General features: G+C 35.3%; 12 protein-coding genes and 4 pseudogenes across 25 annotated transcripts; 10 read left to right on the top strand and 6 right to left on the bottom strand.

Annotated features, from left to right (window-relative positions):
• Positions 1-7894: 7894 nt before the first annotated feature.
• On the bottom strand, positions 7895-18762 carry LOC132174777 (Translation initiation factor 2, small GTP-binding protein). The gene is made up of 8 exons (XM_059586453.2): positions 18527-18762; positions 17666-17718; positions 16105-16234; positions 12212-12281; positions 11117-11459; positions 9801-10838; positions 8812-8961; positions 7895-8677 (listed from the first exon to the last, which is right to left on the bottom strand). The coding sequence occupies exons 2-8, from the start codon at positions 17690-17692 to the stop codon at positions 8243-8245; spliced, it is 2193 nt and encodes a 730-aa protein (XP_059442436.2). The 5' UTR covers positions 17693-17718; positions 18527-18762; the 3' UTR covers positions 7895-8242.
• Positions 12293-14532, top strand: LOC148586820 (uncharacterized). The gene has a single exon (XM_088514707.1). The coding sequence runs from the start codon at positions 13360-13362 to the stop codon at positions 14221-14223; it is 864 nt and encodes a 287-aa protein (XP_088370833.1). The 5' UTR covers positions 12293-13359; the 3' UTR covers positions 14224-14532.
• A 1696-nt stretch (positions 18763-20458) lies between the features above and the next one.
• Positions 20459-24144, bottom strand: LOC132175799 (zinc finger BED domain-containing protein RICESLEEPER 2). Of its 4 annotated transcripts, none has more exons than XM_059587856.2 (5): positions 23716-24144; positions 23150-23183; positions 21266-22983; positions 21103-21184; positions 20459-20793 (listed from the first exon to the last, which is right to left on the bottom strand). In XM_059587856.2, exons 2-4 carry the CDS (start codon positions 23178-23180, stop codon positions 21122-21124), a joined length of 1812 nt encoding a protein of 603 aa, XP_059443839.2. In that variant the 5' UTR covers positions 23181-23183; positions 23716-24144; the 3' UTR covers positions 20459-20793; positions 21103-21121. The 4 variants fall into 4 exon arrangements, with proteins under 4 accessions (XP_059443839.2, XP_059443837.2, XP_059443835.2 ...); XM_059587854.2 differs by having other exon boundaries at positions 20459-20782; positions 21103-21187; XM_059587852.2 differs by having other exon boundaries at positions 21103-21187.
• A 3336-nt stretch (positions 24145-27480) lies between these two features.
• Positions 27481-30739, bottom strand: TUF (vacuolar ATP synthase subunit E1). Its single transcript, XM_059586550.2, has 6 exons — positions 30468-30739; positions 30287-30387; positions 29452-29608; positions 28677-28873; positions 28240-28339; positions 27481-27745 (listed from the first exon to the last, which is right to left on the bottom strand). Exons 1-6 carry the CDS (start codon positions 30567-30569, stop codon positions 27710-27712), a joined length of 693 nt encoding a protein of 230 aa, XP_059442533.1. The 5' UTR covers positions 30570-30739; the 3' UTR covers positions 27481-27709.
• Positions 30740-32295: 1556 nt separating this feature from the next.
• Positions 32296-35744, bottom strand: LOC148586821 (zinc finger BED domain-containing protein RICESLEEPER 2-like; annotated as a pseudogene).
• A 2986-nt stretch (positions 35745-38730) lies between these two features.
• On the bottom strand, positions 38731-39534 carry LOC148586822 (uncharacterized). The gene has a single exon (XM_088514354.1). The coding sequence runs from the start codon at positions 39532-39534 to the stop codon at positions 38731-38733; it is 804 nt and encodes a 267-aa protein (XP_088370480.1).
• A 1097-nt stretch (positions 39535-40631) lies between these two features.
• Positions 40632-46663, top strand: LOC132175443 (hydroxyproline O-galactosyltransferase HPGT1). 2 transcript variants are annotated; one of them, XR_009439427.2, is made up of 13 exons: positions 40632-40943; positions 41045-41108; positions 41658-41707; positions 41786-41979; positions 42795-42858; positions 42938-43010; positions 43418-43541; positions 43823-43910; positions 44006-44056; positions 44647-44718; positions 45104-45213; positions 46113-46217; positions 46301-46663. XR_009439427.2 is itself a non-coding variant. In XM_059587394.2 (12 exons), exons 1-12 carry the CDS (start codon positions 40831-40833, stop codon positions 46133-46135), a joined length of 1026 nt encoding a protein of 341 aa, XP_059443377.2. In that variant the 5' UTR covers positions 40632-40830; the 3' UTR covers positions 46136-46663. The 2 variants fall into 2 exon arrangements, 1 of the variants encoding a protein (XP_059443377.2); XM_059587394.2 differs by having other exon boundaries at positions 46113-46663.
• Positions 46664-49054: 2391 nt separating this feature from the next.
• On the top strand, positions 49055-52482 carry LOC132175830 (G-box-binding factor 3). Its single transcript, XM_059587892.2, has 5 exons — positions 49055-49236; positions 50231-50333; positions 50637-50842; positions 51176-51379; positions 52002-52482. The coding sequence occupies exons 2-5, from the start codon at positions 50285-50287 to the stop codon at positions 52221-52223; spliced, it is 681 nt and encodes a 226-aa protein (XP_059443875.1). The 5' UTR covers positions 49055-49236; positions 50231-50284; the 3' UTR covers positions 52224-52482.
• Positions 52483-53130: 648 nt separating this feature from the next.
• On the bottom strand, positions 53131-53901 carry LOC132174307 (G2/mitotic-specific cyclin-1-like). Its single transcript, XM_059585983.2, has one exon. The coding sequence runs from the start codon at positions 53899-53901 to the stop codon at positions 53131-53133; it is 771 nt and encodes a 256-aa protein (XP_059441966.2).
• A 5273-nt stretch (positions 53902-59174) lies between these two features.
• LOC132174691 (putative glucose-6-phosphate 1-epimerase) lies at positions 59175-62961 on the top strand. Its single transcript, XM_059586333.2, has 8 exons — positions 59175-59975; positions 60176-60250; positions 60587-60643; positions 60725-60888; positions 61295-61429; positions 61843-61945; positions 62155-62254; positions 62493-62961. The coding sequence occupies exons 1-8, from the start codon at positions 59865-59867 to the stop codon at positions 62660-62662; spliced, it is 915 nt and encodes a 304-aa protein (XP_059442316.1). The 5' UTR covers positions 59175-59864; the 3' UTR covers positions 62663-62961.
• Positions 62962-68017: 5056 nt separating this feature from the next.
• Positions 68018-73539, top strand: LOC132174907 (Leucine-rich repeat protein kinase family protein). Of its 3 annotated transcripts, none has more exons than XM_059586655.2 (4): positions 68018-68155; positions 68452-68522; positions 69004-70297; positions 72665-73539. In XM_059586655.2, exons 3-4 carry the CDS (start codon positions 69058-69060, stop codon positions 73324-73326), a joined length of 1902 nt encoding a protein of 633 aa, XP_059442638.2. In that variant the 5' UTR covers positions 68018-68155; positions 68452-68522; positions 69004-69057; the 3' UTR covers positions 73327-73539. The 3 variants fall into 3 exon arrangements, with proteins under 3 accessions (XP_059442638.2, XP_059442636.2, XP_059442639.2); XM_059586653.2 differs by having other exon boundaries at positions 68456-68522; XM_059586656.2 differs by having other exon boundaries at positions 68155-68244; positions 68456-68522.
• Positions 73540-75820: 2281 nt separating this feature from the next.
• LOC132173650 (disease resistance protein RPV1) lies at positions 75821-83223 on the top strand. 2 transcript variants are annotated; one of them, XR_009439332.2, is made up of 7 exons: positions 75821-76128; positions 76420-76927; positions 78580-79678; positions 80088-80363; positions 80886-81794; positions 81896-82488; positions 82871-83223. XR_009439332.2 is itself a non-coding variant. In XM_059585207.2 (6 exons), exons 1-6 carry the CDS (start codon positions 76005-76007, stop codon positions 82421-82423), a joined length of 3444 nt encoding a protein of 1147 aa, XP_059441190.2. In that variant the 5' UTR covers positions 75821-76004; the 3' UTR covers positions 82424-83223. The 2 variants fall into 2 exon arrangements, 1 of the variants encoding a protein (XP_059441190.2); XM_059585207.2 differs by having other exon boundaries at positions 81896-83223.
• An 11907-nt stretch (positions 83224-95130) lies between these two features.
• On the top strand, positions 95131-100767 carry LOC132173652 (putative disease resistance RPP13-like protein 1 pseudogene; annotated as a pseudogene). Of its 3 annotated transcripts, none has more exons than XR_015911625.1 (6): positions 95131-99005; positions 99173-99247; positions 99392-99456; positions 99975-100240; positions 100326-100571; positions 100685-100767. The product of XR_015911625.1 is annotated as a putative disease resistance RPP13-like protein 1 pseudogene, transcript variant X2 (transcript). The 3 variants fall into 3 exon arrangements; XR_015911624.1 differs by having other exon boundaries at positions 100326-100471; XR_015911626.1 differs by lacking the exons at positions 99392-99456; positions 99975-100240; positions 100326-100571; positions 100685-100767 and having other exon boundaries at positions 99170-99219.
• A 7237-nt stretch (positions 100768-108004) lies between these two features.
• LOC148586823 (putative disease resistance RPP13-like protein 1 pseudogene) lies at positions 108005-113695 on the top strand (annotated as a pseudogene).
• Positions 113696-120892: 7197 nt separating this feature from the next.
• LOC132173649 (putative disease resistance RPP13-like protein 1) lies at positions 120893-126554 on the top strand. 2 transcript variants are annotated; one of them, XM_088514043.1, is made up of 6 exons: positions 120893-124779; positions 124943-125020; positions 125165-125229; positions 125762-126027; positions 126113-126258; positions 126472-126554. In XM_088514043.1, the coding sequence occupies exon 1, from the start codon at positions 121013-121015 to the stop codon at positions 124718-124720; it is 3708 nt and encodes a 1235-aa protein (XP_088370169.1). In that variant the 5' UTR covers positions 120893-121012; the 3' UTR covers positions 124721-124779; positions 124943-125020; positions 125165-125229; positions 125762-126027; positions 126113-126258; positions 126472-126554. The 2 variants fall into 2 exon arrangements, with proteins under 2 accessions (XP_088370169.1, XP_088370168.1); XM_088514042.1 differs by having other exon boundaries at positions 124946-125020.
• An 8132-nt stretch (positions 126555-134686) lies between these two features.
• Positions 134687-140333, top strand: LOC132173648 (putative disease resistance RPP13-like protein 1 pseudogene; annotated as a pseudogene). 2 transcript variants are annotated; one of them, XR_015911628.1, is made up of 6 exons: positions 134687-138570; positions 138734-138811; positions 138956-139020; positions 139539-139803; positions 139889-140033; positions 140246-140333. The product of XR_015911628.1 is annotated as a putative disease resistance RPP13-like protein 1 pseudogene, transcript variant X2 (transcript). The 2 variants fall into 2 exon arrangements; XR_009439331.2 differs by having other exon boundaries at positions 138737-138811.
• The last annotated feature ends 1517 nt before the right edge of the window (positions 140334-141850 follow it).

Below are 141850 nucleotides of genomic sequence, written 5' to 3' on the forward strand. Positions count from 1 at the left end.
GCTTGATGCTTGTTTTGTGTTATCTTTCTCGTATCACGAGCTTTCATTCCACACGCTAACGCAGTTGATTGCACAACCCACAAGATTTGACTTCTCTTGAATATTCTTTTCCAAAACATCATCTCTTGGAGCTTCTTGTGAGAAGGCCCTCTTTTGTTGTTACTCGTGACGTATTATTATGTGATCATTGGACTAAAATCCCTTCTGAAATTGTATTAGAAATAGAAGAGTTGTCAATTTTTAAGCTTTTGGACTTTTTAGAGTAAAAAAACGTCAAAGAAATACTTTTTTAATTTTTTATCAAACGGACCAACCTTTTGTTAGGCACAACTTTTTTATGTACTAAATATACTTTTGGGGAAACTTCACAATGAACTCATGAATTACCACACGTTTTAATAAGACCACCCAAATTTTAAAAACTCTCAATTTCACTAAATAAACTTTCAATTTGATGCAATATACCCCCTCTTTTCAGCGTTACACTTTAACGAAAACAAACAAAAATGCCAAAATACCTTTGATTTTCTTTTTAAAAGACAAACAATTTGGCTCACAGGGGTAAATTTGGTTATAAAAAAATCAGAGTTATAAAGGTCATTTAATCATGTTTTACGACCGTTTAATGGTGAAACTTGATGGAATGGCGTACATTAAATCAAATTAAAAGTTCAGGTGGGTGAAATTGAGATTCTTTGAAATTTATAAGTTTTTCTCAAATCGCATGGTAGTTCAGAATCTTAAGTGAAGTTTTCCTATACTTTTAGGGAAAAATATAAAAAAGCCCTCCAAACTAACAGTCGTTTTTGAAAGAGTCTTATGATATTCAAAATGTGCTAAAGTATAGCCTATCAAACTACCAAAGTGTATCAAACTACCAAAGTGTGTCAAAAAGGCCACATATTTTTTATATTTCAATAATACCCTTATTCTTTTAAAAACTAAAATAAAAAAACTAAAAATTATTTAAAAAAAAAAAAAAAAAAAAAAAGGAAAGGGGCAACTTTCCTTTATATATATAAAATTGGTTTTTTTTTCTATTAAAAAATTATTTGGTTTTTTATAATTATTTTTTATTTAAAAGAACATGAGTATTATAGGAATATAAAAAAATAAGTGACATTTTTATACATTTTGATTGTTTGATGGACTACTTTAGTATGTTTTGAACATTGTGAGGCTCTATCGTAAACGGTGGTTAATTTGAGAGGTTTTTTTTATATTTTTTTTCTATTTTTTAAGCTCTTTTAACACAACTCCAAAAAAGCTCTAAGTAATTAAGCTAGAGAATTCATGAAGAACTAAAGAGAGGTGTCATTATCAGCACTCGTGATTTTTGTCTTCTATGGGGGAAAATGCTGTTGACATAACTAATCGAAAACGAGGTTTAGCATTAACTGATGATCACTGCAATGCAGGAAAAGGAATAGTGAAAGAAAGAATAAAATAACACAAGAAGATAACTTATTTTAGTTTTCTACGCAACCATACAAGTGGCTATCTGACAGTCCCGGACACTCATGCATACAATTATGTTAGATGGAAAGATCTAATGATGACATTTTTTTTTTCTTCTGAGCAAAAGGATGGGAAGGGACGATCAGTATAGTTTCTTTTTTTGGGCGTGACCATCGGAGTTCTCATCCGCTGTGGAATGTCCAGTTTGAGCCATAGCTACTGCTTGGGAAGGCGAGCCCGTCACCACAACCCAACCAAAGTGTGAGCCGATAGAGCCCCTTCATAGTAGCATCTGGTTCACGCATCTATTACCGCAAGCGGATTCGAACACGCGACTACTAAGATGAAAGAAGTTTTTCTACCAACTCAATGACCACCTTGGTGGTAATGATGACATTGGATCAAGATAAAGAAGACAGAATTTATTACTAGTAATTCAATTTAATAGATTATAATGCGACTATTATTTCATCCAAAAATTAATTTTTGAATCAACAAGTGCTTGTAAAAAAAAATTGAGAGGTTATTTTCACTACCACGTCATCTCATTAGTGGCGGATCTAGGAAGTCAGTTTGGTGAATTTATATGTTGCTTCTCAAATCTCTTTCTTTGATTTATATATTTATTTTCTGGGCCTTGTCAAACTATGCCGACAAATTGAAATTTTGTTACAAACAAACCTTGTTATGAACAAACATATAACAAAACATCGAGAGATAAAGCTGAAAATATCACCATCAGTGACAAAACAGAAGAACGACAGATAGATTCATCAAACAGCCAAGAACACAAAACCTCAGAGATAATTTCAAGGAAAATCTATACTTAGACTGAGGGATGAAGCAGCATGAAAATAAGTTAGAAGTATAACTAACTATTCAAAAAGGATCCCTGTATGCTCACCTAGCCTTTCCTTAATCCAAGAAAACTAGAATCTTGCTCTGCCTTTAGCTAATCAACCTGGATGGAGAAGGAGGAAACTCTTGAATTGCATAGCATTGCTAGACAATTCATTTTGTTCAAGGTTGGGAATGGCGAGAACATCAATCTTTGACTTTACTTTTGACACCCGGCTGAGATTCTTCATGAAGTTTATGGTGATAGAGTCATATATGATGCAGGCAGTCAACTAGATGCCAAGTTATCAAGTGTTCTTTTGGATAAGAATTGGAATTGGCAGCCAGCTCGTTCCGAAGATCTTGTTAAGATTCAAAGTAAGTTGCCAATGGTGAATATTGGTGACTTTGATCGATCAGCCTACTTGGAGTGTTTCTAAACTATTAAAATATAAATTAAATGATTAAATTTATCACTTCCTATTAGTTTAAACTTTTAGAATAAGCGATGATTTAACACGGTATTATAACAGAGATCTTGAGTTTAAACTTTATCTCCATCATTCACCTTCTATTTCAATTAAATATTTCTCATGTTGGGTCTCACCTATTAAGATGAAATTTTTTCATCACTTTCTATTAGGTTAAACTTCTAAAAAAAGTAGTAATTTAACAGGGAAATCATCATGCAGAAACAGCAGCAAGTCAAGTGATGGAGAATAATTTGGTTTTCATTGGCAATTCTTAGACAAGCATTCATCTTGTGGTTGGCAGCTCGGAGGGGACAGATTGCTCAGTTGGGGATTTGGAGGTAATGTACTTTGTGTATTTTGCAGAAGATGCATTGAAGACAGAAATCAATTTTGTTTTTAGTGTAGTTTCTGTAAAAGATTGTGGTTGGAAACTGTCAAAGTGTTTGATAAAAGATCCTCCAAATGAATGGGAAGATATTATAGATAGAGGAGTCCTGTTTAGATTGTGTTTGAGTGCCTCTGTTTAAAATTTATCGAAGGAGAGAAATAACATTCGACTTGGGAATCATTTACAAACCCAAGAGAAACTAATTCAGAATGTTAAAATAACTAGAAAATATATGTATGAACTGAATAATGTATTTCTGTGTGTTTAAAACTGTATACAATAGGACATTTATAGTTGATTAATAAGGCCAGATAAACTAAGAAATATAATCAAAGAGTTAATCGACAATATTATAAAATCAAATTAATATATATACATGGAAATATAAATCAATCCGCAAATACGGTGAATTTCAGAATATGTTGGGATGCAGATGAAAACTGCTGTTTTTGAGTGATTTGCTGCAGATGCAGAGTCTGTAATGAGGTGCTGCCAATTTACTTGTGCAGAGATATGGATAATAGTGGAGTGAAGAATGCAGATTTATGAAGTGCAGCCAGTTTGCTTGCAGATGTTCTGATAGGAGTCTTAGTGTAGATAGTTTTACTGTTTTGTTGTATTTTAGAATTCAACAGCTACTGACATTTTGGTTGTTGTAATTATGTTTGGTTTGGTGTAATTAAGTGTCCGTCATCATCTCTTCCTATCAGATCATGGCATAAACCGGTGATTTAACACATGTACCAGCTAAGGCCCTTGTTTTTTCCTTGCTGTATAGCTTATTCTTCAGGAGGCTTTCTACTTCCTGGAGTTCTTGCTGAACTGCTATTCTTTGTTGGTTAATGAAATACTCATTTCATCCAAAAAAAAAAAAACAAACGAGGAAAAGGGAAAAAACCAACCTGCTTGACTGGCTTGCTGTTGGACTAGCATTCCTTGCTTTTTCATGCAAAAAAATCTCTTCTTCTTCTCCTTAATATATTATGAAGGCTTGCAAATTAAGCGGTCTGACTACCTCCTGCATGCCAAGGTATATATATATAATCAGTGATAGTCAGAGGATGAGCCGAATATTATTTCGGTTGAGGTGCAACAATATTGCTCTGCTCAAGTGTCTTACAAAGTGCGATTTTGAATGCCATAAAAGGCTTTGACTTCTCTCACTTCACATAAATTAGTTTTAAGATGAAATTATCAAAGGCTTCATCCAATAAATTGTATCAAAACCAGGGTTACACGTTCGAGTCGAGCGTCACGTTGAAGGAGGGATTGTTGAAGTACAAGAGTGCTGCTCTACTCATATTGATGGCTTTTAAAACATGTCTTACGAGATGCAATTTCAAATGCCATAAAAGACTTTAGTTTTCCTCATTGAACACCAATTAATTTTCAAATGAGATGGTAAAATGTTCAATCCAACAATTTTATCAAACAATTTATAGAATTTGAACGTATGATGAGCTGGTGAGTCCTGGTGGACCTGCTCAGTGCAACTGCATGCCTTGTCAATTGACAATCCATGTGACATGTCACATGCGTTGCTTCTTTAGGACATTTTTCTTTGTTTTTCCAAGGATCATGCATAAATAGTCCACGTGACCAATATGTTTTTTTTTTTTTTTTCAATGTTATAATGGTAGTTAGTAATTACCTCACCTTCTTCACAATGATTGTTACTTACTTTTTTGATGGAGGATTTCTTTTTCTTTTTCTTTTTTTTGTCATTTTCATACAAGCTTTAGGACTTTTAGTGACAAAAGTTACGAGAAAAGTAGAATATATCCTTTCTTGGGAGCCTCCCCTGTCGCTTCCTTTATACTGCGCGCTATGCTGTGTTTGGTAAAAAAGCCAAATGCAATCTCAAAAAAATTGTAAAACCCAATTGCAAGCTTAAAATTTCCAAAGAAGAATTTGTTTTTCACTAAAAATGGAGCACTTTAGTGATTAAATTAACTAAAATAGTGCAAAGACAAAATTAATGGGAAAAGCGTTAGGGGCCATAAGGATCCTCCTAGTATTCTATTACGTATTCATGAGACATCTTTAACTCAACTAGATAAAACAGTTAAGTAATAATTAAAAATAAAATAGATTAAGCATAGTTCTGATTAAAAATTTGACTTCAATGACATGTCAAGAGAGATTAAGCACAAAATAGAAATATTAAACTTCACCCATAAAAGCCATATTTAAAAAGATTAGCCACTCGTAATCATGGAAATAAATTCCATGATCAAAGTGCTAAACATCAAGTACAAAATATATATTGCTACTAGCCGAAATGGGTGAGGCCCCAACACTGGGATTCAGCTCTCAAAAGATAAATTTTCCAAAATCTTCATTGCGCTCTCCTAATTTTGCTGGAGAAGAATAATATTTGGTAGATTCTCGACTGTCATACAGTTATGATGATATGGTAGTGAATATTAGTCATTGATTTTTATTTTTACAAGCTCTAGTTGGTTCAAATGTTACAATTTTACTGTCACATCATCATTGTTGTATAATAGTCGTATAAGAAAAAAAAAAAAAAAGTTGTTAGTGCAAACAAGTTATGAAACCGCTTACTTTAATAGAATAAATTATGCACATTTAAGCTATAATCATCAAACACGTTACTAAAAAACTGTTTTTACTTTTCTCTCGCTTACAAATAATTTAAAACTTCTTTCACCTTTATATCACATTAATCAATTCTTATTACATAAATTAATTGATCCCTTATTCCATTATATATATATATATATATATATATATATATATATATGTGTGTAAAAAGCGTATACTATTAAAAAGAAGCAAATGTCATTTTTAGATATTGGGTTTAAAGAAAATTCGTTCAATCCAATTTGTACGAAAATTCTGTCCAATCCAAACATCTCTTGGATCTTACCATGAGAATGCCTTCTTTTGCTATTACTCATGAGGTCTTACTTAGGGACAGATTTTTTCAACGATTTTTGTTTTACTCAAGCACAAATTTTCTTTTTAGAGCAACTACTAACCTACTTTATAGGATTTTTTTTTTTTTTTTTTTTTTTTTCATTACATAAGAGGCAGTTTTCACATGACAGAAGCCAGCCATGCACAGCTATTCTTCTTAATTATTATATGCCCCACTAGTGGACCTAAAGTAGCAGTGTAAAGCCAGAGAATGCATGAATGATTTTTTGTCTTCTATGGGGTGGAAAATGCTGATGAAAGAAGTAATCAAAAACAAGTTTCAGCTTGTTTTAAACTTTTAGTGGCTTCAATGCAGGAAAACGTGGCTACCTGAAAATGAATGACACTTCATGCATATCAATTATCAACCTTGCTTGAACTTTGAAGGAAAGATCAAATATCTATGATCCAACCCAATTGGTTTTGAGCCGCCAACAACTGGTAGTTAAGAAGAAGAAATTTGATCAAGACAAAGAAAGGCAGAATTTATTAAAAATACCATAACTAATTGAAGAGGCTCAAAAGATAGAATGTGTCCATGAGGAATAAAGAAGCCAATTTATGTCTGTATGTTAAGTTTGGGTCTGTCAAAGTATAAATGTAAGATTCTATAGATAACCCTAGTTGTCCAACCCATTTGATTAAACATGTCAAAATGATGCAACCCTAACTCGCTAATTTAGTGTCAAGTTCGCATAAGGTTTGTAGATCATGTTAAAAATTGCCAACCTTAAATATCATGTGTCGAGTTCAATTCGTGTCAAAATAAGAATATAAAATTATATAAATCAATCATAACCTGACCAATTTAACTAAATGAGTCAAACAAACCTTTCAATCGTAATCCGCTAATTTCGTGTTGAATTCTTGTCAAGTTTGTGGGTTAAGTCAAATTGTTAGACCTAATAAACAGTAATTATTTAGGGAAAAGTCAACATATCTCCTTCAAACTACTACCTAATTGAGAATGTCCACTTATAAAATTTATATAAAAAAAAAAAAAAACAAAACAAAACAAAACACAAAATGTAAAAATAAAAAGGGGTAACTTCACTAAAGACCCATGACCTTCCACCAGATTTGACAAACATTCTCAAACTTTAAAATCTCTCAATTTGGACTTCTAAACTTTCAATTGCTCTCAATTTGGACCCATCCGTCAGATTTAAAACGTTAAAAGTGAAACAATGACGTTTATACCCCTGACTTAAAAAAAAAAAAAAAATCTGGCCGTGTCCCAGTCTAGGTCTCGGCCAGCAAACCCACCGTGGGTCTGGCCTGACCCGCATGGTCTTTTTACTTTTTTCTATTTTGGTTTTTGCTTTTTAAAAAAAAAAAAAAAAAAAAAAAAAAACAAGGAATATTCTAGTCTTTTTAAGGATTTTTAACAGCTAAATCTAACGGAATAATCTAAATTGAGAGCAATTAAAAGTTTGAGGGTCTAAATTGAGAAATTTTAAAGATTGGGGAGTTTGTCAAATCAGGTGAAAGTTTAAGGATCTTTAGTGAAGTTATCCTAAATAAAAAAATTAAAATTAAAAATAAAACAAAACGAAAAAAACCAGACCACCCCTTGACCAAATGAAGTAAAATCAAGTCAAAACTGAAGTAAAATCAAAAACTATCAATGAAGTAAAAAAGCATGAACATCATTCTTGCTCCACTTTGAGACGGCAAGTGCGACACGTATTATGGACCCCCAACCAGGGAAGAATACAAGATTGGTGATAAAGATGGGAGCAATCCATCCAGAGATTGGTGATAAAGAAAACTCTTTCAAACATATACTGTTTGATCTATAGAATGGTAGAACCTTCTCATAGGCAATCAAAATTGTAAAGTATCAATAAATAAATTCCTCTACTCTTCATGTTACGATCCAATAATCACAAATTTCATTATTGTACAACAAAATTTATATCAACTCCCAAACAATTTACTATGACCTTCCAAAATTGTCCTACGCATAATCTGTAGCCACTCAGAAGTATTTGAGTAATTGGGCAGGACCAACAGCTGCAAAATTGCTGAAAGTCCACGCGTTGACGACCCGACGTTACACGAATTTGCTTGTCCTTGATCAAATCAAAAAGGAGAATCTAAATCATATGTCAATGAACATGTTATTAGCAAAAGAGATATATCAGCACTCGATTCGAACAGCACCACTCTCTGAGGAAATGAACTTTGGCTTCCTTACAACTTGCTGCAAGCACTGGATGACATCTCCAATCCGCAGATCATCCCAATCACTAATCACCACTCCACACTCGCTTCCTTTTTTCACGCTCTCCACATCCTGCTTCTCCCGCTTGAGAGAGGAGCAGGATCCTTCAAACACAATTTCCCCACTCCTCAACAGCCTAAAAGTTGATGATTTAGAGACACAGCCGTCAATGACCCGGCAGCCCGCAATTTTCACATCATCTCCCTTCGACTTGCTCCTTCCTTTGAGCTCAAATATGTTCAGCACCTCGGCCTCCCCGGAAACCTGTGTCTCATAACTCCCAGGGGCCTTGTCTACTATCAAACTGCCCATTTCTTCCAAAAGGTGATAGATCACACGGTGCAACACTATCTACAGCCAACAAGAGAAACAACAACAATAATAAGGATAGTATTTTTAGATTAAAGCATAATCTTAAACTTGACGGATTAAAACGAATTTAACATTCTCATCAGAGGATTGAGATTGAGAGAACAGGTCAGTACCTTTGTACTGGCTTGAGTCGCCGCCAGACTCAGAGAATTAGGTGGACTTTTTACGTTGAACCCAACTATACAAGCACCACAGGCTTTCGCTAGTTCCACATCAGATTGAGAAATGGGCCCAACACCAACATGGACGACATTCACAAAAACCTGACAAATAAATTGAAGAATGCATGAATTACAATAAGTGGCAAGTTCAGGAAGCAGTGAAATACCAGACAATACTTTCAGGTAACAACCCCAATGTTTTACTAAAAGCAGCACCTGCCCCTTGGCCTAGACTCAGTGAACAGGGTGGCCGATTGAGTAGATTATAGGTTCAAATCATATGTAGTAAAAGAGAAACAACAATATAATAGCAGTAGGAAGAAAAAACTTATAAGCTGAACTCTTTGTTCTGGTGTACTTGGCCCAAAGAGCATTTCAAACTTGAGTATATTTTTGAAAGGACCGCATTTAACATATGATAAAACAGAGATCGATCACTGGTTATCATACAGTGAGGAAGACCAAACAACCATCACCACTTAGTTTGAATGGCAAAATCATGTTTGCTGCAACAGTCTATGCCATATGGAAAGAATGAAATCCTTGGATCCACAACAACCGCGCTATGCATGTTAGTAATGTAGTTCAGGATTTTTGTTTAGTGAAAGAACTAAAAGCAACGACCTCCATGACTCAAACCCATCTCAGGAAAATAGATGCTTCAATGTTCATGGGGTATCTCGGAGATGATCTTTCTGTATTTTGATTAGTCTAGTTTTTAAACTTGGTGGGAGCCTCCTCTTCGCCCAACCTAATTATGTTTTTGCCTTTTTTCTGGGGTATGCTCTGTGCCTTCGTACAGTTTCTTTTGGATATAATATTCACCTTATCAAAAAAAAAAAAAAAAAGGGCTAAAGCAAAAAGTAATTATTTGAACATTCTTGACAACTATAAAGAGATCACAAAATTCAGGATACAAGGCAGTACTGATCTTGCCATACCTGAGGGCTATTTAGAGTCTTCAATGCATCGGTGACAGCTTGGACAGTGCCCTGAACATCTGCTTTTACTATTATTGGCATTTCAACCCTCTTAAACACCTCATCTGATGATTCCAGAGTTTCTGTTGCCCCCTCACTGATCTTTCTAAGCCTATCCTTATCAAATCTCCTTTTCCTCCCCTCACTAAGCATTCTAGCACGCTCCTCAGAGTCCACAACAACAATATCATCACCAGCCATTGGGAGCCCCTTCAGCCCTTCAATTTCGACTGGCATTGCAGGTGTTGCCTTCTCTGTCAACTTCCCCACTGTATCCCTAATACCCCTTATTCTGCCCCACTGTGAGCCCACAACCACATGCTGACCACAAACCAAAGTCCCTGCCTTCACTATTGCAGTAGCCAATGGACCCCGTCCTCTGTCAAGTCTAGCCTCCACCACATAAGCTTGAGCAGGCCCATCAATACGTGCTTTCAGATCCATCATTTCAGCCTGGAGAAGCAAAGCCTCCTCCAAGCTATCCAATCCAGTCTTCTTTATCGCTGAAACTTGAACCACCTGAACATCCCCACCCATCTCTTCCAGTAGCAAGCCCTCTGAAGCAAGCTGAAGTTTTACCCTTTCTGGTTCAGCAGCTGGTTTATCACATTTATTAATTGCAACAACAATTGGCACGTTAGCTGCTTTTGCATGAGACATGGCTTCAAGTGTTTGAGGCATCACTCCATCATCAGCAGCTACAACTAGCACTACTATATCTGTGACTGCTGCCCCTCTTGCTCGCATTGCACTGAATGCAGCATGACCAGGGGTGTCTAGAAATGTGATTGCTGCTCCTGACGACATACTTACAACAAAAGCACCAAGATGCTGTGTTATCCCTCCAGCTTCCTTTGCTGCCACTGAGGTTTGACGTAAAGCATCCAGAAGAGAAGTTTTACCATGATCAACATGACCCATAACTGTTACAACCGCAGGCCTGGGTAAAATTTCCACACCTTCATTGGAGTGTAGCCTCCTAACATTGATTCCAACTTCCTGAGAAAGTAATAACATAACAATTAAGTCCAAAAGTGTCCAAAGCAACTAAAATTCATTTGATACTGAGTGATAATATAGATGAAAAAAGAAATGGCTAAGGAGAGATGAGAACTAAATATCTTTCAGTCGGTACAGGAAATTTATTCCTAGTATTCTCTATATGGTGCTATAGGTTGTTACATGAGAGATCATTTGTGTTTTCTTTTTTTTATAAGTAATCGAGACGTTACTTGAGGGATCATTATGTAATATATATGACTAAGAAGGGGAAATACCATTGCTACCAGCTCCGCAATATCGACACTGAGGGGGTCAAACTCAGATTCAACTTTTTCCCCAACGTTTACAAGAATATCCTGCACGGTGGATATAGACTCACCGGTACGCTTGGCAAGCTCAACAATTGTCATGCCTTCAAATATGTCAATTGTTTTATCTGGAAAGGATTTATTGGTTCTTTTTAGTTTAGGAGGCACATAAGGAGCTTCAACAGGTGGCTCAGTCCTGGCTCTTTTCACAAACTTCCCTCTCTTGGAAGTCTTGTTCTTGGAATTGTTGTCATGAACTAGATCATTATTTGTTCTTCTAGCCCATAGCTCTGGAGTGGCATGAAAACACCTATGCATAATGTATGAACAAAAATTAGAATCTTTAGGAATCCAGGAGAAACTAAATTAGACAGAAATTTCTTCATTCCAGACATGTTCTTCTGGAGATAGATATCATAATATTGGACAGCAGTTTATCATTTGTCATATGTAGCCACCCTTATGCTTCACTTTTTGGAAGCCCACCATCATCCTTTCAATTTCAGTCGTGCATGTATGTAATGGGACCCTATTTTAGAATATACTTACCAAAATTTTCTCACAAACCACACCCGTCCCCCAAACTCCCCAACATAGTTTTAGCATCGCACCCAACAATGGCCCATAAAAGAATAGCAAGATAAAAGAAATAATAATAATAATCAAAATGATGATGATGATAATGATAGTAAAATTGATAGCGATATCGATAATGGTAATCATTACAATAATAATGATGATGAAAATGAGAATGATCATCACTATTACGCTGATGGTGATAATGATGATGAGAATGAGAATGATAGTGATGATGACAATGATAATGATAATGATAAAGATAATGATGGTGATAGTGATAATGATAATGATGCTGATAGTGATAATGATGATGAAAATGACAATAACAATGATAATGATAATGATGATGATGATGATGAACTACTTCTATCTCTTACCTTGGAAAACTAGTAAAGAGCAACACAAAGGTAGTAGCCAAAAGTTTCCATTGCACCAGATAAACAATTAAAAGGTCCAAAAAGAAAAGAAAATAAACTTCATTACCTTGTACAGGACAATACTGCTGGAATTTCAGGAGGAGCCAATCGCCATAATACAAAGCTGGAAGAGAACTCTGTGGCTGAAATTTTGGGCAACACTTTATAACAAAACACCATTAACCTTGAAATTTTCTCAACATAATAAATTCAAAGTATACATGTGCAAATAAATGCTCCACATTATGTAGGAAAAATACAATCATGGAAATTTCATGTCTAAGAAGGGCTTTTGCTTGAAATGGTATTAGCCCACTGATAAATAGAGGAATAGTCCAACCCCCGTCTCTTTTTCCTTTTTACTTCTACTTCTTTTTTTTTTTTCTTTTTTTGGTGCTAATTGGATAGAAAAATTGCAGAGGGATTTCTTGTGGGGTGGCTTAGATAAAGAGTCTTAAGTTCCATTTTGTTAATTGGGAGAAGGTTTGGGAATTAGGAGTTTGCTTACATTCAATTAGGCTCTACTGGGAGAGTGGTTATGGAGGTATGTTGTTGATGTAGGACGATATTTACCTTTATTTTCGGTAAAAACGAAAATAAAGAAAATATCAAAAATAATATTGGAACAGCGCTACTTGATCAGAATTTTATCCGTTCTCAAACAATGGAAGTACAAAAGGAAAGATTGCCACGATTCCCGCTGATTGTCAATTTTATATTAGGATTTTATTTTATTTTATTATGACTTTATTTACTTTCCTTACAGGGTTAGATTTACTATTGTTACTATGATTATGTTTACTTTCCTACTAGGATTAGATTTACTTTTTCTACTAGGATTAGATTTACTTTCTCTACTAGAAGTAGGTTTACTTTCTCTATAAGTATTTCTCTTCTATAAATAGGCTTGCTTATTTTGTAAAACAAAAAACTCATTGAATTATTATCAAATCAGAGAATTCTCTCTCAAATACCCTGCGGAATTTTATCTTTCTTTTAGCCTGCGGGCTTGTTTTTATCTTTTTGGGTAGAAGACGAAGACGCTTCTCCTTGCAGAATAAAAGACGCTGCTCTTTGATTAGTTACCTTAGTCTTCCACTACGTCAGTTTGTATCAGAGCAAGCTTTATCCTGATCATGACCAATTAGCGCAACGGTGACAAACTTCTCCAACAACGTAGCTTGTAGGGGAGGGACTCTTTCGAGAGCCAAATTCATGGGGTATCCGAGCCGGCATTATTCGGATTCGATGGCCAACTTATACTACAACAACTTCTATAACGACGACGTTCATGAAAGAGATGTTGTTTCAAGAGTCGAATTTCCGGAGTTTCAACAAACAGTGCAACAGGAGATGCGTCAGTTGTGGGAGATATTTGAACGCATGCAAATGCGTGCCCTTTGGAAGCACAGGGATACCCAGGATGACTATGGGATCCGAAGGAAACCCGTTCAGTATCCTTATGTTGACAAATTCCTTGATGATGATGTAAGCCACATTCGACATGTCCGTAACCATATTCATAAATCTCCAAATAGGCGCTCCGTCTATGAAGAGAATATTAATTATGGTGAAAAGGATGTTGATGCAGTTAATTTGGAGTTGCCGTTAGAGAAACAATTTGTGGAGCAACAAATATTTGTTCCAACAACTACACCAGTGGAAGAACAACCACCACATCCTTCGTCACAGGCACAACTCATCACGATAACCACGAAAATTGATGATTCATTTGAAGAAAACTGTAAAGTTGAAGATGACATCAAAGAAGAAATCGTTGGAGAAATTTTTGTGGAAGAAGACGAAAAGAAAAGATCGTGTCTTGATGTTATCTATGTAGATTTCTCCAAGTACCTTTCTTCAGAGGAGCCATTCATGCTATGTCCCGAAGAAAACTCGAGGACGAGTTTTTTTCAAGTGAGGGTGTCTAATGTAGGACGATATTTACCTTTATTTTCGGTAAAAATGAAAATAAAGAAAATATCAAAAATAATATTGGAGCAGCGCCGCTTGATCAAAATTTTATCTGTTCTCAAACAATGGAAGTACAAAAGAAAAGATTGCCACGATTCCCGCTGATTGTCAATTTTATATTATGATTTTATTTTATTTTATTTTATTAGGACTTTATTTCCTTTCCTTATAGGATTAGATTTACTATTGTTACTATGATTATGTTTACTTTCCTACTAGGATTAGATTTACTTTCTCTACTAAGATTAGATTTACTTTCTCTAGAATCTCTACTAGAAGTAGGTTTACTTTCTCTACAAGTATTCTTCTTCTATAAATAGGCTTGCTTATTTTGTAAAACAAAAAACTCATTGAATTATTATCAAATCAGAGAATTCTCTTTCAAATACTCTGCGGAATTTTATCTTTCTTTTAGCCTGCGGGCTTGTTTTTATCTTTTTGGGTAGAAGACGAAGACGCGTCTCCTTGCAGAATCAAAGACGCTACTCTTTGATTAGTTACCTTAGTCTTCCGCTACGTCAGTTGTGGAAAGAGATGCCTTTTGGCAACAGGTTGTGGATAAAAAAATACAGTACTTTGGCAAACAGTAGGTGCGTTGAAGTTGTTGTCGGGCCTTATGAAGCGAGTATGTGGAAACATATTAGGAGAAGTTGGGATGCCTTCTCTAGTTTTGTTACTATCAAGATGGGTAATGGCTCTCGGGTCAAGTTTTAGCATGAAGTTTGGTGTGGGAATTGTCCATTGAAGGAATCCTTTCTGAAGTTATTTTTCATTGCACGAGTCTCTAGTGGCTGAACGAGGCACACATACACCCTAGTACATGTTCCTTGTCGTTGAGGGCATTCTCCATGGGCAAGGGATTTTGTGACATTTCTGATTGGTTGTCTTGTCTTTCTAATAAGTTGTTTAATAGTTAGCACTAACCATATATGTTTGCTCACAACGACAAGGTGCACTGGGACATGAATTTTATCATATTAGTGCATGATTGGGAGGTAGATACTATAACTTTTTTTTTCAATGCTCTAATCTGTTAGGAGGATTCGGGGAGATGAAGATAAATGTTGTTGGGTTCCTTCAAAGAGAAGATATTTTGAGGTCAAAATATTTTACAAAGTTCTCCTTCCCAATGTCAACCACTCTAGCCCTTGGAAGAGCATTTAGAGGCCTAAGGCTCCTTTGAGGATAGTTTTCTTCACGTGGACAGCATCTTTAGGAAAAATTCTCACTATAGGTAATCTCTACAAGCGTCACATTATAGTGATAGATTGGTGTTGTACATGCAAAAAGAGCGAGGAAACCCCCAATCACCTCCTTCATGGTGATATTGCAAGAGACTTGTGAAATTTAGTTTTTAGAATGTTGGAAGTAGAGTGTGTTATGCCTAGACGGATGTGGAGCTTCTGGCATGTTGGAAAAGAAGGTTTAGACGAAATGATTTTAATGTTGTTTGGAATGTAATCCCTTCTTATTTAACGTGATGTATTTTGAGAGAAATGAATGCTTGAAGTTTCGATGACTGTGAGAAGACGAGCTCGGATCTATAGCTTTGTTTTCTTAAATCCCTCTTTGAGTGGATCTTTGCTAACACCCTTCTAGATGTCTCTAACTTCGTAGATTCTTGAGCTCTTTTCCCTTGTTTTTGACCTTACTGGGTATTCTCTTCTTGTATATTTCCTGTGTACTTGGTTTGCATTCCTTGTCTTTTAATAAATTTGCTTTACTTATCAAACAAAAGAATTAACAAAGGTATGTCCAGGGATGGGAGACGAGGTGTATCCAAGTAGGTCAAGTCCCATATTATAATGTCAATATCTGGAAGTTGCTAGTTAAATCAAACGAATGGCTCATCAACCATAACATGTGGTACTAACAAAAAGTAATTACCATAACTAAACCACAAAAGCAACCCAAGAAGTTGTCAAGTTGGATTGAACAACGATAGCAACACAAGCTAGGAAAAAATGTTAAAAAAAATAAGAGTACCGTATATGCATCTCAATGGAGCAGGGACTGATGTTTTTACTGCATCCTCAAGGGAAGCTGAAAATTTTGACCAAACTGCAGGCCTTGGTGGTACAGAATTCAAAGCTCTTGCAAAACTGGTGTGTATAACCTGCATAGAAACAAGTTATAATGGTGAAACTAAAGAGGAAACTGCCCGAAAAACCTAAGGGTTCCTCCACAAGGTTCGTCCATGGAGGGTGAGTCAATACCTAAGATCCCAAAAGGAAAAGTCAAAGTATATAGGAATTAATTGTCAACAAAAAAGATTGAAAAATAGAATCATCTGAATTGATACGCGGGGAAAAACTGGAATGTGCAAATGGACCATAATGGGTCACAACAAGCCAACCACTTGGAAATGGGACCCTCTCATTAAGCAAATAAAGCAGGAAAAAAAATAATGGGCCGGAACAAGTGGAAAACAGGTCACTATAATATATACAGACACACACTAAATAAGTAGAGTGGATAAACGTTAATGGGCTAGAACACAATGAAAAATTGGTCACTGTGAATTCAGAAGGCTTCGTTAGTCCATTCATAGATCCATCTATCTATATATATAGCACTAGTATCAGATGAAAAATAGGACACTCAATCATTTAACCATTATTCTAACACTCCTTTCACTAGCGAGTCCAAACACCCCTCGCATGAGCGGAGCCTAATATATAGAATTTTCAACTCTAATTGGGAGGCATAAACTAGAGACAGTTCAAACTCAGACCACTGATTATGATCATGAAAAACTGCCAAATGCCTTAAAAGCTTAAAGTGATAGGAAATTATGAATTAAACTATTTAATCATTTTCTAACAATACAAATCAAGCAAAACATGAAGAACATAACGGGACAATAAAGACTATTGATCCTAATCTCAACTAGCTTTTTTTTTTTTTTTATGTCGGGGAACCTCTACAAGGCAGGGCCCTTAGGACCCACCCCTACAAAGTAAACCTCGGTCCCGTGGACAGCACCCTCGGAAGTTTCCATACACTGAACTGGTTAAATCGCTGGCTTTTCACCAGGGGGTGTGGCCCCAATGAATTGTTTGCACCCATGAGGTGTTGAACCTTGGACCTTAAAGCAAACCCCAAAACCAAGGCCTCTAGCACATAGGCCAATCCCTTGGGGTTAACCTCAACTAGCTTTAACATAAGCAAATGTCAAATCTATCATCATTTCAACAGCCAAATGCACTACCATCGACTGAATCAAATTTAAGCAACCAGGCCACACACATCTTTTACAAAGTTAACACAATATATTTCTCTACTAGTGATCAGAAAAAGAGCATGATACTCCAGAGATTATGCACTCAATATTGTGTTTTACCATTAGAAAAAAAAAATACATTTCCATGTTTTCATTTTCTTTTTTTTTCTTTAAATATCAAAGTGAAATCAATCTAAGGTTGTAAGTTGTTAAGAGGGTGCAGTGCAATCACCAAGGCATGTTTGAATTGGTGGTATAACTTAAGATAACTCTAAGAAAACATGCTTGTGAAAAAAAAAAAGATTCAGATACATAAGTACTAACCTTTTTGGTAAGCCCTCTCCAAGCCATTCATAAGCATGTTAAACTCTGCACAGCTGTAGAACAAAAGAAACACAAAAAATAATCATCTGCGTAGAGGTATAGCCAAATAAGCACTTCTAATGAACCATAACCACAAATATAATGTACCAACAAATTGAGATGGAAAGCAACCCATTTTATTTCATTCCATATAGGTGTGTGAGTGCATTCATGTATGCGCGTATAGACCCGTCTGTTCACATCCGTGTCAAAATATCACAGCTCAATGTTTAATCAGACATTCCAAGGTCAAGTAGTTAAAAATCATATCCACAGTCAATATATTGTTCACAAGAATCACAACCAACCACCTTTTTCAGAGAAATTAAACAAAATAAAAAACTACAAGATCCAAGATTTCCCTCCAATCATTTTACCATGATTCAGAATCTCACAGGAAATTTTAAAATATATGTATAGCGGAAATAAATCAAACAAAGTGAACTGAAACATTTTTTCCAAAAGCCAAATTGAACACAGGAAAGAACATGAAGTAAAGAGGAGAAGAAGAAAAATACGAGTATAGACGACAAACATAGAAGCAAATCAAATTTCACTTTGAGGATTTAGAGTGTGTGCGTGATTCAGCCTTCATGGCCACCATACCGCCAAGAGTTGAGCACACAAGTTCCCAACAATCACACCTAAAGAACTCAAACCCCAGAATCCAAAATTCTATCAGCCTAGACCTCCCCCCCAAAAGTCCAGCCCTTCCACCCCCTTCAAATGTGCATTACCATCTTCCATTCCATTAGATTATTCATTACCAATTATCTACAAACACGAACCAAAGCATTTAGATTGAGAAAGTTAAGAAAGTACCTTCATTTTTATTTGGGTGCTTTTAGCCTAGAAGGGGTAGCTCCTAGCTCCGAAGAGCTCTCCGAATTTCTCCGCCGGAGAGGGGTAGTTAGGGTGGCCGGCGGTGACGGATTCTGGTGGTATTGGGTGACCCCAGGCCTGTGTGTGTGTCTGAGTGTGAAGGCGTCGAGCAGAGAGAGGGACGAAGAAAGAGAGTTGTGAAGAGAGGATGACGAACTGTGGGATTGCGGCTCAAACCATTAATTTTTCTTAGACCTTGCGGTAAAACGGTGACGTTTGAGACTTATTGAAGGTTAGGTTCACATGATTATTTTTCGAGTAATGCTGCTCTTCTTATATTTAGCCTCCTCCTTATTATTTTTCGAGTAATCTAGAGCTAGCTAAAAAAAAAAACTTTTATTTACACTGTTCATCAACGTTTGAATCAGCCCTTATCTTAAAAAAAAAAAAAGTGATGAATACTATGACATCAAGCTAGTAAAATGTGAGCGTACATAGCATATAGAATTACTCATTTTAAAGTAAACAAGTTAAGAATCAAAGCCTCTACTTGTTAATGTGTTTTGAACGATATTTTTTGTTTTTAGATTGAAAAAGTATTTTAATGTGATACAAAGGTTTTTCTTTTTTTGTGATAAAAAGGTTTAAATTGTTCTTATTTATTAAGGAGCTTGTGTTTGTTTTGTTTGTTAATGTTTGTTCTGTTTTGAGAAGAGAAAACAATGGACAAAACAAAAATTTTAACTCAGAGCCAGAGCCAAATCATTTTGCAGTTTGAGCATTTTGATAGGCTATTTAAAAAATAAAAATAAAAAAATAAAAAATGAAACAGAGTTCATAAAGATAGCTGCTAAAATTGTGCAATGAAATTAGAAACAGGGTAAAAATGGCTGATTAAAGCCTACTTTAGCAGCTACTAAGCCATTATTTCTTAAGAGTTGCAAATACAAGAAATAATTGGCCACATCACTGTAAAATGTGAAGCATGCTTATGCACAAGTATATCTTGGAAAGTCATTCTCCTGCTGCAAATCCAGATCACACATCAAATAGGCATAATTTTCCTGGATTTTAAAAGGAAAGAAAGGAGCACACCTCATGCCATATTTGCAGAGAAGGGTATGCTGATCAGTTCTATGAATATAGGCTTTGGCTTAGGTTTTGTCAGAAAATGACGGCATATATACTGTAGTTTTTTCAACGGTTTAGCCAAATCATATGATATAAACCATTAAGCTCAAATTGTGATTGAGAAGATTGCGAGAGAATAACAGAAACACTCAAGCTAAGAATAAGTACTTTTTCATGCCCCAATCCATATGAGCACCAAACAGAAGAACATCTACACTATATAAAGTTATCCAGCAAACAGGAAAATGAACATACAAACAAAGCAAATGGACAACAAATCTTATCATCAAAGACCAATCTCAGGTCTCAAATAATTTAAGGGCAATAAAACAATATAATCCAACCCATCATGCAGCAACCTGACCACATAGCAACTTGCAGATCACAGAAACTTGGTTCAAATGTGATCTCAGTGCATATGACTATTATTCTAACTCCATATGATAACAAGCACCAAAGAATTTCTCGCATGAGATATCTTCCAATTTAATGACGTCATATCTAATAAGTTTGATCACAAAAACCATATCTAATAACTTGGGACACTGAAACCTCAAAGAAAAGCTCAATTTGCTAAGGACTAGGCTTTATAAAGCAAAAATTATTAGTTCAAATCTTCCCTTGGGCCCAATTACTTAAAAAAAAAAAAAAAACCATGGTCACTGAAGAAAATAATCAACATTGGTAAATGATGCAGTGTCAGGGGAGCACGAATAATTGATACTTCTAATATGATACTTCTAATATAATAATTACCAAGCAGAATAACTAGAAATATATCCCAATCCATGAGGAAAGTGACTACTAATCTCAGGTCTCAAAATATAATAAATAAAGGCAGTTTATATATGCTGTCTCTACATACTTATGTAACACAAAGTGAAGATAAACATTCTTGTCGACTACTAATCTCAGGTCTCAGAATATAAATAAAGGCAGTTTATATATGCTGTCTTTATATACTTATGCAATACAAAGTGAAGATTAACATTCTTGTCGACTATGATCTCAGGTGAATGAACATTTGTTTTCTCAGAATACTGCTACATTGCTGAATCCAGTACAGACTGCACCAAATGAAGATCATCTTCCCGACAACGTAATAAGACAGCAGGCTCTTTCAGTCTAGGCAAACTCTACAATCAAATGGGCATATCATGTAAACAGCAACTTCAAAGGCCTTTATAATCAACAACTTCAAATTCTGAAATTGAACAGGTATATACACTAAAAATATTAACTTAGTTTTTACTTTCTTGCATTATTTACTCAAGTTTTCTTTACTTGGTAAAGATGTCAAGGGAGGTTTAATAATAACACAAAAATTATTTTGCCTTAATCATTAAATATAAATCATACAATATCTCAGATCCTCAACAAGATTATATTGTTTAACAAAATCCCCCAAACAAAATATGCAGTTATATTACAACACTTTTACTTACTTAATATAAAGGTAAACTGCTACGGTATGACAATCTGAAACTCAGTTGGGTCTTCCTCAGTTGGGTCCTCCTCAGTTGGGTCCTCCTAAGGTTAAATAAATAAAAAGTACTTTTTAAATGCGATGGAAAATAACAATTACCACAAGACAAAAGTAACACTTACAATAGACTTGTTTTCAAGCTCATATAATGCTCTAACCCAATCAGCCCCACATATTAACATCTGCACTGTTTCTGCTGATAACGAAGCTCGATACGGATCAAGAACCTTTCCACCAGCACTGAATGTGGACTCTGAACTCACAGTGGTAATTGGTATTGACAATATATCTCGGGCCAATTTAGACAAGATGCGAAACTTAGAGGTATTCGCTTTCCACCAATCCAACGCGTTAAATTTCTCATATGAACCCCTATCACATATATATAGACCCTCCTCCAAATATAGTTGCAACTCTGATTTAATCGGTTGCACTGTTCTAAGGAATGACCGAAACCTTGCCTTACCACTCTGGGCATTCCCCCCAACCATACTAATAGAATTACTATTTGAAGAGCTTTCGCATGCATTGCCTTGCACATTTTGTTCCATAACACTTGAATTATGTTCCTTAACATACTCATTATATAACTCGTGCAAAACTGTAAGGACAAATTCAATATTTGTAGTAGCTTCCGGCTCTTGATAGATCAAAGGGAAACAAAAACGTATTATCCTCATCTTACCACTTGGGTCCAACACTGCTGCAATTGCCATCAACAAGCTACACTCTCCCCAATATTTCTCAAACTTAGCATTCATTTTTTGTGCCAAGGATTTGATATTCTCATTCTGATCCCTACACTTCTCAGCCAAGACCTGTTTCATTCTCCACACTTCAAAAAGGAATAAATTGGCAGTTGGATAGTCACTCCTTAATATGATGTTCGTTACATTGTTGAAGACCTGTAAGAGTTGACACACATTTTCCACTTTAACCCAATCATCAACCCTCAGCGCCCAATGAAAACTCGTATCCATGTCTTTATACATCGAAAAGACCTCTTTAAACTCAAGTGCAGCTACTAACATCAAATAGGTGCTATTCCATCGGGTGGGTACGTCCAAAACCAATTTCTTTGAAGTCAATTGCAATTGTTTTGCAATATCAATAAATTGCTTCAACCTCCCCTCTGATGCCACCAAATATTGAATACCCTCCCTAATACAATCAATAATATCACCAATCTCACCAAGGCTATCTTGAACCAACAAATTAGTTATGTGCGCACAACAGCGCACGTGAAACAGATTTCCCCCAATAGACAAAGACTTTTTCAGATTAAAATCATTTTTCAAGATCCTCATGGCAACGTCATTCTCTCTTGCATTGTCTACCGTGATCGAATAAATTTTATTCTCAATCTCCCAATCTTGAAAACACTTCTGAAGTGCATCAGCAATAAGAACCCCGGTATGTGGAGGCGACACATTACAAAGGTTCAATACACGCCGATGTAAATGCCAATCAGAATCTATGAAATGACATGTCACAACCATATACGAAACTTCTTCACCCGAAGTCCACATGTCAGTTGTGATGTTAACTTTGAGAACCCCTCTCAACAAAGTTTTTAACTTCTTCTTCTCTAATTCATAAGTGGCAAAGCAATCACTCTTTGCAGTAACCCAAGAAATTGTTTCCCAGTGCGGTGTGATGGCACTTATAAGCTTGTTAAATAACACATCCTCCACAAACGTAAAGGGATACTCATGATAAAGGATCATATGAGAACAAAGTTCTCTTGCATTCATTGGATCATAAGTAAAATTCGAGATGGTGCTCACACCATTGGACTCCTTAACATCAACCGCCAAAACCTTCCGCTTCTTCTTAGAGTCTGTATACGTCAAACAGGATAACAATCTAAGGTTGTAAGATATTAAGACTCTTAATTTAAGAGGGTGCAGTGCAATCACTAAGGCATGTTCAAATTGGTGTTATAACTTAAGATAACTCTAAGAAGATATGAACGAAAAGATACATATTGATACAAAAGAGCTAACCTTTTTGGTAATACCTTTCCAAGGTATTCATCAGCTGTAGAACAAAAGAAACACAACTTAATCATCAGCCTAGAGGTATAGCCAAATAAGCACTTCTAATAAACCATAACCACAAATATAATGTACCAACAAATTGAGATGGAACCTTCTTCAGAGAAATTAAACAAAATATATAAATATATAAATATAAATAAAATAAAAGTAAAAATAAAAAAACCTACAAGATCCAAGATTTCCCTCCAATCATTTTACCATGATTGACAATCACACAGGATTTTTTTTTTAAAAAAAAAAAAAAAAATTATATCGGAAATAAATCAAACCAAATGAACTGAAACATATTTTCCAAAAGCCAAATTCAACACAGAAAAGAACATGAAGTAAAGAGGACGTGAAAAAAAATTACGAGTAGAGTAATACCAGATGCACCAGTATCTCACCACATTGCCAATCTACCATTGAATTTTTCTTTTCTTTAAACACTGGCGGATCTAAAGGTAGATTGGCAATGTCATTATCTACAAACACGAACCAAAGCGTTTAGATTGAGAAAGTTAAGAAAGTACCTTAATTTTTATCTGGGTGCTTATCCTAAATGGGGTAGCTCCTAGCTCCGAAGTGCTCTCCGAATTCCGCCGGTGGCCGGCGGTGGTTTTGAGTGACGCGTCGAGTAGAGGAGTAAATGAACACTCTTCTGGGTTACCTTGAAAATCACCAATAATGTAGAAAGGAGAGTGGAAATGTGGGCTCGAAGTATATTGGGCCGGTGGAAGCGTGTATGGGGAGAAGTGAGGGCACAAGAATCAAAACTTCACAGCAGTGACGAGATGTCATGGAAGAAGAAGAAGAAGGAGGCGATGAATTTGTAAAAGCAAGCAGACATGCATTAATGGTGTTCAGAGAGTTGTGAGTTTCCCAACGTGTGAAATAGCGTGGGAGGGAAGGAGAGAAGTTCTCTGAACGGTGATCGGACGTGAAGGTTCCTCTCAGTCACGTCAGAACTTTTTAAATATTTTAATTCTACTTTAACTAAATATTCTAATTTATTGATAAAACTGATTTTTATACTTTTCTTTACATAAATAATCAACTTTAATTCAGAGAAAATAAATAAATAATTAATGTGATATAAAATAAATATAATATTTGAATTTTTTTGTTAAAAAGAGGTGAAAAACGTTTTGTTTTATAATTTGTTTTTTTTTTAATTAGTAATTAAAATTTATTGATATAATATAAAAAATAAAGCTAATATATTGTAAAATAATACACTCATCCATCTTATGATTCTTATTCACATTTTACTGAGTTGATGTGATAATGCTCATCAATTCTTGTTTTAAAAAAAAAAGAAATTGAAAGCCTAATAAAGCCGGTCATATCTAAACCTGTACAACAGTTATAGTTAGTGACTTTAACCGCTATTTGCTTAATTTTTTTTTTGTTGTTTTCCTACACAAGTTTCACAAGGCACTTCGGAAAAAAAAATAAAAAATCTTTTCTCCTACTTATGCAAGTTACCACGACGCCCTCAAAAAATTTTAAACGGCACCACCAATATGAATTGTCTGATTTCGCAACTACTCCACTTAAGCAGCTAGTAGTTATTTTTATAATAGATAGTTAGCGGTTATTAAAATCTATAGCGGGTGATTGATAACCGTTTTTTATAGGGAAAAATCCACATAACCCCCTCAAACTATCACTCAATTGACAATGTTCCCCCCAAACTTTCAATTGTGACAATGTCCCCCCAAACTACCAAAAATTGTCAATGTTCCCCCTAATGACGAAATTACCCTTAGTAAAATTAAAAACAAAAAAAAAAAAAAAAAAAAACTTCTAGAAAAACCCTAAAACTAACAAAAAAAAAAAATCCAAACATTGGCCATTTTTTTAAAAAAAAAATCAATTTTATAAGAAAAAAATTTTAAAAACTTCGATTTTTTTTTTATATATATATATAAATTGAAAATTTTCGTTTTTGTTTAATTTTTTTATAATTTTATTTAAATAAAAATTTACGTTTAAAAAAATAAAATTTTCGTTTAATGAAATGAAATTTTTTGTTTTTTAAAACTAAATAAAAAAATAGTTTTTTTTAAAATAAAAATTTCCATTTTAAAAAAAAAATAAAAATTTTTGTTTAAAAAAATTGTTTTTTAAAAAAATATTATTTTTAAATTAAAATTTTTCGCTTTTTAATTTATTTATTTTTTTGAATTTATAGGAGTATTTTTGTCTTATTGAGAAATCTATAAGGGCATTTTTGTCTTATTGCTAATCTTGGGGGAACATTGACAATATTGTGATAGTTTGGAGATGACATTATCACAATTGAAAGTTTGGGAGGAACATTGTCAATTAGATGGTAGTTTAAGGGGGGTACGTGGACTTTACCTTTTTTTATATATATGAAGTTTTGGTCCAATTGATGGTATTTTGGGCTATATATTATATTCCCCGTAAAAGGATCTCATTTTCCAACCAATTTCTATTTTAGTTGCATCAACCACAAAATTCATTTTTGTTTGTAAAATGGAAATAATTCACCTGTATATGTCCTAGTAGAGTGCTTAAATAGAGAAAAAAAAAATATATATATATATAAGCCGGAATCTTACAAAATTTATAACTACGATTTTGATCATAAAAAAACTTTCAATATATAGCACAAATTAGAAGTAAATGTTTTTCCTTTTCTTCGCACGTGACATAGTTTCAGAAACAAGAAAATCCGCAGATTTATAAGAGCATCATCACGTGTGGGGGATTAATATCTTTTGCAGACATGGTTCGATATTTTGCATTTATCTTCAAAACTACGGTTTTAAACCTCAATCTATGCCAGCATAAATAATTAAATATTACAAAGACTTAATTGGCCTCTCACGTCTCAACCTATTAAGGATGTGTTTGGCATTACGATTTCATAAATAAAAAATACAATTTTAAACATAATTAGAGAAAATAGATTGTTTCAGATTATATTTTAAAAAAATTGTGATTTGAAAACGCAGAAAATTTGTGTTTTCAAATCGTAGGTAATGAGGTGTTTTTTGGCAAAGATTTTGCCAAATGCTTAATTATGTTTTTTAAAATCACATTTTCAAATCGATATTTTTAAATTGCACTTTTTATGATCGCAAACTCAAACAGACCATAAATAGCTTATCCTTAGACCAAAGACCCCTGTTTGTATTTGTACCACTTCAGTGTCAATTTTAATATCATTTGATAGGGAGATTAGTCCCTTAGAGTCTTTCGGTTAATATAATTATTGCTTGAAAACATATTTTAACCGCCTATCCCTATGCCTAAATATATTTATTATATATAAAGATAGGCGGTTAACAGGTATTAACCACCTACACCTACCCCTACCCCTAAAATAGCTAATCGTCCTGCTCTAGTTAGTTAGCACTTTTTTATAACCATCTACAAAAACAGTTATGCAATTAACAATTATTGGACAGTTATAACCGAACCATTTGTACATGCTTACGCACGTCAATCCAGTAGGAGGAGAGTATAGCATGTAATACTACTCATTTTAAAGTAAACAATTGTTAATGTATTTTTGAATGCTATTTTTTATTTTTAGTTTGAAAAAATATTTTAACATGATATAAAGGTTTTTTTTTTTTTTTGTGTGTGTGTGTGATATAAATGTAAAAACTGTTTTTGTGTTTTTAAGAGTGTTTAATGTTTGAGTTTGTTAATGTTTTTGTTTTGAGAAAAGAAAACTAATGACAAAAAAAACAAAGTTTCTAACATAGCCAAATCATTTTGCAGTTCGAGCATTTTTTCTTCCCTTTTTTTTTTAGTCAGAGTGGGAGGTAGAGCAAAAACAGAGTTCATAAAGATAGCTGCTAAAATTGTGCAATGAAGTTAGAAACAGGGTAAAAAGGGCCAATTAAATCCTACTTCAACATCACTGTAAAATATGTGAAGCATGGTTATGCACACTATCTTGGAAAGTCATTCTCCAGCTAAAAATCCAGTTCACACATCTAATAGGCATAATTGTCCTAAATTTTAGAAGGAAAGAAAGCAGTGAGGGCATTAGACAACTCAGATTCATACGAACACACCTCATGCCATATAAGGACCATGCCAAATTTGCAAAGAAGGGTCTGTTGAACGGTTCTATGATGTGCTGTAGTTTTTTCAATGGTCCAAATTTAATTTTAAGTTTTTATGAGAGAGTGAAATAAATCTAGACCATTAAAAAAACTACAGCGTATGTTGTAGTTTCTTACAACACCTAAGCCAAATCCTATGATATAAACCATTCAGCTCAAACTCTGCTTGAGAAGATAGCGAACAAATAACAGAAACACTCGAGCTGAAAACATTTATTATAACTAAGAATAAGTACTTTTTCATGCCCCAATCCATAAGAGAACCAAACTGAAGAACATCTACACTATATAAAGTTATCCAGCAAACAAGAAAATGATCATACAAACAAAGCAATTGGACAACAAATCTTATCATCAAAGACTGATCTCGGGTCTCAAATAATTTAGGGGCAATTAAACAATATTATCCAACCCATCATGCAGCAATCTGACCACATAGCAACTTGCGGATCTGCAATAAGAAAAACATAAACTTGGTTCAAATGACGGTCTCAGTCCATATGACTATTATTCTAACTCCATAAAATAACAAGTACTACAGAATTTCTCACATGAGATATCTTCCACTTTAATGACATCATATCTAATAACTTGGTCACTAAAAAGCTCTAAGGATTAACTCAATTGGTTGGAGAACATGCCTCATAAAGCAGAAAAGTCACTAGTTTGAATCTCATCTTCCTTTTTCACATGGGGCCAATCACTTATTGAAAAAAAAAAAAAAAAAAAAAAAACCTAGGTCATTGAAGAAAATAATCAACATTGGCAAATGATAGTGTATAGGGGAGCACCAATAATTGATACTTTTTTTCTAATATAATGATTACCTAAGCAGAATGACTAGAAATAATATCCCAATCCATGAGGCAAGTGACTACTAATGAAACAACTAAGGCAGTTTATGTATGCTGTCTCTATAAACTTATGTAATACAAGGTGAAGTACCTCTGGAAGTTTTTTACGGAACACGACATCCAACCGTGCATCAAGTGTGTTCTCACAAACAATCTTTCCATCTCGAGAAGCCAACACTACACCTCCAGAGCTGAACAACAATAAAGATTATCAGAAAGCTTTTCCATCAATATATTTTCAATAACAAAGGGCAGTTAAGAACATAAGATGTTAGCAAGCCAATTTCAATCTTCCCTAACTAGCTGGCTGCTACACAATTAACAATGGAAAAGGGAGGATGATTCTGAAATTTCAGAAAGATCTGTCTAAAAACCTGCTTTTGCAGCCTGATAACTAGTTCAGCAATAACTTGATACAACTCAGCCAAACCACTTCGCGAAGCCCCAAACAGCACATATGATGGGCAATTTGCAAAGTAAATGGAATCTGGCAGTATCTTAGTGTATCAATTTAAACAAAAAACTTACCAGAAAGGACCATGGGCATTATGATGGGTAGAAGCAGGTGGAAGATAGACTTTCTGGTCGACTATGATCTCAGGTGAATGAACATTTGCTTTCTCAGAATATTCCTGTGCTGCTGAATCCAGCACAGACTGCACCAACTTTAGATCATCTTCCCGACAACGTAATAAGACAGCAGGCTCTTTCAGTCTGAGCAAACTCTGCAACACAGATTGTAATCTTAGTACTATCAGAAAGCCAAGCTACTGATATTTACTAACTTTTTCCCATACATTGTGCTCAAACTCGAAGTAATTAAAAATCTTTTGGCATCCGTTAAAGATCACATGGATCCATTTCTCTTATATCATTTAACAGCAACAATCTATCTGACAATGGATTGATTAAGAAATACAAAACCATCACCAAAAATGACTCTGAAAACTCAAGTGACCATCACAGATGATGGCAAGGTCGGTTTACACTTTCAACTGCAGTTAGAGCTTATAAGGGAAGTATTTATTGTACTACCTCAGAACTCAGTGTCTTATTCTTCAAATATAATTATATGTGTATACTAAACATGCTTGCTTATACTCTAATAAACTATTTCTCTACTTTGAAAGTGATCTGAATTAAACTACCAAAGAACATAAACAAGACTACAAGATCTATACATGTAAACAATTCCATCACCTCCTTAAAAGCCGAAGCAAGTTAGTCACAGGTATCAAAATATGATTTCAGATTGATCAATACAAGTGTTAAACTACGGAACAGGAAGTCGGGTTTTGCTGACCTGAACAATCAGATCTTTTAGAAGCCTTTTGTACACATGGTGATCGCGGCTCACATTCAAAAGCTCCTTCAATGCCGCCTCTTTCATGGAATTAACCACATCATCTTGTGCTTGAAGAACTTTTATCCGAGAAGCATTAAGCTGCATCGAGTACTCACTGCAACACACAATTACAACAATCCATTATATGTCCATATTATTCCAATTCCAAAGAAACATTTCAGCCAAACTAATTGAATTCCTATATTTATTAGGACATTTAGCTCCATTCAATCTCACTGATATTCTAACATCTAATTAACATCTACAATACCCTGCTAAACGATTTGTATCATTCATCACACAGCCAAACAGAACCATAATAATATGAACCAAATCCAAGTTCTTGTGAAGTTGAAATTCAACTTTTAACCTATCCTAGCAACAAAACCGGATGAAATTAACCAAATCCAAGCTCCTGGAAGTTCAAACTCAACTTCTAACCTATCCTAACAACAAAAAGTGAGGAAATTATCAGCCGCACGAATTGAAACGGGAAATCGAATTCAAACTCCAGGAAAACAATTTACATCTTCCGAACTTCGACTTGCCCCATTCAATCTCACCGATATTCAAAAATCTAAGTGACGTTGTTAACAACCTACAAAAATATTCGTTTCATTCAGCACACGCAGCCAAACATAACCACAATAATATCACTAATCGAACGAAATCCAAGCTCTTGTGAACTTGAAATTCAACTTCTAACCTATCCAAACAACAAAAGGCGAGGAAATCAAGCAACCGCGCGAACTAAAACGAGAAATCGAATTGAAATTCCAGGAAAATAACTTACATCTTCTTTCGAACTTCAACTTGCTTCTGTTTTCGCTCATACTCTTGCCTGATCTTCTTCTTCTCAGCCTCGACCAGTTGCAACTTCTCTATATTGAATTCCTGCAAAGAGAAAGAAACAAGATCACGTAGAAGCATAAACATACGGTTCATATACGTAGGCGATGAGGAATTGGGCGTACTTCTTCAGCGGAGACAGAGATCTCGTTGGCCTTCTCTTCGGCTTCCTGGCGGATGAACCTGACCATCTGCTGGATCTGCTTGGAGACATCGGCGTCGTTCATTTTCGCTTCGATTCGGATCCGAGAGTGTTCCGAGCAGCGGTTTTCTGGGGAGCTTCCTTGATCTTGATTTAAGGACTAGACGACGAGAGAGCAAAGGCTTATATGGGTTCGTCGACAGTTTGTCTGGCGTAAAACATTCACATCTCGAAGATTTTTCCTTTTTTGAAATAACAAAATTTCTCTTCGTCAGTTAATATGATATGATGTAATTAATATCATAGGAAAAATGCTAGATATTTTTGGGTGTTCTCGTCTCAAAAAGATATTATTTTCTATAAAAAAAAAATTGACTCCACATGTCCCTTATTTCTCTCACCCCATTTTTTAAAAAATAATATTTACTTAAAATCATAAGAACATCAGAAAAGAACATTAAAAAAACACCTAACATTCCCTATAATAATATCAGTATAGCGTTATTGCCATAGGCATCTCAAAAATCAATCTAAAAATATTTTTTAATAAACATATTCACAAGTCAAAAAAAAATATGGAAAATGCATTTGGCCCCATGAATTGACAGCACATTTGCATATAATCCTTCAAACTCCCATCTATGACTTTTAACTCCTTAAATTACAATTTTTTTTTGAAGGTGAAATACTCGTTGTTCGTGTAGTTTAATGACTTTATTTTTACCCACCTCAATTTCAATTCGTACAGTAGATACTCTTGCTAAATCACCCAAGTGAAGATTTTGTTTTATGAATTAATTGTTAAAAGACTTTATTGAACTTTTATCTAAAATAGAGGTTCCTCTATATTATCTTTGAGGTTTGAAGAGTTGAAGAGAAGAAGAATATGGCAGGAGGCTATTTTAACACCACCATGAGCGGCTAAATTTGTAATAGGTGTTAATGTAGCCATTTTCAAGTAACAATGGTTTAATTGTATTTTAATTTTGGATTTTCTATATGCATGATGGTTGTATAACTGTGAGAATTGATCTTTAATGTTTATATTCAATCATTATGAAAATTTTCTCTTGTCTCAGAAAGTCTTTTATATTGACTGAACTAAATTTTTCATATTTTTCTGTGATTATGTGAATGATTATTATACAATGGTTTTAACTGACATATGATCAAGATAGTTAGATAGGCCATGCCTAAATAAGACAAATTGTACTACACCTAGAGGTGTAAACGAGCCAAGCTTGAGCGAGTTTGGGCTGCTCGAGCTCAGCTTGTTTATTTCGGACTCAGGCTCAAGCCTGGAAGTGTTGTTGGAGCTCGGCTTGATAGGGGTGTAACCCTGTTCGAGCTCGTCAATTTTTTTCGAGCCCTCAAGCTCGAGCTCAAGCTTGACTTTTTTTTTCCTAACTAATCACTATTCATACCAATAGTACAAATTAGAGAGATTTTCTAACTAATATTAATCTCTTTTTCTCATTTCTCTCACATTATGTTCAGTTACACATGCAAAGATCTTGGACCAAAATTTTGATCCCCCAAATATTACAATTGTGGGTTTTTCTTCTTTCACAGCATACGTAATCAACTGACAGAAGTATAGAATCAACTAAAATGCTAAAGAACATTTAACAAACATAATTATGGTCACTCTAGGCCTTTTGCAGATTAATCTCCACCTTACAATCATCCATATATAATCAACTAAAATGATAAAGAACATTGAACAAACATAACAGATTAATCCCAACCTCACTATTCCATAGAGAATCAACTAACATAATCAACTAAAATGCAACATTGAACAATAACAATTATTTTCCCTCTAGCAGATTAATCTCCACATCACAATCCTCTGTATCCTCCACCTAACACAACAAATGCAAAGTAATTAGTTCAAGTACAAGATATTAAGAAACTTAAAATAATAAAAATAATTTAGGAAAAATTGAAACTCACCGCACCACCCATTTTTAGCCCATACATTGATTTCACCCAATCAGCCTCCACATAATAACTTTTCCACTGTCTCAGTTGATAGTAAAGCTTTATGGGAATCAATAACCCTTCCCCCAGCACTAAAAATAGACTCTGAAGTCACAGTAGAAGGGATTGACAGCAGAGAACGCCGTTGGAGGGGGAGAACCCTTATTCTCCCCCTCCCCCCTCCTCCCCTCATCCTCTTCTCCCCCCACCCTAGAGCTAGCCTATTTACTTGATGTCCCTTGCTCTTTTGACATTTTCTTCCTCTCCCTCCCTCTCCGCCCCTTTTCTGATTTTAAGGTTTTTTAGAGGCCAATCTTCCGCCCTTCTCCATCTGTTGCGCCTGTTGCTGGGTCGGGTTTGGCTTCGGTTCGTGTCTTACCAGATTGACTGCCTGTCGCCTGGTCCACCTTGACGTGTGCTCCACCACCTTGCTACCCGGATCAGCCAGTGCCCATCACACCTTTTGCACCGGATCCGTCTCTTCGGGAGTGGTTTGATTTCGGTTCTCTCTGGTTGTTTTGTTGATTCCGTTTTTGGTTGTTTTATTTCCTTTCCTTTATGTTTGTCTTTTGCCGTGTATTTTGGTATGTTGTTTTTGTTGCCTTGCCTATTTGTCACACTTTGTGGGTGATGCTCTTGGGGGATTCACTCAAACTCCCCCACAGTTTGTTTTGTGTTCAACGCCGATCTCCTCTGCACCCACTCTGCTGCCCATCGTCTGCTGTCGGCTCTTTCTTCGTGTCCCCCCGTGATGAGCTCCAACACCATCTTCCGCGTCGGTTTTCGGCCAGCACGCAATCGGCTTCCTTCCGGTTGCTGTTTCCCACTTAGTGTGATTTTTCTGTTTTTTCCCTATTCTGTTGGTTTCCATTGTTGTTTGTCCAATTTTTTCTATTCTATTTGTATTCCTGTTTTAGTCCCTTTATTTCCCTGTACGCATCTATTTCCTGTTTTTTGCTCATAATAAGGCTCTATCCCCTCTCGACTTGCATGCGTGATGCCCTCTGGATTATTTGCTATGGTCTAGACCTTTGGGTTATGGATGTGAACGTTATCTTGACTTTCAGATCGAGGAGGAAGAGTTTCGGTTAGGGGTTTGTCTACCCTTAGTTCCGAGGAATAAGCACTACCTATGTATTAGTTTGAGTCTGTTTGGCATAGATCTGTTTTTTAATATGTAAATTAGTCATGAGTTAGTGGATTGGTTTTGAGTCTAAAATGTAATACCTCATTTGTGACACTTGTAACCTCGTAACTTTGGCTATGGTTGCTTGTAAGAGTTTTATGCTCATGATTTCTATGAATGAGACTGATATGGATTCCCTTTCAAAAAAAAGAAATAGGGATTGACAAGATATCTTCTCCACTTTAGACAAATACAATACTTCAAGGTATTGGCTTTCCACAATTCCAATGCATTAAATACAAAACCCTTCTTAGGTATGAATACACTCTCTTCTAAGTATATGTCCAAGTCTAATTTAATAGGTTGTTGCACCGAATTAGTAGTTCTAAGGAATGACTCAAGCAAATCCCTACCACCTTCACCCTTTTCACAAATTACAGCACAGCCAGCACTACTTGAAGCACCATGTGAAGAGCAAGAGTTTTTTTTGAAGAATTTGTTCCAGAAGGTTTGAATTGTACTCATTGGCATATACTTTATAAATTTCTTTCATACTTTTTTCAACAAGCTCAATATTTGCATTAGCTTCACTCTCTTTGTAGATTTTTGGAAAACAAAATCTGATCAACATCATCTTACACCTTGAATCCAAAAATGCAACAATTGACATCAACAAATTGCACTCACCCCAATATTTATCAAACTTATCTTTCATTCTTTGTGCCATGGATCTAATGTATTCATTCTCATCATCAGATTTCTTGGTTAAGACTTCCTTCATCTGCCAAACTTCAGGAAGGAATAAGTTAAATGTCAGATAGTTACTCCCAGATACAATCTTGGTTACCCGGTTGAATACGTCCAAGAGTTCAAACACATATTCAACTTTAACCCAATCCTCATATGAGAGCACCCAAGTAAATGTAATATCATTATAACTATACATAGGGAAAACCTCCCTAAACTCAAGTGCAGTTGCTAACATCATATAGGTAGTATTCCAATGGGTAGGCACATCCAAGAACAATTTTTTCTTAGACAATTGCAAATTCTTTGCATGCTCAGCAAATTTCAGTAACCTCGATTCGGATGCAACTAGGTATTTAATACCATCCTTAACACAATCAATAATTTCCTTAATTTCAGCCAGCCCATATTGAACCATCAAATTAGTTATATGTTCACAACATCTAACATGAAACAACTTCCCTCCAACAACCAACAATTTCCTTTTGTTAAAAAAATCTTGTAATTGCTTCATTGCTAAATCATTAGCCTTTGCATTGTCTACAGTGATTGAACAAATTTTGTTTTCAATACCCCAATTTCTAAAACATTTAATTAGTGTCTCAGCAATCGTATCTCCGGTGTGTGGAGGGGGAAGATTACAAAAGTTCAACACACGCCTATTTAAACACCATGTTGCATCTATAAAATGACATGTTACAACCATGTAAGAGGCCTTTTGGCATGCAGTCCACATGTCAGTTGTGATGTTGACTTTGTTAACCTTACTCAAAAAAGACTTCAATTTTTTTTTTCTCCTTTTCATAAGTGGCAAAACACAAAGCCTTAGCAATAATCCGAAAGATTTTTCTCCAATGTGGTGTGCAAGCTTTCATAACATTGTTAAATAACACATGCTCCATATGCATAGAAGGGTACTCATGATAAAGGATCATGTGAAAAATAAGTTCTCTCACCTTAGTCTCATCAAAATGGAAATTTGCAACGTTATCACTAGCATCAACCGACAAAGTTTTTTGCTTTTTGGATCCTATGAACTTAAAACAACTCTTCAAATGCCTAACCAATATAGTTGTAGTACTAGATTTTGTTTTTTTGAATTTAGTCTTACACCATTTGCATTGGTTTTCTTTTCACACCACCACCCTCATCTACTTCAACAAAATGATTCCAAACAAAAGAAGTGTTCTGCATCTCCTTTCTCTTATGTGAATCGATTGAATTGCCTTCTGCATTTGAAACCGTAGCCAATGTAAATGTAGCAATATCAGAAACCCCACCATTACCAGTTTCGTCATCTATATTAGCACCTAGGCTAATTTTAAACTCATCCTCATTCTCATACTCCTCCTCAACTGTATTTTCATCAACAAGTTGCAAGTCATCAGAGTCAGCATCCACCATGTATGCAAGTTAAACTTCAAACAGAAAATTGGTATCAGACTTCAGTCCATAACTATACTAATAGGTAGCTAACTAAAACTAATAAGCAGTATAAATTGCAGCCCAATCAATACAGCTCCAAACAAATCAATCTAAGAACCCATTTATAAAATCAGAATACCAAAATCATCAATAATACACCAAAATCAAAATCACCAGCCTTGCAACCCAATTAAGTTTAAAACTAAAATCAAATGTAACTTACCTTGCTTTGCTTGCCTTGATAGAGAATGAGATTACCACTGCCCATTGATCAAATCCGAGCATAGATCCACAGAGGCAGAGGCGTAGAACAAAAGAAATCCAAAGAGAGGGGAGGTAGTTTAGGTTAGGGTTAGGGATTTTTTTTTTTAGAAAGAGCCTCTGAATCTAAACAAAAGAAAACCAAAGGGAGCTTCATTGAGAGTGAGAGGCGAGACATACTGTGAGAGCCTGAGAGGCGCGGTGAGGAGAGCGTCTGAGAGAGGGGCACAGAAAGGGGAGAGCGTCTAAGAGAGAGGGGCGGCAAATTAGGTTAGGGTTAGGGATTTTTTTTTTTGGTTAAAGATGTATTTATAGTCTTACTTGGAATTAATCAAATCCAACAACCGATATTAAATTCAATCAAAAATTGGATGGCTACAATTAAATTCAATCAAAATTGTTATTTCAATTTAATGTTAATTTAATTGTTATATGATTGTATCGGGTCATTGTTAATTGTTATATACTTATATTATATGATCTCATGATCATAATTCATGATATATGATTTAAATTCAAATTGTTAAGTTTTTACTTACCGCAAAATTGTGATTATAAATTTATAATGTATAAATTATAAGAAACACATTAGTTACTTCATTATTAATCATTTAATCTAAAGGTAATGCTCAAACTCTTAAGTCCTAAATTCCTTATGAGTGACTCATACTTAAATTATATGATCATATTATCTCACAATGTTTTTCTTATTTAAGATTAAATGTTTTTTAAATCACAATGTCAAACACTTTATGTCACACACACTAATCACTATTATCATATTACATATAGTATTATTTAGTTAATAGGTTCAATTGTTCAAATGTTAATGCTTAACACGGGTCAAGTATATAATGTCAATATTAATATATATTGTATCTTATATATAAACATTTATATACTTATATGATATCATTATATGGGTCAATGTTATATACTTATATTATCTGATCTCATGATCACGATTCATGACATATGATTTAAATTCAAATTGTTAAGTTTTTTACTTATAGCAAATTGTGATTATAATATATAAATTATAAGAAACATATTAGTTATTTAATTATTAATCATTTAATCAAATGGTAATGATCAAACTCTAAGTCCTAAATTCCTCATGATCTAATGGACATACACTCATACTTAAATTATCTGATCATATTATCTCATAATTCATATTAATATTATCTTCGATCTAAGATCATGTGATATAAATTTTATAAGAATAAAGTATCTAATTATAATACATTGATTAAATAACACAATAACTTATACAGATATATACTATATGATTATATAATGATTAATGATTTTGTGATATATGATTCCAATTTCCAAAGTATAAAGTATCTAATAATAATATTTTTATTAAATGACACAATAACTTGTACCATATGAATATATGATAAAATGATTAATGATAATATCAAATATTTCTTATTATTTACTATATGTATACACACACACACACATGCATAAATAACATAAACAAAAAAAAAAAAAATTAAAAAAAAAAGGTATATAATATATTTGTTTTTTTTTTTGACATGTCCACACAAGAGAGGGGAGAGGAATATATTTGTTATTATTGAGTAATGTTGGCTATATATTGTTATTTGTTACTTATTAAAAAATATACGAGCCGAGCTTATTAAATGGGTGCCACGTGTCAACATTTGATTGCTTCACGTGAAATTCCGTTAAGTCAACTGACAGAATGATTAATTTGGTCTATTATTAAAATCACATGGACCTCTTGTGATAAAAATGAAACCCTAAGGAGAAAAAAATAAAGTTATGAGACCCCAAAAAAGTATTTAGTATTTAACCCAAAAGATAATTATTCATAGTTTTAAATATTTGTAAACTAGGTGAAAGTGTAAAAAGTCAATTTGGTGAACTGCATTATGGTCAATTTTCTCCCCATATCATACTTTCTCTTGCAACATTCAAACATTTCTCATCAATAATCAATGAGAAAGTCTAAACGTCATTATCTTGTCCTTCTCCCGTCTAACTTTTCTAAAAATCAAGTATTGAAATTTTAGGATCCATATTTAATAGTTGATTTTTTTTAAAAAAAGAAAATTGAATGGGAGAAGACATAAAAATGATAAATAACAATTTAAATATAATAGTATTATTTTGTCCTTGATCGTAATTTATGCAGGAAATTGCATTTTTATACTAATGAACTAAACACTCAATTAATAGAAATAATACATTTAGTCATCAATGATAGTTCAATCAGCTGGAGATCACGTCTCACATTTCGAATTTCTCTCTTCATCTTTTTCCCCTTGGTGCGGACATATAAAAAAGAAAGAAAGAAACAACACTTTTTAAAAATGACATTATTTTTTCAAATCTTAAATGGCCTTAATCGTAATCTCAAATATGTTAGTAGGAGTGTACAAGCGGTTGCAGTTAGTAGTTATTGGTTAAAACCGCTAACCATATTAATAACCGCAAATGCTCCGCTTATGCGGTTATTTTATAACTGACCGTTAGTGGTTATTCAAACCAATAACTAATGGTTTTATAACCCTTATTTTATATGGGTTTTTTGAGGTATTTTTTGCTTTTATTGTGCCTATTTTTTAGGCTTACTTTAAATAGTTTTGGGTCAAAGTCTTCTAAAAAATAATGAATATGATGAAACTTTTTTTTTTGTTTTTTTGATAAAAGGATTCGTCATTTCTCATTAATTCATAATCAAAGCAGAGGGAGCAAAATGCTCCTCCTGCACAATATCAGTAATACATTCTGGTATCTTATGAATCCATAATCTATCCATAACATTCCTTGTAGCTAGTCTAGACAGGTTATGAGCCGCCTTGTTGCCCTTCCTACGAACAAAAGAAATGTTCCAATGTTGTAGAGCTTGTACCTCCTGCCGAATGTCCTCCACCAGCATACCCATACTACTCCAGTTCTGCTTCGGTGACAAGATTGCATTAATCACCAACTGGGCATCGCCTTCCAAATGAACATGACTGAGTCCCAATTGTTTGCACAAAAGAACGGCCAAAAGAGCTGCCTTCGCCTCTGCATTCGTAGGATCTAGACGTCCCAAGATAGTTTTGCTATACGCCGCAAGGATCAACCCTTGGTCATCACGAACTAGAATCCCAAAACCCATCCTGCCCGTATCCTTGTCTATTGACGCGTCCCAGTTGACTTTCTTCCACCCAACACACGAAGCTTCCCATTTTGCTGGATTTCCCAGTGCGTGCATATCCTGAGTCCCGGCCACCATATCATTGGCCTTAGAGAAATCTGCCACTGCAGTGATGGTCCGTTGAACAATCAGGGTAGGATGGTCCAGCGTCTTCCCATGCACCACGTCGTTTCTCCTTAACCAAAGTCTTCGAGCAATGCCAGCAAATTGCTTTATTTCCTCCAGATCACAATAAGCAAACACCTCCTCAACCAACCGGAGAAAGGGTGTAGCGCCTGTAGAGCTCATCTTCTGCAATTTTCTGCAACCCATACTCCAAACATCCATAGCCGACGGACATTTCCATACGATATGTAAGGCTATCTCTGTTTTGTTATCACATAATGGGCATAGGGAATTTTCCACTCCAACAAATTACTCCGAGTTGGCAAACTTTCATGGCAAGCTCGCCACAGAAAATTTTTTTCTACATTCGGGATTTCAGCTTCCACAAGTCATTCCACACCCGGCTGATTTCCAACTGGGAAGAGCTTGTTGCCCCATTCTGAGTTTCAAGCTCCACTTGCAAGTAGTACGCACTTTTAACGGAAAAATTTCCTATTTTAGTTCCTCTCCATATTCATTTATCCTCCCTGTTAAAGCTACTAATCGGCAAAGATTGAATTAGCTGGCCCTCCTCTCTTGTAAAGAGAATGTCCAGTAATGGTAAATTCCACCGCTTTGTATCTTCGTCGATTAACTCTCTAACTGTTGCGTCGGGATGTAGTAAAACCGGTCGAGATTGTATCATGTACGTCGAATGTCGGGGGATCCATTTGTCCTTCCAAATCCACACCCGAGCCCCGTTTCCCACTCTCCACAACAATCCAACTTCTAGTAAATCACAAGAGCTATGTATACTCCACCACTCATAAGAGGGACGTGCACCTACTTAATTCGGTGTACTAGTTCGTATCTTGTATTTAAATGACACTATTTTGGTGTTCAACACCAAAAACGACTTTGTTTTAATGTTATATTTATAATATAAAATGTAAAATATATATTTATATTATTATATATAAGCGTAGGCTAGCGATTTTTAACCACTTTCTTTCATTCCTAAAACTGTTAGACAGGTAGTTGTTAAAATGAGAGCAATTTTAGGTAATCTACTTGTATTCTATTTGTGTCTTACTAAAAATGATATGGCTATTAAAATCATCTTTAGATCAAAATTCAATAATGATCAATCACAAGCTCAATTATAATTTTAATAACCACTAAATTTTTAATAGAATACAAGCTTGCCAAAATGGTTATACGGTTAGGGATTTACGGTTACTTGATTAGCCGTTTGCACACCCCTAGACTAAAAACTGTTAGGACGTCTCCACGAATCATTTACGAGCAATGCATATGATGACCAAAAAGAAGAGGTGGGAACTAAAAAAAAATCCACAACATTCTTCTTCAAAAATTGCAAGTCAATTCTTTGCTTTCAGATTCAAACTCAACAGTCATCTCATCGAGCTCCCAATCCCTCCAGATCGAACGGTAAAAAACAATCCAATCACAATCAAAGTCGATGATCCCTGAGTCACTCTCTCTCTCTCGGATTCTCTCTTGACGAAAATACTCTAAATGCATCCCCGAGCACCTCCGAAGCGGCCGTCCGGTTCGAGTTTCGAGTCTCGGGTTTCGGTTCTCTTGCTCGCTATGTTTGCCGCCATGGCCACGGTTTATGTCGCTGGCCGGTTTGGTTCTTTTTCTTTTTGTGTAAATTTTGCTTATTCTAATTTTTGTTGTGGGAAATTTTTGTTCAACGAGTGTTTGATGAGAACGTGTTTTTGAATAGGCTATGGCAGGATGCGCAGACCAGAGCGTATTTGATTCAAGAGCTTGATAAACGAAATGGGCAGGTAATTAATTTTATTTTCATTCTTTGTGTCCAATTTAGTTTTGTTAATTGTTATGTATTATAGATGAATTTATGGTTAAAGAAAGTAAAATTTGTTTGGTAGGAATGGTTTCTCAATTGCTTAATTGGTGAGTTTATGGGCATTATTTAATACACCATTGTGTTCTGGTAATCTATTCTTCACATCATTCAAACGGGTTTAATGTTTTCAAAAAATAAATAGAGAAAAAATGATTTGTAAAAAGCACAATGGAGTAATTCGGTTCTAATAGGATGCAATAGTCGAGTAATTGACAGTACCAAATGATCGGATCCCATGCGGCCTTATGCACAGCCAGCATTGCCTGGTGTTGTTTTTGATGATGCAATATTTAGTTGATGGACCGTAGGTAGGAGTATAAAGGGTTGTTTTGGTTTGCCAAGTCACTAATTCTTGGCCCAAAATGTTGTTTCTCATAATGCTGCACTGTGTTTCCTCTATTTGCAAGGTTTTGTTTGGTTGTTGTATCCATGAGAAATATTAAGGAACCAAATTGTCATGCATTTTCAGGGTCAATCTGCCATATCTGTTGACGATACACTAAAACGTATAGGCTGCAGGTAATTTGATTCTAGCTATCCAGCAAATTCGACAAACTATGATCTCAAGCTTATGGTACCATTCTTTTTACTTTCTAGGGAACAGCAGAAGAAGCTGTCAAACCTTGAGATGGACCTGGCTGCAGCTAGACAGGGGGGTTTTGTTCCAAAGCAGTTGTCAAAAATTGATGGGACTCGATCTAAGAAAAAGATTTTGGCTGTCATAGGAATTATTACAACATTTGGCGGAAAGAAAAAGAGAGATGCTATTCGCAAGGCATGGATGCCAACTGGTAACTGTTCTTTAGTTTATTCTTTCCCTCGTTTAGTATGAGTGAAGTATAAATAATAACATATTCAATGCCGTAAATTCAAAACATTTCACTAATAGCCTAGTGAACTAAATGGGTTCGAATATGATGAGATAAACCAACTTGGGGGGTGGATGAAGTTGGTGGAAAAGTAGGTGATGAAATAACATTAATTTCTTATGTTTGAATTAAATCTGCATGACTGGTGGAGCAACAGTTACAAGATGAATTATAATTAGTTCCTGAAGATTGAGCGTGAACAGCAATTTTCTTACAAATCTATGCACAGAATGAATCTTTTGCACAAAGGGACCATACTCAGTTATACACCTAGCTATTTTGGCATGTCTAACCATGAAATGTCAAAAAACTATATTGGCTGTCAAGATGGTGCCTTTTGGGCTTGTTGTAATCCCCTATTTTTTATTTTGGCTGATGAGGTTGTTGGGGCTCTGTTACAAGATATTTTACTGTGATTGGTTTGACTTGGATTTGACTACCCCTATTGCGGTTTTTTTCCTGTTTCAAGTTTGTTATGGATTACCTTAGTCGCACGATACATAAGTGGCCAGCCACAAATCATATTGAGGCCTAAAAATAAATTTATGCTGGTTCTTTTTAGATAAATGAGTTCATCTGGTTCACTAGGATATATGAGGATTTTATAATGGTATATAGATATATTCTGTTTCTGTGACTCTCTTTTCAAAATTCATCACTTCTATGAGTATCTTGTACTGCTAATTTCAGAATTTTATACCTGGATGGTACTTAACTGGGAAGTACAATATATGCAGGTGCAGCTCTAGAAAAATTGGCAGATGAAAAGGGCATCATTGTGCGATTTGTAATAGGAAGAAGGTCTTTGTTTAGACAATTCAACAATTTTTAAAAGAATTGTCTAAGGTTCTTAGTTTAGTCAAGTTTATATATCTTGCAGTGCAAATCGTGGAGACAGTCTGGACAAACAAATTGACGACGAAAATAGGCAGACCAACGATTTCATCATTCTTGTATGTTTAAAGTGTTTGCTGAATTTATCTTAACAATATTTAGTTGGGTTTAGAGTTTATATGTTTTTCCCATGCAGAGGTCTAAAATTTTAAAAGTTCAACAGGTCTGAAAAGTAGTTTTAAAATTTTTAAGCTTTTCTAAGAGAGTTGGTTTTATATTTATCTGCAGCTAACATCCTACACCAGTTATTGGGGCCTGTTATCTTATAAGTGTATATCTGTGCTCTTTGTTTGTTCGTATTTCCTATTCTTCTACCATGATCCCAGATCAAAATTTGAACACATGCTATGTTGTTAGTTCATTATCACTTGTTAATGGTGAAGTTGGTAGGTAGCCGTTTGTTTGTAGGAATTCAAACTAGAAGTCAATATTAGTATGTTACTTCTTTTGTCTATCTGCCCTACAGGAAGGTCAAGTGGAGCCACCTGAGGAGCTTCCAAGAAATACGAAATCATTTTTTATTCATGCAGTAGAGAATTGGGATGCTGAGTTTTATGCTAAGGTCAATGATGATGTGTATGTTAACATTGGTATGTCCTTAATCTTTCTGGCAATCGACAAAGTAGTGTCTCCCTCTAGCACTGTGTCAGACCTGCACAAAATTTTTCTGGTTTGCAAGAGAGAAAACCTTGTAGGCTGTGGGAGAATAGTTGCATGAAAAATTAAGATGAGTTAGAAAAAGAAGTAATAAGCAATAAGAAAAAAGCAAGAGCTAGCCCTTCTTCATTTTAGAGAACTTGAAGTCTCTATGCCTAAACAGATTGTTGGAGTAGTCTATGCTGATCCTTTTGGCTTATCCTTTGTTATACAGATGCCCTGGGAGCAATGCTAACTACACATCTGGATGAGCCTCGTCTTTATATTGGGTGTATGAAATCAGGCGAAGTTTTTTCTGAGCCGTGAGTTCAATTAAAATGTTTATTTGATGGCAGAATGGTGTATTATTATGGTTTTAAGTTTATCTTTTCTTCCGTATATTGCCTGAATAATGTAGGACCCACATATGGTATGAACCAGACTGGTGGAAATTCGGTGATAAAAAAGGGTGAGTATTGCATTGTTCGGTTTTTACCTTTTGCTTGTAAAGTTTGATATTATAATTTCCAGAAAGTGGCTAGCTCAATTGTATACTTGATTTAACTAGACATATTTAAGTCTTTTATGATATCTGTTTTGTGGCTGCATATTCAAAATACTTTTCTTCTTTATTATGAAACAAGCCCCTTGCTGCAATTCCCTCTTAAAATTTGTGTGGAGATAAGATGAGTGGAAGTAGGCAATGGTTGGTATCTAGAACTTTTCTTACTGTTCTATAAGGTGTATAAGTGCACAAAAGATTTAAAAAGAACCAAAAAAAGGAGAAAATTTGTCCTCCCCTTGAGAATAATTTATTAATGATGTAATGAATTGATTGTTGCATTCTGTTGCAAAGTACTACTGTGATTCCCACAAATCAATTTGTGTAAAAAAAGTAACCTGTAGATGCTGGATGCTTTGTTTTAAAAAACTAAGTAATGCCAAGAACCTAATATGCATGCATTCACTCAGGCAGTGCAACTTGTCGCTCTTAATTTCCCATGTTTTGATGCCTGCCTTTTCAATTTACTCAAAAGAATTGTTTCTTGTATGGGGCAGATACTTTCAACATGCTTCTGGGGAGTTATATGTCATTTCAAAAACACTGGCTCAGTTCATCTCAATAAACAGGTATTTTCTTTATCTTTTATAGTAAGATTAATTAATATATAGACACATTTCGTGAGAAGAGGGAGCTCAAAAATTTGGAATGCTCCATTAATTTTGAGGCTAGAGGCCACGGCTCGAATAGGGTCATTGGCAAGGTGATGTAGGTTTGCCTATTGAGGTTAGGGTTTTTGAGGGTTTTGGGGTATCAGATTCTTTAGGACTCTTTGGTTTTTAGGGTTGGTATAGGGTCTTCTTTTTGTGGGATTTTGCGGGTTTTCCTATGTATACTATCTGTATACTTAGAGGCGCATTGCACTTTTTTTGATATACAATATTACTTATCAAAAAAATATATATATAGACACACTTCGCAGAATTGAACTGACGTCTTTCTTTGGTTCTCCAGATCTAGTCTTCGTATGTATGCTCATGATGATGTTAGCACTGGATCATGGTTTATTGGGCTTGATGTGAAGCACATTAATGAAGGGAAGTTTTGCTGCTCCTGGTCGTCAGGTCTCTCTCTCTCTCTCTCTCTCTCTCTCTCACGCACGCACAAACTTGTGTATGCATGCACAGAGTGACCCACCAGGGCTACCACAGAGTATGATTTTTGCACTAAAGAAAGAAACAATTGAGAGCAACTGAGCAACAAAGGGTGTGGCATTGTACTCAAAGTGATTTGTATGTGTGCCAAGTGCGCATGGTGAAAGGGGTTTAGTTTTATGCTATGATTTGTTTCTCATCTGTTGGTTCTTGCTTAAAGGACTCAACCTTTTTATTGCAAAATCAGAAAAGTTTCATTTTTCATACACATTTCTGGTAATAAGAATTTGTTCAGTTTATACCAGCACATGGGAATATGGCTTTCTCCAAAGTTTTGGCATGAAGGAAAAATTTTGGGTTTGTGGGGAAAATTGAACACTAATCCCACCCATCTCCCTTGGATGCTACACATGTTCCGGTGATCCGGTGTGATACAACAGTTTTGCTGAAGGGAAGCGTTTTAGATGCCATGTCTAGTTAGTCTCTATTTAGACTTGAATACCTGATATGTTCTTGCATTCCGCAGAATAGCGTCTTACAAGATATTTTTTTCTTGTGTCCTGCTGAAGGGAAGCTTTTTAGATGCAATGTTTAGATAGTTTCTATTTACAATAAGATACATGGTGTCTTGTTTTCCTCCATTGCAACCTTTCGTTGAAGGTGGAAATGCACATGCACATGCACATTTACAAAATGAAGATTGAAGAAATTATAAATATAGTTGAGCTTTCGCTCGATTTCGTTCTGGATTGGGTGCTTTTACTTTCTATTAAATTATGGTTCTGACTTCCAAATATTGTTACTCTCAAAAGGGACAGGGTTATTTATACCGACATCTTTGTTTATATAATTTTTCCTGCATGTCTCAGGGGCTATTTGTGCAGCTGTGTGACTTGAGTTGTCTCCATAATGAGTTAAAGAAACCACATTGGTACATATATAGCAAGGGAAGACCATTATTCCCATCACACCAGGTGTGTGTTTTTTACCGAATTCGCGAAGTGATACAGGATTTTTTTTTTTTTCTGCCAAAAGTTGATTTCCGGCTGTCTCGAAGCATGGATTTCTTGCTTTGAGAGATTTTGAGTACAGATCCTAACCTGCTAATCAGTAATTTTCAAGAGGCTGCAATGGATATAGGAATCGAACGTAGTTCTCATCCTCAAAAGACTCCGAAAGATCTAGTGCAATCCTATGCATGATGTATTGTAATCAGCTCTATTTTCCCCCTCATTCTTTCGATTCTTTTTTTTTTTTTTTTTTTTTTTGAAGAGTTTTTCTGTATATTTTTGTCAAAAGTCTAGAAATAAATTGTACACTCAAGCTGAGGATTTCATATATTAGGACAATTGGAACTTGAGGGAGAAAAACTACAAAAGGTACATGCATGAGTATATATGATCGCATGTTTCCACTGGGATCATGCACTCTTTATATAAATACTCAATTTTCGATAGTGATTACATACACCATGTTTGGTTACAGAGAAAATCCAATAAGTAGGAAAATAATATTTAGGCCAAAAAGCTCAGACTTAAAAAGCTTGAACAGACCAAACCATAATAGAAAATAGACGTCTTTCAAGAAGAAAAGGGTCTGCCTCCAACCCTAAAAGAGAGCATCGAGCTCCATGGAAAGGCAGGAGAATGGCATCAAAGCAAACAAAGTTATTCTGGAAGAAGAAAACTGTGAATCTCCCCCACCTGTGACGGATGCAATGTTGTAGAATTGCCGTGGCATGTAATATTGAAAATTGATGCATCTAGATTTTATCTTCCCGGGCTCCGGCCAGGCATCCCATTTCGGGCGCTAACCAACCTAGACTCGCATTGGTTTGGCAATGTCATTTCGGGCAGCCGCAAATGATCATACTCATACCATACTACGAAATACTCATCACTCTCTCCACCTAAAAAGGTTCAAGTCTCGATGTGCTAGCAGGTTTTTGGATAATCTACAACGGAAAAGGTATGGGAGGACCACTTTCACTGTCCTCCATTACAGTAGCAGTTGGCATTTGATGTTACTTGGCTCATGGCATAGGAAAGGTTATCGGGACAACTCGTTAGAGTCGGTGACCCAAAATCTATAGCAGAAAAGGTATGGGAGCACCACTCTGACTTTCCACCATTACAGTGGCAGTTGACATTTAATATTACTTGGCTCGTGACATAGGAAAAGTTATCGAGGACACTTGTTGTCAGAGTCGGTGACCCAAACTCTTTGACAACTACACGCAATCCAGTCGAAAGGTCACTTGTGGCAAGGTCGTTTAATGAAGGAATGACCTTCGATCCATTTTAAAAAAAAAAAAAAAAAAAAAAAAAAAACAAGGTTCAAAATGGAAGGTAAGCGCTTCATCCATTCATTCGAAGCATACACTAACTCCAGAACTTCTTCCTCTCAGGAAACAAGGGTTTTTTATCAAGTCATTTATTGACTTAGGCATGAAAAGCATTTTCGTCGACTCATTCTGACAGGCTTCTAAGCCAATCTTCTTAATGATTGTAGATCCCCTCGCTGACATTGTACTTCAATTTAGCTTATTTTCTAATAAAACAAAGCTTGTCAAAGAGGTCATTTGCCCTCTCTCGCCCTAACTACGCTAATGCGAATACGGTTAGATTTTAAAATTTAAATTGATTTCTATAATTAAATAATTCATATCTTTGTTATTTAAGTATACAACTGATTGAAATGCAATGAACTAAAACAAATTGAGACCTTTAGAGGTGATAAATATTAAAGCAGTAAAATTTGAATTATTTAATATAAATAATAATTAAAATTTAGAAAATTTACCATAGAAACATTTTAAGGAATTTAGATGATCAAAGAGGTTCTATTTCTAGTTATTCATGGCTTAGGAGTGTTCATTTTGTTTTGTTGAACCTTTTTTTTTTTTTTTTTTTTTTGAAATCATTGGGCAAATGTTGTTGGGTTGGATTAAAATCCTTTAAAATTTTTAGAGTATTCTACCATATAATTTTTTTAAAATTCAACATTTATCATTTTTCAATACTCAAATAATAAATACGAAGTTGGTTTAAAAACAATGGTTAGATTAAAAAAAATCTATATTATAGGATCAACATCTCCTAGAATTTATAGTATATTAAATTTCTTCAAATCTCAACAATTTTTTGAAATTAAATAATTCAGATTCTGTCCTATCAATATTTTTAAACATACTTATTTTGAACACTAAACTAAAAGGGAAATGCTGGGTGTTTTTCTAATGTTCTCTTGGTATTCTTCCAACTGTAACGTGACTTTTAAAATGATCATTAAATTTAAGATTATCATTATTGACTTTTAATTTATTAGTAATTTTAAAAGCCACATCATAATTGAGAGGATAGTTGGAGAACATTAGAAGAATACCTAGTATTTTCTTAACTAAATTATGATAAATATCGAAGTAAAATACTGTTTTTAAAAATTATTTAATTTCAAAATAATAATTGAGATTTTTTTTTTTTTTTTTTTTGTAAGAATAATTGAGATTTTGAGATAACACGATTGAATAACTTTTTGAGTAATGATTCTAAAAGGACTCATTACTCTAGTGACTCCACCCAAAATAAAAGGAAAAAAAAAAAAAAAAAACAAAAAAAAACAAAAGAAAGAAAAAGAAAACAAAAGCGAAAAGGCGCCACGTTATGCTAATACTTTTTGACACCTCTACGGCACCCCGGTCCTACGCCGACAACACGTTGGCCAATAACAGCGTGACACCACCTACCTCTTGCTTTTCTAAACCGTCAATCACAACGCGCCGCTTGACGTGGCAGTTCCCTCTTTCTCTCTCTCTCTCTCTCTCTCTCTCTCTCCCCCAACAAAATCCTTTTTCTTTCCCTCCAATTCCAGAGAGTTCGATTACAAAACAACGAGAAACCGAAGAGCTAGGGTTAGGTTTTCCTTGCCTCTTCGAAATAGTCCCTTTCAGATCTCTTTGAATATTAGGCGCTATCAGGGATTCAAAGTTTCGAGGTAGGTTTGGTTTATAAATTTATCAGTATGTATATCCCTTTTTCTCTTTAGATTTCATATTTTATCCTCTAATTCATCAATATGATATTAGAGGGAAATTTTCTGTGTATATGTGTAATTTCAAATGAAAATGTTCTTAATTCGTCAGTTTATTAATTAATCAATTGGTGTTCTTCGATCAAGTTGTAGTAAATAGTATGTAGTGTATCTAAATGTATGCTATGGAAGCTTGTTTTAAGGGAAATCTCATCATCTCGCGTGGAAATATGTTGGGGGATATTTGAATCATTGAGATTTACAAATTGATGCAATGAAAGGGGTTTAATTTTGCTTAATTTATTGAAAGTACGCCTCTTTGTTGTGCTTAATCGACAAGTTTGCTTATAATGATAATTAATTATAGATTATGTCGTGTATTTGATCAAATAAATTTCAATCATATGAATACCAAGCAATAGCCTAAAATGGGTGTTTTCATGTGATCGTGTCGCATATGTGGTTTTATGGTTTTCGGACAATTGTGTGTTCATGTGCAGTAATAGTGGAGACTGTTATCAAGTTTGTTAAAGTAATGATTTAAGTGATTAAATTTACCTCTTTCTATCAGCGTAAGTTTTTGGGACAATTAGTGATTTAAAATGGTATTAGTGCCAAAGGTATGGAGATCGAACTTTGACTCTGTCAATTTACTCAATTTAAATTAAATATTTTACGTGTTGGGTCTCACCTATTAAAAGGGAGGTTAAGCTCACACATTAGGGGGAGTGTTAAAGTAACGATTTAAGTGATTAAATTTACCTCTTCCTATCAGCTTAAGCTTTTGGGACAACTGGTGATTTAAAAAAGTTTTACATTATTAAAGCACATTTTATTGAATAGAATGTTTTGATAGATGAAAATGCTGGAAAATTTGGAGTAAGAATTCCATTTTATTTGATCTGGTTCTTTGTTAACTTCTCTCTTGCTCCTTTATATTCTGTCTGTTGATTACTAGATAACTTCAAAGCATGAACTCAGAGGAATAGGCATGCGAAACAATTGAGGAATAATGGGCCATACTCAGAGGAAAAAGGGGTCTAAGAGAATGCTATCTACTGGTACGAAAAAGTTTTTAAGTGATAGTTATATCTTTTGTTCAAAGTTTATGTGTATCCTTTACTGGGGAGGTGAGCTTTATTTAAAAGGGATAAATGCCTCTTTGGTGAGGTTTTGAAATGCAATTGTAACTTTTTTCTCTTGCCCCCTGTCCACCGATTTTGATTGAAAAAGGGGGGATATTATATTTCATCCTTTGGGGTTAACTTGAATATTGGTCCTTGTTGCTGATCCAAGATAATTGTTAAACGGTTGGAATCACTTAATGCTAACTTTATTTGTTTGCTTAATTATCTGGGCGACAGATGACAACATGAAAGTCCATACTCGGGTCAGTCCCTTAATTGAAGGGAAAGCAAATGGAAGAACTACAGGAGTTTCTGAGAGTGCTCCTGCCCCTGCCAATCTTGTAGGAATGTCCATCGAATTCCCAAATGAGAAAATAGAAACGGGTGCTGTGTCTATTGGTTCTTCTGCTGGGACAGGGCCAACTTTTAGAGGTTTGGTTCAGGTACGGAAGTATCTTTACCTTTGGGCTCAAAAAATACACGTCTATCAATATGTGCCTTAAGATGAGCATAAAACAAATGCTATTTTGATTAGACACAGTTACTAGTCTGAATTGTGAACTCATAGGAAGATGACAGATTTTTCTAAATTTTGTGAGCAAGGTTGAGGCAGTCAATTTAAGACCCTGAGGGGCAGTTTGTGCTGAAACGTTATTCTATTGCTGACTTTTGAGTTTTTCTTTTTTTCTGAATTGGAAAGTAAGACAACTTAAAGAAAATGCATAGAATCGCTCTGGTACATTCTCACTGTTCATTTTGGATATTTACTTCCTCAGAATGAAAAGCAGCTGATACGAGAGAGAAGGAAACAGGCTAACAGAGAATCCGCTAGGAAATCTAGGTTGAAGAAGCAGGCTGAAGTGGAGGAACTGAGGAGGAAATATGGATCCTTGGATGTGGAGAATAAAGCCCTTAGAACTGAATTAGTTAATCTGAAAGCGTATTCAGACAAATTGAGGCTTGAAAATGCTGCATTAACGGTACTTTCTTATAAAGTCAGTTAATTTGTTTCTCCAGCACTTGCATTTGTTTTTTTAACAAAAGTAAACTTGTTTTATCTTCTATTTTGTGCACTGACTTGCTAAAGTTTTGGTAATCGGTATTTATTGTTTAATTTTTGTTTGATACTTGCATTCTCTGTAGTTATTTCCCCAAAACTGAGCATTTTCTTCATATATGGACTTAAGGCCTTGATTTATAGTACACTGTCAGGGTTTTCTGTTGCTGACAGAGATAATATAGTATAACTGGAATGGCATATTAGCTGAGTTTAACCGAGCATGTCAAGAGTGAAGTGGCTTTTTAGTCATTTTACATTGAGGATAATCAAATTTAATGGCTTTTGGAATTTTACAAATTATGATATGAATGTTTCTTTGGAAATTAATCTGTTCAAATTGGTTTGTTTCCAAGAGCTGTTGGGTTGGGCTGAATTGGGTGACCGGGAAGCTCCCAAAGCCAGTCTAAGAATGATAATTTGGGAATTTATGCCTGTTGTTAACTTGTTATGCTGACGATGTGTGTTTCAGATTCTCTCTTGAGCAAAGCTGTATTTGCACTCATTTCCAGCTGGAGCTTACATACATTAGTTTAATTTTGCAGGAGAGGCTGAAAAGTACACAGGTAGGGAAGCAAGAAGGGATGGTTGGTGCTGAGATTCAAGCTGCTTTGTCCCTATCAAACACTTATGTGAATGGTCTTAACTCTGATTCTGCGAGCGGGAATGTGCATTGGGAAAGTGAAAACCATGAGAAATCTGACTCTAGAACTAAGCATCATCAATTGAAAACAAGCTTTAGGGCTGATGCTGTTGCCGCTGGATGATCAAGACATTATGCTTAATTTTGTAGTTTTTTTCGAAAGATTGAAACCCCAATTAACGCTAAAGTGTGATTGGTTTACAAGGAATTTGACAAGTACTTTTAAGTTATTAGATTATAGGTGTCTTTAAGTGGAAATTAAAGTTTTCCATGGATAGGATAAAGGGTGGGTATTCTTTATTGGTTATTGCCGATTTTGTGGTTTTGCTAAGTTATTCGATTAAATTTTGTTGGGTTTATTATACGAAATCCTTTAGTTGTTGGCAATCTTTGATATCTATTTTGAGATTAATTTCTGTTTGCTCAGTGTCTCTTGCAAAATGCAATTTGTATTGTCTTCTTCTTAACATTTTTATAAAGCCGGTTTGGACTTTCGAAACAAGTTTTCTTTCTATTCTGATTTTGGTTCTAATTTTTTTGGAGGTTTTGTTTTAACGACCAACGATTTAGAATGTAGTCTTGAGTTCAAAATCAAAGTCAATAATCTAATTCAAGACTATTTTAATCAATTTTTTCTTTTTAAGCCAATAAAAAAAATGTTACAAGTGGAAAATTTTTCTCGTTCTTGATAAGTAAGAAGCATGAGCTTGGAGGTGGTTCATCTATCGCTGATGACAATAGAAGACATAGCAACATTTTCTATCCTACAATATATGATAGAAATTTTCTCCAAATTAATAAGAAGGAAATATCCTTCAACGCATTTAAAATATTTCATTCGATCTGATTTGGTGGAAATTTATATCCTAAAAAATATGTTGGGGGCTATTAAAGCTACCCATAAACAAACGAGCAGAACATAAAAACTAATAATAATAATAATAAATAAATAAATAAATAAATCACTTTTCCATGATACTTCGGTCAACTAATTACAAAGAGAAATAGTAATTTTTTCATCTCCCTTCCGACTACAAATTGGAGTATTTCTTGAAAACTTTTCTGTCGGGTTTCATCTTAAGCAACCGTAGAAGACGTCCGGCACGTGAGACGACTTGTCGTTTGGAGTAACCGGTTTCAAGAGCTCTGTTCCAGCCATGTCGTTTGCACATGCAGCACTGCGCTGCACAAACAGCAGAGGCGGCGATGGAAGACGCAGAGTACCTCACAATCATATCATAATCATTCATCGCAATCTCCCCAAAACAGAAGGCCAGATTCTTGAACTCCCCATCGGTTTCCCCGACGCCACAAGAGCTAAACAATTCAAGCAAGAAAGTGTGGATTGTGGGAACCATCAGCTTCCAATCCAACTTCTTCAGGATCTTGATTTCCATCGAATTGATTTCGTCTTGACTGTAACTGATGCCATCAAAAGATCTGGTGAAGTAAGTTTCTGGGATTTTGTTGAACTCTATAGCAGCAGGGAACCATTCCTCTCCATACTTGCACGCAATGACGAGCGCCGCCATACTCAGAAGCTTTAACTCAGCCATGGACAACACCTCCAGGGAGAGGGAGACAAAGCGGTCGACGACGTTGACGGCGAGAAAAAGAGTTTCCGGCCCGTAACTGAGGGAGGCATGCACTTCCGTCAACCAGTCGACCAGAATGGCTCTTACGTTGTCAGTCAGATTGCTCTTCATCACTCGGCTCTGCCTCTCCAACCGCTTATAGAACCCATACGCGCTGTTATCTTCTTCTTCTTCTTCTACACGGTGCTGCAACTTCTTTTGCGTCATTAAAAGCATTATTCCAAAAACGCTTTTTGCAACGCAATCCAAACAGGGTCTTAAAAGAATTTCAAAGGAAGATTAAATAGAAGTACAGAGAAGAAAGGTTGGAGGGTGTATATATAGGGTGCTTTTCAATTTCCGCGGTAACGTGGTGTAATGGGTCTCCGAATTGGAATTGGAATTGGATCCGAGGTGTAATGGGCTATGCGAAATCGATTTATGATGGGCCTTGATCATGGGCTCGATATTTTTTGTTTTTTTAATTGTAGATTGCAAATTGCAATTGCCCCGCAACAATCTACATAAATAAAAATAATATATTCAATTATCCCTTAAATTTCTGGACAATCTACATAATTTCTTCCGTTTTTCTCAACCTCAAAATTATTGTTTTTATTTATTTATTTATTAATAATTAACCTCAAAAATATTAATTCAACAAAATACCTGTCCCGGCCTAGTAATGCCCTTTGCTACTTCGAAACAATTTATTTTAAATAGCATATGAGAAGTGCATGTTTTTTGAGTAAAATTTCTTTTAACTTTGTAAATCCAATTAAAAAAAAAGCATGTGCTTCTCACATGTAGATGACACATGTCAATTTTATAAAATAGGTTTGAAAAATTTCCCCAATTCAATTTGGATAAAAACTCTATCCTAATAGAGACGTATGGTAGATTATCCATCTTAACTCAAAGACTTATCCATGGTACCTTGGTAGTAGCTGAGAATGGTATTTAGATCTGTGATTTTAGAACCTGAGAATTAAAAAATAAAATTTCAAAACGTGAAATTTGAAAATAATAATAATAATAATAATTGAAGTGTTTGGTTAAATCGTGATTTAACCTTTAAAATTTTAATTTAGTCTTTAAAATTAGGCATTTTTAAAAATACACCCACTCCTTGCTTATGATTTGAAACAGATTTTTTACTCTTTCAAATCTTAAGTTTTTAAAAATACACTTTAAAGAGTCAAAATAATACACTTTGTTTAAAATAAATCAAACTTTAAGCTTAGGCAATCGCATGGCCAAACTAACTTTTAATCAGTAAGGCTTAGCCTTATCTTAAAACTGAAGTCCATGTCATTTGTACAAATGAATTGTCTAAAATCATGAAGTCCATGTCATTCGAGATAAACTCTCGCTAAAATGAAGATAATTGAAACAACTCATTGATTAAACAACTATAAAAAGTACTGTTCACTCACATATTGATTAAACAATTCATTTCTCACTCTTCTTTTTTGCTTTTAGTTTCTCTTCTTTCTTTTTTTTTTTTTTCCTAAGAATAAACAAATCTTTGAAAAATGATACATGAAATAGTAAAAGTGGATTGTTAAAATAATAAGGCTGCTATAAATGCTCTAAAAATGTGAGTTGTCAAAATAACCAAAAATTTGGTTATTTTAGTGAGTAAAATTTGGTGAAGCTGCTAGGAATGCTCTAAGAGAATTGTTATTCCCACGGGAATAAAAATTCTTAATAATAGGTCCCTACCAAACTAAACGGGGCCTAACTCTACGACTTGGAAATTAAACAAAGATAACTACTACAATACTTACTCTATACATCCTCCCCTCATCCTTCTCTCATCCTCCCGCTTTTCAAAATCACTATCGGATATGTGAGACCTATATGGATCTTATAGATGATAGCTCTAATGGTAATTTTAATAAGGGGAGGAGGAGAGAAAGACCATGGGAGGAAATAAAGCATTTTCCAATTAGATAAGAGGAATGATTCATTTCCTCCCATGGTTCTTCTCTAATAATTCTACTTTTCAAAATCACCACTGGATATGTGGGTCCATTTGAGTTTCACGTATGCCCCAAAGATCCAATGATGATATTGAAAAGTAGGATAGGAGAAGACCATGGGAGAACACATAGCATATGTGATTAGATAACTACTGCATATTATATCCCCTTATAATTAAATATCATAACAGCGACATCCTAAAAAATTAATCATAAATTAGAAAGATGAACTGCCAACATTTAGTGAATGGATTATAAAAATCCTCACGAGTGATAAATCTCACGTTAATCTTGTTTTTTATTAGGTGGGACTGATCGAACTTTATAAACAATTTTAAGAAACTCTATTTGTAATTTGATTAGTTTGTTTGAAGTAATAATACATATATAACTAGCGTTTTTTCTCTGAGTAAGAAAAAAATAATCAAATTCTGGTAAAAAAAGCACATTTAAGCAAACCCTGCCAAGTTGATGGCAAAAGGCATGGAGGAAGTGGCTGTGCACCTAACTATTTAGTGGCGGGGGCACGTTACATTGCTCACGCAACTTCCTTCTCAAAGCTTTTTCTTTTCTTTTTTAGTGTCTTTCACATGAAATTCCATCTCAAAGCAATCTTTTTCTTTTATGAAAGATTAGGTCAAAAAGTGTGGAAGAAAAATACATGGCTTAGTATTTTTTTGGACAATGTCCACTTTTGAAAATATCTCGCTGAATTTTAGGTACGACCATTTGGGTCATAGTCTTTTTCTTGGCTTTATCCAAGTTGAGTTGCTAAATTGAGTTCTATGTCCTTAGGTTACATTAACATTTTACATCAAAAGGTTGCACTCCATGTTCTCTAGAGGGAAAAATCATTACTCTAACTTTTTTTTTTACAACGTTTTCTTTTAAATTGGACTTGACTGGAAAATTCCTCTAATTTAGGTTTGTTAGTTTCATTGTAAAATATTTTATGGACAAAATAAGTAGTTATTTTTCAATATTTGTTTACAACCTTAAAAATAGTTTGAAAAATATTTTGTTATGCTTGATTTGTATAAAAAAACTTACAAATATTTTTTATATTTTTATATAATATAAAGAGCTGTAAGGAAGAGAGACGATGAAGATGATCTACGAAAGAAGAGAGTGTGTGATGCCTTCGGGTGGTGGGATTTAGATTTAGTGCAATTGTTTGCAATTTCGGCAAACAATTGCCAGATGGCCTTTGTGGAACCCACTTACCCGAACAGGTGTTTGGGAAACCTGAGAACTGCTTAAGCAGATAGGCTCCATAAGAGGCCCTCTCACAATTGCCTATGCAATGTTATTTTTGAAGGTGAACTAAAAATATTGTCTAGTTAATCAATATTTTACGCCGCACCAAGCACTTAAAAATAAGAAAAATGTTTATTTAAAAATATTTTACGCAAAAACAAACCGGGCCTTTATTAGATTGATGAGGTCAAAATACATGTAAGTTTAATAAATCAAATTCAAAACCCTAAGTCCTCAAGAGACAAGAGGTAACTCAATCAGTTAGGATCACGTCTCATGAAGTAGAGGTCACTAGTTTGAATCACTCTTTCCTCTTTCCTTATGCATCCATGTAAAAAAAATAAATCAAAAATCAAAACCTCAAACCTAATTTAAAGAAAACTTGGTCTTTTTTTTTCATTCAAATTTTCCATTTGACAAGGTGAAGTGGTACGACTATGTCAAGAATGAATCTCATCCAATCAAAATTGGTATCTAAAGTTGTGGGCCTATAACTATAAATATGAAAAAACGAGAGGTTGAAAAGCACCATTGCGTGTGAGGATACCTAATCATATCCTATTCAGTTTTCAATCTAATTGAATATTCTCTCAAAGATTTGTCTTTCAATACCTGCCAACAGAAAAAAAAAATAAAACAAGTTTTGAAAATTGAGACGCCATACCGGAGAAAAAGACAGATTTCTTTGATTGGCGGTATGTAGGCAATTGAATATCCAAAGAAATTGACATGACGTTTTGGGGCATAATAAAAAATACACACTTTTCTTTTTTAAGAAAAAATATTAATAAATAATTCGAACACAATGTTTTTCAAAACACAATACACTTTTTAAATATAAATTCCACTGAATGGCTTAGATATTGACATGCTTGAGATACATTCTGATTCTCGTAGTTTGATCAACACACTCATCAACAAAAAGGATCGAGGGCCAAGACATTAACAGACCCACAAGACTAATTCTTATGGATAACTACTCATCGAAGTTATTCAAAAAAGAGAGCCCCTTATGTCCGGACTACCTGTAAAAGGGTTATTTTGTAGTCTCCAATGTTCATTTGACACATCACCATTTTAAGTAAATTGTAAAAAATTAAAGTAAGAACAAAAATAGGGTTTGGCCAGACCCACAGCTGGACCCACAACAACATAGGTCTGGTGTGACCCACCTGAAATTATCGTGACCCGTCTTACAACCCGATTCTAATGCCTTACAATCTAATTTTAATGCTTCAAAATCCGTTTTTAATGCCTCAAAACTCATTTTTTGATTTAAAACTAAAACTTAGAGGTAAAAAGTTAACCCTTTAAAAATTTTATCACCCTAAAAGCCCAAAAAGGTAACTCTAGCATTGGAGAAGGTGACTCACGGCCAGACCTACGGGTCTGGCATGACCCGCCACCCAGCCACCAACCTTTCTCTTTTGAGCTTAAAATGAGCTCAAATATAGTATGTGGAGTGTATGATATTTTTGTGGAGTTTTTTTTGTTTTTACTTCTATGGCAGTTTGTGATTGTGGGCTAAAAGTAGCCTTTTAAGGTTCATCCGAACAAGGTTTTCTCTTTAAAAAAATTGAAGGTTAATGGAGGACCATGCTACATAGTACATACCATCGGATCTTTAAGGTCCTGACTGCTAAGAAAAACAGGAGGCTTAGGAGAAACACACATTAAGGTTATCACACTAAAGGTACTCTCTAATATACCTAACGCATTACCACATTCATACATACTCTCTTTTTCCCTAATATACTTGGCTTAACTAGCTTTACTCCCTCTGCGCAAAAGTTTTATTGACTTGTTGGAGTGCTCTGATCTTTAGAGCGACATGGTTTGTAACGATCTTTTTCTTATTTTGCAGGTAAAGTTCCTCCTTGAAAGGTGATATAAAGTCACTTTGGATAATGTTCAGTGCATCAACATCCATCAAATATCACTCATTGCCTTTATATTACATCAAAAACACTTTCCTTTTTTTTTTTTTTTTTTTTCTCTAAAATATTAATAAATAATTCAGACACAATATTTTTTAAAATACAATATTAAATCAAAACACTTTCCAAACGCGAAACTAGAATTTCAAAACAATTACATGATTTTTCAATTGGGTCGTTAATTCTGGTAATCCTAGTCACACGTCAGATTTTATCCTACACCAGATGTGGAATCCCACCACAGCAAAAACTCACGGTTGCGGAGACTTCTACATAACATATATATTTTGGAATTTTCTATGCACAATTTAGAACGATTTTATACCCAGTCAGCAATCATCCTAGATATGTCTGTGGACTGAGGGGCTATGGAGAAGTTCCTGATATTTTCAGTATCTGACCCCTTCAATATTTCTTTATGAATAAAACAAGGTCAAACCAAGATATAGATGAACTTTATTGACTATATAGTGCTTTCCATTAAATGTTTTGTATTGGGTTTCAGTTTTTCTTTCCCTTTATTAGACACAACTGTTTTGTTTCCATGCTACAGTGTTTTTATTTTTGAAACTGGCATTGAGAAAGGTCGTTATTTTTTGGTCCTGTTTTGAATTCTAGACGTTTTGGTCATCTGGGTAATTGAGTTTCTGTCTGCCGTGTTCGTGTTCTGTCGTTTCTTCACAAGATTTGGTTTGGTGAAAGTGAGTTTTGTTGGGTATTTCAGATTTTGTTGTTCTGTATAATTTCGTCGGTGGGTTTGAGTGGTGAGGAAAGATTAAGGTAGTTAAATTGGTAGTTGGATTTTTGGTTTCAATTCACGGGAATATAGATGTGTCACAAGAAAGGTGTAGTAGAGGGAAAGCTCCAGATTCTCAACTGCTTCTTTGAGCCTTTTTCTACTCCAAATAAGTAGCTTTTTCAGAGTTTTTGGGGCTCTAGTTTTAAGGTTTTGTTTTGGGGAGAGTTTCTGTCCTGTTATTTCTTCCATTGATGCCCTTGTTCTGTTTGTAAAATGAACCATTCTGGAGCAGAAAGTGATCAGAGAGCAGCAGTCCATGTCTCAAAGGACAAGAATGGAATTGACCAGGTCTTGCTTCGGAACCCTCGAGGAGCTTCAGCACTGGTTTGATCCCTTTTTCCCTTTCTCCATTGTTTATTGGCTCCCTTTGAAACTTTTAAGCCTTTCCCATGTATATTATTTTCTTCAAGTCAATAGGCAATTGATGACTTTGATTCTACTGCATAAAGTGCAGAACTGCAATATTTGCTTGAAACCACAACTTGTTGTCTATGCATTGATGTTATTGTGTGACATCCATCCAGGTTAGCTTGCATGGAGGGCAAGTTCTTTCATGGAAGACCGACCATGATGAAGAATTATTATTCACAAGCAGTAAGGTAAAACTTGTCAATATATGATTTCTTTTCCCCCTGTTGTATTTCATGTCTTATCCAAATATCATGAATTACTCCCCAGTAATTGGCAAATTTTTCCAGTATTCATATTATAATGATGAATAACTGGTCAATAATGGAGAAATTCTGCTGGATGGTTGAAGAAACTTTGAATTAGACCATCTCCTTCTCATATTGCTCTACAACTCCTTAACTTCATTATGAATTTTTTGCTGATATTTTTGTGAGAAAATCTGGTCTTAATATATATATTGGTGCTCAGATACTCATGATCCCCTGCTCTCTTTTTCTTCCTTTTGGTCTGTTTATCTGTTGTAGGCAATCTTTAAGCCACCAAGTGCAGTGAGAGGAGGAATTTCAATTTGTTTCCCGCAGGTACATTCTTGCTTTAGTATATTGGATCATGTATCAATAATCTTGGTTAAATCTGACTGAAAAGTTTGCTTGAATGTTTAGTTTGGAACCCGTGGATTGCTGGAAAAACATGGGTTTGCTAGGAACAAGATTTGGGCCATTGATGAAAATCCTCCACCACTACATCCCAATGATTCCAATGGCAAAGCCTTTGTTGACTTGCTACTCAAACCATCTGATGAAGATTTGAAGAACTGGCCACATAGGTATGAGCTGAAGTAGCTTATCATCCCTTCAAGTTTAAAGTGAAACCATGATGGTAGCATCAAATTCCAGTTCTTTGAGTTTGAAAGAAAGAAAAAAGGATCATCATATGAACCAATGTAGTATACCCACCTGAATCTTATCAAATTAGGACAGCTTAGTAGATTTGTAGACCAACAACTTTCCAAGAAACAGATGCATGCAATGTCCAAGTTTCTCTTAGAATATAAATTAAACGATCCAATTCACTCCTTCCTATTAGTTTAAGTTTTTGGAATAAGTGTATTTTAGCGTCCGTCATTCACCTGTCATTTCAATTAAATATTTCTACCACAGCACAACATTCTTTATGGACTCGAAAATATACCTATTATCCTTGTAAGATAATGATTTTGGCTTATTTTTCAGTTTCGAGTTTCGTCTTAGAGTCTCTTTAGCAGAGGATGGGTATCTAACAATGATATCACGCGTCAGAAACATCAATTGCAAGCCTTTCAGTTTCTCATTTGCCTATCGTTCATATTTCTCCATAGCTGATATCAGGTAAAGAATATTCATATTAGAAACTTTTCATTGACATTTTTATATGTTGTCACTGTGTCTATGAGTGACCTATGTGCCTTAGCTTTATAATACCCTGATGCCCGTGTCAAGAACATCAGCAACATGTTCGCAGGTCACACCATGATCACTCAAGTTGGGAGGAACTAGTGCTATAATTTTGGATGAACCTTGAATAATGTTAGAATATATGTGGATGTACGTGTCTGTCTAACACCGAACCCTCCCAAATTTTTTTGTCTTTTCTCTCTCTTTGCTTCCATTTTTCCTCTAATTTTGACAAATAAGATTACTAATTCACACTTCTCATGCCACATAGTTTTATAGGGGGTTCTAAAAGTTTCATTATATGTTCCTAACTTCTGGACTCTGCCAAACATAAACTGTATTCACAGTGAAGTGAGGATAGAGGGGTTGGAGACTCTCGACTACCTTGACAACCTATGTGAGAAAGAGCGCTTCACAGAACAAGGAGATGCCTTAACATTTGAATCTGAGGTAATTAATAATACTTTTAATGTTCATTTAAGTGGTTGAGTTGTGGAAATCTTACCCTCCAGCCAAAGCTTCAAGACAGAACTTTCTTTTTCTGAACATTTTGTTGACAAAATCCTTTTGGGTGCTAATAGATTATGAAGAGCATCAGATGATATTTTCGATATCAATAGAGATCAGCTGTTAAACAGTTGTTTGCCATTTCTTGGCAGGTGGATCGAGTTTATCTTAGTTCTTCCGGTGCAATTGCTGTTTTTGATCATGAAAAAAAGCGCACATTTACCATTCGAAAGGAAGGACTTCCAGATGTTGGTGAGTCTTCTCTCATAGAATCAACAAGTAAAAATAAAACCATGGTAATTTTTAAGATCATGGTATGAAACACTTAAACCCCAGACAATTCTTTCTTAAATCAGATTGAACCAAGAGTTTCCTTCACAAGAGACTGTATTTTCTTTGTCACGTTATTATAGTTGTATGGCAGACGTCTACTAAATAGCATTTCTTGTACTATAATCTGGCTAACTATATGCCATCCATACATATATAGGGGTCTGGAATCCATGGGAGAAGAAGTCCAAATCCATAACAGATTTTGGAGATGAAGAGTACAAAAAGATGCTTTGTATTGATGGAGCAGCAGTGGAGAAAGCAATCACCATAAAACCAGGTGAAGAATGGAGAGGCCGGCTGGAAATCTGTGTTGTCCCTTCAACTTAACAGTGGCCATCTTGATTCCCCATAAGATTATTTTCAAGCGGGAAGGAAGGAAGGAAGGAAGGAAAAACAGTAATAGTGATAACCAAAAAAGACTCTGATTTTGTGCAACTTTATATTATATTTGCAGTGTGAAACTGAATAAAAGCATCGCCTGCTAACTTGGGTGAGCTTGGTTGTATAATCTGCTGCAATGAAGGTGGAGATTTGTTTTAATGTTGTTCTCCACTCATTGCATATAATGAATGTATTATGTTTACCTACAAAGGTTGTATGAATAATTCCTGATTATCTTGCAAAAAATTCTCTCTCTGGGGATTTGAATTTTAAGTAGCAGACAAAAAGAAAAAGAAGATACCAACGGCAGAAAGCATCTTGCAAGCATCGATCTCAGGGAAATGGATGGAAGGAAAAAACGAAAAAAGAAAAGATAGTGGGAAGGGAAGCAACTCCTTATCAGAGCCAGGTTTCGATCCTGGGACCTGTGGGTTATGGGCCCACCACGCTTCCGCTGCGCCACTCTGATTTGATACTCTTTAGACCTATAATTTTATATTTAAAGTAAATATAAACGTCGATTGTGGACCATGACGTGAACGCACTAAAGCATGACCCTCGTCGCCAAAAGTGCCACCACCAAAGCAGTAGTCATGAGACACACAAGTCCACGATGATTTAAAAATAGGCTACTTTTATTATTGTTTCTTTAATACAAACCCTTTATTTTTCAATAAATAACATTTGTGCATCTTCCCACTTTTAAATTTGGTAAGAAAAGTCTTTAGGAAAATTCAATGAGTTCACGTAACAATGTTCATTTTTAGAAAAAGGGCTAACAGTTTTCAGGGGTAGTTCAATCGGCTGTAGACCACGTCTCATAAAGTGGAGGTCACTAGTTCAAATCACCTATTCCCCTTCCCTTGTGTGGACATGTCAAAAAAAAAAAAAAAAAAAAAACCTATGAACTACCACACGATTTGAAAAGACCCCCAAAATTTCACTCACAAACTTTTAATTTGATGCAATCTACCCCCTCTATTAGTTTTTGGACCTTAAAAGTGATGAAATGACCTTTATACCCCTAAAACTTTTATAAAATTTTAAATTTACCATTAATTTCAAATTGAATTTTTTTTTTTTTAAGAAAAAATTAAAGGGTAATTTGATTTTTTTAGTAGTTTTTGTTAGGGTTTAACAGCAAATATTGACAAAGGGGGTCATTTACATCAAATTGAAAGTTTATTTTGTAAAATTGAGAGTTTTTGAAATTTAGAAGGTTCTTCTCAAAGCGGGTAATAGTTCAGAGATTCTAAGTAAAGTTATCAAAAAAAAAAAAAAAAAAAAATCCATATTCCCCTTCAAGCTACCATCCAATTGACAATGTTCCCCAAAATTTTTAATTGTGACAATGTCCCCTACAAACTATCAAAACATTGTCAACGTACTCCCAAAGGTAGCAAAAAGATAAAATGCCCTTATAAATTTCTCAATAAGACAAAAATACACTATAAATTTGGCAAAAAAAAAAAAAAAGGAAAATGTTTAATTTTTTTTTTTAAATGAAATTTTTATTTTAAAAAAATGATATTTTTTTAATTGTGTTTTAAAAAACGGAAAAAAAAAATTAAATGAATTTTTTATATATATATTTTTAAAACGAAATTTTATATTTAAAAAAATTATAAAACAAAAAAAAAAACGAAAATTTTCAATTTTTATATAAAAAAAATATATATAAAATTTTTATTTTATTTTTATTTTTAAATTTAGCCACCCCTTGGATTTACTATTATTTAAAAAAAAAAAAAAAAGTTTTTTCTTTAAGTTTTTTTTTTTAAAAAAAAACTAAGAGTAGTTTCTTTATCGGAGGATATTGACAATATTTTGTAGTCACATCTACATTATTACCCCGAAATGATTAGTCAATTTGGAGCTTTCCAATAATTATTTATAAAACCTATATTCACCTAACAACTAAACAATATAAGACTTAACATTTATAACTATTTTTATAAACCACTTATTTTATGTGTCTACTCCTCGTCCGGGTGTTCCATGTTGGCTATTTGATTGGAATCTTTTGCTTGGGAATCAATAGCTAGTGTCTAATTACTTGGTTCTGGTCACCTCATTGGACCAAAAGAGAGAGGGAAAAAAAGGTTCTAGACTCTTCTTATGCGTCTTTAAAAGTATGCTCCAAGACCAAAAGCGAAAATTATTCAAAACACCGACTCTGTGTTCTATCTGTCTCAGTTACCAAACAGATTGAGGTGATTGTATTTTTTCGATGAACCAAAAAAAAAAAACAACGTAAAGAAAGTCATAAGAGACATATTTACTATTTCTTTGTAACATCTTACCATTCATTGCAAATTAATCTGTTTTGATTTTGGTTCATGCAATCATAAAGTCATCCTTTGAAAGACATTGTTGTAATTGAAAGTTCAAGAAAGATATTATCAGTTGAATGATAGTTTGAAAAGATGCGTGAACTTACTAAAAAATAAAAAAAAATTAAACAGCCGGAAGGCCGTAATTCTAAGAGACAAGCAAGAATTTGACTTTTAAGTCAAATCGTGGCAAAAATTGTCAAATCAACATGATGAAAAAACCTCGGACAGATGCAAAACATGAGAAACCAAAATGCTGAAAAAATCCAAGACAGAGGCATATGAATCCTATCTTCATGTCCACCCCTTTAATGACCCAAATTCATCCTTGTTCAGCCGAACAAATTAAAGTGACCATTAAAAGGGAAAGTTTTCTTCAAGGCACACATGCAGGGTTTGGAAAATTGGAGGATTATGGGAAAAATCCATTGGCTACATTCCATGGAAGGATTGGATGCTCCAAAGAGAAGTAGTTGGTCTTTCCTTCACTCAAACAGTTGTCAAAGTTTGTGATTGGTGCATCGGGCAGTGGGCATTGGACTAACGCCGTCCACATTCTTGGGTTTGAGTTTGGGTGGGTAATTCCGACCAACCTAAAGCGACAAGCTGGGCCATGCTTTTTCATGAGAGTCGTCGGAGGTCGTTTAAAGTAGGTTTCTGGTAGAAAGAGACCTGGATAGGGCTGCATTGGCTACTGACTATATATATATATATATATATATATATATATATATACACAAATTAGTGTCATAGTTGATGTGGCAACGTTGGCCACCACGTTGACGGTATATTGGCCCATGGTGGTGGCCGTTAGACAGTTGCAGTTGGTGGCCACACACGGTGGTCGTAAGACAGAATTGATGACCATCACCACCGTCTTTCTCTAAAATCTCATTATCTCTCTAAATTTAGGATGGGTGGAGTACTGCATGCGAGTTGAGTGTGATCGGAAGGATCGTGAAAGGGGATTTATATAGGGGCGGGTAGATAGATAAGGCTGAAGTGGGTGACTAATAAGTTAAGTTTGCTTTTCAAGTTCATTGAATGTTCGTGTACTATTTTTGAACATTCCGTATATTGTTGTACTAGCGAATTCACGGAAAAGCGCTCGCTATTATCCCAAAAAGACTAGTTAATTTGTATGGGACCGAGGGGTTACAAACTTCCCCTCTTAAATTCCTGACGTCCTCGTTAGGGTCACGTCATGCAGTGCTCCAATACCACATGAGCTGGTGTGCCACTTTACTAGGTGGCTCTGATACCATTTGTAATTTCCCTCTAGTCACATCTGCGTTATTACCCCAAAAGGACTAGTCAATTTGAAACTCCCTAGAATTTATTATAAAGCCCAGTTTCACCTAGTAACTAGGCAATGTGGGATTTAGCACCCATGATTATCTTTATAAACCATCCACTCTATGTGGCATTCTTTTCATCTTTCCAATATAGGACCGAAGTGTTACACATGAAGTCCTCGAATGTTTGGTCATAAATAAAATAATTAAAATTGACATTTGGTCTATAATCGTAAATATCCGTATTATTTTCATGAGATTTATGTGATGGCAAACTACCTCTAGAAATCATATAAACATATATAACATGACGATAAGCTCACGTATAAAGACAAAATGCGTGTCTACTCTCTAAACTATTGAAAACTTGAAATGTTTGAATAAAATGTGAAATGTATAGTTTTAAATCACCAATTTTAAAATACCACATGAAACATGAAAACTTATACAACTTGGATTTTCATTTTATTTACTTTATAATTACTTAACTAAAAGGGAAATGTATTTAAAATTTGTAAAAATTAACTAACGGATAATATGACATTATTTGTTTAATCCGAAAAAAATATTTAGGAAAAACTACACTCACTCTCTCTAATCTACTATACAATTTGCATGTCCATCCATCTTTCAATTCTTCCCATTCTAGTCACAATGTAAAAGGCTGATATAAAGTCTAATGTATTATTGTAATGGTTATTGAATACAAGAGAGCCTTTAGCCAATTATATCTTTCATTTGAATTATTTTATTTCATTTTTTGACATATCCACACAAGCGGATGAAAAGAGATTCAAACTAGTGACCTTCGCTTCATGAGATGTTATCCATAACCAATTGAAGCATTTGTTAATAACAAGCATATGCGTTAATACTACCATTCTCAAAATTTACGAGAGTGGCCGACCCAAAATTTTTTTATGTGTGGTTCGGTCATCTTCTTCGGGTGATTAATTGAATAAGGCCAATTTTTTTTTTTTTTCTTCGTCAAAATAGTTGGGATAATAAAGGGCTCATTTGGTAATGCCTTTTTAGAGTACTTTATTATTATTATTATTATTTTTTACACTAAATTGTACAAAATGTATCGTTTATGAGTTTTTTTTTTTTTTTTCAAAACTCATAATTACATATATTTTTAAATGATATTTTATTACATATTTTATTTTTTTTCAAATCATAATTTCAAAAGTGAAAGTATTCACAAATTTAAAACACAAAATACTTTTGCAAAACCCAAAATTATTTTTCACTTTTATATCACGATCAAAACCAAAAAGTCAAAGTCAGCCTCTAAATTTTACCAAAAATGAACCCAGGAGATCTTGACCATTCAGTTTAAAGAACGGTAAAAGAATTCCAGGAGATCCCCATCTTCGTCCATATGAGACAACGTAAAGACAAGAGTTCAATCCTTATCCAATCCAACGGTTGGATTTCATCTACACAAAAACACTTCATCTAAGTCAAACGGCTATGATTGCTATAATTTCCTACCTGGCCCCACGCAATTAATAGCGGACCCACGTGGGAGGCCCTGGCCCACGCCACGTCACAGATCCCCAAAAACCCACCCTCCCGTGAGTAAAACAGGGCGGTTTTCCGTCCACACATTCACCGTTATCTCTCGGCACCCGCCGGTTACCTTAATGGAACCCAAATCTTTTAGAGAACCCTCAGTCACTTGGCTCGCTTCGCTCTCTTTCAGTTACAGTGTGAGACCAAGCAATAGAGCCGTTGGGAGCTCTTTCAAAAGCGTCAATGGCGGTCTTAGTGTTTGTTAATCTCAACCGCCTTCTTTGACTCTCTCTGTAAGTGAAAAATTATAGCTTTTTTCTCTGCCTTTTCGCATTGGATGCTACTGTGGCGAGCACCCATTATCACAGAGAAATCATAGCTCGTACGTTTTTTACAGCACTCACCTGTGTCTGTGTGTGTGTGTGTGAGAAAAATTATAACTTTCTATGCTTTTTTGCACTGGATGATTACTTTCGCGAGCACCCATTATCATAACTCGTACGTGTTTTACATACACACACGCGTTGCACGTGCTACCCTCAGACTGTGTTCCTAATAGCAATTTTATGTTTTATGTTCTTTCTGAGAGGCAGAGTTGTACGGTGTTTAGCGAGCATTCACGAGAAGAGAGGCTCCTTGGTTCAGATCTGAAAAGAAATGGTATGTAAATGTAGCTAACTCTCAGTGGCCTCTCTCTGATTGGTAGCTTCTGTTTCTTGTTTCTACTGCGCGGCTCTCGAGGAACTTGATTCTTGTTTTCTTTATTTGTTTCAAAATCCAATATATTCTCGATTTTGCAAATTCAACGAAAAGAGTTGGGGAAGAAAGAACAAAAAGAAAAGAAGCACACCGCTTCTGGTGAAACACACTGCTTTTTTTCAGATTAAAATAAGCCCCTTTTTGACTAAAATGCATTATTCAAAGCCTGCAAGCTCATTTCTTTACGTGAAGTTTCTCAGAACTCGCTTCTACTTTTACCGACAATGATCTCGGAATCTGAATCCTTTTTTTTTTTTTTTTTTTTTTTTGGGCTTTTCTCTTTCTCTTTTGCTTTTATTTGAATTTTCGTTTGTAGTGTTTTTGGGTTTATATTCCGCTAAAGCCATAAATGTAAAAGAAAGGATTTTTGTTGTTGTTGCAGAAACAGCTCGTTATCTGCTTGAAGGGTTAAAGTTTTTGAAGAAGAGTGAGGCAAATGGAAGTTCTGGGTGTTATTTTCTCTTCTATTTTCTTGGTGGGTTTAGTTTTTTTTCAGGGAAATGCGGACCCAGTTGAGGATAAGCGAGCTCTGCTCGATTTCGTGAGCAATATCCCTCATTCTCGCTCTCTCAACTGGAACGAGAGCTCCCCTGTATGTAACCACTGGACCGGAGTGACTTGTAGTGAGGATAACTCTCGCGTAATAGCCCTCCGATTGCCCGGAGTCGGGTTTGACGGTCCGATTCCGCCCAACACTATAAGCCGCCTCTCAGATTTGCAAGTTTTGAGCCTCAGATCCAATGTCATTACTGGGAATTTTCCTTCTGATCTTGCCGAGCTCAAAAACTTATCCTTTCTGTACCTTCAATTCAACAACTTCTCCGGTCCATTGCCATCGGATTTCTCAGTTTGGAAGAACTTGACTATTATCAATTTGTCTAACAATCGTTTCAATGGGAGCATTCCTTACTCGCTCTCGAATCTGACTCAGCTGGCGGGTTTGAATCTTGCAAACAATTTACTTTCTGGTGAAATCCCTGATCTCAATTTGCCCAAATTGCAACTTCTAAATTTGTCCAACAATGATCTGAATGGTACTGTACCTAAGTCACTTCGGAGGTTTCCGATGTTGATGTTTAGTGGTAACAACGTTTCTTTCGAAAATTTGCCTCCTAATCTTCCTCCAGTGTTTCCACCCTCTCCAGAAGCTTACCCAAAGCCTAGGAATTCTGCAGGGCTTGGTGAAACGGCATTGTTGGGAATTATAATTGCTGGGGGTGTTCTAGGAGTTGTGGCATTTGTTTTTCTAATACTTGTTTGCTGCTTGAGAAGAAAAAGGGAAGATGAGTTGTTATCGGGTAAGTTGCAGAAGGGAGAGATGTCACCTGAGAAAGTGATTTCGAGGAATCAAGATGCAAATAATAGATTGGTTTTCTTTGAGGGTTGTAACTATGCATTTGATTTGGAGGATTTACTGAGGGCCTCTGCTGAGATACTTGGAAAGGGGACCTTTGGTATGGCTTATAAGGCGATTCTAGAGGATGCAACCACTGTGGTGGTGAAGAGGTTGAAGGAGGTGAGCGCTGGGAAGCGGGATTTTGAGCAGCAGATGGAGCTTGTGGGAGGTATTAGACATGAGAATGTGGTGGAGCTGAAGGCATATTACTATTCCAAAGATGAGAAGCTGATGGTGTATGATTATTACAGCCAAGGGAGTGTCTCGGCTTTGTTACATGGTATGTTGCTTTCTTAATCCTCTATGTTTCTGTTTTGATCAGTTGCTTAAATTTATGTAGTTTTATCGTCTTTATACGTCCTGAAGATAAACTGTTGATAGTTGCAATTTTCATATTGGAAGCTAGTACTTTCCAATTAATGCCCAGTGTAGCTCTAGTCCTTCTGATGCATACTACAAAAGGCTTAGCTGTTAAGAGTGTTCAAGCAAAATATTTTAGTTTGATCATTTCTAAAGCTTTAGTGAAAGGGAATGTCACCATCCTTCTGTCTCTGTTTGACCTGGTCTTGGGTTCAACTAAGCTTGATTGTATCTCTTGACTTGTTGGATGTATTATGAGGTGCTATTTATTTCTTTTATATAAGTAATTCAACCTTATTAGAAAGCGCCAAGGAGTGCAACCCAACTACACAGGCGAATACGTGAGAGACACCCAACTAGGGAGAAGAAGAAGAACACAAAATTCATAAACTCTATGAAATTAGAAAATAGAAGATTGTTGTGAGTAGCCATCCAAACATAGAGGGATTTGAACATGAAAGCTTTTAACTCTACCATCAACAAGCTCTCACAATCTTCAAAGTTCTCTGCATTGCGTTCTGGCTAGATACACTACATTAATCACAAGGGAACCATCCTCCAGGCTTCTATATACGGTGGCAAAGCTGACCTTTCCAACTAGCCAACAACTCCATCACCCGTTGGAGTATTACAAGGTGTTAAGTTTATGTATTTTCAAATTTATTAACCTTAATGTTGGGATAATCTGTTCAACTTTTCCCCATGTAGTTGAGCTAACATGTGTGCAGTTTAGAATTGTTTATACTTCAATGCCTTGAATTTGACCTGAGGAACTACCCTTGCTACTGAGCAATCTAACTGTAGTGGCTGCTTTTAAGGCCAGAAGTAATGGAGCATGGAAATTTTTACTGTCGAAACTTCCTTATTAGTTGTTTACGTCTACATAGACATAACCGTGCTGGTAGGCACCAAGAGTAAATAGAGTTTTGTGTTGCGTCTTCTCTGCTGCTTCACCATAGGATGAAAGGAGGCTCTGTGAGAGTGCAAATGCATACAATCACACATAGATGTGAAAGTATCACGTATATAAGCAAATAAATTTCATTTGTGCCGGATTTTCCAAGCTTAGACAGTTACATTGTCCGAGAAGGTGAGATGTTGTAGTAGGGATGACTTACATAATCTGAACAAAGTGGTCTTGCAAACAATTATGTACGACTCCTTAAGTTTTTCTTTTGAATATGGCTTGCTTTTACAGATTTGGACATCAGAAATAGGGCTTTAGAATTAAAATATCCCTTAGACAGTTGTTGGACACTGACTTGGTATGGATATCCATCTCTACTTGAAGTCAACTACATGAATCATTCTTCCCATGTCTAACAGTTAAAAGGAATACCTTTCTCTCTCTCAAAAAAAAAAAAAAAAAAGAAAGGAATGCCTTTCATTTGAGGCATAAAACTTGAAACGTTGTTGTATGAATTTCATTCCTGTAGTTCTGCATTCCTTTGTGGTCATCTTGTAAAAAGGTTTTCCTACAATCTCGGTAGGGGATAGATATTTAGTGTCTTTTATTGTACGAAGAATTGAGTGACTGAGGAAGGATATAGCGAGCGTATGATTTGACAGCTCATGCCGTCCCAGGTGGAGCATAATGTCAAAATCAGACTTGTGTAGCCAGTGCCAAGGAGCGGCTTTGGTTAGAGTATTAAGAACTCGAAAGAGGGTCTGGGTTTGGAAAAGAACTATGCATAATGAATACGTAACTTTTCGAGTTTAGTTCCTAGTATTTTGAATGTTAGAGGACTATGCATAATGAATACCTTGAGAATCCATGCTCAAGTTCTCTATGGGAGCATAATCTAGTAAAAGTTCAACTCTGACAATCCCCATAATAAGAATTAGATTTCAAAATCAATCTAACTCTACTTATTCTTTCTTCAATGTTATTATTTAGTAATTTGTGAGGGCTTTAAGTGCAACAAGAATTATTTAGAAAATAATGGTCAACAGGTTCAAGTTTTTGAAAGTTGTGGCTAGACTTGGCTTGATCTGACCAATAAGCCAATTCTGGCTGCACAATGTTGCCTACACTTTGGAATATCATCTGATGTTTTCTTCCATACTAGGATTTGAGAATCTTGTGGTCATATACATCTTGCAAGCATTAAAGAACTGTTTGCTAATGTGATATGATAATCATCATTGAACCATTACCCAAAGCTTTTCCCTGGTAAAATTGTATCAATTTAAACAAGTAGTATATCTCTACTGTCTGCCTGGAGTGCCAAAGTGGTCAGTGGGTGTGTGGAACTTGATATATCTTCTAATGCTTATTACTTTTCAGGTAAAAGAGGAGAGGATAGGACCCCTTTGGATTGGGATTCCCGTCTAAGAATAGCTATAGGTGCAGCAAGAGGCATTGCTCGTATCCATTTAGAGAATGCTGGGAAGCTAGTCCATGGCAACCTCAAATCCTCAAACATCTTTCTCAACTCTAAACAGTACGGATGTGTCTCTGATGTTGGCCTGGCAACTGTAATGAGCTCACTGGCCCCACCTATCTCCCGAGCTGCCGGATACCGAGCCCCAGAAGTGACAGACACCCGGAAAGCAGCGCAGCCTTCCGATGTCTACAGCTTTGGGGTGGTTTTACTGGAGCTCCTCACTGGAAAATCCCCCATCCATACTACTGCAGGTGATGAGATTGTCCACTTGGTCAGATGGGTTCATTCAGTCGTCCGAGAAGAGTGGACTGCAGAAGTGTTTGACCTAGAGCTGATGAGGTACCCAAATATTGAGGAAGAGATGGTGGAGATGTTACAGATAGCAATGTCATGTGTTGTGAGGATGCCAGATCAGAGACCAAAAATGCCAGAAGTAGTGAAATTGATTGAAAATGTCCGGCGGCTTGATACCGAGAAGCAGCCGTCATCTGGAAACAAATCTGGAAGTTCAACCCCACCACAGCTGGTGGTGGTTGGGACAGATTCCTCTATTTCAAAGTGATTGAACCATTTTTATATTTTTCCCCTGCTCTGTTGGTGTATTGTTAGTTCAATTCATCCAAGATGTTCTGCTCCTGTTGATGAACAAAATTATGATTAATTTTTGTCAACCTGATCCCAGTAAGGTAGAGTTGGGTAAGGTTACATATCGGTGTATCCACGTGCTGTTGATGCCGGTGATGGCGGTAAGATGTGCTCTATAACCTTATTTCTCTCTCTCTCTCTCTCTCTCTGATGCATTAACAGCAATCATATGGAATGCTCTGCCTGATGGAATTCAGAATCATGCAATTTTCTTCCCCACAATAAGTGAATGCATGAATAACTTCCTACAAATCTATAATTTTTGAGCCATAGTGAATCCCAAATCGAGAGTACTTGCAAGGAAAGAAGTAAAACAAGCATGAAGGATCCTTTCGGGTTCCGAGGGTGGTTTACTTTGATGTTCAAGTCACTATTGATTAAAGAAGAGCTTAAAGCTGATTTTTTGGAGCAGTTGCGCCTGGCCATATGGGCTTGGCTAGAATTAGTCGATCTTTAGGGCCTGTTTGAAATAGGCCTTCTTGGGCTAACTGTAAGCCGAGGAGGCCCACTTCCTGAAGGTTATTCTTGGGTACACAAATTACTATTGTAACACTCCAAATAGCATGGAGTCCTTCTACCGAGCCTTATTAATGGTTCTAAAAACAAAAATGTGACTTTTCTTTCTCTTTGAAAGCATTCAAAGAGAAACATAAAGGGTAATCATTTCATGGTTAACATTTTGTTTTTTGTTTTTTGTTTTTTAGTTTTTTTTTTTTTTTTATATGTAATAGTGTTACATGATGTCATGTTTTAGTTAATATGACAATATATTCAATACGGGTCAATATATATTCTTTTAATAGCCTCCTCGCATTCTGCCGTCCATGCTCACCGCTTCTCCAAATCTGATGTGTTGTCTAGTCTTCGTCTCTCAGCTTCCGTCCCTTAGGGGTTTCGCTTGGGTTCTAGATCAGTTATTTATTTATTTATTTTTTCAAAACTAGATCTACTTTCCTTAGTGATCCTTGCCGACCAACATGCCCACCCACCGCCTTCCCAGCTCCCTAGTTTCGTGATGCCGCCAACTGCTCTCAAATCTACCCCCCATGCGCCGGCACGTGGTCTCCACTTGTCGGTGAGTAGATCTCACTTGCCACTTATTTTCCTCCAATCGCCTACTTGCTACTAGAGCTGTTGTTTTGAGGAGTGGTTGTTTTTTTTTTTTTTTTTTTTTTTTTTGCACTCTTTGTTTTTTGTGGGTTGCTATCTCCTTGTTCTTATTTGGTCTGATCCGATGGAGAATATTTTTGTAGCTGGTGTTTGTTCTTCATTAACGACTCCATTATGGTTTTCGACAATACCTCTCTTGCAACAACCATTTCATGGTGATTGTTGCTTTTATCACTTGTGGCTCTTTATTGAGTCATTTTGTTGTAATATTATCACATTGTAGGGCCTTTAGAGGAAGCCCAGCTCATTTAGGGTTCTTTTGGAATCATGTATGAAGCCATTACTTACTGTCTTTGTGTTTGTTTGTACTGTCTTTTTTATTTGGGCTATGTTGGTTAGAGTGTTCACCCTTTTATTGTTATTCATCCATGTAACCCATTTCCATTATTTAAATGAAAAAAAAAAAAAACACATGAAATATAATGTTGACCATAAAAATTAAAATATTAGATTCTGTCTCGTCTTACCCATAAATCAAAATAATAATCTTTTTTTTCTTCTTTATAATAATCTATTTTAATTGCTCTTAAAGGCACGCGTAGCCGAGCAAACATGCATGCAACACAATAAAATAATGGAAAATTGGAGAATCTCATTTTTTTAGATCCTAGTTATCCAAAGGTCTAAAAATATTTAGGAATACAAAACTCAAAAACAAACTTAACACACCTGATTATTATTACAAGTTGTCCCATGGGGCGGCTCGCCGCGGTCGCCGGCCATCCCATGGGTGGCTGGTGTGGCGTGAGGCCACCCCTAGGCTATGGGGGTGGCTATCCGGCCACCCCATGGTGGCCAAGGAGTGGCCTTGTGCCACCCCTCGAAGGCCATGCACGACCACCCCCAGCAGATTTAGGGGTGACGCGCCCACCCCCAGAAGGCCATGGGGGTGGCCGTGCCGAGGGATTGGTTGTGTGTCCACCTCAGATGGGTAGCTTTGGGCAAAGCCGCCCCTTGGTTTTTGTTTTTATTTTATTTTTAAAATAAATAATTAATTAATTAATTTTTTAGTTTAAATTTGGTATAGAATCCTGTACAATTGTATTTATGTTTGAGTTTTGAGATTGAAATATTTTGAACCTTAGATTCATCTGAGAACTGAGATTAGAGAAAATGAGTTCCACTGAGAGATCCTGATCCACGCGGAGTCAGTCTTTTGTTAATTGCAATTTGCAACCGTTTTTTCTGAATTATTTTAAAATTGGTGGTCAACCCTGTTTTCAACTTTAGTTTTCTCTGTGATTTCTTGCTTAATAATCTTCTATTGATGGACAGAAAGTGGAAAAAAGCTGTGAAAGCAAGAAAATTCTCTCTTTTTCTTTTGTCCATTCCCTTCTACCATTTCCAGTCTCTCTCTTCCTCTTCCCCGCCCACTCAACTAAATCTCTCTATCTCTCTCTCCGCACATTTCTCACTCTAACACCCATGGATCGCCACGAGAGCCAAACCGCCATTGCGAGACCAAGCTTGAAGCGGAAGCTGGAGCCAGAATCCCAAGACCGAAACCAGGCTCGCAAGATTCTCGTCGTCGAAGATCCAAACAAAGACGGTACTCTGTTTTACTGCAGATTTGTGCTCAAATATTTTCTAATACGTTTATTATTATTATTTTTTGGATTGAGATTTTTTTAATGTTTTTTTCCGACTGTGAGCCATAATATACTGGAGTCTTCTTCATCTTCAAATTCTCTGGATTCAGGAAGAAAGAGAAACAGAGAGACCCATTTGAGAGACAGATGGAAAATTTTCATTTTCACTTTCTCATTTTTCAGCTTTTGGCCCGTTAGCTCACAGGATTTGTCTCTCTTTTTTTTTTTTGGTTTGTTTTTTTTTTTCTCAGTACAATCAAACTCGACCTCCACAAGTACCTCCTCCTTTTCCAGACCCCATTGGAATTACGACGTCTTCCTGAGTTTCAGAGGTGAAGACACCCGCAAGAACTTTACGGATCACCTCTACTCCGCCTTGTTGCGAGTCGGAATTCATACCTTCCGAGACGATGAGGAGCTTCGAAGAGGAAAGACCATCTCTACCGAACTACTCAATGCGATTCGTGGATCGAGGATTTCCATTGTGGTTTTCTCCAAAGGCTATGCTTCTTCCCGGTGGTGCCTTGATGAACTTGTGGAGATCGTGCAGTGTAGAAATACCATAGGCCACACTCTTCTTCCCATATTTTATCACGTGGACCCCTCCGATGTCCGAAAACAGGCAGGAACTTTTGCCGAAGCATTTGCTGGGCATGAAGAGCGGTTTCAGACCGATATTGGGAGAGTGCAGAGGTGGAGAGTAGCTCTTACTGAAGCTGCAAATTGTTCCGGCTGGAATCTTGAGAGTCTTGAAAATGGGTATTATGCTATGGTCCCTTTTGCTTTTTCATGCTTATTTTTTTAATATGTTTTTGTCCTGTTCTTTTCTTTTAAATTTATGTGAAAAGTGAATAAAAAAAAAAAAAAAATTAGTATCGTTTTCTGTTTCGTGCCCACTCTACTAGTATAGAGATATCTTGATTCTAGAATTATGAAGTATAGGATGGCCTTCTAAGTACAACAAATAGCAACAACATGGCAACAAGAAATCCCAGCAAAATTCACAACTTTCAACAACCCCATAATCCCTTCACCAATATACAATGTAGATTTTTGGAGGCTGAAAAACAACTAAAAAGCTATGTGGGTTTTATGATAAGATAGTGAATTTGAAGCTAAGGGTTGGCTTTAACACAGGGGGTTGGAAACCAGAGTTGGTTTTATTCAGCAACTGTCAGAGAGAGAGGTAGAGAGCAATATAGCCTATTTAGGATTGTTGTTCTGTAGCTTGCTCTACCAAATTTTGGTTGCCAATAATTTCGTTAACTTGGAAAATTATGAAAGGGAAAGCATAGGACGGTGACGGCCCTGGCCGGGGGTAAGAGAGGTCAGGGTTATACAGAAAGTAATTGAGTAGGGAGAGGAAACATGTTAGTTTGGACAGCTATGAAGGCTAAAAAGAAATTGGCTTTGGTTCAGTTTATGTGCCATTGCTTCGGACCTATCTAAGTACCATTTTTTTTTGTTGGCTTGCTAGCGAGGGATATGCAATTAGATGTGTAAAATTGATTAAAAATCTATGTTGTATATTGGTGAATCAAGGGAATTTGGGTTATTGAAAGGTGTGGGTTTTGCTGGGCTTCTCTTGTTGCTATTTGTTGTACTTTCAATGGGTTCTGTGAGTGGAATTGGAGTTAACTGGAAACCTTTTTATTTATTTATTATTATTTTTTTTTATAAGTAATTTCATTTCATTAATAAAGCGCAGGGGGCGTAACCCTAGTGCACAGGTAATATACAAAGATGAACCCTAAATAGGAAGACGAAAGTTAACTAGAAACCTGGGAAACAAACCCTCTACCGGCCGTAATAGTGGTGGAAATGCTAAAGGACTATGGTTTTAGAGGGTTAAGCTTTCACGTGGTGTTTTGTTTTGTTTTTGTATTGATGATGTGGCACCTACTAATGTGGCGTTGATATTGGCATCTTGACGTGGACACTAACATGTCAAATGAGATACACATGGCATATGGCAAACCGTTAACTTTAACACTTAAGTGACATACATACCTATTTAAAATTTGAACAAAACCTAAGAACTTAATTGTTAAAATTGGAAAGATCAAAATAAGACGAAAACCTAGGGACTAAATATGATTTTTTTTCCTTTCAATAAATTGTTGCACACATGAGAGGATGATACTTTAACCATACTTTGCATGAAATAGTTAATGGCTATGTTCACGAAAAGGAAAAAAAGAATGTCTCATGGAGAAGATTGTTGCCCTGACATATTAAAAAGAAAAAATTCGTAGTAAATTTGATAGCACTTAATTGCTTGCCATGACATATTAGTCTCAAATGATTGAGATGACAACATCCTTTTGATGCTAATGACTCATAATTTCTTTCTTCTTTTTCTTTCTTTGTGCTTATTTTAGTGTTTTATTTTCCTTTGATATAATGATCAGGTATGAATCAAGCTTCATTGAGAAGATTGTTGAACATGTTTCCTATGAATTGGAACCCATTGGCTTGAATGTTGCCAGACACCCAACAGGAATAAATTATCGTGTTAATCGGGTTAAAGATTTGTTAAATCTTGGAATAAGTGACATTCGCATTGTAGGCCTTTACGGGATGGGTGGAATAGGGAAAACAACCATAGCAAAAGCTGTCTATAATCAAATATGTTATAGATTTGAAGGAAGTAGTTGTCTTTTAAACATTAAAGAAATTTCAGAACAGCCTAATGGTTTAGTTCGGTTACAAGAACAACTTCTTTATGATATATTAAAAATGAGAAATTTGAAGATTGACAATGTTGATCGAGGCATCAATTTGATTAAGAAAAGAATTCATGGAAAAAGAGTTCTTGTTGTTCTTGATGACGTGGATGACATGGAACAATTACACGCATTAGTTGGAAACTCAGAATGGTTTGGTCCGGGAAGTAGAGTCATTGCAACAACTAGAGATGAACATATACTAACTAAACTTGGAGTACATGGAAAATATAAGGTTGAAGAATTGGGAGAGGAGGAGTCTCTTCAACTTTTCAATTTGAATGCCTTCAACATGAGCCATCCAAAAGAAGATTACTTGGAGCTTTCAATTGGTGCAGTGAAATATTGCGGAGGACTTCCATTAGCTCTTGAAGTTTTGGGTTCTTTTTTATTAGGAAGAAACGTTGATGAATGGAAAAGCGAATTGGAAAAACTACAAAAAATTCCTCACCACCAAATTCAAGAAATACTTCGAATAAGTTTGAAATCACTAGATGATAGTATAAAGGACATATTTCTTGATATTGCATGTTTCTTTGTTGGTATGGATAAAGAATATGTCATCAAAATACTTGATGGATGTGGTTCTTTTCCAGTTATTGGTATTAATATTCTCGCTCAGAGATCCCTTGTGGCAATCGATTGCAAGAATAAGTTGAGAATGCATGATCTTATTCGAGATATGGGAAGGGAGATTATTCGTGAAAAGTCACCTAATTTGCCAGGAAAGCGTAGTAGGTTGTGGCTTCGCGAGGATGTCTTAAATGTATTACTCAAACATACGGTAAGAGGCTTGTTCATTTTTTATATATAAACAAATTCATATACACAAACACATGATACATGTCTTATATAGGTATATATGAGCATTCTGCCTTTTTGCCAATCGTGCATCATAGTTGAATAATATATCAATATAACTCGTAATCGAATAAATTGAAATCCAAATCTTCTCTAAATCAAGCCAATAACTGATGTTTAATAATATTTAAAAGGTATGCATCATGTTTTAAGCAATTATAATAATGTTTGAATCAATTTAGTGTTTTTTTTTTTTTTTAATATTATTATTATTTTTTTATAAATAAAATAAAATAATGATGAGGATATATAGGCCTACTCTAGTTCAAAGTTGTTCTAGCTGTACACAAGATGAGGCTATGCATTGCTAATCCAACTGTCTATTTTGCTAGGGATCGGAAACTGTGGAGGCTCTCATCTTAAGTCTCTCTGTACTTGAATATGTAAATTTGAAAACAGAAGCATTTACAAATATGAAGAATTTGAGATTGCTCCAAATCAATGCTGTACATCTCACAGGATCCTATGAGCATCTCTCTAAAGAGTTAAGATGGCTTTGTTGGCATAACTGTCCTTTGGAATTTCTACCACAGAATTTTCATCTAGAGAACCTTGTTATTCTTGACATGCAACATAGTAATGTCAAACAAGTTTGGGAGAAGAAGAAGGTATAACAAATCTTACAATTTTTTTTTTTAGGGGGAAACTTTACTTACGTCCCCGGAAGTATAAGTAGTTTCGCAATCCTACCCTTGAAGTGTAAAAATTTGCAATGTTGGTATCCCATGTTTCATCCTCTTTTAACTTCATCCATTTTTTTGTTAAAAATGCCCAAAATGCCCCATATATATATATATATATAAGAAGTGAAATTCAAAAATACCTTGTATTGACCCACGACCAATCGTAGGTCACTAGAATTTTCACTTTATTTGTTTTTTTTTTCTTCAAATAAGGGGCATTTTAGGCATTTAACAAAAAAATGGGTGAAATTAAAAGGGGTAGAAACATGAGATACTGACATTGAAATTTTTTAAATTTCAAGGTTATGATTGCAAAACTGCTTATACTTCGAGGGTGTATGTGAAGTCCCCCCCTCCCTTACTCTCTCTCTCTCTCTCTCTCTCTCTCTCTTAATGCTAAAATTAACAAGAACTTTTCCTTTCTTTTTGTTTTTATTTTTTTCATAGATACTCAACAAGTTGAAGGTCCTTAATCTCAGCAATTCAAAATATCTCACCAAATCACCAGACTTCTCTCAAGTGCCACAATTGGAGATATTAATATTTGAAGGTTGCATAAGCTTGGTTCAGGTTCATGAGTCTATTGGAAATTTGAAAAGACTTGTTTTGCTAAATTTAGAAGGATGTAAGAACCTCAGGAATCTTCCAAAAAGCATTTCGAATTTAAAATCCCTTGAAACTCTTAACTTGTCTGGTTGTTTAAAACTTGACAAGTTACCAGAGGAATTAGGAAATATGATGGCTTTAACGCAACTGCTTGCAGACGGAACTGCTATTAAGCAACTACCATCCTCCTTTGTTTTTTTGAAGAATCTTAAAACTCTATTATTATCTGGATGTAAAGAACAGTCCTCAAAATCTTGGTTTTCACTTCTCTCATCATGGATGTCACCACAAAGCTTGAACCCAATAAGTTTGCTGCCAGCGTCCATTTCTGGATTACGTTCTTTGACAACACTAGATCTCCCTGATCGCAATTTGTCTGAAGATGGAATTCCTGCTGATCTTGGGAGTTTATCTTCACTACGGAATTTGGATTTATCAAGAAACAATTTTCATAACCTACCTGATTGCATCAGTAACCTTCCTAAATTGTACTTTTTGTGGTTGGGTGAGTGTACAACTCTTCAATCAATTTCAGGACTCCCTCCAAGTGTAGGTGTCTTGGATGCAAGTGGCTGCACATCAGTGGAAAGACTCTCAATTTTGCCGAACCATAAAAGTTCACAATTTTTTAACCTTCGTAATTGCCATAAATTGATTGAGATTCAAGGCTTGGAGAATTTGGAATTTACTTCAATCATTCACACGGAGGGGTGTAACAAGCTAGCATATGATTTTAGGAGTCATCTCCAGGTTCCTTTCTCTCTCTCTCTCGCTCTCTCTTTCTCTCTCTCCCTCTCCCCCTCCCCCTCCTTCTCTCATTTTATGATGTGAGCATTTTTTTTTTTGAATAGTGTTCATCATCCATGCGTGATGATCAGTATCGTGTCATTTGCCTCCCCGGTAGTGAGGTTCCAAATTGGTTCAGCCATCAGAGAATTGGGTCTTCGATATCCTTCCATGTACCTTCAATTTCAAATGGTCAAATCCTCCGGTTGCTTGTTTGTGCTGTTTATTCAGCCAACTCAGAATACAATAAGATGGGTGGTCTTGATCCTCATGTGATAATCAATAACAAAACTAGAGGCTACGACCACACTCTTTGGCCAACACTCTTTCCCGGTCCTGTCACTTGTGAAGATCATGTCTTTCTATACCAGACGCCACTCATAAGCAATGAAATTGAGATGGAAAGTGGAGATGAAATTGAATTGTCTATCAAACTTCGGAAAGCGGCTAAAGTGAAGAAGTGTGGAATTCATCTACTAGTTGATGAGCCAAATGTAATGGAAGAATATGGAAGCATGGTTCACTATTTCGATTCTGATACTGCTAAAGATGATGCAGGCCATGGAGAGAAGGTCTCTGAAGAAAAGGACTAATGATTGAAGTGATCCATCAGAACCGAAGGCACGATCCTCCCTAATATGGCAATGGTGATGGAAAAGTATGAGAAATCCTTGGTGCTTTCTTTAGTCTGCCTTCATCTCTCTCCTGTTCCATATCAATTACTTTGTAAGAAGAACAGAAAAACCATTGTTGTTTCTGTAACTAGAAATGATAGATACTAGAAATCTTCCCTCATTCCCCATATTACGAGGTATTCAATTAGTAGCATGTAATTTGGATAAAGAGGTGAGAGTGAGAACCTGGAAAGAGAAGAATGGGCAAAGCAGCAGATTAAGAACAATCATTAAATCATATATATATATATATATATATATATATATATATATATATATATCTGTTAATTTGCTTCAAATTGTTTCTGCATGTTGGTTTGTCATTGCCACATGTTACAAGGTGTCCTTTTTATTGAATGGTTATAGGTGAAGGAAGTTTTGGTATTTATCTTGGTGGTTGTCCAAGAATTACAAAGAAGGTAGAGGTCTACTTTGACAACTTGTGGAAACTTGCACATCTCAATTTTTCAGCTTACACCAAAACAGTGTCGGAACAACAATGGCAGACTGACAGAAAAGTTCCTTGCTGGTCACATTTTGTTGATTCTAAAAAGAGTTGCAGGTATGTCAGAAGCTTATTCTGAGAAACAAGTTCAGTTGAATCCAAGGTTTAAAAAGTTATGTTCATGTAAAAATCCTTTACATTCCTGTAGCGTCTGGATAGTTTGGCATCAAATTGGTGCAACTCAAATGGTATTACAACTCATGCTTCTTGAATATTAATTGCCTTCCAAATTCCTTCTCCTTTTTCTTTTTGCTTTTGCTTTTGTGTGTTTATTTTGATATTCAATCACTATTATGTATTTCTTTTCTTGTCAGGAACTTTTTAATCAGGGAAGGGGGAATAGTGTATTTGTAAGATGAATCTAATACAGACTTTTCCTTTGAAATTAAGCTGGTACTTTTATGCAAAACTTGCTTGAAAATCAGTTTTGCTTGGCCATAATTCAAGAAATTTTTTTTTTTAAACTGCTTATTTTGCTTGAAAACTACTATGAATTATAACAAGGGCCTTGTTTGTTAAACAATAAGGCCTTTCCCGACGCACTGTTCACATTTAAAAAATTAAAAAATAAAATATAAAAATAATGATTGGAATAGAAAAGTAAAAAAGTGGTATTGAAAAGTAGAAAATTTTGTTTTGTAGTGATTTTTTTATTTAAATAATAATAAAAAGTGAATGATGTGATATAAAAAGTGTGAATGTTTGGATGTTGATTTTTTTAAAAAAATGAGATGAATAGTGTGGTGGTAACCTTGAACTTTGGCAGTCTTTTGTTTTTGTTCCCAAAAACAAATGGTATATTGCAATTTGCAAAGGCTACCATTTGAAAACATAGGAAATAAGATGAGGCAAAACTAGTTTGGAGGAAGCCTGATCTTTGTATGAGTGGATGCTTGGCTGCATCCTTTGTGATCCTCCTTAGATTTTATAGATCAGATGAAATTCACTAGTAATTTTTTTGGGAGCCTTTTATACATACCCAGTGTACTTATGATCTTGGCTGTTTATGTTCATCTCTTTCCAGATCGCTTAGAGTTTTTACTAAAAAAATTTTGAATCAGCCATGGATCAAGGATTGGAGTTGGCAGATTGTTGATTTGTTGTATTTATTGCTTATTGTTGTGGATTTTGAGGAAAGTTTTCAGCTCTTCCTTAGCCCCTGAGCAACTGTGCTGGACTACAGAGAGCAATAGCATAGAGTAGTTGCCTATATATGCCATTGCTCAAATGACTACAGAAATGATGTTGAAGCAATAATGAATCTACTTTGATTCTATTTGGTCAAATAATAGCACCCCATTTGATTATCAAGCATACACTAGGAGGAACCTTTAAATTTTGCATTGGCAATTAACAATCCCGTCACATATCAAAAGGAGACACTAACTATTAAGGGAGTTCGTTCAATGGCTTTGAGTCAATTTTTATGTAGTTAAGTAAACACCAGGGCATTAGTTTGACTCTAGCAATGAAAATCATCATGACTGATTAATGTAAACTATTTTGGGTTTTATTGATGTCATAATATGGTTGAGTTAGGTTATGGTTCAATCCGACTTGAGAAAGCGCCTGCAATTTCCACCGTTTACATTCTTCATGTCATTAGTTTTCAGCGAATAGGCTATAGTCACGTCCTAATATAGTAGCCACTTAAAAAAAAAAAAAAAAAAAAAAAAAAAAAAAAAAAAATCTTAAATTTTGTACTCTCAAGGCTACATGAAAAGGTTCAATTCCTAATATCATCTTACTAACACAAGTACCGTTGAAAATCATTAGCATAAAAATATAAAATAGAATAAGAAAAATAACAAAAAGTAAGGCAGCTTGGTACATCTTCTCATTAGTTTGGCACAAACCGAAATTGAGCAAATTGACTCTCCATATTTGCCTTGCATTTTGTTAGTTTTTTTATCAATCATTTTTTCAACTCTAGCAATTTTGTATTACAAAAGAACACAAAAGGCTATACACTGTAGCAATAAGCTGGAGCTACTGATGCTAGCATCAAATACAAACAATTACAAACACATTCCAGCACCTAATAAAGAGTGTTCAAGGTCCAAGTATAGTTGTGGCTATATTTCAGCACATAATTCCAGCACAAATATAAACATAGTGCATCAGTTTACCTAGGATTCATGTTTTTGAATCATATGTTTGTTATCACAATGAATCCTAGGAGTGAACAAGGTCAATGTACTTAGTTCTTAATTTCTTTTGTTTGGCTCGTCGAGGTCCAATGTAGGGTATTATTTTAAAGTAAAAAAATTCTTTTGAAAAAATACATATGGATTTTAAAACAAAGTCTATTAATATATTTCTCCATAATGTTTTTGTGCTTTCATTAAAAAAAAAAAAAATTAGAAGGGTAGGATTGATCTTAAAATGAGAATATGATGTGATAATAATGTGCAAAGACATTATGATTTATATTCAATGTTTTTATGCCTAAGTGAAATTATCATAAGTCACGCTCCATTTTATTTCACGGCCGTTGGGCATTCATGATAAAACATTTTTGTGAAGACTTTCTAAAGGGCATGGTATCATTTAAATTCTTTTTTAGTCTTTCATAAGGGCTTACACAGTTGCTATCTTTCCATCTGTTGGACATTTATTTGTCCTATAGTTTAGCATGTATTAGATCGAGTTGGAGCTTAGAGCCTTTAGTTAGGCTTGGGAAGCAGAGCAAGAACCGTAGGTAAATTTATTATATTTCAATATTTATGAATTGTAGTGATGTATTTGGTGATAGTTAGTTGTTGTCATCTTTTAGGGATTTGGGTAGGGGCGTCAAGGCGGTTACGGTTAGCGGTTATTGGCAATAACCGCTAACCGTAACCGCCTTAGCGGTTAGTAAATTTCACTAACCGCAACCGCTAACCGTTAGGTTAGCGGTTAACCGCCGGTTAGCGGTTAATGAAATAGATAACTGCCCGCTAACCGCTTTTTCAAAATTGAGCTTTTTTTGGGCCTTTTTGGGCTTTTTTTACCCTTTTTTTTTTTGTATTTTTTGTATATATATATATATATATATTTTTTTTTTTTTGTATTTTTAGTGTCTTCTTGAGCCCAATTGCAATAAAAAGAGCCCATATTGAAAAATAAAAAATATTTGACCCAAAATTTACATTTACTTGTACTTTAAAAAAATTTCGTTAAATATTAAATCATAACCGGTTAACTTTTTTTTAAAAAAAAAAAAATCAACACAACATATAAAAAAAAAAATTCTACACAACATATAAAAAAAAATTCAGAATTCAGACAACTGTCACAACATATAAAAAAAGTTCAACACAAAGCATATAAAATAAGTTCAAATAAAACATTAAAACTTCATCAATCCTCTCATTTGGTCCTCTAGCAAATCCTATAGACATCCAAAGAAGAAAAGTTATAAACTTAAACATAATAATATTAAGGCACAAGCATATACACATAATTTGATATTATATAATCATATAATCTCATTAAATTATATCATATGATTAATTATTTAAATTATTATCATATTTACTTATAATCTTTTTTCTTTGAATTGAACTTAATATCTAATGGTAAATAGTAATGTTTAAACTCCTAAATCCTAAATTCCTAAAGTATCTAATAATACTTTAATTAAATTGTAGTTATAAGTAATATATTATTTAATTCAATTGAATCAATTGTGATTATCATTGTACATGAATCATATGATTAATTTGTAGACTTATGACTTATGAGTTATGTCATATTATATATGTATTATTTATTATTATATAATCATATGATTTAATGATCAACTCATCATGTGATATAATCATATCAATTATAGTGACAATATATAAATTACTAAAATTATAATGATAATACATTAATACTTAAATTTTGTTTATAAGTAACACCTTGGTCATTGTTTAATCCAATGTCAATTACTTAATTTGATATTATACAAATCATATTATCATTTTACATCAACAATATGATTCACTTGAAGTTTTGAATAAAGTATTTGAATTGTCATAAAATCATATGATTAAGTATTGATATTATACATTTATAGTATTCATATGCATATGTAGACTTATATAAACTTATAACATATATAGAATTATAAGTTTATAACATACATTGGAAATAAGTCTCTAAATATTTAATTGTTGTATTTGTATGAATTTGTATACTTATGAATTATGTCATATTATATGTGTATAATTTATTATTATATAATCAAATGATTTAATGATCAATTGATCATGTGATATAATCATATAAATTATAGTGATAGTATATTAATACTCAAATTGTGATTTAATGATCAAATGATTATGTTATATGTATAAATATTTTTATAATTATAATTATAAAAATATATTATATAAAAAGGCGGTTAGCGGTTACGGTTAGTAGACCCAATAACCGCTAACCGCTAGGAGGTTATAGCGGTTAGGCGGTTAGCGGTTAATGCGGTTAAGCGGTTAGGCGGTTAGCGGTTAATGCGGTTAAGCGGTTAGGCGGTTAGCGGTTAGCGGGCGATTTTTAACCGCCCGCATTGACACCCTAGATTTGGGGTTGTATTTATTTAAGAGATGTTTTTGAATTATTAATTGTAGCTTAAATCCCCTTCAATATATATATATATATATATATATACTGTATACTGTAGCTTAAATCTCCAACATTCCATTCTTGAAATAAGTCTTCAAAAAAATTGATAGCATTAAATAAGGAAATCAAATAATATATTAATATTAAAGTCATTCTTAAATAAAATCCTCATCATTGTGGAGTAGATCAATCGGCTGGGACCACGCCTAATGAAGCGGAGGTCACTAGTTCGAATCCTCCTCTCCCCTCTTGTGCGGACATCTCAAAAAAAAAAAGTTAGTTAGCAATAAATTATGATCCCAAGTCCCAACAGCCAACTAGCCCCATTTCTCTAAATTATGTCTTTTCTTAATGCATGTATCGCTTATTTGATTGAGAATTATTATTATTATTATTATTTTGCATGTCCACACAAAGGGGGTGAAATTGAAAGATTTGAACCAGTGACCTTTATTTCATCAGGCGTGATCCTCGATCAGCCAATATGAACTACCCCTTAGGGACTTTATTGACAAAGATTAAATGGCCGGATTAGCCATACTATCAATTGAAATAAGATGTTAGAAAAACTTAATAAGTAATTTTGCATCACAAAAAGCGAGAAGAATAATTTTTTTAAAAAAATTAAATATTATTTAATTGACATTTAAATTTTTAAAAAAATGTTCCACTTAAACTTCTCGTCTTAGACCCCAAAAGTCTGGTCACCGCAAGAAAAGACATATAAACTTCTGCCTTCTCTTCGGAGAGAAGAAAATGGAAAACTTTCCATGAAGCTTGTGAAGTTGTGAGGGTCAAGAGGGATTTTTCTTTTCAAATAAGATAGTTGTATGCAAAGAGAAAATCGAAATGTTACCTTTTTTGAGTATTTCACCAATTGAGACAGCTTAATCTACCTTTGATTTCCAAATCCAATCTGTTATGTAATTATTTTTAATTTTTTGCCATATATGCTGGTATATATATAATTAGTTCCTTAAACCAGTTATACTAGTACATGCTTATTTTTTAGTCACAAATCCAATAACAAAGGAAGCTTTGGATTGCTTGGAAGAGTACCCCAGCATAATTCGTTGGTCATCAATGATTTTACGACTTGTAGATGATCTTGGAACATCTAAGGTATGCAAACCAAAGGGTTTCATCAAGAATGCTTTTGAATAGTTAACATCAACATTGCCTAACATCCTCGTATTAATATATGTAGTGGCGGAGCCAGCCAATTCATGTTGCAGGTGTCGCTGAATAGACTAATTTTTTAATTTTTAATTTTTTTTTTTAATTTTTAATTAGAGATTCAAAATGATATTATTCATCTTCAAACCATTGGAGATTTAAGATGACGCTCATTGGAATTTGAAGTTTCGGCATTAAAATTCAACGGTGTATTACTTTCCAAAATGTCGGCTTCTTTCATTTTGAAGAATGAATCAATAGTTTTAAACTTTAACATGATGGATGAACCTAAAATTTTTAAGTTAAATCAAAACCTTGTAAGAGACATCAAAGTTGCAGAACAAATTCAACTATTTATAATGGGTGCCACTAACATGTATTATTCTCTGAATTTGATCAAAGCCTAAAGAGGCTAAACAATATCATAACACAACAACAACATTATAACACTTCAAGAATAAAAATAGTAACCAAATTCTTACACTCTAAAACACAAAAATCATACTTCTCAGTTCATGACCACCCATGAAATGAAAAAAAAAAAAAAAAAAAAAAATGCCAATAAAGAAGGGGACCAGAAATATTGGGATACCTTAGTGTCATTGGTAAAAATCCAGGCCCCCAATCAGTTCCTGACCACCTATTTTCTGCCCGAAAAAGACATGACACACATTCAAATTATAAACAATTATTGGGTGCTCTTATTTCATCAAGGGAAAAAAAATCAGGTTAAATGCATAAAATTAATCATAAATCAATTTTAATGGAACAAATGATGCAAAACTCACCTGATATAAGATCTCCAGCCCTTGGCTTGAAGTTGGAGTAGTCGAGTTGGAGCATCTGTGAGAGCACTGTGAGAGAGAGAGAGAGAGCGTTTGAGAGGGATTGAGGGAGAGAGAGGGAGAAGAGAAAGGGAGAGAAAAGCGTGAGAAAGGCAGGAAAAAATAAACAAATTTTTTTTAGTGGTTAAATATTAAATACCCCCATGGTTTCGTTATTTTATTTTTTCTCACATAGGGTTTCATTTTTATCACATGAGGTCACTGTGGTTTGATAATAGACTAAATTAGTCATTCTGTTAGTTAACTTAATAAAAGTCTATGTGAACCAATCAAATGTTGACACGTAGCACTTACTTAATTTTTTTTTTTTTTTTAAAAAAAAAAAAAAAAAAAAAAAAAAAAAAAATTGGAGGTGGCTCTTGGCCATTTGGGGGTGGCCTTTGGCCATGGCCACCCCCATCTAGCCGGATGGGGGTGGCCGAGCCACCCCCTTAGCTCCAAGGGGTTGGCCGAGCGACCCTCAATACCCACTGGGGGTCGCTCGGCCACCCCCATGGAGCCTAGGGGGTGGTTTCGGCCACCCCCATCCGGCTAGATGGGGGTGGCATGGCCAAAGGGGGTGGTTCGTCCCAAATGGCTAAGGGGGTGGTTCAGCCACCCCCAATTTTATTTTTATTTTTTTAAATACTTTTTTTTTTTAATTTTAAAAAAAATTTAAGTAGATGCCACGTGTCAACATTTGATTGGTCTACATGGACTTATGTTATGTCAACTAACGGTCAACTAATAGAATGATTAATTTGGTCTATTATCAAACTATATGGACCTCCTGTAATAAAAATAAAATCTAAAAAAAAATAAAAAAATAAAAAAATCCGATAAAAATATTTAACTTTTTTTTTTTTTTAATAGCTTGGAGGGGCATGCGGCAAATGGACAAATGGGAGCATGTGAGAAATTAGAAAGAGTACAAAGAAGAAAAAAACAAGAATGAGAAAAGAAAGAATAAAAAAATAGAAAATGGGGAACAAGAACGTGGAAGAAAGAGTAAAAAACAAAAGGAAATGAAAGAAAAACTGACGCGCGTCAGAACTGAGATAGAAAGAAAGAAAGAGAGAGAGTTTTGGGGCCTGGGGTGCCGTGTCAGCGTGTCTTGGATAGGTAAAAAGAATTTTTTTTTTTTATTGCGAGGGTGCCGTGGGTTACGTTGGGTTAATAAAAAGAACAGAATTTTGTTTTTGTAAAACCACGGCACCCCAGAGGCTAACGTGGCTCTGCCGCTGTTTGGAGGAGCATGCGGCAAATGGACAAAAAAAATTTTGTTTTTTAAAAACCTTTAGGCTAACGTGGAATATATGTGTTTTAAAACTCGGCACTTCCAAAAGCTAACATGGCTCCGCTACTGAATATATGTGTATTTTAAAACTTAGGATGAGTTAGAGAGAGATGATGTTCCAAAATCAATCTAGTGTTACATGAATGAAACTGGTGCAAGCGAAGAAAATGCGTGTGAGTACATAAGGTTTTTGATTAGTGAAACGTGGAAAAAGATGAATAAGGAATGAACTGCGAGTTCTCCCCTCTCAGATATTTATTGAAATTGCAATGAACCTTGCAAGGATGTCTCAGTGTATGTACCAGCACGGAGATGTGTATGGTATTGAAGATCGTGAAATTAAGGACAGCGTATTATCATTACTTATTCATCCCATTCCTCTACATAGAGAACAACCTGAAGACTACTAGAGTTATCTTATAGTTTTGTAACGTTTTAAGCTAATGTCGGGTTTATTTAGGAGGTGTTGAATATTCTGTTTCTATTTATCTTGTATTTTATTTAAAAGATGTTGAGCCGGAATAAAAGAAGATGAGACGTATTACGCACAAACGAATGTATTTTGCAATGATGTAATATCTCGAAAATTTAGGGACTTTTGGGTAATTTTCATTTATAGTATTAAAAAAAAAAAAAAAAAATGTTTGCCTGACGGGTGGTGGAGGATGAGTCACCCTCACCCCCACCGAAACCTGTGTTTGTTTTCTTATCAAACACTGTCCCATCAGATAAAAAGAAAAGAAAAAGAAAAGAAAGAAACAGAGAAGAGGAAAGGGAGAGAGAGAGGACGGAGAACCGAGAAAGAGAGAGGGAGAAGAGAAAAGAAGAGGAAGAAAGAAGAGAGAGAGGAGGGCTGGATTTGGAAGGTTAAAGAAGGTATGCAGGCTTTTCAAATTCTATTTTATTTTCTAAGCACGAGGAGTAATTTCTCTTTAATTTTTTCTAAGTTTAAGAAACAAAATTACTTTTTACTTTTTTATTTAAATATATTTCACAATAGTTTTTATTATTTTTTTATATATTATTAAAATATTATTTTTTTACAAAATATAAGTTACATACTTACTCTCCAATTTTTTACAAAATTTCAACACAATCTCCAGTAAAACATAAAAAAATGAAAAATGATAAATGAAAGAGAAATATTTACATTAAAATAATGTATAAGAAACCACTTTTGGTTTCCTATATATAAGAAAGATAATGAGTTATATCTGTTATTAATTAGGGCTAACAATTTTGACACGACCCGGGAACCCGACACGAATACGAGACGAAGTTAACAGGTATTGGGTTTAGGCTTATCGGGTTCGGGTCTTAATCGGGTCTACCCGATTAAGACACGATTAAATTCTTGTCTGGCGGGTCGACCCGCCATACATGTTTAATAAATGGGTCTGGCGGGTCAATCGGGTCTGGCGGGTCTCGGGTGACTCGCCAGACCCATTTAATTTTTTATTATTTTTATTATTATTATTATTATATTTTTTTTATAAAAAAACCTATGTCTAAGTTCTAACTAAGTTAACCCTAACACTTACTGACTCACTCACGGCTTCATTTCACTCTTCACTTCACAACTTCACAGTTTTCACTTCACTGGCCTATTCCTTGTTTTTCCGTTACTTTTTCTATGTGGGTCTATATATTAAAACATTATCTTTTAAATCATTATTTATATATTAAAACATTCTCTTTTAAAAATTTTTATTCTTCTTGGATGGTTAGGATAAATTTGACTAGTTCTTTGGCCTAAGAGATCCCTTTATTAAATTATTTTTTCCAATTTTGATTAAGGTTTTTTTTTTTTTTTAAAAAAAAAAAACGGGTCGGGTTGGGTCGTGACGGGTCGTGTCGTGTCTACCCGATATGACCCGGTTATGCTAAACGGGTTAAGCGGGTCGTGTCGGGTTACCCGGATATTTTTCGTGTTATAATCGTGTCAGACCCGATAACCCGTTTAGCTAAATGGGTCGTGTTCGTGTTTCGGGTAATCGGGTCGCGGGTCTTAACGGGTCCTAATCGGGTCTACCCGATTACCCATTTTGCCAGCCCTATAATATTAATGCTTCTCATAGAGAAGGTTTTGTCATTGGAAAGTTTACTCACTTTCATATCTTTTCTCACAAGTTATTTGGTGTTTGAAATTATTTAGGAATTTTGCTTAATGTTAAGAGTTTTGTTAATAAAGAGTGGCCACCATAGGGGCTCGAACCCAAGACCATGAGGATCTGAGCCTAATGCTTAATGCCCTACCAACTAAATTAGACTGGTTTTGTTACTAGCCTTCCCTGTACCAATTCTTATCGGTTAAAACGGTTAACTAATAACAAATGGTTAACCGGACCGGACTGTATCGATAAGAATTTCGGTACAAAATTTTTAACTGATAAGAATATCGATTAAACGGTTACGGTTAATATCGGTTCGGTCGAAGTTGGTAGACGGTCGGTTAAACGATTAATCTGTCCACTCCTAGTTTTCAACATTAAACTCAAACGGTTTGACATTTTATGCCCATTACACCCTCACTCAGCCCAGTTGAAATTCCAAAATTGTTCAAAAACTATAGCACCCACCCCCCAACCCAAAACGACATCGTTTTGAGCATTAAAATTATTTTTTTGTTTTTTTTTTTTTAAAAAAAGGAAAAATATTAAAAAAAAAAAAAAAAAAAAAAAGAAAAATTGGCCACCCCTTGGCCAAAATGGGGTGGCCGGACCAACCCATCCCCATGGCCAAGGGGTGGTCCGACCACCACCAAAAGGCCAAAAAAAAAAAAAGAAAAAAAGAAATGGGTTTTGGGCTTTTGGGGGTGGCCGGACCACCCTCAATGGCTTGAGGGTGGTTTCGGCCACTCCCATACCAGCCACCCCGATTTTTATTTATTTTTATTTTTTAAATTCTTTTCATATTTTGCCTTTTCTTTTTCGTTTTTTTTTTTAAAGAAAAAAAAATATAATTTTAACGCTCAAAACAGTATCGTTTTGGGCTGGATGGGTGCTGAAGTTTGGAGCCCAAAATGATGTAGTTTTAACGTGAGGGAATAATGGGCATACAAAGTCAAACCATTTGAGTTTAACGTTGAAAACTAACAGAGAGGTTCAAAGTAATAGAAATTGAAAGTTTAGGGGTCCAAAGTGTGAGATTTGAAAGTTCAGGGAATGTTTATCAAATCGGCTAAAAGTTCAAGGAACAAAACTGAAGTTTCCCCAAATTTTTTTAAAGAAGAAAGAACTCAATGAAAAAAATTTAAAATTTAAATTAATGACGTGTTATTGTTCACATGTCACTAATTCACTAATTTAATTTTAAAATTTTCGTTGAGTTCTTTTAAAGAAGAAAGAAAAAATTAAAAAAAAAAAAAAAATTCAATTAGTGACATGTGAACGTACACACGCCACTAATTGAATTTTAAACAAGAAAGGAAAAAAAAAATAAAAAAAATCAATTCATACATCACTAATTAGTGATGTGTCAATGTTCACATTTCACTTCACTTTTTTTTTTTTTTTGAAAATAACATTCACATGTCATGAATTAAATTTTAAAAAAGAAAAAAAAAACCAAAAAAGTGATTTGTCACTGTTTACACGTCATTAATTAAATATTAACATGTCACAATTGGATGACGTTTTGAAAATTAAGATACTGTAGACACATCATGAAATCTTCGAAATCTTTAATTTTTTGTAACGAGGAGGGTGTGCGTGGGAAGGCGAGGGAAGAAGAAAAGAAAAACAAAGAAAGAAAGAAGGAGAGAGAGTGGGATAATGGGAGACAAAGAAAATAAATAAAATAAAATAGAAAGAGTGAGTGGGAGGCATGAGTGGTGGGGAAAGTGAAAAAAAATCCTCGGTCAACCCACTGATTGAGAATTTGATGGTGAAAGGTCGGTGGTCCCACTTGGTTCAGGTCACTTGGGCTCTTCTGACCACCTTCCAAGTTTTCCTTTTCCAATAATGGAGATGGTGGCGTTAAAACATCATCAGATTCCTACTTTCCGTTTTCTTTGATCACGTGGTGTGGAGTCCACCACATTCAATTGACCAACGGAATCCAAAGCTGCCGCGAGTGCCTCTCGTCATTCAAACTTCATCCATGAGCCGTGTGGGTCCATCACTCCCATTGGCTGATTCCCGTATGCCTTCTTTTGGCTTACAAAGCAACACATATTATACCTTTCAATATCTCTCTTTTTGCTCTGCTGTTTCTTGCAATCATCTTCCTCCATTTCCTTCATTTTCTTTCGTTCTTTCATTGCAATCTCTTTTTGCTCTCCCGTTTGCTACACTCATCTTCCTTCATTTCCTTGGATTTGCAAAGAAAAAACATGGCTGAGGTTGCAGGCATACTTCTCTCTCCCTTTCTCCAAGCCTTTTTTGAGCGAATGGCATCCCGCGAGTTTGCTGACATCTTTCAAGGAAGAAAACTCAATGAACGTCTCTTACACAAGTTGAAGATAGCATTGCTGTCCGTGAATGCACTGGTTGAAGACGCGGAGGAAAAACAGCTTACAAAGCCTGCTGTGAAAGAGTGGCTGGAGGAGTCGAAAGATGCTGTCTATGAGGCTGAAGACGTCTTGGATGAGATAGCCACTGAAGCCTTGAAACGTAAGTTGGACGCTGAATTTCAAACCACTTCAAGTAAGCTACGTAAATCCATCTCTACTTTCCTTGGTCATTTTGTCAAGGTCATAGAGCCAAAGATAGCAGAGCTACTTGGCAAACTAGAATATCTAGCAAAACAAAAAGATGTTCTAGGTCTGAAAGAAGGTGTTGGAGGAGAATCATCAAAAAGATTCCCCACGACTTCTTTGGTAGAAGAATCTGGTATTTTTGGTAGGGATGGTGATAAGGAAAAAATAATAAGCTTGTTGCTCTCTGACGATGCAACTGGCAATGAAAATCTGTGCGTTATTCCCATAGTGGGCATGGGGGGAATTGGCAAGACCACCCTTGCCCAGCTTGTATACAAGGACAAGAGGGTGAATGAGCATTTTGACTTTAAGGCATGGGTATGTGTTTCGGATGAGTTTGACGTGTTCAGGGTAACTAAAACAGTTCTAGAGGCAGTGACTTCATCAACTTGTGATACGAAGGATCTAAATCTACTTCAAGTTACACTACAGGATAAGTTGATGGGGAATAAATTCATACTTGTTTTAGATGACGTATGGAATGAGAATTATGCTGATTGGGAGGTCTTAAGTAGTCCATTTAGATCTGGGGCACGAGGAAGTAGAGTCATTGTAACAACACGCAATAATAGTGTTGCCTCGATCATGCGTGCTGTTTCAACTGATCGTCTAAAGCCATTATTGGAAGACGATTGTTGGTTACTATTTGAAAAACATGCATTCCACGATGGCAACTTTGATGCACGTTCACAGCTAGAAGTAATAGGTAGACAAATTGTGAAAAAGTGTGAAGGTCTACCTTTAGCAGCCAAGGCAATTGGGAGTCTCCTGCGATCTAAACTAAGCGTTGATGAGTGGGAGAAAATATTGAAGAGCGAAGCATGGGATTCACCAATTGGCAAAAAAAATATTCTTCCAGCTCTAAGATTAAGTTATAAATATCTTCCATCACATCTAAAACAATGTTTTGCTTACTGTTCAATATTTCCCAAAGATTATGTTTTAAAAAAAGATGAAGTAGTCTTATTATGGATGGCAGAAGGTTTCTTAAAAGAAACTATAAACAAGAAAATGGAAGAGGTTGGTGAAGATTACTTCCTTGACTTGGCATCAAGATCATTGTTGGAACAATCAAGTGACAATAAATCAGGTTTTGTAATGCATGATCTCGTCAACGACTTGGCCAAATTCGTATCTGGGAAATTTACCTTTAGATTGCATATTGACCATTCTCCTGAAACTATGAACGAGACTCGCCATTTCTCACATTTGAGAAGAAACTATGATAACTTTAAGAAGTTTGAGGTTCTTTGTGAGGCTACTCGATTGCACACATTCTTAGCATTGGAGTTATCACGAGACTATGATTATCTTGGCTTTTACTTAAGTAAAAGAGTACCACTTGATTTATTGCCAAAACTAAGATGCTTGCGAGTGCTCTCTCTATCCCATTACCAAAATATGACTGAGTTGCCTGAATCAATTGGCAAAATCAAGCATTTACGTTACTTGAACATTTCTTTCACTGCAATTAAAAGGTTACCTGATTCCATATGTAAGTTGTGTAATTTGCAAACATTGAACTTATCATTTTGTTATGGTATTGCTGTATTACCAAGAGATATGTGGAAACTCACTAACTTACGTCATCTTGATATTGTCGGAACTGCCATAAAGGAGATGCCAATGCAGCTGGGTAGACTAAAATGTCTACAAACTTTAAGTAAATTTATCATCAACAAACATAGTGGGGCATGCATTGAAGAGTTGGGGAAACTTGCAAATCTTCGGGGAAAGTTATCTATTTCAGAGCTTCAAAGCGTCGTATCTCCTATGGATGCTCTAAAAGCATGCTTGAAAGATAGGAAGTACCTTGAGGAGTTGGAGTTGGAATGGAATGGATTGGGTACTAATATTTCAGAGTGTCAAAGATCTGTACTTGACAATATTCGGCCCCATAGTAACTTGAAAAGTCTCACTATCAACGACTATGGTGCTAAAAGTCTTCCAGATTGGGTTGGGCATCATTCATTCTCTAATATAGTGTCCCTTCACCTAAACAATTGTAAACATTGTCCCAACTTGCCACCACTTGGGCAGCTACCCTCTTTGCAGAACCTCTATGTTTTTGGGTTTGAAGGAGTTGTTAAAGTGGATTATGAGTTTTATGGCGGTGATTCTTCATCAATTAAGCCATTTGGAGCCTTAAAAGTTTTAAGCTTCAAGCAAATGTTGAAGTGGGAGGAATGGTCTTCTTTCGGGATCAAAAACGAAGGTGAAGCTTTCCCTCAACTTGAAGAGCTTTATGTTTATTACTGTCCTAAATTAACAGGAGGGTTGCCCGTCCATCTTCCTTCTTTAACCAAACTTGAGATTCGTAATTGTCCGCAACTAGTGGCATCACTCCCAAAGGCTCCTGCTTTACACGAATTGGAGCTAAGAGATTGTAATGAGGTTCTGTTAAAAGAATTGCCAACTAAATTGGAAAGCCTCGTAATTGGAGGATTTGACGCACTTGAGTCCCTTGCCAATGGAATGGTGGCCTCCAACAACTGTCTTCAACGGTTACAAATCAGCGAATGTATGAAGTTCGAGCTCCCAACACACTTGCACTTTTCATCCCTTGAAAGGTTGAAGTTGAGCGGTTGTGATTCCCTCAAGTCATTTCCGTTAGATTTCTTTCCAAAGCTTTCTCATATAAGAATACGGGGGTGTCAGAATATGGAATCTTTGACAGATTTAGAACAACATGGACGTGATTTAGTGACCTTGAATATTGCCATCCTCGATTGCCCTAATTTTGTATCTTTTCCGAAAGGAGGAATCCGTGCCCCACAACTTTCATTTTTTGGTGTCTCTCATTGTCCAAATCTGAGGTCATTGCCAGAGAAGATGCATACACTCCTGCCTTCTCTTTCGTTTTTTCATATAAGCGATTGTCCAAGAGTTGAGTCGTTTCCCGAAGGAGGCTTTCCTGCCAACCAGCTGAGAACTATTCAAGTCGAGAATTGTGAAAAACTCTTTGCCGGTCGAATGGGATGGGGTTTGCAAAAACTCCCATCTCTTAGATATTTGATAATCGTTGGCAAATCTGAAGATGTGGTGTCCTTTCCAGAGCTAGGGTTGCTGCCTTCTTGTCTGACTTATCTTGGTATCTCTGGATTTCCAAATATGAAATTTTTGGACAAGAGAGGGCTTCAACACCTCACCTCTCTTCAACAATTGAAGCTCTGGTTCTGCCCTAAGCTCGAGCACGTGCCAAAAGAAGGGTTGCCAACCTCCCTTTCTATAATAGAGATCGATGGATGCCCTTTGTTGAGGAAACGGTGGCAAAGCAAGAAAGGAAAAGAACGGCGAAACATTCCTGACGTCGATCACATATTGATTGATTTCGAAGAATTAATTGAATGAGCCAAAAGCCTCGGAAGAGTCCCATTTCCTGACCTCGAAGGCGGCAACATCATATTCAGGTAATTGCACTTTTCGATAAGCCTATTATAAATACAATCCTCTTCCTTCTCGTAATGACTTTTCCATATTAATTCTTTATAAATATTTTCTTTGTCTGAAAAATTTTGTTTCATTTTATCACTATCTATCTGTTTCATGGATTTTATTTTTTATTTTTAACCAGCAGGAGATCAAAGAGCTTGGGTCACAATAACAAGAAGCAAATATAATGTATGATCCTGCGAGGCATGAACGCTTGAAGGTTAGCTAATTAATCCATTTTCTAAATATTTGGTTCATTTGTTTTTCTAACGTTTTCTCTCTTACAATTCTATCTTTGTTTCATCTCTGTCTAATTGTTTTCTGTTTTGATTGGTTAATTGTATGGAAAATATTTAATTGACAGAATACAGGAGATGGAAGAGCTTGGTTATGAATACACAAAGCAGAGGCTAGCTTGCATATACACGTGTATGGATTTTCTCTGTTTTAATCTACAATTTATGCATTGTTATTTATTTTTTGATTCAGACATCTCAGTTATTGAACTTGTTATGTGGTGTTAAATCAAGATCATGGGAAATTTTGGAACATCTAGATTTCCTGAAGTGTAGGCTTTGAATTACCAATCAATACCTTTTTTTTCCGATAGCTGCTATGTGGGAAGGAAAAGGAAATCATTGGAAGCAGAGGATTTTTTTTGTGGCTAATGCATGGTTTAAGATGGATGACATCTTAAATATAATGATATATCAGAAAATTTCTTAGGAAACTAGATACTTGCTCTTCTATTTAGTTCAAAAATTATCCAACAAACGTGTTGTGGTATTATAAAAAGAAAGAAGATAAAGAGGTTGTCTCTTTTTGCTTAAGCTAGGTGCTACATGTTCATAATTTTGTCTTTTCTATATTCATATCTTTGACAGAAGATATGTATGATAGTTCATTTTATTACTGACACTTTTTTTTTTGTATAATATCATTGACAGAAAAGATTCATTTTGATGAATGGGTTTTTGAGTTAAAGAAAAAAATGGAAGCCTCCTTTAATGATGTTTGCAATGGAAATCTGATCTCGCTTTGTCAGCTAGGGACCTTTTGAGGTTCTAGTGCGTCTCCAAGATGTGGAAGCTTACCCTATATCAAAATCATCCTCCTTACATAATATTCACCATCAAGCTCATGAGGCATCTCTGCCCTCCTTGTTCAGCAATGGAGTAATGATAGTGGAATGCAATGTTTCTTTTTTGAAATTGTACGTGCAAAGACAACTGCCATAATGGCTTTATATAGAGTCGTTTGTGTTATAAATCATCAAAGTAACACAAACTCTGTCACAGATACCCGAAGATCTGAGATATCTTCATCTGCAATCCAAATACCTGGCAATGGATGCTGCTGAAGCCCACTAATTGTTGTTGGTGACATCTTTGGATTGGCATTCTGGCTATTTGGTTCTTTGTCAAAGATGGCCCCATGTTTTAAGGTGATGAGCATTCAAGATTCAAACTTTGACCAAAATTCTCATTGGAGACATGCAAAATAGAAAACTTCCCTTGAAGCTTACGAAGATCATGAGGGATTTTGTTGGTATTTTCGACATGTCATATTTTTTTCTTTGTTGGTATTCTCATAGGGTTGCTACCTTCTGGTCTAACTCATCTTCTTGTCCTTGGATTTTCAAATATGAAATCTTTAGATAAGAAAGGTCTTCAACGCCTCCGATCTCTTGAAGAATTGTGGATCAAAGACTGTCCTAAGCACAAGTACATGCCAAAAGAGGGGTTGCCTACGTCCCATTCTATTATAGGGATCGACAGATGCCCTTTGTTGATGAAGCAATGGTGCAAAGTAAGAAAGGAAAAGAACGGCGAAAGATTCTTGACGTTGGTCACATTTTGTTTACCAGAAGCTTATTCTGAGAAACAAGTTCAGTTGAATCCAAGGTTTAAAAAGTTATGATCATGTAAAAATCCTTTACATCCCTATAGCGTCTGGATAGTTTGGCATCAAATTGTTGTAACTCAAATGGTATTACAACTCATGCTTCTTCTTGAATATTCATTGCCTTTCAAATTCCTTCTCTTTTTTCTTTCTGCTTTTGCTTTTGTGTGTTTATTTTGATATTCAATCACTATTATGTATTTCTTTTCTTTGTCAGGAACTTTGTAATAGGGAAGGGGGAATAGTGTATTTGTAAGATGAATCTTATACAGACTTTTTCTTTGAAATTAAGCTGGTACTTTTATGCAAAAGTTGCTTGAAAATCAGTTTTGCTTGGCCATAATTCAAGAAGATAGTTTTTTATTTTATTTTATTATTATTTTTTTTTAAACTGCTTATTTTGCTTGAAAACAACTATGAATTATAACAAGAACTTTGGCAGTCTTTTGTTTTTGTTCCCAAAAACAAATGGTATATTTCAAAGGCTACCATATGAAAACATAGGAAATAAGATGAGGCAAAACTGGTTTGGAGGAAGCCTGATCATTGTATGAGTGGATGCCTGGCTGCATCCTTTGTGATCCTTCTTAGATTTTATAGATCAGATGAAATTCACTAGTAATTTTTTTGGGAGCCTTTTGTACATACCCAATGTACTTATGATCTTGGTTGTTTATGTTCATCTCTTTCCAGATCGTTTAGAGTTTTTAGTAAAAATTTCTTGAATCAGCCATGGATCAAGGATTGGAGTTAGCAGATTGTTGGTTTGTTGTATTTATTGCTTATTGTTGTAGATTTTGAGGAAAGTTTTCAGCTCTTCCTTAGCCCTTGAGCAACTGTGCTGGACTACAGAGAGCAATAGCATAGAGTAGTTGCCTATACATGCTATTGCTCAAATGACTACAGAAATGATGTTGAAGCAATAATGAATCTACTTTGATTCTATTTGGTCAAATAACAGCACCCCATTTGATTACTAAGCATACACTTGGAGGAACCTTTAAATTTTGCATTGGCAATCAATAATCCCGTCACATATCAAAAGGAGACACTAACTATCAAGGGAGTTGGTTCAATGGCTTTGAGGCAATTTTTATGTAGTTAAGTAAACACCAGGGCATTAGTTTGACTCTCGCAATGAAAATCATCATGACTGATTAATGTAAACTATTTTGGGTCTTATTGATGTCATAATATGGTTGAGTTAGATTATGGTTCAATCCGACTTAAGAGAGCGCCTGTGATTTTTACCGTCTACATTCTTCATGTCATTAGTTTTCAGCGAATAGGCTAGAGTCACATCCTGATATAGTAGCCACTTAAAAAAAAAATTCCTAAATTGTGTAATCTCAAGGCTACCTGAAAAGGTTCAATTCCTAATATCCTCTTACTAACACAAGTACCGTTGAAAACCATTAGCATAAAATATAAAATAGCATAAGAAAAACAACAAAAAGTAAGGCAGCTCGGTACATCTTCTCATTAGTTTGGCACAACTCTTAACCGCAACCGAAATTGAGCAAATTGACTCTCCATATTTGCCTTGCATTTTGTTAGTTTTTTATCTATCATTTTTTCAACTCTAGCAATTTTGTATTACAACAGAACACAAAATGCTATACACTGTAGCAATAGGCTGGAGCTACTGATGCTAGCATCAAATACGAACAATTACAAACACATTCCAGCACCTACTAAAGAGTGTTCAAGGTCCAAGTATAGTTGTGGCTATATTTCAGCACAGAATTCCAGCACAAATATAAACATAGTGCATCAGTTTACCTAGGATTCATGTTTTTGAATCATATGTTTGTTATCACAATGAATCCTAGGAGTGAACAAGGTCAATGTACTTTGTTCTTAATTTCATTTGTTTGGCTCGTCAAGGTCCAATGTAGGGTATTTTAAAGTAAAAAAAAATTCTTTTGAAAAAATACACATGGATTTTAAAACAAAGTCTATTAATATATTTCTCCATAACGTTTTTGTGCTTTCATTAAAAAAAAAAAATCAGAGGGGTAGGATTGATCTTAAAATGAGAATATGATGTGATAATAATGTGCAAAGGCGTCATGATTTATATTCAATGTTTTTATGCCTCAAAGTGAAATTATCATAAGTCACGCTCCATTTTATTTAACAGCCATTGGGCATTCATGATAAAACATTTTGTGAAGACTTTCTAAAGGGCATGGTATCATTTAAATTCATTTTTAGTCTTTCATAAGGGCTTGCACAGTTGCTATCTTTCCATCCGTTGGAAACGTATTAGATCGAATTGGAGCTTAGAGTCTTTTGTTAGGCTTGGGAAGAAGAGCAAGAACTGTAGGTAGAATTATTATATTTCAATATTTATGAATTGTAGTGATGTATTTGGTGATAGTTAGTTGTTGTTGTCTTTTAAGGATTTGGGGTTGTATTTATTTAAGAGATGTTTTTGAATTATTAATTGTACCTTAAATCCCCTTCAAAAAATAAAATAAAATAAAAATTATAGCTTAAATCTTCTACATTCCATTCTTGAAACAAGTCTTCAAAAAATTGATAGCATTAAATAAGGAAATCAAATAATATATTAATATTAAAGTCATTCTTAAATAAAATCCCCACCATTGTGGAGTAGAAATAATAGTTAGCTAGCAATAAATTATGATCCTAAGTCCCAACAGTCAACTAGCCCCATTTTTCTAAATTATATGTCTTTTCTTAATGCATGTATCGCTTATTTGATTGACAATATTATTATTATTTTTTTGCATGTCCACAGAAAGGGAGTGAAATGGGGAAAGAGGATTCAAATCAGTAACCTTTATTTCATCAGGCGTGGTCCTCGATCAACCAATATGAGCTACCCCTTAGGGACTTTATTAACAAAGATTAAATGGATTAGTCATACTATCAATTGAAAGAAGATGTTAGAAAACTTAATAAGTAATTTTGCATCACAAAAAGCGGGAATAATATTTTTTTTAAAAAAATTAAATATTATTTAATTAACATTTAAATTTTTAAAAAAAATGCTCCACTTAAACTTCTCGTCTTAGACCTCAAAAGTCTGGTCACCGCTAGAAAAGATGTATAAACTTCTGCCTTCTCTTCGAAGACAAGAAAATGAAAAACTTTCCATGAAGCTTGTGAAGTTGTGAGGGTCAAGAGGGATTTTTCTTTTCAAATAAGATAGTTGTATGCAAAGAGAAAATCTCGATGTTACATTTTTTGAGTATTTCACCAATTGAGACAGCTTAATCTACCTTTGATTTCCAAATCCAATATGCTGTTATATACTTATTTTTATTTTTTGCCATATATGCTGGTATATATATAATCAGTTCCTTAAACCAGTTATACTAGTACATGCTTATTTTTTAGTCACAAATCCAATAACAAAGGAAGCTTTGGATTGCTTGGAAGAGTACCCCAGCATAATTCGTTGGTCATCAATGATCTTACGACTTGTAGATGATCTTGGAACATCTAAGGTATGCAAACGAAAGAGTTTCATGCTCGTATTAATATATGTGTATGTTTTAAAACTTAGGATGAGTTAGAGAGATGTGATGTTCCAAAATCACTCTAGTGTTACATGAATGAAACTGGTGCGAGCAAAGAAAATGCGTGCGAGTACATAAGGTCTTTGATTAGTAAAACGTGGAAAAAGGTGAATAAGGAATGAACTGCGAGTTCTCCCCTCTCTCAGACATTTATTGAAATTGCAATTAACCTTGCAAGGATGGCTCAGTATATGTACCAGCGTAGGGATGGGCATGGTGTTGAAGACCGTGAAACTAAGGACCGTGTATTATCATTACTTATCCATCCCATTCCTCTACATAGAGAACAACCTGAAGACTACTAGAGTTATCTTATATTTTTGTAATGTTTTAAGCTAATGTCGGGTTTGTTTAGGAGGTGTTGAATATTCTGTTTCTATTTATCTTGTATTTTGTTTAAAAGATGTTGAGCCTGAATAAAAGGAGATGAGACGTATTACCCACAAACGAATGTATTTTGCAATGATGTAATATCTCGAAAATTTAGGGGATTTTGGGCAATTTTCATTTATAGTATTAAAAAAAAAAAAAAAAAAAAAAAAGTTTGCCTGACGGGTGGTGGAGGATGACTCACCCTCACCCCACCGAAACCTTTGTGTTTTTTTTTTTTATCAAACACTCTCCCATCAGATAAAAAGAAAAGAAAAAGAAAAGAAAGAAACAGAGAAGAGGAAAGGGAGAAAGAGACGACGGAGAATCGAGAAAGAGAGAGGGAGAAGAGAAAAGAAGAGGAAGAAAGAAGAGAGAGAGGAAGAGGGCTGGATTTGGAAGATTAAAGAAGGTATGAAGGCTTTCAAATTCTATTTTATTTTCTAAGCACTAGTAGTAGGTTCTCTTTAATTTTTCCTGAGTTTAAGGAACAAAATTATTTTTTGCTTCCCTATCTAAGCATACTTCACAATAGTTTTCATTATTTTTCCATATACTATTAAAATATTATTTCTTTACAAAATACAAGTTACATACCTACCCTCTAATTTTTTACAAAATTTCAACACAATCTCCAATAAAAAGTTAAAAAATGAAAAATGATAGATGAAAGAAAAATATTTACATTAAAATAATGTATAAAAAACCACTTTTTGGTTCCCTATACATTGGGTAGCACTATAGCATTCCCAATGTCTAGGGAAGCTGCTTCAACTTTTTGTGGTTTGTTTTTTTGAAATTTTTTCTATATATAGGAAAGAGAATGTGTTATAGGGTGTCTATTGTTAATGCTTCTCATAGAGAAGGTTTTGTCGTCGGAAATTTAACTCACTTTTAGATCTTTTCTCACAAATTATTTGGTGTTTGAAATTATATAGGAATTTTGCTGAATATTAAGAGTTTTGTTAATAAAAAGTGGCCACCATAGGGGCTCGAACCCACGACCACGAGGATCTAAGCCTTATGCTCTTGTGCCCTGCCAATTAAACTAGACTGGTTTTATTACTAGCATTCCCCCATACTAGTTCTTATCGGTTAAAATGGTTAACTATCACAAATGGTTAACCGGACCGGACTGAACAGATAAGAATTTCGGTACAAAATTTTTAACCGATAAAAATATCGGTTAAACGGTTACGGTTAATATCGGTTCGGTCGTAGTCGGTAGACGGTCGGTTAAACGGTTAACGGTCAATCTGCTCGCCCTTAGTTTTCAACATTAAACTTAAACGGTTTGACATTTTATGCCCATTACACCCTCACTCAGCCCAGTTGAAATTTCAAAATTGTTCAAAAACTACAGCACCCACCCTCAGCCCAAAATGACACCGTTTTGGGCATTAAAATTATTTTTTTGTTTCTTAAAAAAAAAAAGGCAAAATATTAAAAAAAAAAAAAAAAGAAAAATCGGCCACCCCTGGGCCAACATGGGGTGGCCAGACCAATCCATCCCCATGGCCAAAGGGTGGTCCGGCCACCCCCAAAAGGCCAAAAAAAAAAAAAAGAGAAAAGGAATGGGTTTTGGGCTTTTGGGGGTGGCCGGACCACCCCCTGAGGGTGGTTTCGGCCACTCCCATACCGACCGTATGGGGTCGCTGGAGCCACCCCCATTTTTTTTTTTTTAATTCTTTTAATATATTGCCTTTTCTTTTTCATTTTCTTTTAAGAAAAAAATATATAATTTTAACACTAAAAAATGTGTCATTTTGGGCTGGGTGGGTGCTGGAGTTTGGAGCCCAAAATGATATAATTTTAACGTGAGGGTATAATGGGCATACAAAGTCAAACCGTTTGAGTTTAACGTTGAAAACTAATAGAAGGGGTCCAAAGTGATAGAAATTGAAAGTTCAAAAGTTCAAAGTGAGAGATTTAAAAGTTTAGGGGAGGTTTGTCAAATCGGCTTGAAGTTCAGAGAGCCAAATTGAAGTTTTCCCAAATTTTTTTAAAGAAGAAAGAACTCAATGAAAAAAATTTTAAATTTAAATTAGTGACATGTTACTGTTTACATGTCACTAATTCACTAATTTAATTTTAAAATTTTCGTTGAGTTCTTTTATAGAAGAAAGAAAAAGAAAAAAAAAAAAAAAAAAAAAAAAGTTCAATTAGTGACGTGTGAATGTTCACACGTCACTAATTGAATTTTAAAGAAAGGAAAAAGAATAAAATAAAATTCAATTCACACGTCACTAATTAGTGATGTGTCAATGTTCACACGTCACTAATTGAATTTTAAACAAAAAGGAAAATTAAAAAAAAATTCAATTCATACATTACTAATTAGTGATGTGTCAATGTTCACACGTCACTTTCCTTTTTTTTGTTTGAAAATAACATTACACGTTATTAATTGAATTTTAAAGAAGAAAGAAAAAAACAAAAAAAAGTGATGTGTCACTATTTACACGTTACTAATTAGATATTAACATGCTATCATTTGATGACATTTTGAAAATCAAGGTACTCTAAACACGTCACAAAATCTTGAATTTTTTGTAACAAGGAGTGTGTGCGTGGGAGGGTGAAGTAAAATCACACGTCGGCAAAATTATTATTTTTTTACATTAAAATATTCAAAAAAAAAAAAAAAAAAATTTCTGCACGGCGTGCTTAGTGCTCTCAATCACGTCCCGCGTGGGGAAGGCGAGGGAAGAAGAAAAGAAAAACAAAAGAAAGAGAGTGGGATAATGGGAGACAAAGAAAATAAATAAAATAAAATAAAAAGAGTGAGTGGGAGGCATGAGTGGTGGGGAAAGAGAAAGAAAGATCCTCAACCCACTGATTGAGAATTTGATGGTGAAAGGTCGGTCGTCCCACTTGGTTCAGGTCACTTGGGCTCTTCTGATCACCTTCCAAGTTCTCCTTTTTCCAATAAAGGAGATGGTGGCGTTAAAACATCATCAGTTTTCCTGCTTTCCGTTCTCTTTGATCACGTGGTGTGGGGTCCACCACATTCAATTGACCAACGGAATCCAAAGCTGCCGCAACCGCCTCTCATCATTCAAACTTCATCATGAGCCGTGTGGGTCCATCACTGCCATTGGCTGATTCCTGTATGCTTTCTTTTGGATTACAAAGCAACACATATTATACCTTTTAATATCTCTCTTTTTGCTCTGCTGTTACTTGCAATCATCTTCCTCCATTTCCTTCATTTTCTTTCGTTTCTTTCATTGCAATCTCTTTTTGCTCTCCCGTTTGCTACACTCATCTTCCTTCATTTCCTTGAATTTGCAAAGAAGAAAACATGGCTGAGGTTGCAGGCATACTTCTCTCTCCCTTTCTCCAAGCCTTTTTTGAGCGAATGGCATCCCGCGAGTTTGCTGACATCTTTCAAGGAAGAAAACTCAATGAACGTCTCTTACACAAGTTGAAGATAGCATTGCTGTCCGTGAATGCACTGGTTGAAGACGCGGAGGAAAAACAGCTTACAAAGCCTGCTGTGAAAGAGTGGCTGGAGGAGTCGAAAGATGCTGTCTATGAGGCTGAAGACGTCTTGGATGAGATAGCCACTGAAGCCTTGAAACGTAAGTTGGATGCTGAATTTCAAACCACTTCAAGTAAGCTACGTAAATCCATCTCTACTTTCCTTGGTCGTTTTGTCAAGGTCATAGAGCCAAAGATAGCAGAGCTACTTGGCAAACTAGAATATCTAGCAAAACAAAAAGATGTTCTAGGTCTAAAAGAAGGTGTTGGAGGAGAATCATCAAAAAGATTCCCCACGACTTCTTTGGTAGAAGAATCTGGTATTTTTGGTAGGGATGGTGATAAGGAAAAAATAATAAGCTTGTTGCTCTCTGACCATGCAACTGGCAATGAAAATCTGTGCGTTATTCCCATAGTGGGCATGGGGGGAATTGGCAAGACCACCCTTGCCCAGCTTGTATACAAGGACAAGAGGGTGAATGAGCATTTTGACTTTATGGCATGGGTATGTGTTTCGGATGAGTTTGACGTGTTCAGGGTAACTAAAACAATTCTAGAGGCAGTGACTTCATCGACTTGTGATATGAAGGATCTAAATCTACTTCAAGTTACACTACAGGATAAGTTGATGGGGAAGAAATTCGTCCTTATTTTAGATGACGTATGGAATGAAAATTATGCTGATTGGGAGATCTTAAGTAGTCCATTTAGATCTGGGGCACGAGGAAGTACAGTCATTGTAACAACACGCAGTGATAATGTTGCCTCAATCATGCGTGCTGTTTCAACTGATCGTCTAAAGCCGTTATTGGAAGACGATTGTTGGTTACTATTTGAAAAACATGCATTCCACGATGGCAACTTCGATGCACGTTCACAGCTAGAAGTAATAGGTAGACAAATTGTGAAAAAGTGTGAAGGTCTACCTTTAGCAGCCAAGGCAATTGGGAGTCTCCTGCGATCTAAACTAAGTGTTGATGAGTGGGAGAAAATATTGAAGAGCGAAGTATGGGATTCACCAATTGGCAAAAAAAATATTCTTCCAGCTCTAAGATTAAGTTACAAATATCTTCCATCACATCTAAAAAAATGTTTTGCTTACTGTTCAATATTTCCCAAAGATTATGTTTTAAAAAAAGATGAAGTAGTCTTATTATGGATGGCAGAAGGTTTCTTAAAAGAAACTATAAGCAAGAGAATGGAAGAGGTTGGCGAAGATTACTTCCTTGACTTGGCATCAAGATCATTGTTGGAACAATCAAGTGACAATAAATCAGGTTTTGTAATGCATGATCTCGTCAACGACTTGGCCAAATTCGTATCTGGGAAATTTACCTTTAGATTGCATATTGACCATTCCCCTGAAACTATGAACGAGACTCGCCATTTGTCGCATTTGAGAAGAACATTTGATATCTTTAAGAAGTTTGAGGGTCTTTGTGAGGCAACTCGATTGCACACATTCTTAACATTGGAGTTGTCATCACCAATGTATAGTTTCTTTTACTTAAGTAAAAGAGTAACGCTTGATTTATTGCCAAAACTAAGATGCTTGCGGGTGCTCTCTCTATCCGGTTACCGAAATATGACTGAGTTGCCTGGATCAATTGGCAAAATCAAGCATTTACGTTACTTGAACATTTCTTTCACTGCAATTAATAGGTTACCCGATTCCATATGTAAGTTGTGCAATTTGCAAACATTGAACTTATCATTTTGTCGTCGTATTGCTGTATTACCAAGAGATATGTGGAAACTCACTAACTTACGTCATCTTGATATTGTCGGAACTGCCATAGAGGAGATGCCAATGCAGCTGAGTAGACTAAAATGTTTAGAGACTTTAAGTAAATTTATCATCAGCAAACATAGTGGGGCATGCATTGAAGAGTTGGGGAAACTTACAAATCTTCGAGGAAAGTTATCTATTTCAGAGCTTCAAAGCGTCGTATCTCCTATGGATGCTTTGAAAGCATGCTTAAAAGATAGGAAGTACCTTGAGGTGTTGGTGTTGAATTGGAATGGATTGGGTACTAATATTTCAGAATGTCAAAGATCTGTACTTGACAATCTTCGGCCCCATAGTAACTTGAATAGTCTCACTATCAACGACTATGGCGATAAAAGTCTTCCAGATTGGGTTGGGCATCATTCATTCTCTAATATAGTGTCCCTTCACCTAAACAATTGTAAACATTGTCCGAACTTGCCACCACTTGGGCAGCTACCCTCTTTGCAGAACCTCTATGTTGTTGGGTTTGATGGAGTTGTTAAAGTGGATTATGAGTTTTATGGCGGTGATTCTTCATCAATTAAGCCATTTCGAGCGTTAAAAGTTTTAAGGTTCGGGCAAATGTTGAAGTGGGAGGAATGGTCTTCTTTCGGGGTCGAAAACGAAGGTGAAGCTTTCCCTCAACTTGAAGTGCTTTATGTTGATGACTGCCCTAAATTGACAGGAGGGTTGCCCGCCCATCTTCCTTCTTTAACCAATCTTGAGATTCATAACTGTCCGCAGCTAGTGGCATCACTCCCAAGGGCTCCTGCTTTACACGAATTGGAGCTAAGACATTGTAATGAGGTTCTGTTAAAAGAATTGCCAACTAAATTGGAAAGGCTCGTAATTGGAGGATTTGACGCACTTGAGTCCCTTCCCAATGGAATGGTGGCCTCCAACAACTGTCTTCAACGGTTTGAAATCAGGGAATGTATGAAGTTAGAGCTCCCAACACACTTGCACTTTTCATCCCTTGAAAGGTTGGAGTTGAGCGGTTGTGATTCCCTCAAGTCATTTCCGTTAGATTTCTTTCCAAAGCTTTCTTATATAGAGATATGGAGGTGTGAGAATATGGAGTCTTTGACAGATTCAGAACATGGACGTGATTTAGTGACCTTGAGTATTACCATCGGCAATTGCCCTAATTTTGTATCTTTTCCGAAAGGAGGAATCCGTGCCCCACAACTTTCATCTTTTTATGTCTCTAATTGTCCAAATCTGAGGTCATTGCCAGAGAAGATGCATACACTCCTGCCTTCTCTTTCGTTTTTTCATATAAGCGATTGTCCAAGAGTTGAGTCGTTTCCCGAAGGAGGCTTTCCTTCCAACCTGAAGAATATTTCAGTCCAGAATTGTGAAAAACTCTTTCCCGGTCGGATGGGATGGAATTTGCAAAAACTCCCATCTCTTACAAATTTGACAATCGGGGACAAATCTGAAGATGTGGTGTCCTTTCCAGAGCCAGGGTTGCTGCCTTCTTGTCTGACTTATCTTAGAATCTCTCAATTTCCAAATATGAAATCTTTGGACAAGAGAGGGCTTCAACACTTCACCTCTCTTCAAGAATTGAGGGTCTGGCGCTGCCCTAAGCTCGAGCACGTGCCAAAAGAAGGGTTGCCAACCTCCCTTTCTCTAATAGAGATCCGTGGAAGCCCTTTGTTGAGGAAACGGTGGCAAAGCAAGAAAGGAAAAGAACGGCGAAACATTCCTGACGTCGATCACATATTAATTGATGAAGAAGAATTAATTGAATGAACCAAAAGCCTCGGAAGAGTCCCATTTCCTGACCTCGAAGGCGGCAACAACATATTCAGGTAATTGCACTTTTCGATAAGCTAATTATAAATATGATCCTCTTCCTTCTCGTAATGACTTTTTCATATTCTTTATAAATATTTTCTTTGTCTGAAAAATTTTGTTTCATTTTGTCTGAAATATTTTTTTATTTTTTATTTATTTATTTATTTTTTTAACTAGCAGGAGATCAAAGAGCTTGGGTCACAATTACAAGAAGCAAATATAATCTATGATCTTGCGAGGCATGAACGCTTGAAGGTTAGCTAATTAATCCATTTTCTAAATATTTGGTTCATTTGTTTTTCTAACGTTTTCTCTCTTACAATTCTATCTTTGTTTCATCTCTGTCTAATTGTTTTCTGTTTTGATTGGTTAATTGTATGGAAAATATTTAATTGACAGAATACAGGAGATGGAAGAGCTTGGTTATGAATACACAAAGCAGAGGCTAGCTTGCATATACACGTGTATGGATTTTCTCTGTTTTAATCTACAATTTATGCATTGTTATTTATTTTTTGATTCAGACATCTCTGTTATTGAACTTGTTATGTGGTGTTAAATCAAGATCATGGGAAATTTTGGAACATCTAGATTTCCTGAAGCGTAGGCTTTGAATTACCAATCAATACCTTTTTTTTTTTTTTTTCCGATAGCTGCTATGTGGGAAGGAAAAGGAAATCATTGGAAGCAGAGGATTTTTTGTGGCTAATGCATGGTTTAAGATGGATGACATCTTAAATATAATGATATATCAGAAAATTTCTTAGGAAACTAGATACTTGCTCTTCTATTTAGTTCAAAAATTGTCCAACAAACGTGTTGTGGTAATATAAAAAGAAAGAAGATAAAGAGGTTGTCTCTCTTTGCTTAAGCTAGGTGCTACATGTTCATAATTTTGTCTTTTCTATATTCATATCTTTGACAGAAGATATGTATGATAGTTCATTTTATTACTGACACTTTTTTTTTTTTTTTTTTTTTTAATATCATTGACAGAAAAGATTCATTTTGATGAATGGGTTTTTGAGTTAAAGAAAAAAATGGAAGCCTCCTTTAATGATGTTTGCAATGGAAATCTGATCTCGCTTTGTCAGCTAGGGACCTTTCGAGGTTCAAGTGCGTCTCCAAGATGTGGAAGCTTACCCTATATCAAAATCATCCTCCTTACATAATATTCACCATCAAGCTCATGAGGCATCTCTGCCCTCCTTGTTCAGCAATGGAGTAATGATAGTGGAATGCAATGTTTCTTTTTTGAAATTGTACGTGCAAAGACAACTGTCATAATGGCTTTATATAGAGTCGTTTGTGTTATAAATCATCAAAGTAACACAAACTCTGTCACAGGTACCCGAAGATCTGAGATATCTTCATCTGCAATCCAAATACCTGGCAATGGATGCTGCTGAAGCCCACTAATTGTTGTTGGTGACATCTTTGGATTGGCATTCTGGCTATTTGGTTCTTTGTCAAAGATGGCCCCATGTTTTAAGGTGGTGAATATTCAAGATTCAAACTTTGACCAAAATTCTCATTGGAGACGTGCAAAATAGAAAACTTCCCTTGAAGCTTACGAAGATCATGAGGGATTTTGTTGGTATTTTCGACATGTCATATTTTTTTCTTTGTTGGTATTCTCATAGGGTTGCTACCTTCTGGTCTAACTCATCTTCTTGTCCTTGGATTTTCAAATATGAAATCTTTAGATAAGAAAGGTCTTCAACGCCTCCGATCTCTTGAAGAATTGTGGATCAAAGACTGTCCTAAGCACAAGTACATGCCAAAAGAGGGGTTGCCTACGTCCCATTCTATTATAGGGATCGACAGATGCCCTTTGTTGATGAAGCAATGGTGCAAAGTAAGAAAGGAAAAGAACGGCGAAAGATTCTTGACGTTGGTCACATTTTGTTTACCAGAAGCTTATTCTGAGAAACAAGTTCAGTTGAATCCAAGGTTTAAAAAGTTATGATCATGTAAAAATCCTTTACATCCCTATAGCGTCTGGATAGTTTGGCATCAAATTGTTGTAACTCAAATGGTATTACAACTCATGCTTCTTCTTGAATATTCATTGCCTTTCAAATTCCTTCTCTTTTTTCTTTCTGCTTTTGCTTTTGTGTGTTTATTTTGATATTCAATCACTATTATGTATTTCTTTTCTTTGTCAGGAACTTTGTAATAGGGAAGGGGGAATAGTGTATTTATAAGATGAATCTTATACAGACTTTTCCTTTGAAATTAAGCTGGTACTTTTATGCAAAACTCGCTTGAAAATCAGTTTTGCTTGGCCATAATTCAAGAAAATAGTTTTTTATTTTATTTTATTATTATTTTTTTTAAACTGCTTATTTTGCTTGAAAACAACTATGAATTATAACAAGAACTTTGGCAGTCTTTTGTTTTTGTTCCCAGAAACAAATGGTATATTGCAAAGGCTACCATATGAAAACATAGGAAATAAGATGAGGCAAAACTAGTTTGGAGGAAGCCTGATCATTGTATGAGTGGATGCTTGGCTGCATCCTTTGTGATCCTTCTTAGATTTTATAGATCAGATGAAATTCACTAGTAATTTTTTTGGGGGCCTTTTGTACATACCCAATGTACTTATGATCTTGGTTGTTTATGTTCATCTCTTTCCGGATCGTTTAGATTTTTTAGTAAAAATTTCTTGAATCAGCCATGGATCAAGGATTGGAGTTGGCAGATTGTTGATTTGTTGTATTTATTGCTTATTGTTGTGGATTTTGAGGAAAGTTTTCAGCTCTTCCTTAGCCATTGAGCAACTGTGCTGGACTACAGAGAGCAATAGCATAGAGTAGTTGCCAATATATGCTATTGCTCAAATGACTACAGAAATGATGTTGAAGCAATAATGAATCTACTTTGATTCTATTTGGTCAAATAACAGCACCCCATTTGATTATTAAGCATACACTAGGAGGAACCTTTAAATTTTGCATTGGCAATCAACAATCCCGTCACATATCAAAAGGAGACACTAACTATTAAGGGAGTTCGTTCAATGGCTTTGAGGCAATTTTTATGTAGTTAAGTAAACATCAGGGCATTAGTTTGACTCTAGCAATGAAAATCATCATGACTGATTAATGTAAACTATTTTGGGTTTTATTGATGTAGTTAGGTTATGGTTCAATCCGACTTGAGAAAGCGTCTGCGATTTTCACCGTCTACATTCTTCATGTCATTAGTTTTTAGCGAATAGGCTATAGTCACGTCCTAGTATAGTAGCCACTAAAAAAAAAAACACTAAATCAACGAAAAGGAAAAAAATTTATACACCAAAACTACTTTCGAAAAAAAAAAAAAAATCCTAAATTGTGTACTATCAAGGCTACATGAAAATGTTCAATTCCTAATATCATCTTACTAACACAAGTACCGTTGAAAACCATTATCATAAAATATAAAATAGCATTAGAAAAATAACAAAAAGTAAGGCAGCTCGGTACATCTTCTCATTAGTTTGGCACAACTCTAACTGCAACCGAAATTGAGCAAATTGACTCTCCATATTTGCCTTGCATTTTGTTAGTTTTTTATCTATCATTTTTTCAACTCTAGCAATTTTGTATTAGAACAGAACACAAAATGCTATACACTGTAGCAATAAGCTGGAGCTACTGAGGCTAGCATCAAATACAAACAATTACAACCACATTCCAGCACCTACTAAAGAGTGTTCAAGGTCCAAGTATAGTTGTGGCTATATTTCAGCACATAATTCCAGCACAAATATAAACATAGTGCATCAGTTTACCTAGGATTCATGTTTTTGAATCATATGTTTGTTATCACAATGAATCCTAGGAGTGAATAAGGTCAATGTACTTGGTTCTTAATTTCATTTGTTTGGCTCGTCGAGGTCCAATGTAGGGTACTTTAAAGTAAAAAAAATTATTTTGAAAAAATACATATGGATTTTAAAACAAAGTCTAATAATATATTTTTCCATAATGTTTTTGTGCTTTCATTAAAGAAAAAAAAAATAAAAATCAGAGGGGTAGGATTGATCTTAAAATGAGAATATGATGTGATAATAATGCGCAAAGACATCATGATTTATATTCAATGTTTTTATGCCTCAAACTGAAATTATCGTAAGTCCCGCTCCATTTTATTTAACGGCTGTTGGGCATTCATGATAAAACATTTTGTGAAGACTTTCTAAAGGGCATGATATCATTTAAATTCATTTTTAGTCTTTCGTTAGGCTTGGGAAGCAGAGCAAGAACGGTAGGTAGATTTATTATATTTCAATATTTATGAATTGTAGTGATGTATTTGGCGATAGTTAGTTCTTATCATCTTTTAAGGATTTGGGGTTGTATTTATTTAAGAGATGTTTTGAATTATTAATTGTAGCTTAAATCTCCAACATTCCATTCTTGAAATAAGTCTTCAAAAAATTGATAGCATTAAATAAAATCTCCACCATTGTGGAGTAGAAAAAATGGTTAGTTAGCAATAAATTATGATCATAAGTCCCAACAGCCAACTAGCCCTATTTCTCTAAATTATATGTCTTTTCTTAATGCATGTATCGCTTCTTTGATTGACAATTATTATTATTATTTTTTTGCATGTCCGCACAAAGGGAGTGAAATGGAGGAAGAAGATTCGAACCAGTGACCTTTATTTCATCAGGCGTGGTCATCGATCAGCCAATATGAGCTACCTTTAGGGACTTTATTGACAAAGATTAAATGGATTAACCATATTATCAATTGAAAGAAGATGTTAGAAAAACTTAATAAGTAATTTTGCATCACAAAAAGCGAGAAGAATAATTTTTTTTTTAAAATTAAATATTATTTAATTAACATTTAAATTTTAAAATAATGCACCACTTAAACTTCTCGTCTTAGACCCCAAAAGTCTGCTCACAGCAAGAAAAGATGTATAAACTTCTGCCTTCTCTTTGGAGACAAGAAAATGGAAAACTTTCCATGAAGCTTGTGAAGTTGTGAGGGTCAAGAGGGATTTTTCTTTTCAAATAATATAGTTGTATGCAAAGAGAAAATCGAAATGTTACTTTTTTTTTTGAGTATTTCAGCAATTGAGACAGCTTAATCTACCTTCGATTTCCAAATCCAATATGCTGTTATGTAATTATTTTTTATTTTTTGCCATATATGCTGGTATATATATAATTAGTTCCTTAAACCAGTTATACTAGTACATGCTCATTTTTTAGTCACAAATCCAATAACAAAGGAAGCTTTGGATTGCTTGGAAGAGTACCCCAGCATAATTCGTTGGTCAGCAATGATTTTACGACTTGTAGATGATCATGGAACATCTAAGGTATGCAACCAAAGAGTTTCATCAAGAATGCTTTTGAATAGTTAACATCAACATTGCCTAACATCCTCATATTAATATATGTTTGTTTTAAAACTTAGGATGAGTTAGAGAGATGTGATGTTCCAAAATCAATCCAGTGTTACATGACTAAAACTGGTGCGAGCGAAGAAGATGCGTGTGAGTACATAAGGTCTTTGATTAGTGAAACGTGAAAGAAGATGAATAAGGAATGAACTGCGAGTTATTCCTTCTCAGACATTTATTGAAATTGCAATGAACCTTGCAATGATGGCTCAGTGTATGTACCAGCACGGGGATGGGCATAGTATTGAAGACCGTGAAACTAGGGACCGCATATTATCATTACTTATTCATCCCATTCCTCTACATAGCGAACAACCTGAAGACTACTAGAGTTATCTTATAGTTTTGTAATGCTTTAGGCTAATGTCGGGTTTGTTTAGGAGGTGTTGAATATTCTGTTTCTATTTATCTTGTATTTTATTTAAAAGATGTTGAGCCTGAATGAAAGGAGATGAGACGAATTACGCACAAACGAATGTATTTTGCAATGATGTAATATCTCGAAAATTTAGGGGCTTTTGGGTAATTTTCATTTATAGTATTTTTTTTTAAAAAAAAAGATGTTTGCCTGACGGGTGGTGGAGGATGACTCACCCCCACCCCACCGAAACCTTTGTGTTTTTTTTTTTTTTTGTTTTTTTTATCAAACACTCTCCCATCAGATAAAAAGAAAGAAACAGAGAAGAGGAAAGGGAGAAAGAGAGGACGGAGAACCGAGAAAGAGAGAGGGAGAAGAGAAAAGAAGAGGAAGAAAGAAGGGAGAGAGGAAGAGGGCTGGATTTGGAAGATTAAAGAAGGTATGAAGGCTTTCAAATTCTATTTTATTTTCTAAGCACTAGTAGTAGGTTCTCTTTAATTTTTCCTGAGTTTAAGGAACAAAATTATTTTTTGCTTCCCTATCTAAGCATACTTCACAATAGTTTCCATTATTTTTCCATATACTATTAAAATATTATTTCTTTACAAAATACAAGTTACATACCTACCCTCTAATTTTTTACAAAATTTCAACACAATCTCCAATAAAAAGTTAAAAAATGAAAAATGATAGATGAAAGAAAAATATTTACATTAAAATAATGTATAAAAAACCACTTTTTGGTTCCCTGTACATTGGGTAGCACTATAGCATTCCCAATGTCTAGGGAAGCTGCTTCAACTTTTTGTGGTTTGTTTTTTTGAAATTTTTTCTATATATAGGAAAGAGAATGGGTTATAGGGTGTCTATTGTTAATGCTTCTCATAGAGAAGGTTTTGTCGTCGGAAATTTAACTCACTTTTAGATCTTTTCTCACAAATTATTTGGTGTTTGAAATTATATAGCAATTTTGCTGAATATTAAGAGTTTTGTTAATAAAAAGTGGCCACCATAGGGGCTCGAACCCACGACCACGAGGATCTAAGCCTTATGCTCTTGTGCCCTGCCAATTAAACTAGACTGGTTTTATTACTAGCATTCCCCCATACTAGTTCTTATCGGTTAAAATGGTTAACTATCACAAATGGTTAACCGGACCGGACTGAACAGATAAGAATTTCGGTACAAAATTTTTAACCGATAAAAATATCGGTTAAACGGTTACGGTTAATATCGGTTCGGTCGTAGTCGGTAGACGGTCGGTTAAACGGTTAACGGTCAATCTGCTCGCCCTTAGTTTTCAACATTAAACTTAAACGGTTTGACATTTTATGCCCATTACACCCTCACTCAGCCCAGTTGAAATTTCAAAATTGTTCAAAAACTACAGCACCCACCCTCAGCCCAAAATGACACCGTTTTGGGCATTAAAATTATTTTTTTGTTTCTTAAAAAAAAAAAGGCAAAATATTAAAAAAAAAAAAAAAAAAAGAAAAATCGGCCACCCCTGGGCCAACATGGGGTGGCCAGACCAATCCATCCCCATGGCCAAAGGGTTGTCCGGCCACCCCCAAAAGGCCAAAAAAAAAAAAAAAGAGAAAAGGAATGGGTTTTGGGCTTTTGGGGGTGGCCGGACCACCCCCTGAGGGTGGTTTCGGCCACTCCCATACCGACCGTATGGGGTCGCTGGAGCCACCCCCATTTTTTTTTTTTTAATTCTTTGAATATATTGCCTTTTCTTTTTCATTTTTTTTTGAGAAAAAAATATATAATTTTAACACTAAAAAATGTGTCATTTTGGGCTGGGTGGGTGCTGGAGTTTGGAGCCCAAAATGATATAATTTTAACGTGAGGGTATAATGGGCATACAAAGTCAAACCGTTTGAGTTTAACGTTGAAAACTAATAGAAGGGGTCCAAAGTGATAGAAATTGAAAGTTCAAAAGTTCAAAGTGAGAGATTTAAAAGTTTAGGGGAGGTTTGTCAAATCGGCTTGAAGTTCAGAGAGCCAAATTGAAGTTTTCCCAAATTTTTTTAAAGAAGAAAGAACTCAATGAAAAAAATTTTAAATTTAAATTAGTGACATGTTACTGTTTACATGTCACTAATTCACTAATTTAATTTTAAAATTTTCGTTGAGTTCTTTTATAGAAGAAAGAAAAAGAAAAAGAAAAAAAAAAAAAAAAAAAGTTCAATTAGTGACGTGTGAATGTTCACACGTCACTAATTGAATTTTAAAGAAAGGAAAAAGAATAAAATAAAATTCAATTCACACGTCACTAATTAGTGATGTGTCAATGTTCACACGTCACTAATTGAATTTTAAACAAAAAGGAAAATTAAAAAAAAATTCAATTCATACATTACTAATTAGTGATGTGTCAATGTTCACACGTCACTTTCCTTTTTTTTGTTTGAAAATAACATTACACGTTATTAATTGAATTTTAAAGAAGAAAGAAAAAAACAAAAAAAAGTGATGTGTCACTATTTACACGTTACTAATTAGATATTAACATGCTATCATTTGATGACATTTTGAAAATCAAGGTACTCTAAACACGTCACAAAATCTTGAATTTTTTGTAACAAGGAGTGTGTGCGTGGGAGGGTGAAGTAAAATCACACGTCGGCAAAATTATTATTTTTTTACATTAAAATATTCAAAAAAAAAAAAAAAAAAATTTCTGCACGGCGTGCTTAGTGCTCTCAATCACGTCCCGCGTGGGGAAGGCGAGGGAAGAAGAAAAGAAAAACAAAAGAAAGAGAGTGGGATAATGGGAGACAAAGAAAATAAATAAAATAAAATAAAAAGAGTGAGTGGGAGGCATGAGTGGTGGGGAAAGAGAAAGAAAGATCCTCAACCCACTGATTGAGAATTTGATGGTGAAAGGTCGGTCGTCCCACTTGGTTCAGGTCACTTGGGCTCTTCTGATCACCTTCCAAGTTCTCCTTTTTCCAATAAAGGAGATGGTGGCGTTAAAACATCATCAGTTTTCCTGCTTTCCGTTCTCTTTGATCACGTGGTGTGGGGTCCACCACATTCAATTGACCAACGGAATCCAAAGCTGCCGCAACCGCCTCTCATCATTCAAACTTCATCATGAGCCGTGTGGGTCCATCACTGCCATTGGCTGATTCCTGTATGCTTTCTTTTGGATTACAAAGCAACACATAATATACCTTTTAATATCTCTCTTTTTGCTCTGCTGTTACTTGCAATCATCTTCCTCCATTTCCTTCATTTTCTTTCGTTTCTTTCATTGCAATCTCTTTTTGCTCTCCCGTTTGCTACACTCATCTTCCTTCATTTCCTTGAATTTGCAAAGAAGAAAACATGGCTGAGGTTGCAGGCATACTTCTCTCTCCCTTTCTCCAAGCCTTTTTTGAGCGAATGGCATCCCGCGAGTTTGCTGACATCTTTCAAGGAAGAAAACTCAATGAACGTCTCTTACACAAGTTGAAGATAGCATTGCTGTCCGTGAATGCACTGGTTGAAGACGCGGAGGAAAAACAGCTTACAAAGCCTGCTGTGAAAGAGTGGCTGGAGGAGTCGAAAGATGCTGTCTATGAGGCTGAAGACGTCTTGGATGAGATAGCCACTGAAGCCTTGAAACGTAAGTTGGATGCTGAATTTCAAACCACTTCAAGTAAGCTACGTAAATCCATCTCTACTTTCCTTGGTCGTTTTGTCAAGGTCATAGAGCCAAAGATAGCAGAGCTACTTGGCAAACTAGAATATCTAGCAAAACAAAAAGATGTTCTAGGTCTAAAAGAAGGTGTTGGAGGAGAATCATCAAAAAGATTCCCCACGACTTCTTTGGTAGAAGAATCTGGTATTTTTGGTAGGGATGGTGATAAGGAAAAAATAATAAGCTTGTTGCTCTCTGACCATGCAACTGGCAATGAAAATCTGTGCGTTATTCCCATAGTGGGCATGGGGGGAATTGGCAAGACCACCCTTGCCCAGCTTGTATACAAGGACAAGAGGGTGAATGAGCATTTTGACTTTATGGCATGGGTATGTGTTTCGGATGAGTTTGACGTGTTCAGGGTAACTAAAACAATTCTAGAGGCAGTGACTTCATCGACTTGTGATATGAAGGATCTAAATCTACTTCAAGTTACACTACAGGATAAGTTGATGGGGAAGAAATTCGTCCTTATTTTAGATGACGTATGGAATGAAAATTATGCTGATTGGGAGATCTTAAGTAGTCCATTTAGATCTGGGGCACGAGGAAGTACAGTCATTGTAACAACACGCAGTGATAATGTTGCCTCAATCATGCGTGCTGTTTCAACTGATCGTCTAAAGCCGTTATTGGAAGACGATTGTTGGTTACTATTTGAAAAACATGCATTCCACGATGGCAACTTCGATGCACGTTCACAGCTAGAAGTAATAGGTAGACAAATTGTGAAAAAGTGTGAAGGTCTACCTTTAGCAGCCAAGGCAATTGGGAGTCTCCTGCGATCTAAACTAAGTGTTGATGAGTGGGAGAAAATATTGAAGAGCGAAGTATGGGATTCACCAATTGGCAAAAAAAATATTCTTCCAGCTCTAAGATTAAGTTACAAATATCTTCCATCACATCTAAAAAAATGTTTTGCTTACTGTTCAATATTTCCCAAAGATTATGTTTTAAAAAAAGATGAAGTAGTCTTATTATGGATGGCAGAAGGTTTCTTAAAAGAAACTATAAGCAAGAGAATGGAAGAGGTTGGCGAAGATTACTTCCTTGACTTGGCATCAAGATCATTGTTGGAACAATCAAGTGACAATAAATCAGGTTTTGTAATGCATGATCTCGTCAACGACTTGGCCAAATTCGTATCTGGGAAATTTACCTTTAGATTGCATATTGACCATTCCCCTGAAACTATGAACGAGACTCGCCATTTGTCGCATTTGAGAAGAACATTTGATATCTTTAAGAAGTTTGAGGGTCTTTGTGAGGCAACTCGATTGCACACATTCTTAACATTGGAGTTGTCATCACCAATGTATAGTTTCTTTTACTTAAGTAAAAGAGTAACGCTTGATTTATTGCCAAAACTAAGATGCTTGCGGGTGCTCTCTCTATCCGGTTACCGAAATATGACTGAGTTGCCTGGATCAATTGGCAAAATCAAGCATTTACGTTACTTGAACATTTCTTTCACTGCAATTAATAGGTTACCCGATTCCATATGTAAGTTGTGCAATTTGCAAACATTGAACTTATCATTTTGTCGTCGTATTGCTGTATTACCAAGAGATATGTGGAAACTCACTAACTTACGTCATCTTGATATTGTCGGAACTGCCATAGAGGAGATGCCAATGCAGCTGAGTAGACTAAAATGTTTAGAGACTTTAAGTAAATTTATCATCAGCAAACATAGTGGGGCATGCATTGAAGAGTTGGGGAAACTTACAAATCTTCGAGGAAAGTTATCTATTTCAGAGCTTCAAAGCGTCGTATCTCCTATGGATGCTTTGAAAGCATGCTTAAAAGATAGGAAGTACCTTGAGGTGTTGGTGTTGAATTGGAATGGATTGGGTACTAATATTTCAGAATGTCAAAGATCTGTACTTGACAATCTTCGGCCCCATAGTAACTTGAATAGTCTCACTATCAACGACTATGGCGATAAAAGTCTTCCAGATTGGGTTGGGCATCATTCATTCTCTAATATAGTGTCCCTTCACCTAAACAATTGTAAACATTGTCCGAACTTGCCACCACTTGGGCAGCTACCCTCTTTGCAGAACCTCTATGTTGTTGGGTTTGATGGAGTTGTTAAAGTGGATTATGAGTTTTATGGCGGTGATTCTTCATCAATTAAGCCATTTCGAGCGTTAAAAGTTTTAAGGTTCGGGCAAATGTTGAAGTGGGAGGAATGGTCTTCTTTCGGGGTCGAAAACGAAGGTGAAGCTTTCCCTCAACTTGAAGTGCTTTATGTTGATGACTGCCCTAAATTGACAGGAGGGTTGCCCGCCCATCTTCCTTCTTTAACCAATCTTGAGATTCATAACTGTCCGCAGCTAGTGGCATCACTCCCAAGGGCTCCTGCTTTACACGAATTGGAGCTAAGACATTGTAATGAGGTTCTGTTAAAAGAATTGCCAACTAAATTGGAAAGGCTCGTAATTGGAGGATTTGACGCACTTGAGTCCCTTCCCAATGGAATGGTGGCCTCCAACAACTGTCTTCAACGGTTTGAAATCAGGGAATGTATGAAGTTAGAGCTCCCAACACACTTGCACTTTTCATCCCTTGAAAGGTTGGAGTTGAGCGGTTGTGATTCCCTCAAGTCATTTCCGTTAGATTTCTTTCCAAAGCTTTCTTATATAGAGATATGGAGGTGTGAGAATATGGAGTCTTTGACAGATTCAGAACATGGACGTGATTTAGTGACCTTGAGTATTACCATCGGCAATTGCCCTAATTTTGTATCTTTTCCGAAAGGAGGAATCCGTGCCCCACAACTTTCATCTTTTTATGTCTCTAATTGTCCAAATCTGAGGTCATTGCCAGAGAAGATGCATACACTCCTGCCTTCTCTTTCGTTTTTTCATATAAGCGATTGTCCAAGAGTTGAGTCGTTTCCCGAAGGAGGCTTTCCTTCCAACCTGAAGAATATTTCAGTCCAGAATTGTGAAAAACTCTTTCCCGGTCGGATGGGATGGAATTTGCAAAAACTCCCATCTCTTACAAATTTGACAATCGGGGACAAATCTGAAGATGTGGTGTCCTTTCCAGAGCCAGGGTTGCTGCCTTCTTGTCTGACTTATCTTAGAATCTCTCAATTTCCAAATATGAAATCTTTGGACAAGAGAGGGCTTCAACACTTCACCTCTCTTCAAGAATTGAGGGTCTGGCGCTGCCCTAAGCTCGAGCACGTGCCAAAAGAAGGGTTGCCAACCTCCCTTTCTCTAATAGAGATCCGTGGAAGCCCTTTGTTGAGGAAACGGTGGCAAAGCAAGAAAGGAAAAGAACGGCGAAACATTCCTGACGTCGATCACATATTAATTGATGAAGAAGAATTAATTGAATGAACCAAAAGCCTCGGAAGAGTCCCATTTCCTGACCTCGAAGGCGGCAACAACATATTCAGGTAATTGCACTTTTCGATAAGCTAATTATAAATATGATCCTCTTCCTTCTCGTAATGACTTTTTCATATTCTTTATAAATATTTTCTTTGTCTGAAAAATTTTGTTTCATTTTGTCTGAAATATTTTTTTATTTTTTATTTATTTATTTATTTTTTTAACTAGCAGGAGATCAAAGAGCTTGGGTCACAATTACAAGAAGCAAATATAATCTATGATCTTGCGAGGCATGAACGCTTGAAGGTTAGCTAATTAATCCATTTTCTAAATATTTGGTTCATTTGTTTTTCTAACGTTTTCTCTCTTACAATTCTATCTTTGTTTCATCTCTGTCTAATTGTTTTCTGTTTTGATTGGTTAATTGTATGGAAAATATTTAATTGACAGAATACAGGAGATGGAAGAGCTTGGTTATGAATACACAAAGCAGAGGCTAGCTTGCATATACACGTGTATGGATTTTCTCTGTTTTAATCTACAATTTATGCATTGTTATTTATTTTTTGATTCAGACATCTCTGTTATTGAACTTGTTATGTGGTGTTAAATCAAGATCATGGGAAATTTTGGAACATCTAGATTTCCTGAAGCGTAGGCTTTGAATTACCAATCAATACCTTTTTTTTTTTTTTTTCCGATAGCTGCTATGTGGGAAGGAAAAGGAAATCATTGGAAGCAGAGGATTTTTTGTGGCTAATGCATGGTTTAAGATGGATGACATCTTAAATATAATGATATATCAGAAAATTTCTTAGGAAACTAGATACTTGCTCTTCTATTTAGTTCAAAAATTGTCCAACAAACGTGTTGTGGTAATATAAAAAGAAAGAAGATAAAGAGGTTGTCTCTCTTTGCTTAAGCTAGGTGCTACATGTTCATAATTTTGTCTTTTCTATATTCATATCTTTGACAGAAGATATGTATGATAGTTCATTTTATTACTGACACTTTTTTTTTTTTTTTTTTTTTTAATATCATTGACAGAAAAGATTCATTTTGATGAATGGGTTTTTGAGTTAAAGAAAAAAATGGAAGCCTCCTTTAATGATGTTTGCAATGGAAATCTGATCTCGCTTTGTCAGCTAGGGACCTTTCGAGGTTCAAGTGCGTCTCCAAGATGTGGAAGCTTACCCTATATCAAAATCATCCTCCTTACATAATATTCACCATCAAGCTCATGAGGCATCTCTGCCCTCCTTGTTCAGCAATGGAGTAATGATAGTGGAATGCAATGTTTCTTTTTTGAAATTGTACGTGCAAAGACAACTGTCATAATGGCTTTATATAGAGTCGTTTGTGTTATAAATCATCAAAGTAACACAAACTCTGTCACAGGTACCCGAAGATCTGAGATATCTTCATCTGCAATCCAAATACCTGGCAATGGATGCTGCTGAAGCCCACTAATTGTTGTTGGTGACATCTTTGGATTGGCATTCTGGCTATTTGGTTCTTTGTCAAAGATGGCCCCATGTTTTAAGGTGGTGAATATTCAAGATTCAAACTTTGACCAAAATTCTCATTGGAGACGTGCAAAATAGAAAACTTCCCTTGAAGCTTACGAAGATCATGAGGGATTTTGTTGGTATTTTCGACATGTCATATTTTTTTCTTTGTTGGTATTCTCATAGGGTTGCTACCTTCTGGTCTAACTCATCTTCTTGTCCTTGGATTTTCAAATATGAAATCTTTAGATAAGAAAGGTCTTCAACGCCTCCGATCTCTTGAAGAATTGTGGATCAAAGACTGTCCTAAGCACAAGTACATGCCAAAAGAGGGGTTGCCTACGTCCCATTCTATTATAGGGATCGACAGATGCCCTTTGTTGATGAAGCAATGGTGCAAAGTAAGAAAGGAAAAGAACGGCGAAAGATTCTTGACGTTGGTCACATTTTGTTTACCAGAAGCTTATTCTGAGAAACAAGTTCAGTTGAATCCAAGGTTTAAAAAGTTATGATCATGTAAAAATCCTTTACATCCCTATAGCGTCTGGATAGTTTGGCATCAAATTGTTGTAACTCAAATGGTATTACAACTCATGCTTCTTCTTGAATATTCATTGCCTTTCAAATTCCTTCTCTTTTTTCTTTCTGCTTTTGCTTTTGTGTGTTTATTTTGATATTCAATCACTATTATGTATTTCTTTTCTTTGTCAGGAACTTTGTAATAGGGAAGGGGGAATAGTGTATTTATAAGATGAATCTTATACAGACTTTTCCTTTGAAATTAAGCTGGTACTTTTATGCAAAACTCGCTTGAAAATCAGTTTTGCTTGGCCATAATTCAAGAAAATAGTTTTTTATTTTATTTTATTATTATTTTTTTTAAACTGCTTATTTTGCTTGAAAACAACTATGAATTATAACAAGAACTTTGGCAGTCTTTTGTTTTTGTTCCCAGAAACAAATGGTATATTGCAAAGGCTACCATATGAAAACATAGGAAATAAGATGAGGCAAAACTAGTTTGGAGGAAGCCTGATCATTGTATGAGTGGATGCTTGGCTGCATCCTTTGTGATCCTTCTTAGATTTTATAGATCAGATGAAATTCACTAGTAATTTTTTTGGGGGCCTTTTGTACATACCCAATGTACTTATGATCTTGGTTGTTTATGTTCATCTCTTTCCGGATCGTTTAGATTTTTTAGTAAAAATTTCTTGAATCAGCCATGGATCAAGGATTGGAGTTGGCAGATTGTTGATTTGTTGTATTTATTGCTTATTGTTGTGGATTTTGAGGAAAGTTTTCAGCTCTTCCTTAGCCATTGAGCAACTGTGCTGGACTACAGAGAGCAATAGCATAGAGTAGTTGCCAATATATGCTATTGCTCAAATGACTACAGAAATGATGTTGAAGCAATAATGAATCTACTTTGATTCTATTTGGTCAAATAACAGCACCCCATTTGATTATTAAGCATACACTAGGAGGAACCTTTAAATTTTGCATTGGCAATCAACAATCCCGTCACATATCAAAAGGAGACACTAACTATTAAGGGAGTTCGTTCAATGGCTTTGAGGCAATTTTTATGTAGTTAAGTAAACATCAGGGCATTAGTTTGACTCTAGCAATGAAAATCATCATGACTGATTAATGTAAACTATTTTGGGTTTTATTGATGTAGTTAGGTTATGGTTCAATCCGACTTGAGAAAGCGCTTGCGATTTTCATCGTCTACATTCTTTATGTCATTAGTTTTCAGCGAATAGGCTATAGTCACGTCCTAGTATAGTAGCCACTAAAAAAATAAAAAATAAAAACACTAAATCAACGAAAAGGAAAAAAATTTATACACCAAAACTACTTTCGAAAAAAAAAAAATCCTAAATTGTGTACTATCAAGGCTACATGAAAATGTTCAATTCCTAATATCATCTTACTAACACAAGTACCGTTGAAAACCATTATCATAAAATATAAAATAGCATTAGAAAAATAACAAAAAGTAAGGCAGCTAGGTACATCTTCTCATTAGTTTGGCACAACTCTAACTACAACCGAAATTGAGCAAATTGACTCTCCATATTTGCCTTGCATTTTGTTAGTTTTTTATCTATCATTTTTTCAACTCTAGCAATTTTGTATTAGAACAGAACACAAAATGCTATACACTGTAGCAATAAGCTAGAGCTACTGAGGCTAGCATCAAATACAAACAATTACAAACACATTCCAGCACCTACTAAAGAGTGTTCAAGGTCCAAGTATAGTTGTGGCTATATCTCAGCACATAATTCCAGCACAAATATAAACATAGTGCATCAGTTTACCTAGGATTCATGTTTTTGAATCATATGTTTGTTATCACAATGAATCCTAGGAGTGAACAAGGTCAATGTACTTTGTTCTTAATTTCATTTGTTTGGCTCGTCAAGGTCCAATGTAGGGTATTTTAAAGTAAAAAAAAATTCTTTTGAAAAAATACACATGGATTTTAAAACAAAGTCTATTAATATATTTCTCCATAATGTTTTTGTGCTTTCATTAAAAAAAAAAAAAAAAAAAATCAGAGGGGTAGGATTGATCTTAAAATGAGAATATGATGTGATAATAATGTGCAAAGGCGTCATGATTTATATTCAATGTTTTTATGCCTCAAAGTGAAATTATCATAAGTCACGCTCCATTTTATTTAACGGCCATTGGGCATTCATGATAAAACATTTTGTGAAGACTTTCTAAAGGGCATGGTATCATTTAAATTCATTTTTAGTCTTTCATAAGGGCTTGCACAGTTGCTATCTTTCCATCTGTTGGAAACGTATTAGATCGAATTGGAGCTTAGAGTCTTTCGTTAGGCTTGGGAAGAAGAGCAAGAACTGTAGGTAGAATTATTATATTTCAATATTTATGAATTGTAGTGATGTATTTGGTGATAGTTAGTTGTTGTTGTCTTTTAAGGATTTGGGGTTGTATTTATTTAAGAGATATTTTTGAATTATTAATTGTAGCTTAAATCCCCTTCAAAAAATAAAATAAAATAAAAATTATAGCTGAATTCTCCTACATTCCATTCTTGAAACAAGTCTTCAAAAAATTGATAGCATTAAATAAGGAAATCAAATAATATATTAATATTAAAGTCATTCTTAAATAAAATCCCCACCATTGTGGAGTAGAAATAATAGTTAGTTAGCAATAAATTATGATCCTAAGTCCCAACAGCCAACTAGCCCCATTTTTCGAAATTATATGTCTTTTCTTAATGCATGTATCGCTTATTTGATTGACAATATTATTATTATTTTTTGCATGTCCACACAAAGGGAGTGAAATGGGAAAAGAGGATTCAAATCAATAACCTTTATTTCATCAGGCGTGGTCCTCGATCAGCCAATATGAGCTACCCCTTAGGGACTTTATTAACAAAGATTAAATGAATTAGCCATATTATCAATTGAAAGAAGATGTTAGAAAAACTTAATAAGTAATTTTGCATCACAAAAAGCGGGAATAATATTTTTTTTTTAAAATTAAATATTATTTAATTAACATTTAAATTTTAAAAAAATGCTCCACTTAAACTTCTCGTCTTAGACCTCAAAAGTCTGGTCACCGCTAGAAAAGATGTATAAACTTCTGCCTTCTCTTCGGAGACAAGAAAATGGAAAACTTTCCATGAAGCTTGTGAAGTTGTGTGGGTCAAGAGGGATTTTTCTTTTCAAATAAGATAGTTGTATGCAAAGAGAAAATCTCGATGTTACATTTTTTGAGTATTTCACCAATTGAGACAGCTTAATCTACCTTTGATTTCCAAATCCAATATGCTGTTATCTAGTTATTTTTTATTTTTTGCCATATATGCTGGTATATATATAATCAGTTCCTTAAACCAGTTATACTAGTACATGCTTATTTTTTAGTCACAAATCCAATAACAAAGGAAGCTTTGGATTGCTTGGAAGAGTACCCCAGCATAATTCGTTGGTCATCAATGATCTTACGACTTGTAGATGATCTTGGAACATCTAAGGTATGCAAACCAAAGAGTTTCATCAAGAATGCTTTTGAATAGTTAACATCAACATTGCCTAACATCCTCGTATTAATATATGTGTGTGTTTTAAAACTTAGGATGAGTTAGAGAGAGGTGATGTTCCAAAATCACTCTAGTGTTACATGAATGAAACTGGTGCGAGCAAAGAAAATGCGTGCGAGTACATAAGGTCTTTGATTAGTAAAACGTGGAAAAAGGTGAATAAGGAATGAACTGCGAGTTCTCCCCTCTCTGAGACATTTACTGAAATTGCAATTAACCTTGCAGGGATGGCTCAGTATATGTACCAGCGTAGGGATGGGCATGGTGTTGAAGACCGTGAAACTAAGGACCGTGTATTATCATTACTTATCCATCCCATTCCTCTACATAGAGAACAACCTGAAGACTACTAGAGTTATCTTATTTTTTTGTAATGTTTTAAGCTAATGTCGGGTTTGTTTAGGAGGTGTTGAATATTCTGTTTCTATTTATCTTGTATTTTATTTAAAAGATGTTGAGCCTGAATAAAAGGAGATGAGACGTATTACGCACAAACGAATGTATTTTGCAATGATGTAATATCTCGAAAATTTCGGGGCTTTTGGGTAATTTTCATTTATAGTAAAAAAAAAAAAAAAAAAAAAAAAAAGTTTGCCTGACGGGTGGTAGAGGATGACTCACCCTCACCCCACCGAAACCTTTGTGTGTTTTTTTTTTTTTTATCAAACACTCTCCCATCAGATAAAAAGAAAAGAAAAAGAAAAGAAAGAAACAGAGAAGAGGAAAGGGAGAAAGAGACGACGGAGAATCGAGAAAGAGAGAGGGAGAAGAGAAAAGAAGAGGAAGAAAGAAGAGAGAGGAAGAGGGCTGGATTTGGAAGATTAAAGAAGGTATGAAGGCTTTCAAATTCTATTTTATTTTCTAAGCACTAGTCTTAACCTCTCTTTAATTTTTCCTAAGTTTAAGGAACAAAATTACTTTTTGCTTTCTTAACTAAATATATTTCACAATAGTTTTCATTACTTTTCCATATACCATTAAAATATTATTTCTTTACAAAATACAAGTTACATACCTGCCCTCCAATTTTTTACAAAATTTCAACACAATCTCCAATAAAAAGTAAAAAAATAAAAGATGATAGATGAAAGAGAAATATTTACATTAAATAATGTATAAGAAACCACTTTTGGTTCCCTATTCCCAATGTCTAGGAAAGCTGCAGGCTGCAGGTGACTTTTTGTTGGTTTTTTTTTTTAATTTGAAATTTTCCCAATATATAGAAAAGAGAATGAGTTATAAGGTGTCTGTTGTTAATGCTTCTCATAGAGAAGGTTTTGTCGTTGGAAATTTAACTCACTTTCAGATCTTTTCTCACAAGTTATTTGGTGTTTGAAATTATTTAGGAATTTTGCTGAATGTTAAGAGTTTTGTTAATAAAGAGTGGCCACCATAGGGGCTCAAACCTAGGAGTGGACAGATTAACCGATTACTGATTACCGACTTTAACCGAACTGATATTAACCGTAACCGATAGTTATCAGTCGGTAATCGGTTAAAGATTTTATACCGATAAGCTTATCGGTCGGTAATCGGTCAGTTAAAATTTTTTTATCGGTTAACTGATATGACCGATAAGTTATTTTAATTTTTTAAAAATTTATATTTATTATTAAAAGTTAAAACCAAAACGACGTCAAATTTCCTTCCAATGAAGAATTTCAATTTTGCCATTTTGAATCAGATAAAGCTTGATTTTTTGGTTGACATATTTTGTTCATTGGAACAAAATGGGCTTCCAGAAGCTAGAACAGTAGAACCGATTTTGCATTTCTGCTCATGGAGCAATCTCAGATGATGCTCCTAGTAAGAGAGAGAGTTTATTATATATATATATATATATATATATATATATATAAAAAAGCCTAATAAAAAGCCCACAAAACTCAATCTAGCAATTCTCAAATTAATTTTTGACCCAATTAGCAATCAGTAAAAAAGCCCACAAAAGCCCAAACCGGTTAACCGATTACCAATTTGATCAATAATTTTCAGTTAAGACTTCTTATCGGTCGGTAATTGGTTAAGATTTGGTTAACCGACAGCTTATCGGTTAATCGACCGATAAGTCCATTAATAGGTCTTAACCGACCGATACCCAGCCTAATGCTCTAGTGCCTTACCAACTCACGACCATTGAGTCAAACCCACGACCACGAGGATCTGAGCCTAATGCTCTAGTGCCTTACCAACTAAACTAGACTGGTTTTGTTACTAGCCTTCTCCCATACCAGTTCTTATCGATTAAAACGGTTAACTAATAACAAATGGTTAATCGGATTGGACTAGACCGATAAGAATTTCGGTACAAAATTTTTAACCGATAAGAATATTGGTTAAACGGTTATGGTTAATATTGGTTTGGTCGAAGTCGGTAGACAGTCGGTTAAACGATTAACGATTAATCTGTACACTCCTAGTTATTAACATTAAACTCAAACGGTTTGACATTTTATGCCCATTACACCCTCACTCAACCCAGTTGAAATTCCAAAATTGTTCAAAAACTACAACACCCACCCCCAGCCCAAAACGACACTGTTTTGGGCATTAAAATTATTTTTTTTGTTTCTTAAAAAAAAAAACAAAGGCAAAATATTAAAAAAAAAAAAAAATAAAATAAAAAAAATTGGCCACCCCTTGGCCAAAATGGGGTGGCCGGACCAACCCATCCCCATGGCCAAGGGGTGGTCCGGCCACCCCCAAAAGGCCAAAAAAAAAAAAAAAAGGAATGCGTTTTGGGCTTTTGGCCAAGGGCTTGAGGGTGGTTTCGGCCACTCCCATACCGATTGTATGGGGTGGCTCGATTTTTCTTTTTTTTTTTTTTTTTTTTTTTTTTTTAATTCTTCTAATATTTTGCCTTTTCTTTTTCATTTTTTTTTAAGAAAAAAAAATATAATTTTAACGCTCAAAATTGTGTTGTTTTGGGCTGGGTAGGTGTTGAAGTTTGGAGCCCAAAATGATATAGTTTTAATGTGAGGGTATAATGGGCATACAAAGTCAAACTGTTTGAGTTTAACGTTAAAAACTAACAGAGAGGTCCAAAGTGATAAAAATTAAAAGTTCAGAGGTCCAAAATAATAGAAATTGAAAGTTCAGGGGTCCAAAGTGAGAGATTTGAAAGTTCAAGGGATGTTTGTCAAATCGGTTGGAAGTTTAGAAAGCCAAATTGAAGTTTTCCCAAATTTTTTTAAAGAAGAAAGAAAAAAAAAAAAAGAAAAAAATTTAAAATTTAAATTAGTTACATGTTACTGTTCACATGTCACTAATTCACTAATTTAATTTTAAAATTTTCGTTGAGTTCTTTTAAAGAAGAAAGGAAATTTTTTTTTTTTAAAAAAAAATTCAATTAGTGACACGTCACTAATTAAATATTAAAGAAGAAATGAAGAAAAATAAAATAAAATTCAATTCACACGTCACTAATTAGTGATGTGTCAATGTTCACACGTCACTAATTGAATTTTAAATAAGAAAAAAAAAAATCAATTCATGCGTCACTAATTAGTGATGTGTCAATGTTTACAGTCACTTCACTTTTTTTTTGTTTGAAAATAACATCACACGTTATTAATTGAATTTTAAAGAAGAAATAAAAAAACAAAAAAAAAGTAATGTATCACTGTTTACACGTTACTAATTAGATATTAACATGTTATCATTTGATGACATTTTGAAAATCAAGGTACTCTAAACACGTCACAAAATCTTGAATTTTTTTGTAACAAGGAGTGTGTGCGTGGGGAGGGTGAAGTAAAATCGCACATTGGCAAAAAAAAAATTTTTGGATTAAAAAATTCAAAAAAAAAAAATTTCTGCACAGCGTGCTAAGCACGCGGTGTACTCTCAATCACGTCCCGCGTGGGGAAGGCGAGGGAAGAAGAAAAGAAAAACAAAAGAAAGAAAGAAAGAAAGGGAGTGGGATAATGGGAGACAAAGAAAATAAATAAAATAAAATAAAAAGAGTGAGTGGGAGGCATGAGTGGTGGGAAAAGAGAAAGAAAGATCCTCAACCCACTGATTGAGAATTTGATGGTGAAAGGTCGGTCGTCCACTTGGTTCAGATCACGTGGGCTTTTCTGATCACCTTCCAAGTTCTCCTTTTTCCAATAAAGGAGATGGTGGCGTTAAAACATCATCAGTTTTCCTGCTTTCCGTTTTCTTTGATCACGTGGTGTGGAGTCCACCACATTCAATTGACCAACGGAATCCAAAGCTGCCGCAAGTGCCTCTCATCATTCAAACTTCATCATGAGCCGTGTGGGTCCATCACTGCCATTGGCTGATTCCTGTATGCTTTCTTTTGGTTTACAAAGCAACACATATTATACCTTTTATTATCTCTTTTTTTGCTTCGCTGTTTCTTGCAATCATCTTCCTCCATTTCCTTCATTTTCTTTCGTTTCTTTCATTGCAATCTCTTTTTGCTCTCCCGTTTGCTACACTCATCTTCCTTCATTTCCTTGAATTTGCAAAGAAGAAAACATGGCTGAGGTTGCAGGCATACTTCTCTCTCCCTTTCTCCAAGCCTTTTTTGAGCGAATGGCATCCCGCGAGTTTGCTGACATCTTTCAAGGAAGAAAACTCAATGAACGTCTCTTACACAAGTTGAAGATAGCATTGCTGTCCGTGAATGCACTGGTTGAAGACGCGGAGGAAAAACAGCTTACGAAGCCTGCTGTGAAAGAGTGGCTGGAGGAGTCGAAAGATGCTGTCTATGAGGCTGAAGACGTCTTGGATGAGATAGCCACTGAAGCCTTGAAACGTAAGTTGGATGCTGAATTTCAAACCACTTCAAGTAAGCTACGTAAATCCATCTCTACTTTCCTTGGTCATTTTGTCAAGGTCATAGAGCCAAAGATAGCAGAGCTACTTGGCAAACTAGAATATCTAGCAAAGCAAAAAGATGTTCTAGGTCTAAAAGAAGGTGTTGGAGGAGAATCATCAAAAAGATTCCCCACGACTTCTTTGGTAGAAGAATCTGGTATTTTTGGTAGGGATGGTGATAAGGAAAAAATAATAAGCTTGTTGCTCTCTGACCATGCAACTGGCAATGAAAATCTGTGCGTTATTCCCATAGTGGGCATGGGGGGAATTGGCAAGACCACCCTTGCCCAGCTTGTATACAAGGACAAGAGGGTGAATGAGCATTTTGACTTTATGGCATGGGTATGTGTTTCGGATGAGTTTGACGTGTTCAAGGTAACTAAAACAGTTCTAGAGGCAGTGACTTCATCGACTTGTGATATGAAGGATCTAAATCTACTTCAAGTTACACTACAGGATAAGTTGATGGGGAAGAAATTCATACTTATTTTAGATGACGTATGGAATGAGAATCATGCTAATTGGGAGATCTTAAGTAGTCCATTTAGATCTGGAGCACGAGGAAGTACAGTCATTGTAACAACACGCAATGATAATGTTGCCTCAATCATGCGTGCTATTTCAACTGATCGTCTAAAGCCATTATTGGAAGACGATTGTTGGTTACTATTTGAAAAACATGCATTCCACGATGGCAACTTCGATGCACGTTCACAGCTAGAAGTAATAGGTAGGCAAATTGTGAAAAAGTGTGAAGGTCTACCTTTAGCAGCCAAGGCAATTGGGAGTCTCCTGCGATCTAAACTAAGTGTTGATGAGTGGGAGAAAATATTGGATAGCGAAGTATGGGATTCACCAATTGGCAAAGAAAATATTCTTCCAGCTCTAAGATTAAGTTACAAATATCTTCCATCACATCTAAAAAAATGTTTTGCTTACTGTTCAATATTTCCCAAAGATTATGTTTTAAAAAAAGATGAAGTAGTCTTATTATGGATGGCAGAAGGTTTCTTAAAAGAAACTATAAACAAGAAAATGGAAGAGGTTGGCGAAGATTACTTCCTTGACTTGGCATCAAGGTCATTGTTGGAACAATCAAGTGACAATAAATTAGGTTTTGTAATGCATGATCTCGTCAACGACTTGGCCAAATTCGTATCTGGGAAATTTACCTTTAGATTGCATATTGACCCTTCTCCTGAAACTATGAATGAGACTCGCCATTTGTCGCATTGGAGAGGAAGATATGATAACTTTAAGAAGTTTGAGGTTCTTTGTGAGGCAACTCGATTGCATACATTCTTAACATTGGAGTTGTCACCAAACCATAGTTACTTTTTCTTAAGTAAAAGAGTACCACTTGATTTATTGCCAAAACTAAGATGCTTGCGGGTGCTTTCTCTATCCCATTACCGAAATATGATTGAGTTGCCTGAATCAATTGGCAAAATCAAGCATTTACGCTACTTGAACATTTCTTTCACTGCAATTAATAGGTTACCCAATTCCATATGTAAGTTGTGCAATTTGCAAACATTGAACTTATCATTTTGTTGTCGTATTGCTGTATTACCAAGAGATATGTGGAAACTCACTAACTTACGTCATCTTGATATTGTCGGAACTGCCATAAAGGAGATGCCAATGCAGCTGAGTAGACTAAAATGTTTACAGACTTTAAGTAAATTTATCATCAACAAACATAGTGGGGCATGCATTGAAGAGTTGGGGAAACTTACAAATCTTCGAGGAAAGTTATCTATTTCAGAGCTTCAAAGCGTCGTATCTCCTATGGATGCTTTGAAAGCATGCTTGAAAGATAGGAAGTACCTTGAGAAGTTGGTGTTGAAATGGAATGGATTGGGTACTAATATTTCAGAATGTCAAAGATCTGTACTTGACAATCTTCGGCCCCATAGTAACTTGAATAGTCTCACTATCAACGGCTATGGCGATAAAAGTCTTCCAGATTGGGTTGGGCATCATTCATTCTCTAATATAGTGTCCCTTCACCTAAACAATTGTAAACATTGTACCAACTTGCCACCACTTGGGCAGCTACCCTCTTTGCAGAACCTCTATGTTGATGGGTTTGAAGGAGTTGTTAAAGTGGATTATGAGTTTTATGGCGGTGATTCTTCATCAATTAAGCCATTTCGAGCGTTAAAAGTTTTAAGGTTCAAAAAAATGTTGAAGTGGGAGGAATGGTCTTCTTTCGGGGTCGAAAACGAAGGTGAAGCTTTCCCTCAACTTGAAGAGCTTTATGTTGGTGATTGCCCTAAATTAACAGGAGGGTTGCCCGTCCATCTTCCTTCTTTAACCGAACTTAAGATTGAAGGTTGTCCGCAGGTAGTAGTTTCACTCCCAAAGGCTACTGCTTTACACGAATTGGAGCTAAGCTTTTGTAATGAGGTTCTGTTAAAAGAATTGCCAACTAAATTGGAAAGGCTCGTAATTACAGGATTTCAACTCGAGTCCCTCCCCAATGGAATGGTGGCCTCCAACAACTGTCTTCAACGGTTAGAAATCAGTTCTTGTATGAAGTTAGAGCTCCCAACACACTTAAACTTTTCATCCCTTGAAATTTTGAACTTGAGATATTGTGATTCCCTCAAGTCATTTCCGTTAGATTTCTTTCCAAGGCTTTCTCATATAACAATATGGAGCGGCAAGAATATGGAATCTTTGACAGATTCAGAACAACATGGACGTGATTTGGTGACCTTGGAAATTACCATCCTCTGTTGCCCTAATTTTGTATCTTTTCCGAAAGGAGGAATCCGTGCCCCACAACTTTTACTTTTTTATGTCGCTGATTGTCCAAATCTGAGGTCATTGCCAGAGAAGATGCATACACTCCTGCCTTCTCTTTCGCTTTTTCATATAAGCGATTGTCCAAGAGTTGAGTCGTTTCCCGAAGGAGGCTTTCCTTCCAACCTGAAGAATATTTCAGTCGAGAATTGTGAAAAACTCTTTGCCGGTCGGATGGGATGGAATTTGCAAAAACTCCCATCTCTTAGAAATTTGAAAATCCGCGACAAATCTGAAGATGTGGTGTCCTTTCCAGACCCAGGGTTGCTGCCTTCTTGTCTGACTTCTCTTACTATCTCTGAATTTCCAAATATGAAATCTTTGGACAAGAGAGGGCTTCAACACCTCACCTCTCTTCAACAATTGAGTCTCTGGTACTGCCCTAAGCTCGAGCACGTGCCAAAAGAAGGGTTGCCAACCTCCCTTTCTATAATAGAGATCGATGGATGCCCTTTGTTGAGGAAACGGTGGCAAAGCAAGAAAGGAAAAGAACGGCGAAACATTCCTGACGTGGATCACATATTGATTGATTCAGAAGAATTAATTGAATGAGCCAAAAGCCTCGGGAGAGTCCCATTTCCTGACCTCGAAGGCGGCAACAACATATTCAGGTAATTGCACTTTTCGATAAGCTAATTATAAATATGATCCTCTCCCTTCTCGTAATGACTTTCCCATATTCTTTATAAATATTTTCTTTGTCTGAAAAATTTTGTTTCATTTTATCACTATCTATCTGTTTCATGGATTTTTTTTTTTTTTTTAATAAACTAGCAGGAGATCAAAGAGCTTGGGTCACAATTACAAGAAGCAAATATAATCTATGATCCTGCGAGGCATGAACGCTTGAAGGTTAGCTAATTAATCCATTTTCTAAATATTTGGTTCATTTGTTTTTCTAACGTTTTCTCTCTTACAATTCTATCTTTGTTTCATCTCTGTCTAATTGTTTTCTGTTTTGATTGGTTAATTGTATGGAAAATATTTAATTGACAGAATACAGGAGATGGAAGAGCTTGGTTATGAATACACAAAGCAGAGGCTAGCTTGCACATACACGTGTATGGATTTTCTCTGTTTTAATCTACAATTTATGCATTGTTATTTATTTTTTGATTCAGACATCTCAGTTATTGAACTTGTTATGTGGTGTTAAATCAAGATCATGGGAAATTTTGGAACATCTAGATTTCCTGAAGTGTAGGCTTTGAATTACCAATCAATACCTTTTTTTTCCGATAGCTGCTATGTGGGAAGGAAAAGGAAATCATTGGAAGCAGAGGATTTTTTTTGTGGCTAATGCATGGTTTAAGATGGATGACATCTTAAATATAATGATATATCAGAAAATTTCTTAGGAAACTAGATACTTGCTCTTCTATTTAGTTCAAAAATTATCCAACAAACGTGTTGTGGTATTATAAAAAGAAAGAAGATAAAGAGGTTGTCTCTTTTTGCTTAAGCTAGGTGCTACATGTTCATAATTTTGTCTTTTCTATATTCATATCTTTGACAGAAGATATGTATGATGGTTCATTTTATTACTGACACTTTTTTTTTTTTTTAATATCATTGACAGAAAAGATTCATTTTGATGAATGGGTTTTTGAGTTGAATAAAAAAATGGAAGCCTCCTTTAATGATGATTGCAATGAAAATCTGATCTCGCTTGTCAGCTAGGGACCTTTTGAGATTCAAGTGCGTCTCCAAGATGTGGAAGCTTACCCTATATCAGAATCATCCTCCTTGCATAATATTCACCATCAAGCTCATGAGGCATCTCAGCCCTCCTTGTTCAGCAAAGGAGTAATGATAGTGGAATGCAATGTTTCTTTTTTGAAATTGTACGTGCAAAGACAACTGGCATAATGGCTTTATATAGAGTCGTTTGTGTTATAAATCGTCAAAGTAACACAAACTCTGTCACAGGTACCCGAAGATCTGAATATCTTCATGTGCAATCCAAATACCTGGCAATGGATGCTGCTGAGGTCTACTAATTGTTGTTGGTGACATCTTTGGATTGGCATTCTGGCCATTTGTTTCTTTGTCAAAGATGGCCCCATGTTTTAAGGTGGTGAACATTCAACATTCAAACTTTGACCAAAATTCTCATTGGAGACATGAAAATAGAAAACTTCCCTTGAAGCTTACGAAGATCATGAGGGATTTTGTTGGTATTTTCGACATGTCATATTTTTTTATTTGTTGGTATTCTCATAGGGTTGCTACCTTCTGGTCTAACTCATCTTCTTGTCCTTGGATTTTCAAATATGAAATCTTTAGATAAGAAAGGTCTTCAACGCCTCCGATCTCTTGAAGAATTGTGGATCAAAGACTGTCCTAAGCACAAGTACATGCCAGAAGAGGGGTTGCCTACGTCCCATTCTATTATAGGGATCGACATATGCCCTTTGTTGATGAAGCAATGGCGCAAAGTAAGAAAGGAAAAGAACGGCGAAAGATTCCTGACGTCGGTCACATTTTGTTGATTCTAAAGAGAGGAGCAGGTATATCAGAAGCTTATTCTGAGAAACAAGTTCAATTGAATCCAAGGTTTAAAAAGTTATGATTATGTAAAAATCCTTTACATCCCTGTAGCGTCTGGATAGTTTGGCATCAAATTGTTGTAGCTCAAATGGTATTACAACTCATGCTTCTTCTTGATTAATATTCATTGCCTTTCAATTTCCTTCTGTTTTTTCTTTTTGCTTTTGCTTTTGTGTGTTTATTTTGATATTCAATCACTATTACGTATTTCTTTTCTTGTCAGGAACTTTGTGTTAGTATTTTTGTTGGCTAAATCCGGTGACCAAAATGTACATCTCTCCGTATTTGAAATGCCAAAAGTCATCTCCATGCATGACCGTCCAGACAGGAAGCAAGGCCGTCTGGACGCTAAGAGGTTCTTCTGCAATCTGTCCGGACCTGCTTTCCAGAGAGGTTCGTCCGCAATTCCATCTACATGCCATCCGGACGCTCCTAGAAATCTGTTTTTCCCGAGAGCCTCTTCTGGAGTCTCGTCCGCAAGCTGCCGCACCAGAAAACTAGGGTTTATTGGGTTTATCTTATTTCCGTCTGGACATGCGTATCACCCGTCCAGATGCCCTGCACAGTTTAAGTTCAATACACTTAAATTTTGTGGGTTTAAGGCTAGAGTTTTGAAGCCTATATATATTCCTCTCTATAGAACTGCAGGGGTACGAATTCTGCCCTAGAGTTCGTGAGAGGTTGAGCTAAGAGAGATTTTATGTATGTGAACTAGAGAGCGTTTCTCTTAGAGTGATTGTTAGATTGAAATAGTTCTTTGATAAACTACAGTTGAGAAGTCTATCAGCAGGGTTCGATAAAAGAGAATCACATGAAGAAGATTGTGAGGTAGGAGACAAGTTAGAGGCTTATCGATCTTACAGAGTTAAGGATTTGCAAAGAATTGTAAGTATCCCCGTGTCTGTAATCTCTAAAATATTTTCTTAATGGTGATTTTCTGGGTTTGGCTGCCTCGGAGAGGTTTTACTTTTAGAAAGGTTTCTAAAAGGTTTCCTCTTCGTCATCAAAATATCTGTGTTTGTTTAATTTACTGCTTTACTTATTTTGGTGATTGATTGCGTATTGTTGCATATTTTTAATTCCGCATTTTCTATGATTAACACCTATTCACCCCCCTCTAGATGTGTTTGGAGTTTGTTATATTACTTTCACTTTGTAATTAGGGAAGGGAGAATAGTGTATTTGTAAGATGAATCTAATACAGACTTTTACTTTGAAATTAAGCTGGTACTTTTATGCAAAACTTGCTTGAAAATCAGTTTTGCTTGGCCATAATTCAAGAAAAAAAAAAAAACTGCTTATTTTGCTTGAAAACAACTATAAATTATAACGAGAACTTTG

Source organism: Corylus avellana, chromosome 3 (assembly GCF_965113065.1).
Source record: "Corylus avellana chromosome 3, dhCorAvel1.hap1.2, whole genome shotgun sequence".
NCBI lineage: Eukaryota > Viridiplantae > Streptophyta > Magnoliopsida > Fagales > Betulaceae > Corylus > Corylus avellana.

Coding starts and splice junctions, on each gene's coding strand:
- LOC148586820 (XM_088514707.1), top strand. CDS start 13,360: ATGGGGTATCCGAGCCGGCATTATTCGGATTCGATGGCCAACTTATAC.
- LOC132173649 (XM_088514043.1), top strand. CDS start 121,013: ATGGCTGAGGTTGCAGGCATACTTCTCTCTCCCTTTCTCCAAGCCTTT.
- LOC132173650 (XM_059585207.2), top strand. CDS start 76,005: ATGGATCGCCACGAGAGCCAAACCGCCATTGCGAGACCAAGCTTGAAG. Junction 76,928..78,579: donor CTTGAGAGTCTTGAAAATGG/GTATTATGCTAT, acceptor TATAATGATCAG/GTATGAATCAAGCTTCATTG. Junction 81,795..81,895: donor ATTTTAGGAGTCATCTCCAG/GTTCCTTTCTCT, acceptor TTTTTTGAATAG/TGTTCATCATCCATGCGTGA.
- LOC148586822 (XM_088514354.1), bottom strand. CDS start 39,534: ATGGATGTTTGGAGTATGGGTTGCAGAAAATTGCAGAAGATGAGCTCT.
- LOC132174907 (XM_059586655.2), top strand. CDS start 69,058: ATGGAAGTTCTGGGTGTTATTTTCTCTTCTATTTTCTTGGTGGGTTTA. Junction 70,298..72,664: donor TGTCTCGGCTTTGTTACATG/GTATGTTGCTTT, acceptor ATTACTTTTCAG/GTAAAAGAGGAGAGGATAGG.
- LOC132174691 (XM_059586333.2), top strand. CDS start 59,865: ATGAACCATTCTGGAGCAGAAAGTGATCAGAGAGCAGCAGTCCATGTC. Junction 60,644..60,724: donor TTTCAATTTGTTTCCCGCAG/GTACATTCTTGC, acceptor TTGAATGTTTAG/TTTGGAACCCGTGGATTGCT. Junction 61,946..62,154: donor CCTTAACATTTGAATCTGAG/GTAATTAATAAT, acceptor ATTTCTTGGCAG/GTGGATCGAGTTTATCTTAG.
- LOC132174307 (XM_059585983.2), bottom strand. CDS start 53,901: ATGACGCAAAAGAAGTTGCAGCACCGTGTAGAAGAAGAAGAAGAAGAT.
- LOC132174777 (XM_059586453.2), bottom strand. CDS start 17,692: ATGGCTTGGAGAGGGCTTACCAAAAAG. Junction 16,235..17,665: donor GGAGAGGGCTTACCAAAAAG/GTTAGTACTTAT, acceptor GTTTCTATGCAG/GTTATACACACCAGTTTTGC. Junction 8,678..8,811: donor CGACTCAAGCCAGTACAAAG/GTACTGACCTGT, acceptor TGTTGGCTGTAG/ATAGTGTTGCACCGTGTGAT.
- TUF (XM_059586550.2), bottom strand. CDS start 30,569: ATGAACGACGCCGATGTCTCCAAGCAGATCCAGCAGATGGTCAGGTTC. Junction 30,388..30,467: donor TCTCTGTCTCCGCTGAAGAA/GTACGCCCAATT, acceptor TTCTCTTTGCAG/GAATTCAATATAGAGAAGTT. Junction 28,340..28,676: donor AATGCCCATGGTCCTTTCTG/GTAAGTTTTTTG, acceptor ATTGTTGTTCAG/CTCTGGAGGTGTAGTGTTGG.
- LOC132175799 (XM_059587854.2), bottom strand. CDS start 23,180: ATGAATACCTTGGAAAGGTATTACCAAAAAG. Junction 22,984..23,149: donor GGAAAGGTATTACCAAAAAG/GTTAGCTCTTTT, acceptor TGACGTATACAG/ACTCTAAGAAGAAGCGGAAG. Junction 21,188..21,265: donor AGCTTGAAAACAAGTCTATT/GTAAGTGTTACT, acceptor ATTTAACCTTAG/GAGGACCCAACTGAGGAGGA.
- LOC132175830 (XM_059587892.2), top strand. CDS start 50,285: ATGGGCCATACTCAGAGGAAAAAGGGGTCTAAGAGAATGCTATCTACT. Junction 50,334..50,636: donor TAAGAGAATGCTATCTACTG/GTACGAAAAAGT, acceptor TCTGGGCGACAG/ATGACAACATGAAAGTCCAT. Junction 50,843..51,175: donor CTTTTAGAGGTTTGGTTCAG/GTACGGAAGTAT, acceptor TTACTTCCTCAG/AATGAAAAGCAGCTGATACG.
- LOC132175443 (XM_059587394.2), top strand. CDS start 40,831: ATGCATCCCCGAGCACCTCCGAAGCGGCCGTCCGGTTCGAGTTTCGAG. Junction 40,944..41,044: donor ACGGTTTATGTCGCTGGCCG/GTTTGGTTCTTT, acceptor GTTTTTGAATAG/GCTATGGCAGGATGCGCAGA. Junction 41,708..41,785: donor CTAAAACGTATAGGCTGCAG/GTAATTTGATTC, acceptor TTTACTTTCTAG/GGAACAGCAGAAGAAGCTGT.